Source organism: Alnus glutinosa, chromosome 3, assembly GCF_958979055.1.
Source record: "Alnus glutinosa chromosome 3, dhAlnGlut1.1, whole genome shotgun sequence".
Classification (NCBI taxonomy): Eukaryota; Viridiplantae; Streptophyta; class Magnoliopsida; order Fagales; family Betulaceae; genus Alnus; species Alnus glutinosa.
In genome coordinates, this window is record NC_084888.1 from 9,629,842 (window position 1) to 9,745,896 (window position 116,055).

A 116,055-nucleotide genomic window follows, 5' to 3' on the forward strand; every position below is an offset into this window, starting at 1 on the left:
TTTTATAATCAACTATTTAATTTGTTTTTCTACATGTGAGTCGCCCTAAATGAGTAACGTTTCCTGCACAGCAATTGTACACACTTTGTTCAACAAAGTTGATGTGGAAATGATTTTCGCAACAATTGTACATAATTTTTTTTTTCACTTTCACAAAAAAAAATGAAAATTATTTCCATATCAGTTTTGTTATACAAAGTGTATACAATTGTTGTGCAAGAAACATTACTCGCCATAAATATCCAGTGATTGATCTTAAAAAAAAAGTTGTTAGAGTTGTACAAAAGTTGTGCAAAAAACATTACTCTTAGTGATTGGTAAATGATATTGAGAAATGATCCCTACACTCATTTCTCACAACAGCCCCACAACAAGCTGATGTGACTGGTAATATTTTATTATTTTTTTACAAAAAGAAATGAAAACAAAACAAAAAAATAATAAAATATTACAAGCCACATCAGCTTGTTGTAAGGTTGTTGTGAGAATTGAGTGTAGGGATCATTTCTTAATGATATTTGTATACGGTGAGTGATCCTTGCACTCTTTGTGTACAACAATGGCACAACACCAAGGCACATTGGGGTGGGGCCCATACATTGGGTCCCACCCCAATGTGCCTTAGTGTTGTGCCATTGTTGTGCACAAATAGTGCAAGGATCACTCACCGTGTACAAATATCATTGTTGTGCATTGTGAGTGTTTTGATCATTTCTCTTTGTACACACATTTTTATACACACACTCACATTTTGTGTGGGACCCATGCATATGAATTGGGTCTCACACCAAATGTGAATGTGTGTACAAATAACACATCTCTTAGTAATTTATTCGAGACATGTTACATGTTCATCTTTTGTACATCTCTTTTTTAAATCAACCATTGGATTTGTATGACCCAACTGTGAGTTCTTATGGATCCTACAGATCTAATAGTTAATTTAGAAAAGATATGTACAAGAATTATTTCTCGATTTATTCACCATGATGAACATTTTGCATAAAATGAGAAATGATTGTTGTATAACTTCAACAACTTTTTTTCAAATTAACAATTTGATCTATTTTTCTACATGTGGGTCCTACATATCTAATAGTTGATTTTAAAAAATGTTGTTAAAGTTATATAAAATTTATATAGAAGTTGTAAAAGTATCATATATCTATGAGAAATTATTTTCATAAGTTTGAATTACTTGAAAATGAAAAATCTATCCTGACCATTACAATTTACAAATCGTAGCTCTTTATTGTACAAATGACGAATAACTCTGTTAAAAAATTTTTATTTTTTATTTTTTATTTTATCTTCACAAAATAAAAATATTAACAGACAACACATACAATACTTTTTGAAATACAGATACAGTTTATACATTTATGTTACATTAAAATACTTTTTCAAATAAAATTAAAAAAAAAAAAAAAAAAAAAAAACTCTCCAAAACGTATTACCAAATAGAGCTAAATTCTAGCTCCTTGTGGCGATAAATACTGAATGTTAAGAATGATTTGGAGAAATCTATAAATTAGCCTAGATGGGGTTGAATAATTCTGTTCAGCCAATATCACAAATTAAAAATTAAATGACAATTCTGTTTACTGCACAAGAAAAATTAATCATAATATATATATTCAAGTTCAATTATAAACAGTAAGAAAAGAATATACTTACCCCTCAAAATAACATACATTTTACAAAAACACCTTTAAACTGCTATTTGTGTCACTTGACTCTATCAAACTATTTGTTCGTTGCAATTTAATCTTAGGAGAAAATACAATTAACCCCCTCAAAATTTGACCACTTTTTCAATCTTGTTTCTAATGTTTAAAAATTTACAATGTGCCGCAACGAAGTTTTCAAATTTGTCAATGTGGCCAATCTGTTAGTGATTTCCGACTGCTCTGACGAAAATGAACTCACATGCTTCGCACGTGATTTTTTCCATGCAAGCTTCTCAATTTTACCCTCAGTTATTTTCATTTTCATTGTTTTGGGCTTGTGGGTAAATGGGTTTGATTCGCAATAGAATATGGAAAACGGATGATGGAGGAGGTGGCGGCGGCAGTTTGGTATGGCGAGCTGGTTCAGCTGGAGACTAAACCGATTCGTCTAATACGTTTATTTGTTTTGATCTGTTTCTTCTTTCGCTTTCTCTAATTGTACAGCGAATCCCAGGCCATAGCTAGCTCTTTCTTGAAATTGCTCTTTCTATGCTCGCTCTTCACGTACTTCTGCTCCGTACAAACTCTCGTTGGCAATGGTCGCAATATCAGCGGAGGTAACAAACAAGACCTTTGTTAGGGCACATTGCAAATTTTTAAACATTGGATGCAAGATTGAAAAAGTGGTCAAACTTTGAGGGGGTTAATTGTATTTTTCCCTTAATCTCTCTATTAGATATTGTGTTAGGAATAATGTCCTAAACTTCAATGCACTTGTAAGACATTTAAATTTATATTGGATAAAGTTATTATTCACTCATTTATTTAATTGAGCATATGGCATGCATATGGCATATAACCTTTTACATGCTTATCTTAATTGATTATTTATTATGTGCATGTAAATGGTTCGTGAGCTGTATTGAATATGGTTTATGGTGTGAGTGATGAGATTGTCACACAGAATATCATAAACCATAAACCTTGCAAATTCATAATCTTATGTTTGTAGTCAATAATGGAGCTGGGCATTTCATTTGCGAAGACTGTTATACATCAATCATGATAATCTATCTTGATCGAGTGAAGTGGTGACTTTCAAATTGATGTGTTGGTGCAGAAGCATACTGATGCAATGCATTGAACGAACTACAAGAGTTGTCATCCATTTAAAACACTATCAAAAAGGAAAGATTGTTACTCCTAAACTTCTTATGTTATTTATTCTAAATCCTTATAGGATTGTGAACTCAAATATTAAGTAGATATTATTTTGATATATTTAAAAGTGAGGCCTTTACTGCAGTCAAAATTCTCGGTGCGTTAGGTGATCACATGTAGTATTGCAGGAACACCTTTCTCAAGAATGATCTAGTCCTTTTATTTAAAGAATTAAAAATTTCTCATTGAGGTAGATTTAATAGAGTACTTATTCTCAATTTTATGGCCATTGCATTTTTGTAAGAGTTACTAAAATATTTATATACATAGTGAGATAAGATTTCACATGTACAAAAATAATTATGCAATTAATTTGGGTATTCAAGGATAAAGATGTAAAGAATTAAAATGACAATATCATTGACTTTAATTTTACTACGAAACATTTCATTGAGGAATTAAAATTCAATATTAAAAATTGTGTTAGGAATTAATTACATTAATAAAAAAATATAAAGTAGTACAATTACAATTGTTCGTGGAATCAATTATAATTAAATAGTAATTTGTGACGGTTATGAGATGACAATGGTTACATGCCTTTTTGAAGCCAATTTTATATATTTAGTAATTGGTAAGAAGACTTGAAGGGCTTATAATCCCTGAAAGCTGGCCATGATTTTCCATTGGATTAGCAATAAGAAAATGTTGCACAATAGTCAAGGAATGGTCATACAACCAAGTTGGTGCTCATACCCTTATAGTTTATTTTAAAATAGTATTATTATTCCTATGTTCTTTATAAAGTTTGATATTGATTTTTGGATTTTTATTTTTTACTGCACAATCTTGTTTTTGCACATAATCTCAACATATTGGTGTTAAGATGGACAGAAATTTACATACATGACATATATGTGCAAAAATTTGGCTTAAAATACCCAAAATTTCTTAAAATTATTAAAAGTATAAAAACATATAACAAAAATGTAACGCTTAAAAAAAAAAAAAAAAAAGAAAGAAAGAAAGATAATATAGGTGAACCATCACTTCAACCTCATACTTTTGAAGGCAATGTCACAAATATCAATTTGGAAATCCCACCCACTCTTAAATTTCGCTCCTACCCTCTCAGTTTCGTTTTGTTTTTTTTCTTTTGTTTGTAGGTATTTTTTTTTTACCAAATCAACAATTTTGACCTCTTCACTATGCATTCGTCCATCTACCTCCGTATTGTGCCGTTCATCTCCCCACTAGCCACTATTACTGTTTTCTGGTTGTGTTTTTATTTTGAATAAGAATTTTATTCTCTTTATATCTGCCCTTATGGGCGATCTATGGGATGAAGGTTAGTCAGGTGTGAGGAGTTATCTTTTACGGCCGGTTTAAATAAATTTTTTTAGAACATTGGACTACCATTGTCTTAAATCTAGTCTGCTCGGAGCAGATCTGTTCTTTAACTATTTTTGTACATGGGTCAGCGAAAGATGTAAATCATAAATAGCATTTTATTGTAAAAATTTTGTTTATATTTATGACTGTATAACCTAATAGCATGTGGCTATGATTTTACAGAGGTTTATACGTTGTGATGTAAGAATTTTATACTCGTGATCTTTGATTAATGAAATCTTCAGATATTTTGTTCAAAAAATAAAAAATAAAAAAAAATTGAAAAAATATATTTAAAGTAGAGAATGAATTAGATAATCCGTTGAAATTTGTATTAAAAATGTAATAATTAAAATAGCCACTACTACTAGAGATGCTCTAAGACTTTGAGCAAAGATTTTGAAACTTCTGTTGTAAGTGTCAACAACTACTTTGCATTTGCTACATCAAAGAAAGAGGAAAAAAATGCTTAATTTCAAAATGAGGCTTACAGCAAAAATGCTTTAGTTTCTATACAGAACAACTCTCTTCTGAATCCTGAAATGAGGCTTACATTTCCGTCCTGCAAAATGAAAAAAGAAAAGAAAAGAAGAAGCAAGTTATAAACATAGATAAATGCAAGACAAGCCTTTTTGGGCCTCAAGTAAGCTAGCTCCGGTCTTCTGCAATCTTTCTGTGTATAGACTTATGAAAGCACATATTGCTGCAAATGTTTGGTTCTCTTTTTGTTCTTCAGTTTACGGAATGCACATGACTCGATTTGCCTAATTCTCTCTCTACTAACACCCATCGACTCCCCTATCTCTTGCAATGTCTTCATCCTTCCATCCTCCATTCCAAACCTCCATCTGATGACCTGCTTCTCTCTCGGATTGAGACTGTCTAGTACACTCTCCAGGTCCTGCTTCATGAATTGCTTCGTCAGCAGATCTTCTGCTGTTTCTGCATCGGGATCTGAAATTACTTCCTGGTAAAAAAAGGCACTTGAAACCCATCAGCAAAATCTAATAGCAATTTTTCAGGCAAGAAAATATGTGAACTGCAATAAGGTGACAAAATTTATATGAATTTTTCTTTTTCTTTTTCTTTTTTTAAGAGGAGATTCGAACTAGTGACTTCTGTTTCATGAGGCGAGATCCCTAGTCGATTGAGCTATCCCTTGGGTTTAAATTTGAAAGAAAGATTACAGCCCCAATGGTGAAGTGGTAGAGAAATAAGACGGACCGAAGGTTTAAGATTCTGGTTGATGCCAATCTTCTGCTCCAAAGATCTAGGAGCTTTTGGAGTCAGTAATACAGCTGTAAGCCTCTTCATTGACAGCCCTGTTGCCTCAGCAACTTCTTTATCATTAGGATGTCTTCCATTTTCACTATAGAATTGTTTTCTAGCCTCCTTCACTCTGTAGGTTGCCTCCACCATGTGAAACTGTTTATCCAAAAATATTAAAAAAAAAAAGAATGCAAAAAAGCTACGCATATAAGTATAAAGATAACATTATAAGTTAGTAAAAGTAAGAAGCATGTGAAAATCCTCAATGGATTTCATGCTTGATATAAGAGGATATAAATTGAATACAAAAGGGAAACTCACGGGTAAGCGAATTGTCCTGGACTGATCGGACAGAGATTTCCGAACTGCCTGTTTAATCCACCAGTGAGCATAGGTTGAGAACTTAAAACCCTTTGAAGCATCAAACTTCTCTGCACCTCTTACAAGACCTCGACATCCTTCCTGCAAGTCAATGAGGATAAATATTAGAAACCTCAAAGCTACTGGACTGTAAAACATTCATATTTTTCCCTATATGAGGATTTTTACATTAGGTTAAAAGGTCAATTCCTTTGGTTGCTTGCAGAAAAAAGATAAATACCTGAACAAGATCTTCGAGATTCATCCCAGCCCCCTGATAATTTTTTGCAATTGATATAACAAGCCGTACGTTGCTTTTAATCATTTTGTCTTTGCAAAGAATACCGTAGTTTAAGCGCTTCCTCAGGGTCATCTGATCAACTCCTGCAGCTGCAGCCCATTGCACAAAGGTGGGCTTACCACCAAATCGCTCAGTGAGTTCCTCATGGAGCTTTTCCAGTTTCAACAGGTCCTGAATTATATTGGTGATAGCAGAGACACCAGAATAGAATCAGAAATCAGAGAAAATGGGGCAGGAAATAATATCTAAAATCATGCCAAAAATCCCAACAATATTTTTCCCTTGGTTGCTTTTAAATTTCTCATACTAAAGAGGAAATGGAAACTCAATTGGTATGTTTTGTAGTCTACTTCTAGTTGTCTGAAATTGCCAACACTATATTTTCAACAAAAATTGTAAGCCTGCACTCTTCAGATCGCTCCACATGACCATCTTTCTAGTATTATCATCTGAACTGATATTAACCAAGATAAGGGTAAATTATATCAAAGTAATTCCAAAACTCATGAGTGAATCACACCTGTATTCCTTCAGACAACTCCAATTCTTCAGTGGAAGTAAGAAGCCTAGAAGTGCTGGTAGTTGCTCTCAAGTAACGCAGCGGATCAGAGTAGTCTACATCTTGTAAGGAAGCACGCTTTTTCCGGCTGGTAGAACCAGGTTTCACAGACACAACATTGGCAGCAGCCTTCACTGCTGCTTTGGCTCTTTTGGCTTTTCGTTCTATTTGGCGCCTTGATCTTACAGCTACACTCTTGGGAAGTTGTTCTTGCAGAAGTTCAAGCTCCTTATCTGTTGGCTCCACATCATCAGACTCCTTTGTGGCACGTTGCATCAAATGGTCTTCCAACAGTCCTGCTTCAGCTCCCATGGGATCTCCTACTATACCAGCTCGATCAGTTTTCATGTGCTGAACCCAGTTGAAAAGTAAAGTATCAGGTTCGGAAGAAATTGGTGACGTACTATCTGCTTTTGCAGAGTGGTTATTTTTAGCCAGCAGGGCTGCATCCTTTGCAAACTTGACAGCCGCTTTGGCAAGAGTAACAGCTTCAGCAGCAGCTGCAGCTATTACAGCCTCTTCACTTGTAATAAGTGTTTCTGTTGCTAATGTTGCTTCAAATTTTGCCTGAAGATAAACAGCAAAGCTAATTGAATTTTAACCTTAAAAATATCCAGCACATCAAAGAGGTAGTACCAAGCAAAAAAAAAAAAATGTGGCGACTATTTCAAAAAGATTGCTTAACAAATAGACCATTAGATGATAGCAACAAATTTTAGATATAGCAAGGGGAGGATGCTAGTCAACGGGTAGCCATAAATTTTATCATAATGGTATGAGAATCTAACCAGCATACCAATGAATTGAATTTAGAATAGTAATTATTTGTAAGTTAATTGACAACTCAACCGATTGTTGGGAACAGTCTATTTCTCTAAAATCATGCAGATAGGCTATTGGCTCCAAATACTAGCACAATATGCCTGAAAAATGCTCAACTTGGTCCCAGCTAAGACCAAATGCACTGCTAAGAAAAAAAGAGAGAAAAGAAAAATATAGAAATTGCAACCAATGTCTGCACGCCAAGTAATTCCAGAAAAGAGGTAACTTCTGCAACTTTATTATCCTAAAAAAGAACAATTAAACAAAAATACGAAGTTCAAACCTAATACAAAAATCTTAATCTTTCATTAGTAAATACACCAAATATAACAATTCTGACCACTGTGGGTGGACCAATTGCCCCCATATACGTCCACGGTCTGTTTGCAGTGAATGAGTCAGAATTAGTTTCTAAAGAAGGTAATCTCAGCTTCTCCATATTAAGCACTGTAGTAGTTCCTGTTGATGTTGAAGGTGATGTAGCGGATAAAACGCATTGCACTCCGAAACAAACAGGCTCTCTAGTTTTTGCTGCACATTCCAACCAATTGATCATAACCAAAATAATGCCACTAAGATTTAAGACACTATACGCCAGCTAAAAACATAACAAACCAATAAAACTTTGCTGAATTCAGTTCAATAAGTATGATCCTATGTATGTGAACAGCTTTGAGAAATTTTATGCTGATAAATGTTAAATGCAACTCAGCAAGCTATGTTGAAGTGCCTTGAAGGAAAATCATCTAACAGAAAGTTATGTGACACAGAGGCTATATTCCAAGTCAATATGTTTAAGAACAAATAAATTGGTCACTGAAAATCAATAAACAAGGTCCTGGAGACATTTACATATCCCTTGTTCCCAGCTGAAAATGAAAGCAGTGTGTAATCAAGGTCTGAACCCAGATCAACCACTTAGATAAACCAGGAAATGAAGAGACAGGAATAAACCTAACTATCTTTTTTGATAAGTAGGAATAAACCTAACTATCTAAAAGTACATGGCCCATGAAGTTAGATATTAGGCCAAAAATGAGCTATAGAAGGAACTTTACTGACATCCCATTACCTAAGATAGAGCCCTTGATAATTAGAAGCATAAGCCTTCAGAGAGGCGTAGCAAGACATAATATACTTAATAACTAGTTTGGGAATGCACCTTTCTTTTCAGTCATTGATAAAGAGCATTTGATTGTAAGAAGAAACAAGATTGCTGGCAGATAGATGGTTGTCCAAAGCGAGAGCATAGATTGCCAAAACTAGACATAATAAGGTGATTGCCTAAGCAACTGCAGACTGGCCTCAAGATGCTATTTTTTCTGGATGCTCACTAATATCAGTAGAGTGACAGATCAATTGTTTTCAAAGCATAATAAAATAGCATATACTGATTAAGTTTTGTATAACAATTTATCGTACTATATCTAGTCATCTTACCTATATGTTTATAGAATATACCTAATTATCACACTCTCCAATATGCATTAGCTCAATAGTATCTTTGTCCACTTTACTTAGGTATAGCTCTGTACAACTTACTAAATATATCTCCAGTTATAGAAATAACAAAACATTCAGATGCACAGGCTATGACAAGAAGTTCTATTGAAAAAAAAAACAAAAAGGAATAAAAAGGCAGAACAAAGGATAAGGCTTTAAGGTGCAAGATTCAAATCAGGAACTTGTAGATCAAAATGGGGAATGAGAAGCGAATAACCATTCTAAGTCCCTTTATGGCTCAATCGAGGAATACCACGATTTGAACCTCAGGCACAGACTCTAAAAATGCTTTCGCCTTTCATTGTCAAAAACGAAACTATAAGAAAATTACGATTCTTTTTTTCTGAGCAAGAGAAAATTATGATTCAAAGATTATTGGATGACACTAAAATGTATGATATGAATTCTTTCAGAACTATGCACCAAAACATTGTACTCAATGGAATTGAACTTGTAAAAACTTTTGATTGTACTTAAAAGGCTTAATACATGATACTTATACATTCAAATAAGATCTCTGAATGACTACCTAAGTCCACAAAAGCAAATTACGTCTGTCCGGAGGACCAAGGCACTTTGGCAATACCTTGCTTTGAATAATATTGAAAGTGGACAATGTATTTTTTTTTTTTCCATGCATAAAAAACAACCCAAAATATCAAATGCCCTTTACCTAAAGAAATTATGACCAAAATATTATTGGATTACACTTAATTTTGTTTGACATGAACTGGATAAGAAATACGCATCCATAAAAGTTGTACTAAAATAGTTTCGTACTTGTAAACACATTTGGTTCTAATACAATTTTTTTTTAAGGGGAATCCCTCCAAGGCAAGGCCACTTCGTGTGCTCATCCCTACGGGCAGACCCCAGACCCGTGCAAAGAGGCCCCTCCACATGAATTCTGGCTTCGCCGGCGGGCGTAACCTTAAGGAATTATTTGAACCCAAAAGGATTCGAACCTTAGATCTGATGGGGATGCCATAAAGACCAAAGCCCTTACCACTTGAGCCAACCCATTGGGGTTGTAATACAATTTTTTTTTACAAATAAACTTAATGTACAAGGTAATTATTCACAGATTCCCACAAGATTTCCCAATGAGTACCTAATGCCACAACAGCAAAATATAAACGCCCTGAGGACCAATTCAGCTGGAAGTCGACTTTTGTCATTACGTGAAACAATTACGAAATGCCCATAAACAAAATAACCAACTTAAGCAAAGAAAGAACAGCATCAGCTGAACTACCTAAAAAACAACTTGTTGGATTCTCCACACATTGAGATACAATCCACATTAGTTGCTAATTCATGAATACAAAGCGTAAGAATGCAGAATTGGACAAAATGAAAAATTAACATCCAAAGAACCAAAAAAAAAAAAAAAAACAGGATACCCATTTGAGTTCTGACAGAGTAACTTACATGTGTGCGTATGGGGGTGGATGGTAGTGACAGTGTGGTGGTGAGTTCTGAATTGAATGGAGAAGGTATCGGGTTGGCACTTAAACTGTGGAAGCAAACACGACATCCTACTCCACTCCTCGTACTATTTTGTCAGTTGTTGTTCGTTTTCTGTTCAATGTTTAAGATTGTTAGAAGTGTCTCTCTACATAGATAGACGAGAGAGAGAGAGAGAGTTACAGCATTGGTGGCAGGAAGAGAAGAGAGGAGGAGAGGTGTGTTCCCAATTGCTGTTTTGGCGATAAAAAAATGGATAAGGGGGAGGGAGAAAGAGGGGCTGACGGCCTGCCTCACGGAAATATTTCGATTTCTGTACTTCCAATTAAGCTGGGCCTTGGCTTTGAAACTGAAAAGCCCATGCAAATCCTCTTCTTCTTCTTTTTCTTTTTTTCCTTCTTAAACCTCTTACCGTCCGTTTGGATTTGCAATATTAAAAAATGCAATTTAAAAATAACGATTTTTAAAATATGCAATTTGAAAATGAAATTTTTAAAAATGCAATTAAGCATTTGACAAAATCGCAGTTTGGCATTTAAAATCTCATGTTAGTCTTTAAAATTTTGCGTTTTCATAAAAACACCAAATTACTTGCAATTAAAAAAAGTAGTTTTTTGTGTTTTCAAATTCCAATTTTTTAAAAATACAATTCCTAAACGGTTTATTTTATGCGATTTGGTTTAAAATTGCAGTTTTTTTTTACAAAATCGCAATCCCAAACGCACCATTAGTATAAGCAGGATTCAATCTTAAGTTCCTTGTTCAAATTCATATATTGAATAATCCCTAATCATTTGTAAAAATAAATATATTAAAAAAGAACAACCAAATCAAAACTCGATCAAGTTTTTGTTAAAAAAAAAAAAAATCAATCGGAAGCTTTCATTATAAATATTAAAAAAGAGTGTGTCGCTTGACTAGCATACTATCAAATAATACCATTAAGAATTTCGTCCATCCAAACTTTCTCAATAATATGTTGCGTTACTACTTTAGCTAAATTATGAGATGCAACATTTGCTTCCCTTTTAACCAATTTGCCAACTTTGCATGCTTAGATGACAAAACTTTTTCTCCCAGCAAACTATGATTTCTATTGAGTCTCCTTTCCGGTGACCAGAGTAAGGAGTGATTACGGGCCCTTTGCTTCTATCCTTCTCTCTGAACCAGGCAAAGAAGATGACAGAATGTAATGAGAATTTTCTTGGGGGTTTGCCTTTGACGGAAGGAGAACTAAGAGATCTCCGGATTGCGGATGAGTCTACTCAAGAACTCCAAGTCAAGGGATCCCGATGTCTTGTGGGAAGATTGGGAGCACCAAAGAAGTTAAATAAGGAGGCGTTCAAAGCCATTCTTATGCGTATTTGGAGACCAGCTGGCAGGGTGGTTTTCAAAGAAATATAGGAAAATCTATGGCTGTTTGAGTTCTCTGAAGAGGGTGATAAACAGAAGGTGATGGCAGGACGACCTTGGCCGTATGACCGCACTCTTCTAATCCTCAATGAGTTTGATGGACAGATCTCCCCCTCGCAGATGAATTTCTCTTTTTCACCCATATGGATCTAGGTACACGACATGCCGCTAGGCTGTATGAATAGGGCAGTGGGAAACCAAATTGGGAGCTCTATAGGCAGGGTGGAGGACATTGCAGTGGCAGAAGAAGATGTGGGTTGGGGTCGCTACCTTCGAATCAGGGTGGCGATCAATCTATATTAGCCCCTAGAGCGGGGGAGGTCGTTGATCATCTCAGGGAACACACGCTGGGTCTCGTTCAAATACGAGATGCTACCAGTTTTTTGCTTCCGTTGTGGTTGAATCATCCATGGGCCTAAAGGCTGTTCAGAGGTCAATACTAGGCAACCGAATCATGACTGGGGGTTGGAAGACTGGGGGTCGGAAGGTTGGGGTCACCGGCTGAGAGCTGATGACCAGTCAAAGCACCTGGGGTTCTCTGAGGGACAGCGGTTTAAACGTTCTCCTTCCTCGGAGCTCTTTACCTCCGGCCAGGATTCAGAACCGGTTGACAAAATGCCAGAAAAGGAAATTCAACAGCTAACGGGAGAGATGCAGGCAAATCCCGGAAAGCACTCACCTTCCATTTTGAAACGTCAATCTCCCCCTTGGTTGCATGTTCCTACGCAAGCTCAGCTTGGAAAGTCAGAGGAAAAAAAAGAAGTTTCCTAGTAAAAGGATTCCGAAGGATCCGTCCAATATCCCAAGAATTTTGCCGCTCATTCCCAGCCATAATGTGGGGGGCACATCTTCAGCTTCTGCTGGGGTGTCTCAAAAAGGAAGGAAATGAGGGAATAAAGATGGTAATACAGGGAAAGTAACGGCTCTCTTAGAGAAGAAAAATGGGTGTGGTTCGAATTCTGGGACCATGCAGGTAGTGGGCCACGTGGGAGATCGGAGGAAGCCCACGAGTGACAAAGGATTTGTGAGAACTTCCTATCGGCCCAAGGAGTCTAAGGCTGACTCATCCATTAACTGGCCACAGATCGCCCCCAATACACGTGGTAACTTGACTAGTGGCCCAGTACAGGAAAGTCAAGACTCTAGGGGGCACGTGGAAAGCTCCACCCATTCGGGATTTGTCCAGAAACTCCCCCCCCCCCCCCCCAAAGAGTCACACCAGCCCAAGAAGTCCAAGGCTGACTCATATATTAACTGTCCACAGATCGCCCCCAATACACGTGGTAACTTGACTAGTGGCCCAGTGCAGGAAAGTCAAGACTCTAGGGGGCACGTGGAAAGCTCCACCATTCGAGATTTGTCCATAAACTCTCCCCCCCAAAGAGTCACACCAATACAGGAAAAGAAAGGAGAGGGAATTCTCAGGCGTCAACAAAGTGGATATTCACTCGATGAGTCCAATGGATAACGAGTTCGTGGTTGGAAGAGAATGGCCAGAGGGTTAGTGGATTCTCAGCCTGAGAGGCTAACAGTCCTACTGTTGGCAACTATGGAAGTGATTGCCCCGGTGATGGAGGGACCTCAAAACTCAACTGTAGATTTTGAGCTAACAAAAGATTCACGGTTGAAAGGCTCGAGCTTCCCGTTGCAGGAGGTTAGTATTTGCTATTCAACCCCACAGGAGTCTCAATTTTTTGCCTCGGCTGAGGGGCATGAATCGAATTCTTCTGGTGGTGTTAATGATTTGGCGGTGGTTGCAAGGCAACACCGCCGCTCATTATGAGTCTCTTGAGTTGGGCTCGGGCACCCTCGAACAGTTCGGGAACTTCAGTGTTGGGTGAAGGACAAGAAGCCCCCTAGTGTTTCTCATGGAAACAAAATTGAGAAACAATAGGATGTAGGTTATTCAGAACAAACTAAAATTTAGTGGTATGCTCACGGTTGAGCCGGTTGGGAAGAGTGGGGGTCTTGCTCTTTTATGGAGAGATCCTGCAGTGGTTGACATTATTAACTTCTCTGTAACTCTGTAAGGCATATTTGTGCTAGAGTCTCGCTAACAAGTTCGGAGGAACCATGGAAGTTTACCGGTTTTCATGGGAATCCAGACTGTGGTGTACGAGCAGACTCCTGGACAATCCTTCGTCATCTCCAAACTTATTCCCCCCAGGACTGGCTTTGCTTGGGGGACTACAATGAGATTCTAGATTTATCAGAGAAGAATGGGGGCTAATCCAAAGTGCAGCTCAAATGGGTTATTTTCACTTTGCTTTGGTGGATTGTAGGTTGGGAGACCTCGGCTTTAAAGGGTCCAAATTCACTTGGTGTAATAAAAGGGAATCGGAGGCATTTATAAAAGAAAGACTAGACCGGGCTCTAGCAAATCCTGGGTGGTGTAGTAGGTTCCCTAAGGTGGATGTTCAAGTTCTGCTAGTGTGTACATCCGATCACAAACCATTATGGGTTCACTTGACTATCCCATCTGGGGCTGGTCAGAGAAGAGCTTCGTTCAAATTTGAGGCTTGCTAGAACAAGGAGGCTGAATGTGTAGATGTTGTTAGAGAAGCTTGGCATGCAAGGGGGCCAGGTAGTGTCATGAACATAACTTCATCCATTGAAGAGTTATATCATTGCAGACAATCTCTTACTGAATGAAGTTCGCATAAATTTGGAGATATGCCTAGAAGGCTAAAATCTATGACAAAGAAGCTTGACCAAATGCAAAGGGATGAACACCCAGGAAACTTGGAGGCCATCTTTTAGTTGCAAAAGGAGGTGGATCACCTTTTGGAGGTGGAAGATATCAAATGGTAGCAAAGAGCAAAACGAAATTGGTTCAAGCAGGGGGATAGGAACACAAGTTTCTTCCATGCTTGGGCCACACATCATCGGAAGATAAACCACATTGCTATGATAAGGGATGAAAGAGGTCATCAATGGACATTACCTGTAGACATTGGGGGAGTCTTTTCACAATATTTCAAGAATTTGTTCACTTCTCCAGGGGTGCAGGAGATTGAAGGGGTTCTGGAGGCTGTTCCACCTAGAGTGACACCAGAAATGAATGAAGCGCTCTTGAGGCCTTTTCAGTTCGAGGAGATCAAGATGGCGTTGTTCCAAATGCAGCCACTAATAGCACCTGGTTCGGATGGATTTGGAGTTAGTTATTTTTCAGCATCACTAGGACTCGGTGGGCGGAGATGTTTGTGGGGCGGTGCTCAATTTCCTGAATGATGGTATTTTCAACCCCTCCTTAAACTTCACTTACTTAGCTTTGATCCCAAAAAAATATAATGCTGTTTTGGTGAGCGATTTCAGGCCCATAAGCCTATGTAATGTATTGTATAAAATCATTGCAAAGGCCATTGTCATCAGGCTCAAACTAGTGTTAGATGAAATCATCTCCCCTTTCTAGAGTGCTTTTGTGCCAGGGAGATTGATAACGGATAACATCTTGGTGGCATACGAGAATCTTCACACAATAAGCTCACGCATGAAAGGTAAAAAGGGGTATATGGCCATTAAGCTAGATATGTCAAAAGCTTATGATCGGGTTGAATGGACCTTCTTGGAAGACATTATGATTTGGTTGGGCTTTGCTGTTCAATGGGTGCAGCTTGTCATGAGATGTGTCAGCTCGGTCTCTTACGTGGTCCTTCTCAACGGGAACCCGCTGGAAGTTTTTACTCCTACAAGAGGTCTAAGGCAAGGAAACCCTCTCTCCCCGTATCTTTTCCTACTATGTGCGGAGGGGTTAAGTTCCTTGATCCAAAGAGCCTGCCTTGAGGGAAAAATTTTTGGGGTTCCAATTTCAGCTTGGGGTGTTCAGTTAAGTTATCTCTTCTTCGCAGAAGATAGGGTTTTATTTTGCCAGGCGAATTTTAATGAGTGGGGTGCTGTGTTAAACCTCCTAAAGAGGTATGAGTTGGCATTAGGGTAGCAATTGAATAGTGAGAAAACTTCGATCTATTACAACAGGAACACGAGTAGAGCTCTTAAAGAGTTTATCCAGGACTTAGTTGGAATCCTTGTAGCAACCTCCTATGAGAAGTATCTTCGCCTCTCGGCTATGGTGGGCCATTCTAAGACAAGAACTTTTGCTGAAATTGTCTCGAGGGTTCGCAAGAAGTTAGAAGATTGGAAAGATAAATTCTTCTCGCAGGCAGGTAGAGAGGTCTTGCTCAAGGCTGTGGTACAAGCCATTTCGGCATATTGTATGAGTGTTTTCCAGCTCCCTAAATCCCTATGTTTGCAGATTCACACCCTAATGAACCGGTTTTGGTGGGGTCATAACTCTGCTACTAAAGGAGTGCATTGGATGAGCTGGACGCGTTGCTCCCTAAACAGAGAGGAGGGCTCGGGTTATGGGATTTGGAGGTCTTCAACTTAGCTTTCCATGCCAAACAAGGCTGGAGGTTGATCCAACAACCAAATTCCTTGCTGGCCAAGGTCCTAAGCTGGGTGCTAATCCCTCATTTACATAACGAAGCATGCTTAAAGCTAGACCGTTGCTAGAGCAAGGGCTGATGTGGAGAATCGGTAATGGTGAGCAGGTGAGGATTTGGGGTGATAAATAGATTCCTTCATCCTCTGACCATCGCATACATTCCTCGGCTCAAAATCTACCCTGAGGAGCTTCGGTTGCTGCTCTGATGGATCCAGCAACGGGCTGGTGGAACTATGAGTTAATCAATGCTACTTTTACTCCTATGGACACATCAAAGATATGTAGTGTGGTGCCAAGTCCTTTGAGTCAAGAAGACAAGCTGATTTGGACGGGGTCAAAGAAAGGATGTTTTACGGTCCGAAGTGCTTATTATCTTGAAATGAAGAGGAGGAACCATGACACAGGCGAGTCATCTAACTCTGGTGAAAACCAGAGTCGCTGGAAGATTGTGTGGGATTGGAAGTGGCCACCTGTTCTGAAAAATTTCCTTTGAAAGCTGGGCAGCAACATCCTAACGACAAGGGAGAATCTGTTCTGGAAAGGTATTCTCTCTGATCCTTTCTGCCCCTTCTGCCTTGTGAATTTAGAATCAACTTTCCATGCTTTGTGGAGCTATCCTGCTTCTGTTACAATTTGGCAAGAATGTGGGCACAAGTTGCAAAAAATGGTGATTGAGGAATGTGACGGGTTTCATCTCATTAAGTTACTAAAGGAAAGACTGGACAATGAGGGTTTTATGGAAGCTATGTTAGTCTTGCGCTTGTTGTGGTTGCGTAGAAACGAGTACATCTTCAAAGGGAGATTCCAACCACCGAGCCAAATCATTATGACGATTAAGAACATGGTTGCAGAGTATGAAAAAACCCCTCAAGAGGAACCTATTGGTCCAGAAGCAGTGGCAAATATTCCCCTTAATTGGCGGGCTCCAAGGGTGGGTTGGCTGAAAGCAAATTGGGATGCAACCTTCAATAATACTTCAAGGAAACGGGTATTGGGGTAGTGGTGCGAAACGAGTTAGGAGGGGTAGTTGCAGCATTGGCTAAAGCCATTCCTTTTGTAGAAGACCCCACAACAGCCGAAGCCATTGCTGCTTGGCATGCGGTCAACTTGTGTGGGGATAGAGGCTTTCATTAGGTAGTGTTGGAGGGGTACTCTCATATTGTAGTTTTTGCCCTCAACCAGACCTCGCCAAGTTGGAGTTTCTATGGACAGTTGCTAGAAGACACAAAAAGTAAAGTCCCAAAGCATGCATCGGGTGGAATTTACATATGCTGGCAGAGCTGTTAATTTTGCAGCACGTAATTTAGTAAAATCTGCTATTTCGTATTTTTTAGATGAATTGTGAATGGAGCAATGTTCTTCCTACATCCAATCTATTGTACTTGCTGAGCAAGTTTCATCTTCCTGATTAATGAGGATCATTCTTTCTTCCAAAAAAAAAAAAAAAAAAAAATTTTTTTTTTGCCAACTTTGCATAAAATTCAAAACATACCTTTATAACTTCAATGAATTGTCGAAAAATGCTCCAGTTTCTTCCACTTGAATTCAAAGCATTATCTATATGTACTGCATCACTTTCAAGCATTATTTTATGCAACCTCAAATCTCGACTAAATTTTGTAGCATTTAATGTCGCCAATGTCTCAGCAAATATATATATATATATATATATATATATATATATTGTTTTTGTTATTTATTTATTTTTTTGTTTTTAAAATAAAAACTAAACTTTTTTACCATTATATTTGAAATTGGGAGAAGGTATTGAGAGAGTCAAATCATTATTCATGAAAAAAAAAAAGAGTGAAAAATACATATAACCCTGTCAAATTACTACACCACTGTCAATGTTCATTTCAAACTACCAATTGTGTCAATCTCTTCCTCTAAACTACAAAAAAAAAAAACTAAAAAATTATTAAAAAATATAAAAGAACAAAAAGTTATACAAATAAAAAACTAAAAACAAACAATAAAAACTAAAAAAAAAATTAAAAATTAAATAAAAAATAAAACCCCCTTTTTTTTTTTTTATAAAAAATTTTCAGTTATTTTTTTTTTCGTTTTTTTTTTAAATTTTAAATTTTAATTTTTTAATTTTTTGTGTTTTTTCTATTTTTAATTTTTGCTTTCTTTAATTTTTTTTTTTAATTTGTTGTTTAAAAAGATATATTTTTTAGTTTTTTTTTTTTTTTTTTTTTTTAAAATTTATAAAGACATTTTTGTCTTATTGAAAAAAATTTGAGATTTGATTCTTGCACTACACCATCACAATAACTACACAACAATCCCTCACATGAGGGTGGGCCTCAGTGTGTAGATTTCACCCTCATGTGAGGGGTTGTGTAATTGTTGTATTGGTGTTGTAAATCTAACATTTTTTTTAGGGAGAAACATTGACAATTGAGTATGAGTGGGAATAGAAGAATACATACGTATTTTCCCAAAAATAGAAGAAAAAGTGCCGTTACTAACGAAATGGTATTTACCCGTCGTTTAGTTCTTTATTTCCATTTTACCCCTAGGGCGGAGGCGTGTCGCAGTGTTTAAATGGACCTTACAGCGGCCCCGTGGCAACGGCCAGGGGAAAAACCTTACTCGAACTCGGTGAGACTGAGTGAGAAACAGAGAGGCAATGTCTTCGTATCACTCGTGTGGAATGAGGGTTTTCAGAGGGTGCAGGGCACTCTTAGCCCCAGCCAAATCCTCAGCTGCCGATGTCGCTAACGCTAAGAGCACTACCACCACCCCCGCCAGATCAAAGCCAAAGGCAAAGGCAAAGCCAAGGCCAGCGAAGGCAATCAATCAGGGAACAGGAACGGGGTTATCGTCTCCAAAGCCCAAACGAGAAACGGCTGGACCCAGGGGCATCCTTAAGGTGGGCCCAATCTCCCCAGCGCTCCAGACCTTCATGGGTGTGCCGGAGGCCTCTCGCAGCGGCGCCGTCAAGCAGATCTGGTCCTACATCAAGGGCCAGAATCTCCAGGTCCCTCCAACTCTGCTCTGCCTTTCTCTCTCTATCTCTGTGTGTGTGTGTGTGTCTTCTCCTTCTTTTACATTCATGTATGGGTTTGTCTTTCTTATTTCTTTGAGGGTTTTGATGCTTTTATTTAATGGGTTTCTTCTAGATTGATCACGTACCCTGTTGAGAATGTTACGTATTATGGATTGCATTTTGCGTTTCGTAGGATTGAGTTGAAAGCATTTTTTGTTTTGTTTTCATGTAAAGCAGGAAACACAAGCATTTATTTAAAAAATAAGATAAAGAGATATAAGTGAAACACTGAAAGTCTTGACTTTGCCTTTTTAGACATACTCTTTTAGCGAGTTGAAGGTGTCTGTGTGTCTTATTGATGGGAGAAAAATTAGAAAATGAACAAGATGTTGTACTTCTTACTTACGAGGCAAAAGTAGCAAAACTGTACATTAGAGCATCTGCAGCAACGATATGCATTTTAGCTAACCACAAAGCATCATTCTATATTTTACCTACTACATTTTCAATAAAACGATTTTTTTTTTCCCATTCTCTATCTTCTTTAAATATAATTTTTCAAGTTTTTTTATTTTATTTTATTGTTTTCTTAAACCGATGTTTTATTATTTCTCCACCAATATGGATTCCAACCAGTCACTCACGTGGCCTCGCATTTGCAGAGAGGTTGAGTTTGTAGGATGCTTTTTAGAGCTATGATTGGGATTTACTTACGAGGATTCCAGGTTGAGGTAGACATCCAAAACACTGCCCCCTGGAAATATCCCACCTTTTGCAAACGATATGCTTATTATGTGTGATGCTGATGGTGATAAAATCTGAAACTTAGGCCACATTCTTCTGTGTTTGGAGGCCATTTAGGGCCTGAAGATTAACCTTTGGATGTCTGAACTAGTAGCAGTAGGGGAGGTTCCACTTTAGGAAGAACTTGCCGGTATTCTTAGTTGCAGATTCTCTTCTCTCTACCTATGAAATATTTAGGTCTTCCCCTGGGTACTTCGTTATAGTCAAAAGTGATTTGGGATGGGATAGTTGAGAAATTGAAAAAAAGATTGGCTAATTGGAAGAAGATTTACTTTTCTCGAGTGGTCGCCCAACTCTAATTAAGAGTACGCTATCCAGTTTGCTGACACACTTCTTGCCCCTTTGTCCTTTACCATTCGGTATAGCTTGGAAATTGGAGCATCTTCATAGATATTTTATTTGGGATGAATCGGGTGGTGAGCATAAGTTTCATCTAGTGAACTGGCAGACTATTTGCTCCCTAGTTTCTAGTGGAGGGTTGGGAGTTAGAAATCTCATGTTATTTAATAAAGCTCTACTGGGGAAATGGATTTGGAGATTCGTGCAAGAGCATAATTCTCTTTGGAGACATGTGATCGCTGAGAAGTATGGAGTTTAGAGAGGGGGTTAGTGTTGAGAAGAAGCTTAAGAGCCCAATAGGTGTGCCTTTGGAAGAATATTAGGAATGACTTGGGGAATTTCTCCAACTGTGTTTCATTCAAGGTTGGGGAGGGTTCTTGTATTCGTCATTTTGGCATAATGTGTGGTGCTGAGCAATTGCTTTTAAAGTCTTCATTCCCTGAACTTTATTTGATAGCTCGTGACAAAGAGGCCTTGGTGTCGAATTACTTGGATTCATTCGGCACTTCTACCCAATGGAATATGAGTTTCACTAGGGCAATCCAGGATTGGGAGCTAGAATCTCTTGATTATTTTCTTAATTTGTTATACTCCTCAAAAACCCATCTGGAGGAGGCAAATAGAATGTTGTGGACCCCAACTAGTAATCATGGCTTTGAAGTGAAGAGCTATTATAAATCTTTACAGTTTGAAGAGCCTTGCCTATTCCCCTGGAAAAGTGTTTTGAAAGTTAAGGCCCTGACTCGCATGGCTTTCTTTACATGGAAGACAGCTTTGAATAGAATCTTTACGGTGGATAATCTCAGAAGGCGGGGTTTAACTCTTGTAAATTGGTGTTTTCTATGCAAAAGAATGAGGAGATCATTAATCACCTTCTCATTCATTGTGAGTCCACTAGTGATCTTTGGCACTTGGTTTTCAACCTGTTCGGAGTTTTGTGGGCCATGTCGAGTAACATCCTAGAGTCGCTTCATTGTTGGAAGACTCAAGGGAAGGGTTATCCCAAAAAGGCTCTCCTTTTTTTATTTTTTATTTTTTATTTTTTTATTGTTATTTTTAATGAATAATAGGAATTTTATAGAGAAAAGGAAAAGCCCTCGTACATGAAGAGTATACAAGAGAGCCGAGGCTCTATATTTGCTACTACAATCTAGAAAACAAATCAGGTCTACCAAATTTCCTGAGAGAATTTTTATTTTTTGATAAGTAATTGTAATTCAGTTCATTAAAAGCGCAGAGGAGCGCAACCTTTATACACGAGAAGTATACAAGAGAGCCCCTAAATGGGACGAGAAGAGAATAAATTTAAAAAGTCTACAAAAATAAAATCATTCAAGCAATGATGGGGCACTATCCAAATATGTAACATATTAAGTAAACGCTTTTGTAGCTCCACTATTGATGTCTTTCTATCTTCAAAGAGCCGTGAATTCCGTTCCCGCCAAATACACCACAATAAACACAATGGAACTAATTGCCAAGCTTCTTTAGCACGACCATACCCAACTGACGTGCCCCAACTAGTCAACAACTCCAACACCGTTCGTGGCATCACCCAAATTCCCTGAGGAAAAATTAGGACCATATACAATAGCCCAATCCATAAGAGATCTCAAAAAAGAGCATTTAAGGAGAAGCACATTGTTCTCGCTATCCTCAAAGAGTTGTCGATTCCTTTCTCTCCAAATGCTCTCTCAAATGTTATTCCTACTTTCCTTATGTTAAGCATTTGGAGAGAAAGGAATCAGCTCCGCTTTGAAGATTGTGAGTTCAACGTGCTTTGTTTACAATCCTTGTTTATGAGATCTCTCTTGGATTGGGTTGTAGTGTTTGTTCCCGTGGCCTCTAGGTCTCGGCTCTGTGACTGCTAGTGTTGGGTCTTATGCGTCTCGGTTGACTGGTTTGAAGTTGCTGGTAGTTCTTTCTCAGTTTGCTTGGTCTATGCAGAGGGCTGATTCCAACATGCCAATCAGGCATTTCAGGAGGGTGATTAGTGTATTGAAGAAGCTGGCAGTAGGGAGCACTTGTGCATTGTGGAAGAGGTCGTAGGAGAAGCTAATATTGGTAGGTTGCCTCCTCTAAATACCTATTCCCAACCTCGGGGGGTCTTTTGGGGTATTCTAATTGGGTTATTTAGTGTGCTAATGAAATTTATCCCATTGTAGGAATCTTGTATGTGGGTCATAAGTTGCAATTGCTGCCCCTCTTAACTTTTCTTGAAGAGGAACGTTGTCTAGAAGCACTGGGTGATTGGTCTAGTAGTGCTATGAAGGGAATGAGGGAGGTCAAGAATTTGGAGAGTTCAGTAAATTACGATGCTAGAGGCTCTTGTTCCAGCCGTGGTAAAAGGAAGACGAGGGGACATCCAGTTGTGTTATGAAGCCAAGAATTCTTTCTTGAAACGTGAGGGGATTGAACAAGAGGAGACAACGTCTAAGGGTTAGTAATTTGCTTAAAGATTGGAAGGTGGATGTTATTTGCTTTCAAGATCCTAAGCTTCATAGTTTATCGCGCAACGTTGTGCGCAGCTTATGGAGATACAATCATATAGATTGGTGTTCCTTGGAATCCAGTGGGGCCTCAGGGGGCATCCTTATAATGTGGGACACAAGGATGGTGGAGAAGGTTGGTAAGTGTGTGGGGGAGTTCACCCTCGCAGTCTCTTTCAAGAACATTGTGGATAATTTCGTATGGGCCTTTGCAGGTGTCTATGGCCTGAATTTTGGGTGTGATCGAAGACGTCTTTGGGATGAATTTGCTGGCATTTGTAGTTGGTGGAACCTGCCGTGGTGCATAGGGGGAGACTTAAATGTAACTCGCTTTGCCTGTGAAAGATTTGGTGAGGCTTGTCTTTGTTCTCCTATGACGGATTTCTCTGACTTTATAGCTGATCAGGGCCTCATGGATCTCCCTCTTGTTGGTGGCTCCTTTACTTGGTCGATTTCTCATGATCCTCCCATGTGGTCTAGGATCGATCGTTTTCTTGTTTCCCATGATTGGGAAGTTTGGTTTCCCTTGGTTTCTTAAAAGAGGCTTTCTCACCTTTATTTGGACCACTTCCCAATCCTCCTTGATTGTGGTGATGTTTCAAGAGGGAGCATGCCTTTCAAATTTGAAAATATGTGGCTTAAGGTAGAAGGGTTCGTGGGTCTAGTGAAACAATGGCGGGACATTCCAAGGTTCGCCTAGTTTTGTTTTAGCTCGTAAGCTTAAGGCTTTGACGCTGGATTTTAAGAAATGGAATGAAGAGGTGTATGGCAACGTAGAGAGAAACAAGATGAAGCTTATTGAAGATCTTTAGGCCTTCGATGTTATTGAAGAAAGTAGGGCCTTATGGGAGGAGGAGCTTTTGAGAAAGGCTGAGGTTGTCAGAGATTTAGAGAAGTGTTCTCTTATGGAGGAGGTGAGTTGGAGGCAGAACTCTAGGGTGTTGTGGTTTAAGGAAGGTGATAAGTGCACTAAATTTTTCATTCCATAGCCAACTCAAATAGAAAGTACAATTCTTTGGACTTCTTATTGATTGGTGACGCTCAATCCTCTAATAAGACAAAAATCAGCGTGCACATCGTCAAGTTTTACCAAAAGCTTTTTACTGAGCAGTGTAGGTGGAGGCCTTTGGTGGATGTTATCTCCTTTGATTCTATTTTGGAGTTTGAGGCCAGTTGGTTGGAGAGAGTTTTTGAGGAGGAGGAGGGGGAGGATGAGGAGGAGGAGGTTAGGAAGGTAGTGTCAGCCATGGTAGGAGATAAGGAGCCGGGTCTTGATGGCTTTTCTATGGCCTTCTTCCAAGCGTGTTGGAATGTTTTGAGGGGGGGCATAATGGAGGTGCTTCGGGATTTTCATGATAGAGGTTCTTTTGAAAAGAGCCTCAATGCTTTGTTCATTTTTCTTATTCCGAAAATTCTAGGTGCTATTGTTCTAAAAGATTTTCGGTCTATTAGTCTTGTGGGTGGAATTTACAAAATCATTGCTAAAGTCTTAGCAAATAGATTGAAGACGGTTTTGGAGAAGGTCATTTCCAAATCTCAAAGCGCCTTTGTCAAGGGGAGACAAATTCTTGATCTGATCCTTATTGTAAATGAATGTCTTGATAGTAGATTAAGATCTAGGGAGCCTGACGTCATGTGTAAAATGGATCTGGAAAAAGCTTATTATCATGTAAATTGGGATTTTCTTTTTTATGTGCTGAGGAGGTGAGGTTTTAGGGGAAAATTGTGCTCTTGGATAGCTTATTGTATCTCCTTTGTGAGATTCTTAGTGTTGGTAAATGGTTCTCCTAATGGTTTTTTCAGTAGCTCTCGTGGGTAGAGGTAAGGGGATCCTCTCTCTCACCCATGTTGTTTATTTTTGTGATGGAGGCTTTGAGTCGAATGATTTCTGCTGCGCTATCTTAGAAGTCTATTTCTTCTGTTTGAAGCTGCCTCAGGCTTGAAGGTTAATTTGGCTAATTCAGAATTAATTCCTGTGGGCGATGTAGATCAAGTGGAAAGTTTAGTCGATATCTTAGGGTGTGGGGTTGCCATTCTGCCAGTGAAGTATCTAAGTCTTCCGTTGGGGGTTTCCTATAAATCTATTCATATTTGGGATGGTGTTATCAAAAAGATTGAACGTCGGTTGGCCAGTTGGAAAAAAGGTTATACATTTCCAAGTGAGGTAGAGTCACCCTTATCAAGAGTACCCTTGCCAACTTACCCACGTATTTTTTGTCTCTTTTTCCTCTCCTGGCAAGTGTGCGTGCTCGCATTGAGAAGCTACAACGAGACTTTTTATGGGGAGGGATTGGTGACGAGTTCAAATATCACTTGGTGAGTTGATCTAAGGTTTGTAACCCAATTTTAGAAGGCAAGTTGGGTATCAAAAATTTGGTGATGTTCAACCGAGCTCTGTTAGGCAAATGGTTGTGGTGTTATGGGATTGAGAGAGAAGCTTGGTGGAGAATGGTGGTGGATTTCAAGTTTGGCAGTTTATGGGGAGGTTGGTGCACCTTAGAGCATGCAGGTGGAGTGGGGTTATGGAAGAACATCAGGAAAGGGCGGGAGGAATTCTTAGGCCTCTCTAGATTTGACGTGGGGGATGGGGCTAGAACCAAATTTTGGCATGATATGTGGTGTGAGGATACAGTTCTTAAGGAAGCTTTTCCTGTTTTATTGAAATTGCTCGTGCGAAGGATGCTTCTGTTGTGGATAATTTGGAGCTCTTGGGTGGTTCTAATCAATGGAGTGTGAGCTTTCCTAGAGAAGCGCATGACTGGAAAGTGGATGTCTTTGCTTCTTTTTTCCAGGTGTTGCACTCGGTCAATGTAAGAAAAGGTAGTGAAGATGGGCTGTGGTGGGTCTCCTCCAAAAAAGGCTTATTCAAGGTCGGGTCTTTCTTTAGCTCACTGGCTTGCTTTGTGGGGAGTCACTTTCCTTGAAAGAGTGTGTGGTGGACTCGGGCTCTTACACAGGTGGCTTATTTTGCGTGGTCGATGGCTCTAGGTAAGATCCTTACAATGGATAACCTCAGGAAGAGGCATGTTATTTTGGTGGATAGATGTTGCATGTGCAAGCGAAACAGACCTTCTTCTTCACTGCGATGTGGCTTACGCTCTGTGGAGTGCTCTCTTTACTCGTTTTGGTTTGTTTTGGGTTATGCCTAGGAGAGTCTTTGACTTATTTGCTTGTTGGTGGACTTTTAGAAGGCCGGGGAGTGCTGCAATTTGAAAGATGGTGCCGATCGATATGTTTGGAAGGAAAGAAATAATAGTTGTTTCGAGGATTTGGAGAAGTCTTTAGAGGATGTTTTAGCTGCTGCTTCTTCTTCTTCTTCCCTTTTTTTTTTTTTTTTTTTTTTTTTTTTTTTTTTGTATACTTTCGGTATACTTATGGGCGCCCTATGCTTTGAATAAGGCCAATTTTTTACTTATAAAAAAAAATTCTCGTTTTTTAGTCTTTTAGATATTGTTTCCTTTTAAGACTTCAGATGCTTGTAAGAGGCTTTACCAACTTGCCTTATCAAAAAAAAAATATATATTTTAGACGCTTGTGGAGTATTTGCCTCTCCTGTATACTTTTCGTATGCGAGGGCTTTGCCTTTTTCTTTTAATAAATTATTATTCATAAAATGAAGTTACCTCAAGGGCTTCGCTCCGGAGAAGGAAGCTACACCGAAGAAGAGGCTTACAAACACCCTCCATTTTTTTTTTCTTCATGTTGTGTGTGTTTTGAATTTTTGTTAATAATTATGAGAAGAGTGTCTTTTTGTGTCTGAAAATAGGAAACTCTTGGAGGATACATTACCAAACAACCATGATCACAAGCAAAACGGTTTAATAAATTTATTAAAAAATAGCAAGAAGTTAACAAAAAGGAGAAAAGGTGGTTGACAAAGTAATGCTGATCTTAGACCTTCAGTAGATGTATGCTTTTGAGTGCCACTACCCTTTTTCAGAATTCTAAGGCTACTTAACTATACAAATTAAAATTTGGACTTCATAGTGTTTGGGTTGAATGCCAATAAGGTCTCTAGCCTTGATAGTTTCACTTTTCTCTTTTTCTTTTCACCCCTTTATATTTTCTTTGAAGAGTCTATGTGGAAATCTAAATATAGGATTTGTTGAGAATATACATAGGATTTTGTTAAGCTAGTAATATTAGTCAATGTACCAACCCTAGGCAAAGTCCTTGAGAAATGGGACCATTTAACGAGTGAGACCTCATGCATCATTCTTGTTTCTAGTATTTTTTAATGTCGTCGTGATACTTTGAGTTCCTTTTGAAGTTGATGCTTCAGTTGCAAGCCATATAATTGAATAAGCTCTGCCTGAGTATGATCCTAGACTCCGAGTGGTGCAATTTGAGTGTTCATATCTCTTGATTAACAGAATATGGGGGTGTAGGCCGTGCCGAAGTATTGGGATGCAATTCATGTCTGAATTGGTGGTCATTTGTCCACACAATCTAGAGTCATAGTTTATCCTGCACTGCCTTGCAGTCCAATTTTAAAGATGTCATTTACTAGTTGCTGTTACTTGAGCATAAGCCTCTCGTTCATTCTTTTCCCCTGTAACATCAGCTTCCGTCTGACACACACACACACACACACACACAAATAATAAATCAAATAAAATAAAAACTAAGGATATATTTGTTTTTTTTAAAAAAACAACCACAAAACTCTTTTCAAAAAACAAAATAATTATAAAAAAATGAAACACAAAACACATCTCAAAAAATAACTAAACACAAGTTCATTTTTTCAGGTATGGATGTTGCTTGATATATATATATATATATATATATATTATTTTTTTAAAAAATAAGTGGTGGCAGTTCTGGCAGTCACACAGTGCAGATCCATTTCGTGGGCCCTATGATGGCCACTAAATCACCACCGCAGTAGCTGCTGCCAGGTGGCCACCACCTGTGGAGTCTAGTTTATTTTTTTTATTCACTTTTTTCTTTTATTTTATGAAAACACTTATTAGTTTTTGTTTTTTAGAAACACTTATCAAAACTTTACCAAAGAAATTTTCTTTGGACCCTACATACAAAACTTTTTTCAAATGTGGCCCCTACCAAAATAATTCTCAATTCTCTCTCTCTCTCTCTTTCTTTATTATTTTAAAACTCTTTTCAAAACCCAAAACCCTAAACACTTCTCAAAGCTCTACCCTAAACCAACCCTAAATTTCTTGTGTAATACTTCTTAGTCAGTAATGTTGGCGATTGCCTGCCTTTTTGGGTGTGAAAACTTAAGTAGCTATTGCTGTTTGTGGATTGATTTTTTTATTTTATTTTATTTTTCATAAAGTTAATCGCGTAAGTTGTGCACATGCATGCGGCATTGGGGTTGGGTATATCCGTATATATGTAATATGTGTTAAAATATCATTCTTTTGTTCTGTCCCCCAGTTCCACATAAGAACAATCTTGTTCTTCTCTCCTTTAGTTCTTTGTGATTCATTGTATTGTGGTAACTGGAACAGGTACCTTATTGAAGGGAACCTGTTTTGTGGTGCATAAAATGTTGTAGTTATTGCTTTATCTCTATGGCTACAGTGGGGGAGGTGGACCTTAATTTAAGCCTTTATCTTGTTTTGAATTCTTATATGAATTTTCACCATGCTAAGTTTTCCCTTATGGATATCACACATGGCATTACTTATTACATATATGTGATTGTAAAGTTTTAATTGAAGAAAAACTTGGTACATCATACTAGGGTCTGATGAAATATGTGGATGCTTTTGGCCTGCAGAATCCTGCAGATAAGAGGGAGATCTATTGCGATGAGAAGCTGAAGGCCTTATTTAGTGGAAAGGACAAGGTTGGGTTCCTGGAAATTGGGAAATTGCTCTCCCTCCACTTTGTTAAGAAGACTGATTAACTGCTGACTTTAGGTGTTTGGCTTAGGTAAGGTTGGTGCCCTCAACTCTTTACAGATTAAGCTCTTGTGACATTTCTTCCAAATCCTTTGTTTGAGAGCGAACTCTAGGGCTGGGTTTGTGATTAAAAAATGTTTAGCTGGACATGTTGTAAAAAGTACTTTTGAGTAGATTGTTTTCATGCAGTTGTCAGCTTATGAAGCAGGTTGTGCGATGGATTAGCTATGGTGAAAACCATATGTTACTGCACCCGATTTCCTCCATTAATTGTTGAAGTTTCCAAGGGGAAATCCTTTGGGGGCTTGGACTATGGTCCATGGAGATGTGGTCTGGATGCGCATGTATGTTTTTGCAAATGCTGTCTAGAATGCCCCTGTTCACGTGGTCTTCTTTGAGCCCATTTTTATTGAGCATATCATTTGCAATACTTCTGATGATTCTATTTGTGCTTCTTCTCCTTCTTTTCATTTCTTTTCTTTGCTTCTTTTTCCCTGCCTATAGATGATCGGAAACCAGGATGATTACATATTTGAGTTGCAATATAATTCCAAAAATTGGTTGCTTTCTTAGATCAATCGAAAGTTCAATGTTGACAGGTATTCTTCTTGACAGCTGAACGAACGAATGTTCGAGTAGGCTTTTCTAATTAAGGGGCAAAAGAGGTTTTTCCAAAGCATCCGACCATAGCTCCCTTGGAAGAACTACTTTAGCTTGGCTTGCATAAAGGCTCATGGCAATTGGTCATAATCAAATAAGCTAATAAGCAAACTAGGCCCCTCCTGGCTGGGATTGGGGTTGGGATTAGGGTCAAGTTATGGCTTGACTTGTTAGTCTTGAGGGAGCAACTGCACATTTCTTGCGACGTTGATCCGACTAGACCCCGAGTTTGGTGTTAAAAGTATTACTATGGTTATGCATAGATGGAGAATTCCAACCATTAATCGTCCCTTTCTTATCCTTCTTGCCTAGGAAAAAAAAAAGAACAGAAGAAAAAAAGGGTAAGCAAGCCTTTGTAGCTGCATTATATGATTGTATATTGGAAATAGTTGGATTCATAGTGTACCCAAAGTTAAGGGACTTTTACATCAAAAGAAAGTTGCGTTTTTGACAATGTTAATTTGAATTCAATGCAGATTCTAGTATTTATATATGAGTAACGCTATATACTACGTCCCATTCAATTGGGCTGATGTGATAGTGTCCATCGGCTTTTGTTAAAAGAAAATAAGAAAGAGGTTTAGGGGCTGATGAATACTGTCATAGTAGAATGGAGATAGGATGATGGTGTAGTATATAACATTTTTCATTACAGTTAGATTAGGGACCCTGCTTTTGGCAAGATGTAATATATTCAAGTGTTGACAAACCACGATGAGAGGGGGGGCTTAAAAAGAGGAAATGAGCATGTTATAAATGAAAGCAAGAATTTGATTATTAGATGCATAACAAGAATTTGTCCAATTGGCTTGTCTCTCTCTAAGTGAAGATGAAAGAAAAATGGGCAATATATTTGAGGCTGAAATTACATAAACAATAGGATTGTAAGAAGTTAAAGGCTTTTCTCATTCACTAGTCAATGGGAAAAAAAGAAACAAAGTAAACTCCAATGGGGTGGTTTAAGTGGTAAAGACATTGATCTTTGTGGTAATCTCATGAAGTCTAAGGTTCGGATCTTCTTGGGTGTAAACAATTTTTTGAGGCCAACCCTCCGGTAAAATTAGGGTATTACCCGATCCGTGTAGAGGGGGTGCTTTACACGGATCCAAGGTTTACTTAATAGAGGTAGGTTAGTGGGTACACGAAGTGGTCTTTCCCTGGAATGGGTTCTTTGTCATAAAATAAAATTAAAAAAAAAAAAAAAGAAAAAAAAGAAAGAAAAAGAAAAAGAAAAAGAAACGAAGTACACTAAAAAAATGAAACCAAGGACTTCCTAATGAATTGTTTACTTCACAGATTGTCTAGATGTCAAGAATATTGCAATCTATGCTTTCTCAATGAATCAAAATTACATGAACGAGTTAAAGTTATCTTCCCATTTGACTGCCTTCCACATCCATTAGCTGAGGAGGTGGTGTATCCATTTCTCTACAACAACAGGAGAACCATACCATGGTCTCAACACATCATCTGAACCAACTGGTGAGTGGTAAACTCCATCCAAGCTAATGTTAAATGCACCCTCCAGATGGGCTGATACTTCTGGCACAACTCCATCACCCCATACATCTGCCTGCCCACAAACCTGACAAAATGGTACACCTCATTATCATTGCCTGCTTACCTGAGAGGATAGTAAATAACTCACAGGAAAAACAAATAAAAAAGAAAAATTTGAAGTATCTGATGATAGCAATTCATCTAATTTAGAGTTGTGAACAGTTAAGACAGTTGACTTAACCTGTTTGTACCCTTGGCCAACAAAGCGAGCACGAAAGGTTGTTGCATTTGATGTCGATGTGCTGACATCGTTGACAGTAGCAACCTCGGAAATTGAGTGAGCATTGTTATCAAGAACTACAGACTCAACATCTGCAGTTGAATTGCGAATGAAGCGAGCCCCTTGGATGTACCTGTAAAGATTTCAGCAATTTTCTAAGCAAGAATTAAATCTAAAATTCTTAAAAGAATATGATTATAGGGATAATGATTTTACAACTTTAGGATGTCTGTTACATGTTAAGCTCTGCTACTCGCAAATTAAGGACTACTTCACTCATCCCATAAGTTGCCATTCTTGTCCTGATAAACCTCACATCTAGTTTTACTACACTGTTCCAATATCACGCTACAACAAAACCTCTTGAATAACATCACCAGTACTATGTATTGGTGTCGTTCATGCTCCAGTTTGCAGTGATAAATGCCTTTCCCTGTATCTTGTTCTGGTTCTTGTTTTAGATTTGCAGGAGGGGAAGAAAAAATGAAAAGGAAAAAGCCAGAAAGTTCCTACAATGTATAAGCTTCCCCTCCCCCCTTCCAGTTTCCCTCTAAGCTCTGCAACAGCATTCAATGTCCCACCCCAAATTTTTGCTTCATTCCTTTTATAGCATTGTTGGGTTGAAACCATACAAATTGATCGTGTGTTTAACTCTTACAAGTAGATGCTTCTCAGGAACCAGTCAAATGCATAAATGCAAAACCAGCATCACATTCCTCAGTATTTTTTACAAGGTATGTAGTTTACCATTATTTTTTCCCAATCACACCAAAGAGGCATTTTTCCTTTTTCTAAACCTCCAGTGGTGTAACCAAAAATTCTTTCATGCTCCCCAACACCATTCTGCTGATTCAGACCATTTGTTGAAGTTTTCTGATTTGGTTCTATGTAATCAATTTTTTTTTTGATAAGTAAAGAAAACGAGGGGTGCAACATGAGGACTCCCCAGTCTCACTCAACTGCGGAGTTTTGATGGGATCTGATACATTAGTGCTGGTATGATCGCACCCATGTAATCAAAATTCCCAGGTGGCCATGCTAGTAATTGTGCTCTTGAAACAAGGAAAATCACAAAATAAGCAGAAGATAAGGGAAGAACAACTACAAAGACATCCTTAGGTCAAATAAATTGGTAGACACAAAGCACATAAAATATTTGTATATATGAAGTAGCTATAGCCAACACAGATGATTAGCAATAGGAACCAAAAGGAAAATTAGATGGAAAAAAATGAAAAGAAGGGTCTGATATTGAGTTTACCTCCCGGCAATACATACATATTTCAGGTGGGGAGTGTACACGGCTTTTGAGCAATACTTGTCAACATAATCTAGGAGACCCCTTGTTTGATCAATAACGCCCGGCAGGCCTTTCGGAGTTGGACTGGGAAAATGAAAAGAAAAGGACAAAAAAGAAGACATAGCTGAGGTTGTTTTTAAGATGAAATGTAAAGATAAATGCTACATGTACTTTCTCTTTGATGTAGCAGTGAAAATCACCATTGATTGATGTGAAACATACAGATTACAGATTAATCTATCTAAAATCTAATGATGATTTTCACTGCTGGAGCAAGGAGTAAGCACTTGAAAGTAAATATACCATTTCTCAAATGTAAACTAAGCTAATGCAGATAGAACAACTAAAGTTACTGGCATATCCCACAAACCCAGTTCTAAGGATGCAGAAAAATGAATGATATATAAGTAGAAGTGACAAGACCCAAGAGTCATCAGTAAGGAAGCATTATTAAAATTCGATAACCTACAGGTGGGGGGTTCCAAGAGTCAATAACAAGGAAATATGGGACAGTCCAAATTCTTCCATGTAAACACGTGCAAGCCATCCTCCAGCTGAGTGTCCAATCAAGGATAAAGTCCCACCTAGAATAAGATATTTTTCAGAAATTCAGAAACTGCCATGTATTTATTAATTTATTCCTTTTGGTCCACATGACTCTCTTATGCAGCAACTCCCAATGCAGCAACTGAAAGTGAACATTCAAAAAACTAAACCCTAGAGTCTAGAGTCTAGAAGCAAATAAACGAGAAAGAAGGGGGCAAGGTTTCAGCTAAAAAGAGAGGAATATGCAAAGAAGAAATGAAGTTTGATTAGTTGAAGTCCCAATCATGACAAACAGAGATGAAAGTGAAACCAGTCATCATTGACCGACAAATTAATCATATATGATTCTCACATGTTTGGATTCTATTTAACTTGTTTAATTTCTTTCTCAGAGCATTTCCCTTGATTTTGAGGAGTGTTTTGTGTTTTTAATTTGAAAAAAAGTATCTTAATGTGACATAAATGTGAGGACTGTGTGGACGTGTGGCCACCCTTAGTGGGGAGGAGAGTGGTGGCCACGCAGTTACATCTTCTCCACTTTTGGTAGTCATACCACCACCATAATATCTTTCTTTTTTTAATTTTATTTTAAAAAAATTTAATTTATTTTTTTTAAATAATAAGTTAACTCTTACCTCACCGATCAAATTATATATTTTGAGTAGTATTTTGTGTTTTGAGTTATTTGTTAAAAACTTTTACAAATTCAAAATGCAAGCAAAGATAGGAATAAACCTTGAGCCAGCTCCTTAGCCTCCCGAACAGCCTCATCTATCCTCTTCAAGTACCTGCAACCATATAGGAGTTGCAGTGTTCTTTCAGGGGTTTTCCGGTTGTGCGGAAAAGCATAAAAGAAAAAGGAATGATCGAACAAAGTACCAATCGAGGACTGGGCGAGGGCGGAGAGTGCCACGCCAGTAGTTGGGGTCCGCCAAACCGGCGGCATTTCTGAGCCAATCAAGCCTTGATACCTTGGCGACGACGGTGGGCACGCCGTAGTGCTCTTTCAAAGTCGCCTCCAACTTGTGGTAGTCACTTGAATTGTTCCCCAAGCCCTGCAGAGACACTCCAAGACGCCGTTACTTTTGGTGCAAATAGATACCACTGAGAAGAAGGCGATGTGAGATAGAGAAGCGGGACACTTAACAGGAAGAATGACGGCAGGGCGGTAGTTGAAGGAAGTAGAAGAGGATGGTGACGCCGCTGAGGCTAAGGCTGAGGCAGAGGCAGAGGAGGAGGGCAATGGTCTCAGTGGCGGCAAGGCCAAAGCCATTGCCAATTTCCCACCACACACGCAGCGCAGGTGTAACAGAACTGCTACCACAATTTGTCACGTCGTATTTCGATTTCCAAGGGGAGTGTTTGTTTCTTGGGGTAATACTTGAGAGATTGTTTTCACATGTGACATGGTGCACGTGCCACCATAGTTCCCCACAATGCAAATCGAGTAGTGTGGGCAATTTTTAACACGATTCGTAAAAACGTGAAACAAATTCAGTAGATTAAGATTGAGGAGTACAATTTGTTCAATTAACTTGATTGAATTAGAGTGCACTTGTATAGTCTTATACCCAGGCTTCGACACAATCCGAACTCAACATATAACATTTAAGACTGACAATTTTTTATACGATTTGTGAATCCGACATAAAATTAGCGGGGTATGATTAAGAGGTCTAACTCATTTAATTAAATGAATTGAATTTAAGTTGATTTATATAATTTTATACTCATCTCTCGGTATGGCCCAAACCTGATTAGCGACTATGAATTACCACCTCAACTCTTAATCCATTCATTCCATATTTATAGTGGTGGATCAATTTTTAAATATGGAGAAATACCATTAACTCACAAGGTCATTACTAGAGATTAATTGTCTGAATCTTTGCATTGAATGATTATAAGGTTTTTTTTTTTTTTTTTTGAATTGTTTGTTTTTATTTAGAGAATAGAAAACAAAAGACAGAAAATAAAAATTTTAACAAATATAATCAGATTTCCCTTTTGTACTATTTTCTTCGGATGGATATGAGTCAACAAGCTAGATATGCATCTCATGTGCGTGCATTGAGCTTATGAGTTACAAGATATATAATTATCTTTTCTAAATTCTCATCACTTAAATTTCTATTATCTGTGATCTTTAGTAAGATGCTAAAATATTTTGTAAATTAAACCAGCAAACACCCTTACCTCAAATTGCTATAATACATCTCAAAACATCATTGAATGGATTTTTTTTTTTTTTTTTTCCCGGTGAAATTTGTTCATATGTCATCATTCAATAGGAGTGATTTCAATACAATAGAAACGGACAGACACTTCTATTCCTGATGATGTCCTCGTAAACATATTTCCAAAGAAAAGTGTGTTAATTAGAGCTTCCTTTGTTTTATTTTCATAATGATTAGGTGAAACTAAACAAATCTCTTAACGCCCGTTTCTTAGTGCCTATAGTTTAGGCAGTTGTTGATCATTTTTACTGTGTTTAATTGACTGCATATTGAGTGATAGAAATCTCACCAATTCATCCATTCTGATCATATCTTCCAAAATTCATTTGGAGAGACTGCCATTAAAGCATGGAAGATACAAGCTGGAATGCATTGCAGCAGGAACTGTTGTGCCATTTGAGTCCCTCAGTGATTACACACGTACACTGCAAATAATCACAAGTTTCTTCAATGATTTGCACATTTAAATTTCTATGGGCAATCGCTTGACCCTCTGCAACAAAGGAGAAGATACGCTGACCAACGCTTAAATAAATGCCTCTCCAAGACCCCAGAAGAAGCGTGTAATATACTGATGTGTCCATTCTCTATTGGAGGGCACAATGCCAGGTCCTTATAGAAGTTATTCTCCTGTTCTAATAGAATCGCTTCATTATGCTGCTGGCAGAAGATGGGCATGAACAATCTGTCGCGGTCTCTGCAAATTCCCCCAATTGCATTATCAATCAACATGAACTATAATAGGCTTCAATGCCTTCCATAAAACTGTAAACTGAATCAAGTGCAAGTTAGGTAGAAAGTATTGCTTCTAGCCAAGGGAGGCAAGAACCGCGCTTTCAGAGAATTGGCGGTCCAAGTCTTATCTTACATAGCATGAAGGCCTAAGTTCTGGGTATTTACAAATTGCCAATTCAAGCAAGAGCTAAAAACCTTGTCCCAAAAGAAAAAGAGCCCAAGAATGGTCACATTGGTGAAACCAGCTATGTGATTTAGCATCATAGTGATGTCTGCTATTTGCGTACTTGCATGCATTCATTCTCCAGAGACAAGATTTCAGACTGGACCTTACCTTCTAGGCACTAGAAATCAATGTAAGCAAAAGTCACAGAGAATTGAATGAAACAGAAAAAATGAGCTATGAATTGAACACTCATATTGCTTGCTAGTCTATAAAGACAACAACAAGGGAAGAAAAATCTAGTAGATATATTTTCTTATATGTTACAGATTGCAGGAAGTATATTTGCAGAATCATACAAACAGGGTTACAACATTTAAGAAGGCTCATACCACAAAGATAATTAGGCATAGTGAACTACGAGAAGTATAGCAAGATATTTCTATGCATCTATGCATCCTCATGATATGATTAGACCCACATAAACATATCGAAAGCAATGGGAAATGAGCCTTTACCGGGAAGGACAATTCTATGCATCTGCATGTTATCAGGGATCAAACAAACCAGTTAGCCGTAAACCAAAACACAATTAAGATCTCCTTCGTCCAGGTCGTATCTTGCTGATCAAATAGTCCTCCAAAGCAACACCTGCTTCCACTATTCTAGTGTGAGGCTTTATTTCTATCTTCAGAAGCTCTTCCAAAAGTTCTCCCATTCCTTCTGTCTCATCCATTTCACAAATCCTAGGAACTATTGTCATCCAAGTATCTACATGAGGACTTTCCCCATGCTTTAGCGCTTCCCCTAGAACTCCACAAGCTTCTTCAACCCTACCAACATTACAAAGACCCTTGACTAAAGCATGAATAACAGAGAAATGCGGAGAAAACCCTTTTGATATCATTTCCTCCATATAATTCTTGGCCTCGTCCAACATCCCCTGATCACATAAGCCATGAACCAAAGTTCGATACGAGACCAAGTTGGGCAAGCACCCATTTGATGCCATATCCTCAAGAACCTTACAAGCATCCATTGCACGCCCTTCTCTACAAAATCCTAAGATAACCGTGTTATAGTGAACAATATCGGGATTGCACCCCTTAACTTTCATTCTACAGAGAAGCTTGTACGCCTCCCTAAGCTTCTTCTTCCTGCACAAACTATTCAACAAAGTGGTATAACTCAACGTGTCGGGTACAAACCCTTTGTTCAACATGTCCTCCAACAAGTCCACCGCCCTGTTCACCTGACTCTTCCTGCACAAACCCTGCATTAGAATGCGATACGACTCCACGTCCGGAACAACGTCCCTCTTAAACATTTCGTTGAACAGTTGGTAAGCAATACTGATATCCCCACAGAAACAAAACGCACGCATCAAAATGTTGTACGATTTCGTATTGGGCTCGACCCCGTAGCGATGCGCATTCCTGAAAAGATCGAAAGCGGGGCGGACATAGCTCCGGTGGGAGACCAGAAACTCAAGAATGCGGTTCAAGTGTTTGACGGAAGGCTTACAATTGAACTCCATCATTGTGTAGAAGGTTTTGAGAGCCCTATCGGGCAAATTAGCCTCGGCGTAGAGTTTGATGAGGTGGGTGAAGAGGGTGGGAGTGACAGGGTAGGCCTGGGATTTGAGGCGAAGGAGAAGGTGGTCAATGAGAGAGAAGTATTTGGAGCGGCCAAGTTTGATGATAAGAATGAGGTAGGAAGAGTAAGAGTGGCGGAAGTTGGGTTGGTTGGAGGCGTAGTCGAAGATTTCTTTGGCGAGGAGAGGGTCTGTTTGGGAGGCGATCAGTTTTTGGACTCTACATGGAGACCCAATTGAGGAATTGGAATTGGGAGGTTCTTCTTCTTGTCGCCGTTTTTGGTTTTCGTGGCGTTGTGGCCGTGAGGAGTAGAAGAAGAGTGGCCGGATTTTTGGTCGGAAATCGAGAGGGCCACTGATAATTCTGGAGACGAGCGCGATTCTCATTTTCAAGTTCAAAAGAAAGCGTCGTTCGCTTGGGATATTTAGAAATTAGAAGGCGGTGGAATTGGACCTCGTAAAACGACGACGTTGGCTGATGGGTGGTACTTAGAGCAGTCCCAATAGATTATCTATTTGTAACTTTAAGGTAGAATAGATAATAAAAGTGTTAAAAAGAGACTCCATCAACTTAGGTATTCCAACTCTATAATAGATTTTCCTTAATTCCATAAATAGTGAAACTCTACATGTAGAGTTATACTATTCACTTATCTATTTTTTTTATTCTTTATCTCCATTGTTTTAGCTTTGCTTTTTTCCTTTTTCCCTCCACCACTCCTCGTTTTTTTTTTTTTTTTCCTTTATAGTGGAGATTTAAGAGAAAGTGTGCAAATTAGTGGAGTTATAAAGCGGGACCCACGTGAAAAAAAATACTATAATGAAATAAATAAATTAAAAATAATAAAAAAATAATATAGAGTTAAGAATAGATAATCGGATGTATAGTGCATTTAAAATTCAGAGCATTCCCAATGGTTTATGTATTTTTCAATCTAGAATAGCTAATCAAAATCTATTTTATCTAGTTTAGCTAATGAATTTTAAATACACTATACATCCGATTATCTATTCTTAACTCTATATTATTTTTAATTTATTTATTTCGTTATAGTATTTTTTTTTCACGTGGGTCCCGCTTTATAACTCCACTACTTTGCACACTTTCTCTTAAATCTCCACTATAAAGGAAGAAAAAAAGAAGAAGAACGTGGAGTGGTGGAGGGAAAAAGATAAAAAGCAAAGCTAAAAAAGTGGAGATAAAGAATAAAAAAAATAGATAAGTGAATAGAATAACTCTACATGTAGAGTTCCACTATTTATGGAATTAAGGAAAATCTATTATAGAGTTGAAATACATAAGCTGATGGAGTCTCTTTTTAATACTTTTATTATCTATTCTAGCTTAAAATTGCAAATAGATAATCCATTGGGAGGGCTCTTAGAAGGATAAAAAGGTAAAAGTTATCGCCAAACAAGCCAGCCAAGGAGGAGGAAATGGCTGCTTCTTCCCTGAACCTACTCCGCTACTTTTACGGTGGCGGCGAACGAGCACCCAGAAGGGCTACAAAGGAAGCGCTTTGCTCGCTTCTACAAAGAATATCATCGCCTTCTCGTCGCTACTGTTGCAGTACGAGAGTAGGTACTGCCGCTGCTAAAGAGCAATCTTGTCTCAGAAGCTCGGACCTGGTGGCCTTAGAATATGCTGACCTCAATCTCCCTAACAAGGCTCCTGAGGTTACGCTATGCTCCTCCTTCTTTTTGTTATCATTGTTGTTACTTTTACCGACTCTAGTTTTCTCTGTTTTTGACAAAATTTGTTTTGGGGGATTTGCAGGGGTTGGGTCATGTCAGAATACGGCAACATGTCAACCCTCTCAGTTCCTCTTTCTCTGTATGTAATTCATTGGGAGGTTTTTTCTTTCACAACTGAAAAATTCATCATTACTAACATATATTGTAGTTTATATTTAGTTTTATTTTTTGTTTTCTAAGTTCAACTATCAATAATAAAGGTCCTACGTTTCTGGGTAGATGCCTGCGCGAGTACCAGACTGGAATGAAGTCTTCAGGGACCCAACATTGCCTCTCATGGTAGATATTGGGAGCGGTAATGCGTTACTGATCATGTTTTGTTCTCTCCTGTATGTCTGCTTTTGTTTCAGTTAACTTTTAGTGTAGAAAAATCCACTGTTGTCTATATTGCAATTAAAGAGCTTGATTATCACAGTGGTTTTGTCTAACTTGCATGACTGCATCTTTTAGCAGCAGCTGGTCTCTACATTTTTCTTTTATGTTAAAAATCTATCTTATCCTTAGATGAATGGAATTGTTAGCCTCTGAATGCAAGTTTCAGTATTCAATTTCACCTAGATACAAGGTCATCTAGAAGTTGTTTTCTTCTACCTCTATTTGCAAGATTCCTTTGGCAAGTCCTTAGGAATACCGTGATGAGAGATTTATGGATACTAAGGTAAAAGATAAAATGACATTGTGATTATGGTAAGGTAACATGACAAAGTTCAGTTGTTTCTTCATGACAAAGGGAGGAAAGATGCATGGATCCTGTGGTAAAGGTAACATGCAATTATGTAAAAAAAATTAGCAGAAGAATGAATAAAACTGAGAAAACACCAGAGTTTTTTTTTTTTTTTTTTTCCTGAGCAAGAAACCACAGATGGTTACATGGGGTCCTTATTCAAGTTCAGTTGTAGTCGCAGATAACACAAGCTTAGGGTGTTCTTCAACTAATGAGCTTATCCTTCCTGTCTTTCAAAAGAATGCCGAACTATAATATCTTGAATCTTGATGGAATATTATTCCATTTAGTAGACCAATCCTTTGATGGGGAATTCATTTCCTGAAAATGGATTGTTTGAAAGCTAGAGAGAGAGAAACTATTAACTATTGTATCCTAATTATTCCGCTTATGTAGATCAATCCTTTGGGAGGGAGGGACTGGCATCCTAGAGCAGATATAGTTGGTCAATATTGATACATTTGCTGACTTATTTTCTAATCCTTTTTCTTATCAGTAAATACTTTGGCATCATTATCAGTCACCAGAGAGGAGAATGGGATATTTATTTGTTTAAATTATCTAACGATAAAAATATTCCCAGGTAGCGGCAGATTTCTCATATGGCTTGCAAAAAGAAATCCTGAAGTGAGAAATTATTTGGGGTTGGAAATACGGCAGAAAGTATGGGAACAAACTCCTTGGCCCTTTATGTGATTGAGAATTCTTCTGATTGAGTTAGTGTGCAATTACTTGTTCCTTGTTCCCCATCTTCAAGGAGTATTAGGGCTTCACTTTTATATTGTAACATAAAATATCCACATGCAGCTGGTTAATCGTGCTAACCTCTGGACAAAGGAGCTGGCTCTTAGCAATGTGTAGGGCCCAAGACTTTATTTTGGATAGTGAAAAAAATAAACCAATTGTACACCATTTTGGGATTAAATATGGATTGCTTCAACTCAATTGCAGGCATTTCTTGTTTGCAAATGCCACAGTTTCTTTCGATCAACTAGTATTAACATATCCTGGACCCTTGATACTAGTCTCAATCCTGGTGAGTACACCCCTCATACTAGCATTCAGTGAGAGTTATTTTTAATTTAATTCCAGAAGTATTTTCTCCAAGTTATTATTCTAGTCTATGGTGAGACTGATGGATCCTTCATATGTAATAAAAATTGTTCTCGGCTCATATTTATGTGCAGTGTCCTGACCCGCATTTTAAGAAAAGGCATCATAAAAGGAGAGTTGTGCAGAGGTCTCTTGTAGATTCCATCATAAAGAATTTAATGCATGGGGGACAAGTATGTAATCTGAATATTCATCATATCATAATAGATCTAATTTTTTTTTTGCAATATTCATTTCTTTTATCGAAGTCTCTGAACTGTTATTCAAAGTTATCTAATATAGATCCCTAGTCCAGTTTTGTTTTACCTTGACCTATATCCCAAAACTCATTTATGGAAGCTGAAGTAATAAAAAAAAGGGAAAATTATAGTTTAGCCCCCCAAATTACCATCCGTTTTGCGCTTAGCCCCATAAACTGTCAACACTCCGACTCTGGCCTACCAAACTACCAAAACCTTTGAAAAAGGCCCCATTTGGCGAAATATCTCCATATTACCCCTGCCACGTGTCATTTTTCAATTAAAAAAAAATTAAAAACTAAAAAAACTAATTTTTTTTTTTATTTTTTTTAAAAAAAAGAAAAAAAAAAGAAAAGAAAATATGGGGTGGCTACTGAGCCACCCCCTTGGGGAGTGGGGTGGCCTGCGAGCCACCCCAGAGGTGGCGTCGGCCACCTCTGGGGGTGGCTCGCAGGCCACCCCCGAGCCCTAGGGGTGGCTTACGGGCCACCCCGAAGTCCATTTGGGGTGGCCCGAAAGCCACCCCTAGGGCTCTAGGGGTGGCGCGCGGCCACCCCAAGGGGCCGGGGTGGCCTGCGAGCCACCCCAGAGGTGGCGCCGGCCACCTCTGGGGGTGGCTCGCAGGCCACCCCCGAGTCCTAGGGGTGGCTTACGGGCCACCCCGTAGTCCATTTGGGGTGGCCCGACAGCCACCCCTAGGGCTCTAGGGGTGGCGCGCGGCCACCCCAAGGGGCCGGGGTGGCCTGCGAGCCACCCCAGAGGTGGCGCCGGCCACCTCTGGGGGTGGCTCGCAGGCCACCCCCGAGCCCTAGGGGTGGCTTACGGGCCATCCCGTAGTCCATTTGGGGTGGCCCGAAAGCCACCCCTAGGGCTCTAGGGGTGGCGCGCGGCCACCCCCAGAGGCGGCGCCACCTCTGGGGTGGCTCGCAGGCCACCCCCGAGCCCTAGGGGTGGCTTACAGGCCACCCCGATGTCCATTTGGGGTGGCCTGAAAGCCACCCCTAGGGCTCTAGGGGTGGCGCGTGGCCACCCCCAGCGGCCAGGGTGGTCTGCGAACCACCCTAGAGGTGGCGCCGGCCACCTCTGGGGGTGGCTCGCAGGCCACCGCACTCCCCAAGGGGGTGGCTCGGCAGCCACCCCATATTTTCTTTTCTTTTTTTAAATAAAAATAAAAATAAAAATTTAGTTTTTTTAATTTTTAGTTTTTATTTTTTTTTAGTTTTTTTTTTATTATTTTTTAATTGAAAAATGACACGTGGCAGGGGTAATATGGAGATATTTCGCCAAATGGGGCCTTTTTCAAAGGTTTTGGTAGTTTGGTAAGCCGGAGTCAGAGTGTTGGCAGTTTGTGGGGCTAAGCGCAAAACGGGTGGTAATTTGGGGGGCTAAACTATAATTTTTCCTAAAAAAAAACTTGATCGAAACTGTGCTCATTATATCAGTCAAAGTTACTCACAATAAGGGGGGAGAGAGAGAGAGAGAGAGTTATAGCTGGAAGAACATAGCGTCAGCCCATTGACATTTGAGTTAGCCTGGCATCTCTGCTGTCAACTAGGTACCACCTTGCACTGATGTTATTTATTTATTTTTTTTAAAAAAAATGTAAAATAAGTATATATGATAAATATCTTAATGAAATATGGTTTTATAGTCATTTTATACCTATGCATACATATAATTATATGTACGCACTCAGAAGACGCACCTTTCAAACATACTATGAAGGAAAAAAAAGTAACAAAAAAATTTGGTCTTAAATTTTATAAGACTTTGGAAGTCATCAACTAAACTGCCCTCCATTGAGCCAAAGAAGGGCTTTTGGCCTTTGAAAGTCCACACTTCGTCTGGCCTTAAAGCATCTTGCTCGCTTTACCTTCCTCCTGCAATGAAAGGAGACAAGCACTAACAAGTAAATGCTTTGTTTGTTTGTTTGTTTTGTTTTGTTTTGTTTTTTTCTGCTTGAGCAACAGAGTTTCTGAGTTTAAGAGGCCCATTGGGGGGCTACACAACTAGAGGCAGTCCTCTCCCTTCCCTTGAATCCCCTTTCTTGGTGTAGATGTGATTTGATCCCAGGATCCATTGTATGACGATAAGACTTGAGTGATTTTTACTGAGCTAATTGATGCCAATGATCACTCAAATGACTGAATCACTGTTTGGTCCCTTTTTTCTTCTTTCTCATTATGGTAGAGTTTGTTCTAAAAGCAGTCTACCGTTGTATGCAAATATGTTTTTGGTAAAACTTTTCATGGGCTTGGCTTAAAATGTGTGGTATAGTTCTTGTCTCCAGCTATAATGCTTGATAGTTCATTGAGATAGGTTTCTCTTTTTTGGAAAGATACTTGGCGAAGTGGTAGGTCATAATGGATTTGGATCACCTTTCCTGTGTGGTTCATTGTTTGACCTTGCATTAAAAAAAATCAGAATGGTGTTGCTTTGATGAATTTATGTGTGGCCTGTGGAGGCATCTTTGGAAAATCTATGCTGGTTTGTTGTGGTGTAATATATTTTACACAAGATTATCAGAGACTAAGCAAATATGATGGTGTTTATTTCATCTAGATGGGCTTCTCCCTCTTCCAAGCAAGTAGAATATAAATCGTTCATGAGATACAATTTATATAGATCTATTGCAAGCAATTTATATATTTTCCAGTTTGATCTATTGAGGCTTCTATAATCGTATAACTGGTCCTATGCAAACCATTTTATGGCCATCTCCTCTATTCTTATTTGTTACAAGTGGTGCTGAACATCTCAATCTATTGTATCAAGAGGTTGAAAGTATCTTCTTTCGGTCACACAATTGGCATCAATGCAAACTTTTATATGTTTTTATGGAATTATTTTCATACCTGGAATCTTAAATCTTTTCTTGGGTGCTTGTGCTTGGAGTTTGGGGGTTTAATGATGAATAAAATCTTTCGTTATAAAAGAAAGATGTATGCTGTGTTTGTAGATGGAATAGAAGGGAGAAGAAAAAAGAAAGCAAGTGAGCCAAACTATTGCCCAGACAAAAAAAGAAGTTAGCCAAACTATTTTCTTTCTGAACTGTTATCTTTTTTCTCCAGTCACTGCAAAGCATCATCTGCAATCCGCAAGCAAAATGACTCTGTAATTTGTATTGAGAATGTAGAGTTAAATTTTGTTCCCTTCTATTCTCGGACTTGCTGTGTTGAGTGTATTATCGTACTGAAATTTTCATTATAAATGCGAAGCCTGTCAAAATCTTAAGATTTATAATTTTGATTGGACAGGTATTCGTACAGTCTGATGTGCTTGAAGTGGCACTTGACATGAGAAATCAGTTTGATGCTGAAGGGGATGTTCTTCATCACATCGATGCCTTCAACCAGAGTTTGTTGTGTGACACAGAGGGATGGATATCGAGCAACCCCATGGGGATAAGGACTGAGAGAGAGATTCATGCAGAATTTGAAGGTGCAAAAATTTACCGAAGGTTGTACCAAAAATGGATATAATTAATGATAGGCTCTTCTGTCTTGTGTTGTGAGGTGTCTTGTACTGCGAGGTATCTTGTAGGTAGGACTGTATTGTTAGGGATTATGCCCTGAAAGTCAATATCATTTGTCTGACATTTTTGGTTTATTAATAAAGTTTATTTTCTAAAATTTTGTGCATATCATTATAAACATGTGCATATCATAATATACATGTAGTCTTTTAAGTTACATTGAATATAGTTTTGGTGTTAATGAGATTATCACATAGATATCTAAGCTACAAACCTTAGTTTATAGTTGATAATAGAATTGAGCATTCCGTGATTATCTATCTTAATCATGGAAGTAGAGATTTCTGTTTGATATGATGGAGTGGTTACAATGCATTGAACTGAATCACACGAGTTGTTCTTTTTTGAACTACTGTCATTTGAATAACTTGAACTCACGACTACTTATAGCATTGACTCTCAGTCTTGAGAGGAATGTGAACTTAATTGTGATGTGGATATCACTTTAATACATTTAGGAGTGAAATCTTTCCCATATGTAGCATTATGGGAACACTACTCCTTAAGATGGAATTCATAATCGCTGTGATTTTAATCAAAGAGAAATGAATATCCCCTTGAGATATAGGCATTCCACCTATTATCAGTTTAATAGGTGGAATGTATAAAATCATCTCAAAGGTCCTGGCAAATAGGTTGAAGGCGGTATTGGGGAAGGTTGTCTCTCATTATCAAACTGCTTTTATCAAGGGGAGGCAAACATTGGATTATGTTTTGGTCGCCAATGAATGCGTGGATAGCAGGATTCGATTTGGAACTCCGGACATTATTTGTAAGTTGGATTTGGAGAAGGCGTATGATCATGTAAGTTGGGAGTTTCTGCTTTATGTTTTGAAGAGATGTGGTTTTGGGGAGAGATGGCGTGGCTGGGTTGCTCATTGTATTTCCACTGTTTGTTTTTCCATAAATATCAATGGGTCGCCTTCAGGGTTTTTCCGTAGCTCACGGGGTCTTCAACAAGGAGATCCTTTGTCTCCGTTTCTATTTGTGTTGGTGATGGAGGCTTTCAGTCGGATGATAGATGCGACGGTGGATAGTGGACGCCTAGTGGGGTTCTCAGTGGGATTGAGCTCGCACGATGCTATGATGGTTTCCCATTTATTATTTGCAGAGGATACGTTGATCTTCTGTGATCCTATTGCTGACCAGATCCGAGATTTGAGGTGTTTGTTGCTTTGTTTTGAAGCAGCTTCGGGCTTGAGAATTAATTTGTCTAAATCTGAGATGGTTCCGGTAGGTGAGGTAGGGGATGTGGAGGAATTGGCTAGTATTCTTGGGTGTGGTGTGGCCTCCCTTCCGATAAAATATTTTGGTCTTCCGTTGAGTGCTAAGTATAAAGACGCTCATATGTGGAATAACATTATTGAGAAGATGGAAGCTAGATTAGCGGGGTGGAAAATGTTGTGTTTATCTAAAGGTGGGAGGCTAACGTTGATCAATAGCACTCTTTCAAGTTTACCTACGTATTTTCTTTCTCTTTTCCCTATATAAATGGGGGTGGCTAATCGTTTGGAAAAACTTCAGAGAGATTTCCTGTGGGGCGGTATTGGAAATGAATTTAAATTTCATTTGGTTAATTGGCATACGATTTGTTCTTCTAAGATCTCGGGGGAGCTAGGAGTGAGAAATATGGTTATGTTCAATAAAGCCTTGATGGGTAAATGGTTATGGAGATATGCTTTGGAGAGGGATGCTCTTTGGAGGAAGGTGGTGGACTTCAAATATGGAAGTATGAGGGTTGGTTGGTGCTCTAAGGAGGTTGGGGGTTCTTATGGGTTTGGAGTTTGGAAGAGTATTAGGAGGGGATGGGATGCTTTTGCAACTCATGTGAGATATGAGATAGGGAATGGTTCGAAAATTCTGTTTTGGCATGATGTGTGGTGTGGGGAGATTCCTTTGAAGACTCTTTTTTCTGAATTGTTTCTCATTGCTAGAGGCAAGGATGCTTGGGTGGAGGAGAATATGCAAAGAGAAAATGGCACAATTCTATGGAATATTTTGTTTTCTCGCCCAGTTTATGATTGGGAGGTCGAAGCGGTTAGTAGATTTTTTGAGATGTTGTACACTCATAAAATTAGAAGTGAGGGAGAAGATAAAATGTGTTGGAATCCAGTGCGAAAGAAATCATTTGAGCTAAAGTCTTACTATATGGTTTTATCTAGTCCTATTCAGTCTTACTTTCCATGGAAAAGTATTTGGAAAGTTAAGGTTCCCCCGAGAGTGGCTTTCTTTGTCTGGACGGCAACGTTAGGGAAAATTTTAACCTTGGATAATTTACGAAAGAGAAACATTATTGTGATGGAATGGTGCTTTATGTGTAAGAGTTCTGGAGAGTCCATTGACCATTTGTTTTTGCATTGTATGGTGGCTACAGAATTGTGGAGGACGATTCTACAAATGTTTGGGGTGGAGTAGGTAATGCCGCGGTCGGTGAAAGATATGTTGGGGAGTTGGAGGGGGCAAAAGGGTAATCAGACACTAATACCGATTTGGCACATGGCTCCATTGTGTTTGATGTGGTGTGTTTGGAGGGAACAAAATGCACGCTGTTTTGAAGATTGTGAGATTGATTTGATGAACTTGAAGAGAATGATGTTACAAACGATGTTTATTTGGAGAGAAAATTTTCAGTTTATGCATGAGTGTTCTTTTTTTGAATTTATAGATAGGTGCTCTCTTTTTTCTTTGAATTAGGGGCTTTTTGTATACGTCCTGTGTTCTATGGGTTGCGCCCCCTTATGCCTCTTGAATATACTTTACTTATAAAAAAAAATATAAAGGGCCCTTGTGTAGGCATAAGAGCCCACTCTTGGTTTCATAATCAGAATTGAGAAGAAGACTTAGAGGTCTCAAAACCCTAGAGACGCTCGTGCAAAGCAAGAGGGGAGATTCAGCCGAAACACCAAGGTAGCAGACTTTGAGGTATTGTTTCATACATTTGCAAATTTTTATTGTGTAATATGATGTTATGCTTTCATGATGCTCTTTCTTGAGAATCTTCTGCTGTATTTGATGCGATTAAATCACATACATGTTCCCAACATATATAATGAACCAAAATGCTCGTTAATAGCTCAAATCTGGCTTGTTGAAGATGCTCATTTGAGCTTGTTTGTTAACTAAAAAAACCAAGCTTGAGCTGAGGACAGAGTCTAAGGATGATCAATGAGTTCCACTGATTACATTCAATGCTTACTTATCCTGTTTCACAGTTTTTTTATCTGCTATGTGAATTATAGCTGCAATTCATGACTCCAGAAAAAACATATCCAGCTACATAGTAACATATGGATCATCATCTGTCTTCTTCTTCTTCTTTTTTTCTTTTCCTGCTATATGGATTTTATTAGTTATCTTAATAGCTTTCTAACTATGTGTTACAAAGCAAAAGTTGAACCTCAGCCATGATTGTTATTATTTGGTACCAAATCTTGAGTCTCTTTTTTTGAAGCATATATACATGCATGTTACAAAAGGCTGCAATGTTGATAAGCTATGACGCAACTATAAAATATGGAGTAGGTGGGGGTGGTTGGCCAAGATTAAACCAAAGAAATAATATATAGATCCATGCAAGATATCCATTTATTATCTTTATAACTAGACAAAAAAAAAAAAAATTATTATTATTATTTTCATGCCTCAAATCTTTATTTGAAAAATAAAGTATACCTGTTTTTGAAAATGACAGTATACTTTATACTTTTGGTCATTATTTTTACGATAATATCCAACTGAAATTAATTATGCATTTCTGTTCAATTTTATATGTGACTATAATGTCATATTACTATTTGATCTTTCTCTTTTCTTTTATTTATTTTGAGCAAGATGTCCTAAATTATTTGAGTACTTCATAACTATTGCATGGGTCATGGCGCTTGCCGGCCTATAAGTGGCTCCGCCACTGATTTCATGGTTAGTCCCTCTGTGACTGTGAAAGTTGATCGGTCAAAGTGTGTATTTTTTTTTTTCTTTGTTCTTTTTAATTTTTATTTGAGGGCATAATTGTAATTTTATACTCTTTTTATTAACAATTTGAAAGAAATGTTAGCCAAATATTCTTGATTTACTGATGTTATCAAATTAAAAGGCCTGCCTGTTGCAAGGGATAATTAATCAAATTAAAAGTCAGCTATAACACTTCCTCTTTTTCTCCAATTTTTTTTTCCCATTATTTCAAAACAAAAATATTAACAAACAATTCAAAATTCAAAATATTCAAAATTACTTTCACATTTATATCACATCATAGCATTTTTTTTTTAAACAAACAGATATTTTTCGACTATCGAAACGGTCATAAAACACATTTGTCAAATCCGAAACAATAAAGTTAATTACTGTGAAAAGCACATATAATATCTTCAAACTACCACCTTATTGTTAGTGTCCCCTCAAACTACCAATTATGTCAATTTTTCATTTTCTCATTTTCTAAACTACCAAAAAATGTCAATGTCCTCCCTAATGACAAAAATACTTTTCATAAAATTATTAAAAAAAAAATAAAAATAAAAACAATTATTTTAAAGAAAAATATAAAATAACAAAAAGTTACACAAAAACAAAAAAAAAATTCCGTTATTTTATTATAATTTTCAGTTATTTTTTTAAAAAAGTTTCGTTCTTTTTTTTTATTGTTTTTTCCTTAATTTTTTTAATTTGTTTTCTAAAAAGTTATTATTATTATTATTATTTAGTTATTTTTTTTCAAATTTATAAAGACATTTTTGTCTTATTAAAAAAAAAATTATAGTCAATTTTTTTTTTTTTCTTAAGGGGGGCATTGACATGTTTTAGTAGTTTGATGGGAGACATTGACACAATTGGTAGTTTGTGGGACATTGACAATTGAGGGGAGAATATCGAATCTTTTAAGAAATTTGAGGGAATCCTAATCTTGATAATTTGAGGAAAATACGTGTACTTTTTCCTTAATTACTTGATACTAATTTTTTTATGTTAACTAATGGTTAAAGGTGTGTGGCTGATCGAATTAGAAGAACAAGTTCGATTAAATATAAATATGGACATATATGCATGGGATGTGTTTTTTATTTTTTTGAAGGAAGCATGGGATGTGTTAAAAACACACAAGTTGCACACAATTGCCACCTTACTTCCTTCCACCTCATAGATTGCTGCGGTACATAGTTGAGGGTTGCTACACAACCAACTCTTCGCACCCAAATCCCTACACCTTGATGTGACATTCCACGTCAGATATATATATATATATATATATATATATATATATATATATATATATATATATATATATATATATATATATATATATATATTTTGTCGTTTTCTTTTTCTCCCTCCTTATCTCTTCTCCGCCTCCTCCCTCCATCTTCCCTCTCCCTCCCACCTCCGGCCACCCGTTTTGGCCCTTCCCCGGCCAGAGAGGCCGGATTTCAGCCGTTCCGGCCAGTCTACTAGGATCCGACTGTTCTGGCCGGGAAAGTGCCGAATCTCATCCATGCCGACCAGGATTCGGCCGGAAATAGACCGGATCCCCGGCTAGAACGGCCGGGGAAGGACCAGATCCCCGCCAGCCGGTCGGCACTCTCCGTCTTCGTCTCCATTTTAGTTGCCGACCAAAAGAGAAAAGAAGAAGAATGAGAGAGAAGAGAGAGAGAGCTTTCATTTTAAAAAAGAAAAAAAAAAAATCTAATGTGAAAATTCCACGTCAGGTTGTAAAAAAAAGGATGCGGAGGTTTGGGTGTGAATATAGCATTTTCCTACGCAGTTACATACATTCTTTTTGACCAAATCTGAAAAACATTAGGATCCTCGAACACGATTACTGGGCACACGGCACACGTGCTAGCATTATCCGAGAAAAGATAAAGTGGACGCGTTGAAGCAACGCGTTTTTTAATGAATGAAAGTAACAAATATATATTATTTTTTTTTAAAAAAAAATTTGGAAAAGAAGGCGTGGTTTCGTGCGTGCGGGTAGTTAAAATCGTGGAAGCACTCCTGAGAAATCTCGAATCGCTTGGTTTTTGGGAATCGAACGGGCAATTGGGTCAGCGCCCTGGATCTCTCGCGTTACTACTCATTGTTCTGATTGATTGTTTCCTTTGTATATGCTTTCACTTTGTGATCTTTCTTTTGTGTTACGAAACCCATGGATGGAAGATTTATGCTCAAAAACTATCTGGGTTGTTTATTTATATGGAATGTAACATGACAAAAACATGCTGCCAGAAAGAAAATACAGCAGTTAGATGTTTCATTACCATCTGGGTATAAACCTGTTTCCCTTGAATAGTTTAGAAGACCTACCAACAAAGATGTATGAAGGGTTTCTTTTGGTTTTGTGGATTGCTAGTTCTTTTCCAAATTCATTTAATCCTCTTTGGATGCTTCATCATGTGTTCTTGTTTGTGTGACATGAGGATGGAGAGATTTAGTGCTGATTGGAATATATCCTGTAATCGAGTGAGTTTGGTTCTTTAGTTTGTTATGATCTTCTGTAGGCTTTGTAGATACGGGGGTGAAAGTCTAGAGTCATTCTGTGATTTGCAGTTTTATGCCTTTGGTTCGTAATTAGTAAGCCGCTTTGATTCTTTGAAATTCACCAAAAGGGAAGCAAAGTAGGAAGTAGAAACCATTTGAAGTTTATGTTTTTGTGAAACTCGTAGGTAGTGATGATCTATGGATGTCTCCTTTCAATATCAGATATATTGCTATAGTTTCAAAACTTATATATGTGTGTTTGTGTTTTCCCATGCCCATGTCCTACTCTTTTTCCGGAGTTGGCCCTTATACCTTGTTCCATTTCTTGTGACTGTCTGAGGTTATGCTAGAGGTAAAGTAGAGGATATAGGAGCCAAAATTTTGGAAAATTCTGAACTTCAAAACTTTTTCAATAATAAACTACCACTCGCTAAATGCGGTAAGAAAGAAGAAAGAACTTAACGTTCAGCTTCTTGGTCCTTATCTCTCCCATGGATCTAATGACATGTTGTTAACAAAATAATAGTGAATAATTTGATTATGAAAATTAATGGAGTTTTAGAAGAATGAAAAATCACATAGTATGTTATAGATCATATCAGGTTTCCCCCCTTTTTGGTGGGTTGGGGTGCGTAATTGTTGAATGAGGCTTTGAGTATAAATTTGTTCTTATGTTGTTTCAAACGTATGGATGAATATCATTTTCATCCTATTCGATAGTGCATGATTGGGATGAAATACTTATGTTATATCTTTCCTTTTTATGCCTTGCTTGATTTCTGGAGCACATGTAAAGGAAGAAAAGAGCGTGTTCAGAATTGCTCAACCAATATCTTCGTTTTGGCATTTTCTTTTCTCTCTTATTATATTTACAAGGAACAAAACTGTCTGAAAACATTTATAGGCTTCCTCCCATTTGATAGCTTTACATCAACTACATGTGGATGACAGCTCTATTTGATATTGGCCCTAACAGCCCAGTGTTTGCAATTTTGCAGCATTAATTTCAACAAGTTGAAGGAAAATGGGAGGTGGAAAGGACAAGGATGGTCATGAGTCTAGTGACAAAGGAATGTTTTCACATCTTGCTGGATATGCTACTGGACACTATCCTCCACAAGGATACCCTCCACAGGGATATCCTCCACAGGGATATCCTCCTCAAGGATATCCTCCTCAAGGATATCCCCCACAAGCCTACCAACCAGCTGGATATCCACCTCCAGGTGGATACCCCCCAGCTGGATACTCCCCAGGTGGATACCCTCCCCCAGGTGGATACCCTGCCCCAGGTGGATACCCTCCACCAGCCTATCCTCCCCCAGGTGGATATCCCCAATCCGGTTATCCCGGTCCATCAGCTCCATATCATTCTGGTATATTTTATCTCCCCTCACGTAGAAGACACATATACTTCAAAATAACCATTGGTCGTTTCTGATGTATATCTAATATGAATATGTCAGGATACAGTGGAACACATATTGGATATATATCAGTCAATAAGAATATGTATCAGTAAATAAGAAAATTAACTTAACCTTTTTTTTTTTTTTTCAATAGATACACCGGATAGTATATGGCTGAGATCTAGCATGGATATAGTATAAATACAACACACATAAATTTGGGGTTCTTGCTTTAAGTTGCTTTCACTCAATCCCCAGAAGAGTTAGAAGGATGATAGAGTTTGTTTGGAATTGCGTTGGGAAATGAAACTTTTAAAGTCAAAGGTGCGTTTTGACCATTTTTAGAATAAAGAGGTCAAAAAAGTACTTTTGGAGTTTTTTTACCGAACATACTAGCTTTTTTGGTACTAAAAGCACTTTTAAGATCCCTAATGCAATTTCAAACATGCTCCTAGTAGAGTTATATATAACTTGCATTTCGCTTCATTCCATTGTGATTTTTGCTGATAAATAATTATTACAGGGCATGGATCATCTGGTGGTATGGGAGCGTTGTTAGCAGGAGGTGCTGCTGCAGCAGCCGCTGCTTATGGTGCTCATCAGCTCTCACATGGTGGCCATCATCTCGGACATGGGGGTCACTATGGCTATGGTCATGGAAAGTTCAAACATGGCAAATTTAAGCACGGGAAATTTGGCAAGCGCTGGAAGCATGGCGGCATGTTTGGAAAGCATAAGTTCAAGAAATGGAAGTGAATGCTATTGGTAGATGGAATAATAATGCTCATGTGGAGCTCAAGGTTTGAATTTTATTATGGAGCAGAGGGAGAATTGCCGTCTTATGTTTTAGTAGTATTGTCTATTTTTTTTTTATTATTATTATTTTTATTTGTTTGTCTTTTATGAAGATGTCACACCTATTGTTTATGAATGGCTGGTTCCTGGAAATTCATATGGTCTTCTGAACATATGAAGCATTATGGTGATTGCCACCTCTGCTACTTGTACAAAAATTTTCTCATTATCTGTCTCTATCAAAATTTTGGAACTTTGTTTCGTGAAAGAAGGGAAAAGAAAATCCTCTTCATTTCAAATTAAATGGAATGGATTCATTTTATGGTCCATATTAGATTTAACAGACCTAATAATGTATAGATATGTTACTACATAGTGAATATGTTGCCAAATTATTTAAAAATCTTGGCCGTAAAAATAATCATCTCCCTACTCTGTGAGATGAGAGAGAGGGGAGTACATCATAGAGTTACAAAACAAATAAAAAAGGAGAATTATAGGGAATAAAACCAAAAAAAATTGTGAGCAGCAGCTCACTTGGCAACAACAACATGAGCTCTATAATTAGCCTGCCTTCCCACTCTATGTGCTTCCCAAAACGGCAAAGAGGAGATAGATAATTGAGCAATTTTCCAATCATTGAAGAGAGATAGAGATTGATTGTTGATTGATGGCTATAATGACAATCAAAGAGTCCATTTTCAAAATAAGAGGAATTTTACCATATGAGGATGCTAAATTTGATGCTAGTAGAGCAGCTTTTTCTTCTCCCAAATTCACTTCCATGGAGCTGATTTTGGCCATACAAGCAGTCAAGATCTCATCTTTGTCATTGCTAATGAAAGCAGATATGACAAAGAATGATTTCCTAATAGCAACATCAAAATTGGCTTTTAGAAAACCAGTAGAGGGAAGCCTTCCATATATTATTCACAGGAGCCACATTCTCCCAAGCTTGCTCATTGAATTTCACAGTTAGCTTAATTTGCTTCTAAAGAGAGGGGATATCCACCTTATATGAATTATGCACCACCTGGTTCTTGTTAACCATATCAAATCCATGACAATTATGGCAAGAGAAAATTCTAAGAAACACTTTGTTGGAGTTATGTTTAATCACCTTGCGGAAAATTGTTCAGTGAAGTTTTTAAACTCGTGCATTTATTAAGCTTAGATAATGGCCTTGTTTGGCAAACAACACAAAAAATTTTCACTTTATTTTTACATTTTTCAATAACAATCAACATCAAAACATTTTAACTTTTTATATCACATCAATAATTTTTTATTACTATTCAAATAAAAAAATTTACTACAATACAATTTTTTTTTACTTTACTTTACTATACAAATTCTTTTTACTAACTTCAAAATTAATAACTCACTACCCTGTTCTGTAGAGGACTTTGCCAAACAAGGCCAATGTTATGGTTGTTCTATTTAACGTTTTTGTGCCTTCAAAGCTTCTTAGACAAGTCAACAAACCAGCCCTAACGGGTTGGGAGTATTACAACAGAAGTGGGAAGTGTTAACATATCTTACAATTTTGGAAGAATTCATGACAATTATTAGTGTCAGATATCAATATCGTGAAAAATGCAAAATCAATTCATGTGGTTTATCTGATTTACGATAGTCTTTTCGGGGTACGCCAAAAAAACAAATCACTTCCTCCGGTCAAATTCCGTCAAAACACTTGATGAATTTCGTTAGTATGCCACGTTAGCGCTAATAAAATGACGACGCGTATCACTCTTAATAAAAAAAAATATAAATATATAAAACTTAAAAATAATTATTTTTAATATGCACCACCTTTGGGGCGGCTGCTGAGCTTTTTTTTTAATTAAAATTTTTAAATTTTTAAAGTTTAAAGTTTTATATTATATAATATATTTTTATTAAGAGCGATAGGTATCGTTATTTTATTAACGCTCACGTGGCACACAAACAGAATCCGCCCGTTAAGTAAATGCATGTTGATAAGGTAATGAGATAACGAGATAGAGCTAAAACTAACTGGCACAACTCAGGGAAGCAGGTAATCAGGTTCCAAAAGGATGTATGTTGATAAGGTAATGAAATGGAGCTATACTACTTGGAAGGAGTAGGTAGGATGGCTGGTCCATTTATATATATAAACTAGATATTGCAAATAAATATTAAATCCAGCCAAGATTTTGCCATCCCTATGCCTCTTTCTCTGCCTTTGTGTTTAATATTACACAGAGAGAGAGAGAGAGAGAGAGAGAGAGAGAGAGAGAGAGAGAGAGAGTTTATCCTTTACGAAAAAAGTCGAACCCTTATTGGGTTTGCATGTTCCCAGGAGCAGAGTGGTTTAGAAAAGGAGCCCACAAGTTGGTCTTCGTTCCATGTAGAATTGCAGATTGAAGAGACGGGGGAGGAAGTTGTCGGCATGTGCAGTGCAGGTATATTTGTATTTGCTCACCTCTCCACTTTCCTCCCTATGCCTTGGATTTTTTTTTACCCCAAACGAGTGTTTTATTTATTTATTTTTTAATGCATAGTTTTACTGCAGAAACAACACTCTCTTTTACATATTTTACCAAATCTTTTATTGTATTTTTTAAAAATCACGTTTTAAAGTTATTATTTTTTCAAACCGCAAGTTTTGAAACTGGAAAAAATAATATGGATGAGATTTGCTATTTTGACTACCAAATGATCTGTTAATTATGGATGAGATCTACTACTTTGAGAAATGTGTCATCATCTTATAGGATGGTGACACATCATTTGAGAGCCACTTTTGAAAAAGAAAAAAAAAAAATTGGGAAATAGAACATTTTCCCACCATTAGAGCATCTTCAACAGACCTTTCATATGGCTCGTAATAGTTAAATATAACTATTATGAACTACTTTATTCCTCGAGCATATGCTTCAAAATAGAGTATCTTCATCCATTTTATTATAGTGAAAGTTTATTGTAGTACATTTTAGTCTTAAAGAAAGTAGAGAGTATAATAGATAATCTGTTGTAATTTGTATTAAAAAACTAGTAGCTAAAATAAAAAAAATACATATTTTAAGTAGCTAAAATAATCCCGAAAATGCTCTTAGAATGATGTGGTGAAGCAAGTTATCGTTGCATGGGATGGGATGAATTTTACTTTCTATCACTAAAAGAATATTTGAACTTCAACAAGCTCGTTTAGCCCTTGTTAATTCAAAAGCTAATGAATACTACTACGACAAGCCTACCAAATGAGAATAGAATAAGAGCGTAGTATTTAGCATTTCTCTTTTCTTATTGATCACATGACTATATATATTCCCAAATGTCTCATATGTGGCCAGCCATCTTAGCCTTAGGTTTGGACTTTAGACTTCTTATTTTCTCTTTTCCTGGAAGTCAAGCTTGATCTCATTGGACAAGGACAGATAGTTTTCAAAGTAGGTAGTAAGGCAGTTGCCTAATGCTCCCCAAATATAAAGTCTTATGGAAAGAGTATTAAACGACTCCTAAGAAATATATATTTTTTTTTTTTGGAAAAAATACAATTAACCTCCTCAAAGTTTGACCACTTTTTTAATTATGCCTTAAATGTTTAGAAATTTGTAATGCGTCGCAAAGAAAATTTTCAATTTGTCAATGTGATAAATCCGTTAGTAATTTCTTTCTGCTTTGACGGAAAGGGCCTCACGCGCGAAGCACGTAATTTTTTTCCAAGCAAGCTTCTCCATTTTACCCTTATTTAAATGCGGTCAATTACAGTTGGAGCTAATCAGAATGGTGATCAAGAGAGACTTGGAGACGAAGAAGGACGAGACAAAGCAGAAGACGAGCAAGCTTTGGTTTGGATTTTCTTCTCCAATCTTGGTTTTCACTGGTTTTGGGGCAAACCCTTCTTCTTCTTCTTTTTTTTTTTTTTTTAATCTGGGTCGGATTCCAGGGAGTTGGGCATGACTATTCCGGTGAGAAATGAGAGTTTCTGGTGAAGCTCACGGAGAAAATGGAGAAGCTTTAACTGAGGATAAAATATAGACCGCACGTGAGGTCATTTCCATAAGAAGAGACGGAAATTACTAACGGATTGGCCATATTGACAAATTGAAAAACTTCGTAGGGCATATTGCAAATGTTTTTTATTTTTATTTTTTGGTACTTTGCTTTTCAAGAGATGCAAATAAAGAAAGAAGAACAAGGCATCATTAATACAGTGTGATTTAGGAAAGAACCTGCAAGTATAATAAATTGGCACTTCATTTTTATTAATTTTTAGTTGCTAAAAAGATTCTTTTTTTCTGTTGAGTGGTTGTTAGAATTCTTTTATTTCTCGTTGTAAAAAGAAAATCACTTTTTGAAAAGACAAAAAGTCACAAAATAAAAGGGGCCGTCTTTTTCCATCCCATCCCACCCTTCACGCTGGTTTTTCCTGCCTCTAAAAAACATAAATTCTTTTGTCCTCCTATGCAAAAGAAGATTCTTCTGTCTTAATCTTTCCAGTTTAAATCTATTTTTTTTTTAATTACTTGATGCTAAATAATTCTTTTTTTTTTCTTCTTCTTATTCTTTTAAGAAACCATTAGATTTAAAAAGTCATCACTTATTCTAAAAATTTAAATTAATAAGAAATGACGAATTTAATAATTTAATTTACATTTTAACAAAATCTATAAAATTAATGTATATTCTTCTACATTTTGGAAGGTGGGGATGTAATATTCTTTAATGAGTGCAATTTGTGATAAATAGAGAGGATCAATTTATAAGGAGTGATCGCCTATTTTTATTTTTATTTATTTATTTTTTTAATGATGAGGAACTCCTTTAAGGTAACGCCATTTCATGTATTATTCCTGTCAAGTAAATCTCAAATCCATACAAATCGTCACCTCTACACGGATCAAATAATACTTCGACTTCGCCGACGAGCGGCCCCAAGAAATTGTCTCAAATGAGAAGTGAATATACTCTTGATTGTTGTGATGTTTCAAATCTTTTATCAATTTATAAAAAATGACATGTATTTTTTAAATGTGTTTTTTAACAACACGTTATGTGCTTCTTACATGCTCAATTAATACATTACATTTTTATAGATTGAATTAAAAATAATTATTTCAAACCCAAGTGAAGTTAAAACTCTGTCCCACCATCTCAAATGCTTGGAGTCTACTAGTGTATTAACACAAATATAACTCTCATATGATCAGCTGTACTTCCTTTTTCTCATCATTACCTTAAAAAAATAAAAAATAAATTAAAAGATAGGAAATAAATAACAATAAATAAGAAGAAGAAAAAAAAGTAGGAATTGGGGACGGTTTAAAGAAGATGAAGTCAGGCACATGTGTGTTGGATGGGGACTGGGCTCTTTTCCATTGAGTACAGCTGTATTCACGACCAGTCGTCTCTGTCTTTCTTGGCCTCCATTTCTTCCCTATTATTTATTCTCCAAATAAAAAAGAAAAAAGAGAACAATTTCTAATAATGGAATGTATCAGAATCGTCAACTTCTCTGCTGCTGCTTTTACATCGGGATTAAACAAATAATACAAATCCCTTTAATTTCTCCGCCCATTTCGTGACACATAATGCATGACGGGAAAAGGGCATAAAACAATTTTTCTCTTCACCCTTTTGGGTTGTCTTTGTAGTTTTTGTTTAGTTTATTAAATTCAATACTAATTATTGGTGATCTCTTCGTTCAACAACTAGTACTCCCCCTATAATTGTTGTTCTTAATTCCTGCATTCTTACTTTGGAGTTCTGAGCTACACACAGAGAAAGAGAGAGAAGGATCTCATGCCCAATTTCTCGAATGTGAAGAATTTGGAGCCATGAATTTCACTGGGCATTCATGAGGTAAGGTGGGTCTTTTTGTTTTTGTTTGATACATGTTGTTCTACTTTGTCAACTCCTTATCTGGGTTTGACTTCGGTTGTGTCTGTTTCTTCTTCGCTTTGTTTGTGCTTAACTATCTACTTCTGGTTGCAATTTCATTTGTGGGTTACCCACTTCTTAGCTAAACTTGACGTTTCTTTTTTTGTTCTACGTGGGCTGACTCCCCATGGGTTGAATCAAAATTGTTGCTTGTAGTTGTTTCTTTTATTTCAATTATCTTTTGGGTGAGTTTTGTTGGAGTGTGTTGGTTAGTTACCCATTAACTACACAGAGTTGTTGAACTTTGAACTACTTATTGTTCTGTTGTGGGTAGTTTGAAGTGCAATCGATTTCTTACAATCGTAGTTGCTGTTTGTTTTATGAGAAAATGTCGGAAAATGAAACTCTGAGGTTATTTGTATGAGACTTGGATGGATTATACTCTTAAGTTCCACTCAACTGATTATAAGTTCTTAACTAGATCAAGTTGATTAGCTGAGTTCTTATGTTGTAAGACTCAGAAGAGCAAAATAAAACTCGGAAGTCGAAGAATTTCATTTTTTTTTTTTTTCCTTTCTTTGTTTCGCTGCTTCCCAAAATAGAGTATAAAATTAAGCAGGGGAGTCTCATCATGCAAGACTATAATTTTTTATTATGATATCCACAAGGAAAGTTGTTAGAAGACTGCAAAGAAGACATTTTAGAACAACTTATGGCATGGAAAATTTTGAAAAAGAGGTGAGTTAAATGTATGCTTTGTCCAACCCTTCTCAAAAAGGATGTTTGACCCAAGAATATCTGATTCTGAGCTTGCTTATATTGCAGTGTATCTGGGTTTCTAATACTGCTTCCCTTCTTTCAGAAACCATCGCTTGTGCCTACTATTAATAAAAACATCTGGGCTCCATCTGTTTTTTTGGAATAATTGAAGGAAAATATTTATAAATAAAGAATAGACTTCGAGATGTTTCTCTTTCTCAAGGAATTGTTAAGAATATTCTTTTCTTCTATCTTATTGTTGCCAGGGAGCAAATAGAATGTAACGATCAAGGAAAATGTTAATCACATATGCGCTATCACCTTAAAAGGACTAGTCAATTTGAAACTTTTCGAGAATCATTTATAAAGCCCAGTCTCACATAGTAAGGAATTAATGTGAGACTTCGCACCTATGTGAATTATAATTATACATTCTATGTGAATTATTCATCTTCCTAATATGAGATTGAGGTGTTACAATTTCCCCCCTTAAATTCTTGATGTCGTCAGGGCCACGTCATGCGGTACTCTAGTACCATATGGCGTTATTAGGTACTAGAGTATATCTTTTTGGGAGTAAAGAAATGATCCAAAACATGTAGGTTCAATGACACATAATAACACAATTATCGCCTTAACAAGTTGCTGATGATTGCTCAATAACCTTACGATTAGGCTACTTTAACTCCTTTTGTAACCCTCCCATCCCACATTGGGAAGATAAGGAGTAGCTCACATAGAGTGGACGGTTTATAAAGATAGTCATGAGTGCTTAATCTCACATTGCTTAGTTACTAGGTGAAAATGGACTTTATAAGGGATTATAGGGAAGCTTCAGAATTGACTAGTAATTTTAGAGTGATAGAGCAGATGTGTCTAGTGCTTTTCCCTGAGTCGTTATACCTGTTATCTTTTTGCGTAAGCTGATCTGCATTTTCTTCTATTTATCTTATGCTTCTTCCAACTTCTAATGAAATTTCTAGTCATCGCTGTTCAAAACCAAGCTGTTAAGTTGCAGCTCTGTATCCAATTACTGGTGTAACTATTTAGAAATCCTAGTTCAGGATGTACTTCTAGAAAATATAAAATGAGATAAAAACCTTTGCAATCTTTTATTCATGGATGCGAACTCTGCTTGGATGTGAAAATTTTAATATTGCACACTTATGAGGCTTTTTTATTATTATTATTTGATCTGGTTGACTCTTTATTTCGGTGTATTATTGCAGTAGATAAATTGGATTGAGAGGCTCAGACATAAGCCTCTACAATAAATTCCCGTGTTCTTATCTTGATGATGCTACTTGCAATTTTTTCAGTTGTAGAAAGTAGTAATTAGCATATGAATTAGCAGGCTGCTGTAAATGGTCCGGAAATTCCAAAAAATTGAACAAAACTCATGTCAATGTGTGGGCTTTTGAGTACCTAAAAAATTTATGTATGGATATGCGAGTATATACACAAATGGAGTAACCTGTTTCTCCTTTGGTCCAAAGTGTAATCTGTATTGAATGAACTTTCCACATATTGATAGTTTGTGAAAAAGACTTCTAACCTTTTATCCTATACCAGCTTCTCACTTTTTTACTTTTTGCTTTAGGAAAAATGAAGCCACCACAAACACCTGATAGGCTGATACTTTTGATGTCAACAAAATCAAAAGTGTTAGTTCTTTTTTTTTTTTTTTCTCAGCCTGATTGTGACTTAACTCCTGATGCCACAGGGTTCTTCAGCTATCGAAGAATACACATACAATGGCAAAAGATTTGTGACCATAATGGATCCTCAGGCTTTTATTAGGTTGTCAATAGGCTCACTGCGACTGAGGATTCCTGGAGCAGCTTTGAACTCAGTGAGTTCTGGAATTCAGGCACTCTCTTCTCCATGTTCATGTGAAATTCGTCTTCGAGGTTTTCCTGTGCAGACAACGTCAGTCCCTTTAGTAACCTCTTCTCAAGCTACGTCTGATTCCCACAGTGTTGCCTCAAGCTTTTATCTTGAAGAATCCGATCTGAAGGCATTGTTGGCACCTGGCTGTTTCTATAGCACTCATGCATGTTTGGAGATTGTTGTTTTTACAGGGAGGAAGGGATCCCATTGTGGCGTAGGCACCAAGAGGCATCAGATTGGGACATTTAAGCTGGAGGTTGGTCCCGAATGGGGTGAAGGGAAGCCAGTAATTCTATTCAATGGTTGGATAGGTATTGGCAAAAACAAGCAGGAGAGTGGAAAACCAGGAGCAGAGCTTCATTTGAGAGTGAAACTGGACCCTGATCCAAGATATATTTTCCAGTTTGAAGAGGTGACCAGATTGAGTCCTCAAATAGTTCAGCTTCAAGGCTCCATTAAGCAGCCTATCTTCAGTTGCAAGTTTAGTCGAGACAGGTGATATGACTTACGTGATCTTCTATTTCCATCGATTGTCTAAAACCTTCAAAAAAGCTTCAACTTGCTTCATTTTTATTTTTATTTTTTTGACAAATTTGGTTGGCACTTAAAAGCTTAATCAGGATCACATAATCCAGAAGGAAAGAAACAAAATGAAGTATTTGCTATTGATATCTTGACAGGAATTTAATGTTCTTATTTAATTTGTTCACTGTCTTGATGGCTTTAGATTCTTTTAGGATGGTTAAGCTTCTTGATTGGGGTAGTTTTGGCTATATCAGTTGAGGAGCTAATCCTCAAACTGTTATGGTAGACAGATTTTGGGTGACATGCAATATTTAGGTGAAAGCAACATGAAAATTTTCTGCATTATAATATATTTGGAAAGAGAAATCCTTGGTGTTTCTTGATGCTCTAGTTAACTGCAATATTGTGTGGAAAGGGCTTTTGTACAATTTTCTTGTTTCTGTTTCTCTTTTAGTCTTGTAATTTAGTGGGATGAACTGCTATCTCCGATTATTGTTTGATAGTTATGATGAATTGACAGGGTACCTCAGGTGGATTCATTGAGCGCTTACTGGGGAGGTTCTGCTGATGGTTCTGACCTAGAGGTGGAGAGAAGAGAGAGGAAGGGGTGGAAGGTGAAGATACATGATCTCTCTGGTTCGGCTGTTGCAGCAGCCTTCATAACAACTCCATTTGTGCCATCAACAGGTTGTGATTGGGTGGCCAGGTCCAACCCAGGAGCTTGGTTGATTGTTCGACCTGATGTTTGCAGGCCTGAGAGCTGGCAGCCATGGGGAAAGCTTGAGGCATGGCGTGAACGTGGCATCAGAGATTCTGTCTGCTGCCGATTTCGCCTTCTCTCTGAAGGCCAAGAGGGAGGGGAGCTTCTCATGTCAGAGATATTTATCAATGCTGAAAAGGGAGGCGAGTTTTTCATAGACAGTGACAGACAAATGCGAGCAGCAGCAGCAAGTCCAATACCAAGCCCGCAAAGCAGTGGAGATTTTGCAGCATTGGGTCCTGTTGTTGGAGGTTTTGTCATGAGCTGTAGAGTGCAAGGGGAAGGGAAGAGTAGCAAGCCATTGGTACAACTGGCCATGCGACACATAACATGTGTGGAGGATGCTGCCATCTTTATGGCACTAGCAGCAGCTGTTGATCTCAGCATTGAGGCTTGTCGGCCTTTCCGTAGGAAGATCAAGAGAGGGTTACGTCATTCTTTATGAAGTATGTAGAAAATTTGTTGTGATTTGTTTCCATGAATATAGAAAAGCTCTACTTTTTCTCTGATTGCTCTGATCTTTGTCATTCTGTACAGGACTCCCTGTGTATATCTCTACTTCCAAAAATTGTTGTGCTCAAGTATAGCAGTTACAGCCTGCAAGAGAGCAATCTGCCCTGGCATGACTTGGGGGAGGGTGGTTTCTTTGGAAAAGCAAGTTTCAGTGAATCCCAAAAGGGTGTTTCAGTAGAATTAGTTTGACTTAGTTGATCATGTTTCCGCAAGAGGGGTTCCGGAACTTTTGTAAATTATTAAGGCTGAAAAAACAGATTGGCAAACTCAAAAAGTGTTTAATCCATTGTGAAACAGGTTACTAGTTGACTTGCTGTAAGTATTGTAATTTAAGTCGAAACCTGGATGCTAACCAGTTTGCCAAAACATTGAAAACTTTTCTCTCTGCCCTCTTGCGATATGAACAGAAATCACTAAAACAAGCATTTTGAGCTGGCTTGTTGTTCGCTGAAATGTGGTTTGTCCTAATTTCTTATGGGCTATGGGGTATGACTTAAGTAAAAATGGGATAGGGTTGGTAGGATGTGAGTAGTGTATAGCATTATTCCTTTTGGAAAACGAAGTTATTTTTCATACATTTTTTGGCGTTTAGCTCGCATGAAAAATCGTCAAATATTTCTTATATTTTTCATATAATGAAGGAAGAGAATGTGTGAAAATAGAAGGTTGTTGAGAGTGAGGATTGGATTCAGTACAATTGTCTGCGCATATTACTTGTAATTTGAGAAGACAATTATAAAGGACTCTTGAAATCCACATGCCCGAGTCAGACATTCGAGCAGCTAGAAATCTACTTAGTCGAGTTCGTTCCATAAGGATCACTCACAATTGGCTGCCTTAAGGTGTAGGAGAGCTGCGAAAAATGGCTTACGCAAATAGTGTAAGCCATTTTATACCTTACGCAAATTAATTTCTTTAGTTAACCGAAAACATTTTTAAGTTGACCAATATTTTATATTGTGTCAAACATTCAAAAATAAGAAAACCTTTTTGTATACAATATTTTACTCCAAAACATACGAAAAAAAAAAAAAAAAAAAATGCTTAGCGCTTGTTACCTTGATTGCACTTTAGAGTTTATTTTAATTACTAATCCAATGATTTGTAGTCTAATCCCCAATTCCAGACCAAAACATAAGAGGACCAGTAAGAACCATTCTCCCACCACCAGTTAAGGAAGCCATGATCACCAACCGAGAGACAGGAAGCCCCACATGTTTCGAGAACTTCCAAGGCTGTAAGACCCACAAGGGAGAAAATGAGACGTTATCTTCACAGAATATGGTGGATTAGTAGTCCCTACTTACTACACAGCATATTGACGTCAAAATTAAAATCGCAATAATCTGTGTTTTTTGTCTTTGTTCGCCCGTTTGCCGTTTGTTTCCTCCTGCTGTTTTCTTATCCGTCACTCAGGCCCCATCCACAAGGGGGGGGACAAAAGGAAAAACCTTTGATTCACAATAGGCTAGAAATAAAATAAGATACAATAACTGGCAAGCAAATATTCTATACGTACAATAGCTTTTAAGTTTTTGTGACACGCCAACACAAGACAAGAGACAACACGGCTTCCAGAAAACCAAGGTTCCAAAACCCATCAAAATGCACTCCCTCCATGCCAAACTGCCATTAATGGGACAAACAAACTCAAAACTCCTCCATTAATGGTACCCTTAATGAAAGCTTCCAACACTAGGCTTCAGTTGTTTGAAAGAACTGTTCAACCTCCGCTATAGTGCTTCGTGCTTCCTCAATTTCTGCGCCTTCCTTTTGGTTCGACTCCTCCAGCTCAGCCTGAAATTGAATATCATACTCAGCAGAATGTATTCATAAAACTCAACTGCTCTATTGCTTAATCTTTCATTGAAATGAATCCCCATAGATGGAAATATATTTATGCTTGGAGCTAGACACTACTACATAGCATATACACCAAACACTAGCACACAAGCAGGGGGTGTAAAGACATGGCATGAAAATATATATATCTGTTCTTTTGCACTTGAAAAGTTGTATTTCGGTTGGCAATAACTGCTACTTGAACTCAATATGTGCTTCTCGCATCTAAATTATATAGAAAACAAAAAGTGGAAAACATATAGGGTTACCTGTCATGTATCTAATAATAAATAAGGGCAATGCACAATTTTTTTCAAATTTGAGCACTAGTCCATCTTATCCAGAAAAATTGTTGCAACGTATGCCCACTATCCAAATTAGTACCAGAAATAAGAAAAATATCACTACACACAAATAGTGATATGCAGTTTCTGTGGACGCTGTATATTAGAGTCAACATGGAAAATACCACTTCAACTAAACAAAATCTCAAATTTCTATTCTATTTTTTTAGTTTTTTAGTTTTTTCAGGTTTCAGATCCATAATGAGGACATGACCACCAAAACCATTTATGTAACAGGTTGAGAGATTAAACTGGGCCGTGCACACACATACTTCTTAGTTGTTATCGTGGTTGAATTGGACCAGTTTTTTCAAATAGTGAAAAAAACTGAATGGCAAGCACAACAACTGAGAGGAGAGGAGGAGCTCTGTAGAGAGATTGTCAAGCTCCTATTGGTGATAAAATATAAAGTAAAATAAGATAGGCGGAACTATATTTCTAGATAAAAAGGGAGAAAGAGAAAACACAAAGATTTAAGTGGTTTGACCTTAGAGGTCTACATCCACTGTGCACACAACTCAAAGGGGCTATATTTGTATATAATTGACTTGTATCATTTTGTATCATAATAGGTATATATAGGAATTTAACAAGATAAATATGACAACTCAGAAAACCACTGTTTTGAGTAGACCATGTGATACAAAATGTTCTCTCATAATATTCTAAGATCCCCCACAAACTCAAGGTGCAAGCTTGAGTTTGGAAGAAAGTGGCTAGATCAGATTAATTGAATCGAACAAGTCCAGGTCGAAGTGCATGGTTAGATCGAATTGGTGGGGTAGGACTTGACAGATAGAAAAGTCGAACTAGAGTGAACAAACTCTGGGTCGAGGCACCCAACCAGGTTGAATCGATGGGGCAGAGCCTGACTGGTCTGCATGAGAGAAAATAGCAGGCAAGCAAAGGTGGCATGCGGAAGAGCATAGGAGCATGTTGGAGTGCATGGTAGCACGTGTGAGCACGTGCACAAATCTTGGTGGCGGTGGATTCCGATGTTTGATAGATTGGCAACTTCTGAGTCCATTCGTTCAAATCTTTTGTTGACCAAAACAACGCATGGAACACGGGGGAAACATGTGGAGAGTTTCTGCGGGTGGCAGATTCCATGGTTTGACACATCAGCAACCTCTGAGCCTGTTTTTGGTGTTGGTTGGTAAAAAGAGGACTTTTAGGTGACAGATTGGTGCCGGTGCATGGAACACATGAGCTAAAACTGAAAGACTTCTGGGTGAGACAAGGAGCTGGGTGGAGGTGACCAAAAGGTGGCTTTGACACCATGATAAAGTATAAAAGTAAAATGAAATATGCAGAAGATTATTTTTGGAAAAGAGAGAGAGAGAGAGAGAGAGAGAGAAAACACACAGATTTAAGTGGCTAGGCCTTAGAGACTATGTCTTCTAGGATTATATTTTTATTTTATTGACTTTGGTCATTTTGTATTACAATAGAAAGTATAGGAACTTGGTAATTTACCTAGTAGAACTCATAAAACTATTCATGCCCATTGTATAATTTGTATTACACCAAACATGCTGTTTTGTGCAAACCACGAGTTACAAATATTCTCATAATATTCTAACAGTAAAATAGTGGCGGTGGTAGTTTAAGGTTGTACTTGGGACAATAATAGGGTTTTTGGTTGCAGGGGATTGGTTGTTTGAACGATGGTTGTTTTGGGGTTGAGGGAAGGGTGACTGGAGTATTGAAGAAGAAAGTTCTCATATATTTACAACTTTGCCATAAATGAAGCCAATGTAGGTGGGTGTGTGAGGTCATGAGGGGGCAGAATAGGGGGATAGGTTGGGATCAGGATTTACAGGAAATGGGGAGGGGGTACGAAGATGAGAAGGAATGAAAAAAAAAAAAAAATGTTTTTGTTTATTTAATTAAAATGACTTGAAAATAAATAAAAAATTTTGAGAATTTTTCAGCTAAAGTGGCATATGCCACCTGAACTTAATTATACAATGCAAGCGAAAAAATTGTATTAATGGGTATTTTAGCCATTTTTCTCATTTTTGCTACCAATTTGGATGGCAGGAAGCATATTGCAACATTTCTTCCAACTTAAAGGATTAATTGTCTAAACTACAGCTACGTTCGTCCATTTTAGGGGTTCTCTTGTATACTTCCTGTGTATAAAGGTTGCGCCCCTCTGCGCTTATTTTTATAAATTGCAATTACTTATCAAAAAAATAATTGTCTAAACTACAGGTTTCATGGGAATATTGCAGGAAGAACGATAGTATGGAATGATAAAGCGTAATTTTCCCAATAAATAATCTTATTCATTGTGCCATACTATGCAGATGCTTCCACTTTAAAAAAGATAATTTCCTTGTTATCCAAGGTAAAGCACATCTAGAGTAGTGAAATGGGAACTAAAAAGTCTTAGCACATTTAAGTGTGTTACCAGTTACAACCACCTAACTGGAACGGATTCCCAAAGTAAGTAATCTAATGTTTTTTTTTTTTTTGATAAGTAAGAAACCAATCTCAATAAAAAGCGTAAGGTGCCCCTTAGTACACTGGGAGTATACAAAGGAAGCACCTAATTAGAAAGAGAAAAACGAGCAAAAATGTCATCAAAACTAAACGACAAAGGATGCGCATAAGCCGTAGTCCAAAAGTACAACGTAAGGTAAAACGAGGATAAAATCTCCTCCTAGGTACTTTCCAAATCCTCAAAGCTCCTATTGTTCATTTCCCTCCATAAGCACTAAAAGAGGTAAATAGGCGTCATTTTCCACACTATAGTACTCATTGGCCTTTTAGAGGACCACCAACAAGTAAGGAAGTCGATAACCCGTTTACGCATAAGCCAAGACATCCCGAAACGATTGAAGAGAGTACTCCACAAAGCAGAAGCCACGTCGCAGTGAAGAAGAAGATGATCCACAGACTCCCCAGTCTTCTTACACATATAGCATCTGTTTATCACGATAACATGCCAATTCTTGAGATTGTCCATGGTAAGGATCTTGTCAAGAGCCGCAGACCACGCAAAAAAGGCAGCTCTTGAAGAAGCCTGAGTGCGCCAAACACTTTTCCAGGGAAAGTGACTATCTCCATAGCAAGCCAAAGAGTAAAAGAAGGACTTGACCTTGAACAAACCTTTTTTGGAGGAGACCCACCACATCTTTTCTTCGCTACCTCTTCTCACTTTAACTCAATGCAACGCCTGGAAAAATGAAGCAAAAAATCCACCTCCCAATCGTGAGACTCCCTAGTAAAGCTCACGTTCCACTGGTTGGAACCGCCCAAAAACTCCAAATTATCTGCAACAGAGGCGTCATTCATACGAGCAACACCAAAAAAGATGGAAAAGCTACCTTAAGAGTCGTGTCCCCACACCACAAATCATACCAAAAGCTAATCTTGGTTCCATCCCCCACAACAAATCTGGTGAAGCTTCAGAAAGAATCCCAACATTTTCTGATGTTCTTCCACACCCCCACCCCAAAGACACCTGCTGGCTCAAGACCACCCACCCCATAAGATGTCGCATTTAGAATCCACCACTACTCTCCACCACGCATCTCTCTCAAATCCCTAACGCCGCAACCATTTACCTAGCAGGGCGCGATTAAACACCCTCAAATTTCTGATCCCCAACCCTCCCTCATAAATCGGAGAGCAAACCTTGGCCTAGCTAACTAGGTGATATTTAAATTCTTCGTCTATCCCTCCCCATAAAAAGTCTCGTTGGAGCTTCTCGATTCGATTTGCCACACTAGCAGGAATGGGGAAGAGAAACAAGAAGTACGTACGTAGATTGGAAATAATGCTCTTGATAAGGTAATCCTGCCACCCTTAGAGAAATACAACATTTTCCAACTGATTAACCCACGCTCCATAAATACAACATTTTCCAACTGATTAACCCACGCTCCATCTTTACCACGATGCCATCCCAAATAGACTTGGCCTTGTAACACGCCTCCAGCGGCATACCAAGATACTTCAGGGGCACAGAGGAAGTCCCACAACCTAAGATGTCAGCCAACTCAACAACATTATCCACGTTGCACACAGGAACCAAGATTGATTTGGCCAAATTAACATTTAAGCCAGATACAACTTCAAAACATAATAAGAGAACACAGAGATAGCGAACATGGCTAGGGTTGGCCTCACAGAAAACCAAAGTATCATCTGCGAAGAACAAGTGTGAGATATTAACATGGGGAACCTAGATCCCACGGAAAAGCCTGAGAGACGACCCTTATCAACAGTAACATAAAACATTTTGCTCAAAACCTCCATGACCAATACAAACAGAAGGGGAAATAAAGGATCACCCTGTCTCAACTCACGAGAACTACTGAAGAAACCGAACGGAGATCCATTAACCAAAACGGAGAAGCGCACCGAAGAAATGCAGTGTGGATAACTACTGCTAAAACACCACTAATCACAAAGAATCACAACCTAGAACCAAGCCCATTTAAGTGTGTTGAAACCCTCAAATTATAAGGGTGGGGAGAGTCAATAATTTACTTATACAGTCCTATTGCAGTACCTAGTAGGCCACAGAGAACATTAATTAATATCATTCTTTTCTAAGCACCAGTTCAGAAGTACGTACAATATGCGATGATCAAACTAAATAAACCTTTAACCAGCCTATGCCAAAACATAACCTAATTGCCTAGAACACGGACACACAACGTGCTCTCAGCCAGAGTGCAGTTTATTTATGTACGCCACAACCTACAACTAGAAGGGTGGGGAAGAGTCACACACAGACATGCGGGTGTGCACGACCAGAATGCAGCCTATTTATGTGTGCCACAACCCACAGCTAGAAGGGCGGGGAGGGAGAATCTGCAGCAGCTAAATAATAATACAGCAGTTAGAACATCAGGGAAGGCACACAAAAAAATAATGAAACAATACCAAAGTTCCTTTCAGCTCAGATAATGAGGCCTCCAGGCGCTTGCGACAATCAGGTACCATCATCCTTGACTCAGCCAGCACATTCTCCTGTTCAACATATAACAAAAAGAGAGCTTTTAAATAGGATATTAGAGGAAAATGAACAGATATTCCTTCAACCAAATAGGCAATGAGGTTTTCCACCAATACAATCCGGAGTATGTCTTTATTTTTTCAGTCAATCTTATTGGAAAGCTTAATAGCAGCCAAGCACATACAATTTGATCAGGAGTATGATTTTAGTCTATCATACCTGTTGCTTAAGGTCATAAGGGTCAGCTCCTTTCTCCTTCATGTCTGCCGTTTTTGCAGCTTCTCTCTCAACCTCTTTCTCATATGAATGCAACTCTTTAACAATACGTTTACAAGTTCCTGTCTTGATTTTCAGATTTCTTAATGTCGCCATTGGAACCTATCAGAAGGAAGAATTTCAGCCATGGATTTGCACATACCATTGAACTTTTTGATAAGTAATCGCAAATTTATCAAAAAGCACAAAGACATAACCCAAGCACACAAGAATTGTATAAGAGATAACCCAACCAGAAGAAGAAAGAATAATTTTTTTAAAAAAAAAAACCATGAAAGCTAGAAATATTAAAGTCAAAGGCAGCTGCTCCGTATTAAAGTGTCTTGAAAAGAAAGAGCCTTAATTCCACTGCTGTCCGCTCACGGTCTTTAAAACTCTGATCATTTCTTTCCCTTATGATAGATAAGGACCACTTGATGATTTTCTTTTTATTTGAGACTTTATACACATCACTAAAGACAACCATTGCACCAAATTTATTGAACACACAAAAATGAGGCTCCTAAACAAATGTATGGTTTATTTGTTTGCTACCACATCATTAACTTGAAAGACTCCCATATCAAAATTCACAATCTTTTCCTCAAATCTTGGCGCTCTATTTGCATACCACGCCATCTTGGAGATTTGGGTATCCGAAATATGTATGATGTCAATCTTGCTTTGATTACCAAACTTGGATGGAAACTTTTGTCTGATCATGACTGCTTCTAAGTTAACCATCAGATATGGTTCCTTCTTATCTTCCCCAGATTCGTCAAATGCTTCATGGCTCTGGAAAGGTATCGTCCAATGCAAATCCCTCCTCCTATCTGGAACATGCCTTCAAGTCTCCATCAATTCTCATTTCCCTGTCTGGACATCAGCCTGGATTCCTACCTTGCCAAATTTCAAACCAGCCCCGAAACATCCAAGTAATAAGGAATTTCCTTCCTTGCTCATTTCAGATCTTTTCATCCCAGGAACATCTTAGTGGAATATTACTACAATTCTTTCCCTGTTCAATGAATTCTCTGCACAAGAAATTCTCAAACTTCATATATCGTCTGTTGTATCCCTAAAATACTTATGGACTCTAGCTCTATCCGGAAAATTTTCAATTGGTTCAGCTTGCCTTTCTATTCTTGCAAAAAACCATCCAGAATTGATTATCCCCTCCTCACAACCTTTTTGGAAGAAACTCTGGAAATTAAACTTGAAGGATAGGCTGAGACTGTTTTTGTGGAAAATTGCTTGGAACATCCTTCTCACCACTTCCAGAATAAATTTCATATTACCATTCCCAAATAGATTACCAGAATGTTCACTTTGCAAAATTGATGATGATTCTCTTCATCATTTATTTTTCAATTGCATTATTGCACGATTTGTTTGGAGGCATTCCTTTTGGCCACTGGATTCCTCAGCTTTCAACTTCAATACAATGGCAACGATACCACATTATTTCTCCAGGTACTTCTCTGAATATACTTCAATGGATCCCCAAAAATTTCAGATATTTGCAGTGGTAGCTTGTGATCTTCTGTGGTTTTATCAAAACAAATCGCATCATGAAGGAATCAATATTGATATCCACATCATCTCTAAACATATCAATATGGTTACTATAGAGCACTACAATGCTTGGCATCCCTCTATTCCCATTGTAACAGAGAAATGGCTACCTCCTAAACCCCCTGGGTGACAATCAATTTTGACACAGTCATTAGAGATTCCTTCTCAATCCAAGCTGTAGTATGCAGAAACTCCCGAGGATGTATTATCTGTATGGCTTCTCGACTATCTCCACCATGCCATCCAAATTATGGAGAAACTCTTGCTGCCAAGTTAGCAGTCTCATTGGCATCATCACTTCATCTTGATCACTTTATTCTGGAAGGTGATTCACAAGTTGTCATTTCTACTCTCCAAAATCTAACTGTTACCCAAGATTGGAGGATCTCAACCCTCATCTTGAAAACAATTGGATCCATCTCAGCCTCTTCCTCATGGAAAGATCATAAAATTTCAAAAAGTGCAAACTTCTGTGCCCACCATGTGGCACATTGGGTCGCAACCAGATCCTTTTCTAATAGCATTCTCACTTATCCTCCTCCTTTACCTTCAATTCCTATTATAAGTGGTAAAGACCCCCCCTCTACTTTAAGAGGTGGTAGGCATCTTTCCACCTAGTTTCTAGTCTATTTTCCTATTGTTTGTTTCTTTCAAAGCATCTAAAAAAAAATCTGTCCCAGAATATCTGGATTTCGAAAATAAAAGCATTCATTCATTTAAGGTTGTATAATATACTTAAATTAGAACCCACCTTTTTTCAAATTTGAGCCTGCCTTTTCTTGACCCACATTAAGGGCATTTTAAGTAGGGCTGGCAAAACAGGTACTCGACACGACCCGTTTAAGCTAGACTCAAACACGACCCATTTATGTTAACGGGTCGGGGCTCCAGACACGACAATTTCCCAGGTCACCCGACACGACCCATTTGACCCGTTTCTCTCTTTCTTTCTTTCTTTCTTTTTTTTTTTTTGGGGGGGGGGGGGGGGGGGGGGGGGGTGGTTTGGGTATCCAATATAATTATGTGAACTAAGAACATTATTAGCTAATTTCTTCAATTTGAAGCTACAATTTTGTCAACTCCTCTGGGGCATGTCATAAGATTTGTAAGAGGATATGTGTAAGCAGTAAGCACAGAGCTAAAACAGAGATAATCAGAATCTCACTATGCTGGGAAGGACTTAGGGATGAGCTTTGAAGAGGGAGAGCCATGGAAGAAAGTTTTTGTTCCCATATTTGTGTATCTTAACTCAGTTTTCAGTACTCCAAACAATCCCCAACAACTTTGGGCAAACGATAAGAGCAGGTATAATTAAGTCAGGGGTGTCATTTTCCTTTGAATTTATAACTGAATTATTAACTAATTAACTAGCGCTTCATTTTCACCAGATGATGACAGTCAAATTCAATCCCAAATAACCATAACTAAACATTTAAGCATTTGTGTATATAGGAAAGAACTTACAACTGAAACAGAAAACTGTAATTTTTAACTTTATTTATTCACCTCAAAACAATTAAAAAATCAACTAAAATAAACGTCATCACAACTTCACAAGAAATATCAGATCTCCAATGAACACCGGCCACTGAGTTTTTCCTCATTGCCGCTCATCCATTAATTACAAAGCATTTACACTAACAACATCACTGAGACTTGACAAGCCATTTCCCGAAACAAATCAAAATGCTATAAAAATGGAAATCAACTATTAACATACCGGCGGTACCGGATGCGAAATCGGCGGAAGAGAGAGAGAAAGAGAGAGCGGCAGAGAGACGGGGAGAGCGTTGCGATGTCGGCAGTCGGCAGCGAGAGCCGAGCGTAGAGCAGAGACTAGAGAGACTGAGAGAGAGAGCGTCGACTCGAGCGGGTCCAGGAGTCCAGCGGGACTGCGGGAGGAAGAAGAAGGGGCGGCGGCGCGGAGCTGATTCAGCTGAAGGAAACCGAAAAAAAGTTGTGTTTTGATTCTTTTGAACTTTTGTGTTTTGTGTTTTCGGCTAAAAGCCTAAAATAGAAAATCAGAAATAATCTTATAATCCATTTCCCTTTTTTTTTTTCTTTTTTTTCTTTAAAAAAAAACAAAAAAAAAAAAAAGAAAAAAAAATAAAGTTAATCCTGTGGGTGACCCGCCATCTGACTGAGTTAAACAGGTCGACCCATTTATGATTCAAATCTGTTAATTTCGCATCGTGTTCGTGTCAAATTATCGGGTCGTGTCAAAATTGTCGACCCTAATAATAAGGACAAAATCATTACATCGTCATTGCAAAAACTGACAAATTCTTCTTAAATTTTAGACCTCAATCAACCCACTAGTGGGTACAATTTTTTTTTCCCAATTTATACGTAGTGGGTTTTCTTGCATTTCAAAGTAAACGAACCCCAAATGAAGAAAAGGCAATGTGAATATGTAAGTGTTATGTTTTGCTCTAAAGAAAAATTCAAGCAACCGGTTTGTTTCTTTGCACCAAAAAAAAGAAAGAGGCAAAGCTGCATACATAAATACATTTCATTACCCACTCTTTGGTTGCTGTTGCTGAGAAAACGGATGAAAAATCCAGATGATTTTATAGGGGCTAAATCTAATGGAATTTATCTGGAAGCTTTATTTTTATCGTTCTTATATTTGTTTTCGTCCACATTTTTCACAGTAATCAATCGAAGGTTTAGGTTTATAGAGAGAGAGAGAGCATACCTTGGGAATGCTAACAGAGAGAGAGATGATCAGTGATCTGTGTGCAAATGATGCCAAGGAAAAGTTTAGCAACTCGCTCAATTTACTCCCCCATCTTTTTAGTTTGATTGATAACGGGTTCGGGTTGCAAATGCCGCTCCCATTTTTTATCATGCAATTACCAAAAATATTCTGACTACACAACGAATTTACAAGCATGCCATTGGCTTTGAACAAGTCGTTCAAGCTCGCACCACATTTGTGCTTAAGAGTTAAGCCTCACTTGTGACCATCTCTACTAGTCTCTTACTACAATTTTATTTAGGGTAGTTTGGCCCACCTTGTAGTCACCGGGGGTGGTTTGGTCACCCCATTAGCCATCCATCTACCCATTCTTTCTCTCCTACATGCTTAATGCTTACTTAGGCTGTTCATTTTAAATGAACGATCCATATTAGAGCTATTTTATCTGGCGTACCCTTTTAAATGATTTGCTTATAATTTTATTTTTTTTTAGACCCAAGTATGATGAACCGTTTCTGACGTTTCTAGTTGAGTTTGAAATTTTCTTTCTTTCTTTTTTGAAACAACGGGTTTGTTTGTTAAGTTACAAAACATTACAGAATAATGCAAGTCACTATTCATATTTTTTTTTTTTAACATTTTCCAATAACAATCAATATCAAAACATTCTCACTTTTTTCACTTTTTATATCACATCAATAATTTTTTATTATTATTCAAATAAAAAATTTCACTACAATACAAAATTTTTTCACTTTTTTATACAAATTCTTTTTATTTTATATTACTTCATCACTTTTTACTAATTCCAAAACTAACAACTCACTACTCTGTTATGTTATTTGCCAAACAAACCCAACATTTACCCCTTCTAATTACCACTCCATTTGCAATGTCTCCCACAAATTGTTATTCGTGTTGCAATATCCTCATTTCACAACTCAAAATGACAAAAATACCCACAAACTACCATTTCCTGAATTTTTGCTGCTTTTTTTTTCTTTTTTTTTTTTTTTTCTTTTTTTTTTGGTCATTTTGGGTGCGGAAGAGTGATATTGCAACTATAGTTGTAGATTGGGGGGAATATTGCAAAAATTAAAATATTAAGGGGGCCCATTGCAAATGGAGATTGGTAGTTAAGAGTGATGGTAATAAACAGGGCATGGATGCTAGTAATAGCGTGGTGGTGAGGGACATAGCATTCTGGAATGTGGTTATGGTGGTGGCGGGGAAAATAATGGTTGGGGTGACAAGAAAATGGTGGTGTGTTGGCTGAGATGGCGTCCCAGACTGAAAAGTGAAGTCATTTCTCCATCTAGGGTAAAAATGGGTAATAATAATGTTAACATTCTGTATCACTAATAAAATATTTTCCTTTTTGTATGAAATATAAAGATTTAACAATATTACAATATTGTATCCAAATCATTTAACCCCTGGTAGATGCTGCAACAAAGTCACAAGAGACCTAAACAAATACTTATGGGTGCTACACCAATACACTGCCTAGCGTCCTGAAGAGAGCCCCATGTAAGATGGCCTTTCGAAATCCTTTCCCTATGCAGATCACTGCCTCCAAGTCACATTGCAAACGGTACACGTATGAACACATATTTATACCAAGTTATCCTAAAGCTTTCACCTCCTTATCCAAGCCATGACTTATGAGTGTTTTCTTTCCCACTTTCCTTCGCGTCTACCATCCCGTTCTCTCCGCTCGACTCCCTGCCTAGACTTGCTCCCTCTGGATCCGTGCCTTTGAGCAGAACCAAATCCACCAGACTGTCCGTCGAATGCTGACACCGAGTCTGGATCCCCTATGCTACCTGTGTCGCCCGAGTCCTTGCTTCCATCTGGATTTTCTTCATAACTGCTAGCACACTCATCTGGACGATCACGCGACTGTAAAATAGTAGGCAGCTGGCCTGAAAATTGCCGCGAACCAGACAGAACAACGGTTGGAATGGCTCCCATGGATGTACTAGTGGTAGACGCTTCAGGCTGTAGGCTTCCACTATTTGCTCTTGTGCTCCCTTCATTACCTGATCTTCCATTTTCCCTTTCACGAAACCGTTCCCGAGGTCGACTGCAAACAAAGTGTGGCAGCAAGAAATTTATGCACAAACCGTAAATTATTTAAAAGAGCAAAGAACAAGGGATTGTTCAGAGATAAACATGTTCCATCCGACAAACAGCTGCAGTCCTAATACTGAATTGACAGGAAACAGAAGAATAATCAAGTTCATATGTCCTAGTTGGCATGGTAGTAGGCCGTGATAGAAACAAGAAGAAATTTGATGTAGAATGCACATCAAACATGGTTCTAACTAGTTCTAGCTAGAAATCCTAATAAGATACCAAAGCAGATCTAATGCGGTTAGTTTTGTAAGAAACTCATTTATTGATAAAATCTATTGCATCCACATGCATAAAATGCTTCATAACAACTCTTTAATACTTAATTCCACTAAGTTGCAAGGCCTTAAAATCCTCAAACGACTAAAAAAAAAGGAAAAAAAATCAATTCATCTGGTTTTTTGTATTTATACAGGTTCAACTGCTGAATAGGATTCTGAAATAGTGAAGCAATTTTGACTAATGACATAAATAAATCACCTGCTATGACTGGAGGAAGAAAAATCTCGCCGAGATGTTCGTAGTCCTGATTCGGCCAGCTCCAGTTCACGCTGAAGTTCTCGCTACATACAAATGTACACTTTCAGATTTAGTCATTCCAAAAGACCAGAGACCAACAAGACAGAAACTTCAGCTAAAGACACCGAAGACTTGCAAACTTTTATTTTTCATGTAAAAGATACTAGAAGGGTAGAATCACATTTTGCCACCCGTCTATCCAACAACCATCAACATCTCTTCCAACTTAGGGCAGGTGGAGGATATTTTTCCTGATAGCCTATTTAGGGCAGGTGGCAATCACACGAGATATGTTTACTTTTCTTTATCACGTGACTTTCAATGTTTTATGTGTCTCCATTCTCCATACTAATTTTTGGATGTAATGACCTATAGAATATAGCCTGCTTTATTTGTATACACTATTAATAATATTGCAAAAAAAACAACAACAAAAAATTAAAAATTAAAAAAAAAAAAAAAAAAAAAAAAAAAAAAAAAAAGAGGGCAAAAAGGAACATGCAAAAGGAAATTATGGGTACCAGTCCTTGGGAAAGTCTAATCCAACCCCAATAGATATCAATGGATATTAGAAAATATATCTATACCTACAATACTAAAAGTAAGGACTTAACAATATAGTCAGAAAAAGAATTGATCACAATTAAAAAGATGAGAGAAAACACGAAATATATTAACTCCAGTAAATTCACTGAATTTCTTGCTGTCATTATTGTTAGGGACTAGAAAGGTATGCCTCACCCCACCCAAAAGTGGAAAAGGAAAAGGAGATATGTATTACCCATATATAATATAAGAAACCATCTCAAGAGCATAGTTAGGACCAAAGTTCCGTTAGGCCAAGGACCTCGGTGCCTACCAGTCATATTATGGCAGGAGACAGACAACTCACGAAAAAGCACAACAAAGTTAATGGAAATCAATATATTCAGATTGAGTGGGGAAGGGTTCTTACCTGTGTTTGTCTCTCCTTCTCCATATCAAGATTGTGGCGCAGCTCCTTGGTTTTAGCACGCTCAAGTTCCATCAATCGCTGTCTTTCAATCTCCTTTTCCACTTCAGCTGCCCTCTCCCTGATATGTAGTTGCAAACCCCTCAACTTGGTATCCATCACAAAACTATTGCAATTAAGAACATGAGATGAGCCACTGATAAGAGTTAAACCTATCAAGTTCTTGCAGAAGTTCTGCTTCACGTAAAGCTGCCTCTTCTAAATATTTCTGACGCTCACGTCTCAAAATAAGTTTCTTTTGTCTGCGGGCTGCTATGTCCTCTCGCAGTTTAGTTTTCTCTCTGACAAAGCAATACTGATTGAAATTAAATCTATAATCTAAACAATGCCTACAATAGTAAACAGGATTAATACTTGGATTTCACATTCCTAAGATCAATTCTCGTACTTAATGAATTATTTTTTTTTTCAAGAAATAAATGAGTAAAAGATGGGCTCCACCAGCACTACTAGTGATGTAGGACAAACAAGCAATTGAGATGAAAGTTTGAAGAGAGAAGAAGATAAGAAGAAGCTGAGAAGAGAAGAGAAAAGAATCGAGATAAAAGAAGAAGAAGCTCGAGAAACAGAAAGTGGGGAGAAAGAAGGAAAGAGGGAGTCGACAAACAGTCATTCAATTTTCTTAATTCATCATAAGCTACTGAATACAATAGAAGATTAGGTTTAAATAGACTAGAAATTGAACCCTAACCTCAATCCTAACCGTACTTGGGCTAATGGCCCGCTAAAATTACATAAAGCCCAAAATAAAATAATAAACCCAGTCTGAAAAATAAACAATAAAACAAAAATGCAAACTAATAAAAGCCCAACAATGATCCAGCTCTCAATCACTCAATCACAAGGTGATGGGCTAGGCATCCTCTGATGTTGATGTATACGCACGTGATCTGTGGCTCGGGTTTGGTGTACTGCATCGACTAGTTTGTTAAAACTTGACATGGTGTCCCATTTATTTGTATGAACAAGCAAAAATATTAATAAAAGAACTCTATGTTTAATTTGGCCTCATGTGAAATGTTACGAGATTAGAATATTTGACATTATTAATCATAGTTACTATTTGACAGTAACTATCGAACAGCTACTTTTCTTATAAGTGTTTAGCAATTAGGCCTAGAGGCTGAAGATTTAAAAAGGAGGTGAAGACGCTACTAGAAATAATGCTTTTCGCCCCAGTCCAGGGTATGTAAATCAAAGATGAGCAAGTTGCCATGGCTTCCATACAAGCACAACCATTAGAAAAGGAAAATGAATCAAGTGGTGAGAAAAACAGACTATTGCCCATCTCTTGTATAATTACTGTGTGTTAGGGCTCTGCTCTTTTTTGTTCTTGAAAGAATTTTATTACTTACAAAAGAAGTTACTATTAATGGGCTTTCGTATTTTCTTCTATCAATTTACTATGAATTTCATGTGTTGCAAAGTGCAGCAGAAAGTGAAATTAATACATACAGGGAACGAATGCAATCCTTGATTTGACGAAGGCGCGTATCATCTTTCATAGGAGCTGGAAAATAAAAAAGTTGCACAGTAGATAAAAGCAGGAAAAATATTAATTAGCATAACAAGAACAAATTTTTTAAGCAGTCAATTACATGTAAATGACAATGCAATAGTCAGAAATGGTTACATGCTAGACAAGGAATCTGATGCCAATCTTTGGAATCTTCTTGTAGTGAATGTTCTTTTTGAAGGACGTCCAATTCTATTTCAGCCTCCTCTAGTTCCTACGACATATTTAAATTATAAACTGACCACACAGAAGCTTGGAAGTAACAAACAGAACCGGCAGTCACCCAGGCTTACCATAACCTCTTGGTCAATTTTTTTGGAAAATATATCGAAGTACGACTGAACAGAAGTTAGATTTGCAAAAACCTGTTACATATCCATTGATCATAAAATCAGCAACAACATGAAAAGGATAAGCAACAACTCCTTATAGCAGCAAGACAGTACGAAATAAGCCTATGGAAAATGGAAAGAAACAAAATATTCTTTTGATAAGTAAAAATATTATTGAAAAAAAGCGTAAAGCGCCCCTAAGTACACAAGAAGTATACAAAGAAGAAACCAAAGCTAACCCGAGGAAACGCAATAAAAACCACAAAAAACCCTAGAACCCGAAAAGACACCCTAAAACAACCCACAAAAGCACCCGCCAAAGAACCCAAACAAGAACAAAAGGAAAAACGCCCAAGGACCCGAGAAACAACCCACAAAAACCACCAAGGCAAACAACCCTATAACAATTGGGCCTTGCCTTTCCTACACCTGGAAGGAGCATTAAAGTCGCCATAATTGACGGAGCTTTGCAGATTCAGAAGCTCTCTCTTGCCTTTTGACTTATGGCGCTTAATCATCTCGTCCACGATAGCCATGAGCTCCTTAAACAACCTCTCTCAAAACACAGCAACCTTCTCCCGAGCATCTAACTCCCTATTGTGATCAACAACGATAGGCGAATCCTGGGTTTAGGAGAAGCCATTTCTGATCTTCCCGAGACGAAGCACTCTAGCGAGGGTTAAGAAACCCCTTCCTAAAAAGGCCCTTCTTCACTTGAGGCTCTGCAACTTTCATCAAAGGAAGCTCTGCAACCGTAGTCTTAATAACAAAGCTGGAAACCGTCTTCAAGGCTTCCAGAGAATCTGAGAGTAACCCATCATTCCACTTCACAGAATGACCTTTCCCTAAGCTCCCTTGCCCTCCAGTAATATTGCTGAAAAGGATTGGAATTATGCATCAAGGGGAGGGAAGAACAGGTCCTCTCACCCAACTTGGCCGCCCCTGAGAGAGTAGAAGGGGCAGACCCAAAGCCGCTAGGCAAGGGGGCAGCATCAAACCCATGACCACCGGGGGATGAGGACTCGCCGGAGCCAAAGGGGCAACCAGCGACGCCGAAGACAGCATCTCCAAAACCGGCAAGGGGGGTAAAGAGAACGGCTTGACAGGGGCCGCCTGAGCAGCTAAAACAGTAGCACCAGAGCTAATAGGCAGGGGGGCCGGCACCGGAGAATCAGCCAGAACCACCGGAGGCAACATCTCCGGTTCCGCGATGGTGGAAAGGCTAGAAATATGTTGTTTAATCCACCCCCGAAAACAGACAACCCTTGAACCGATCCACCCTAGAAATTGCCGGCGACGTGAGCTTCTGCCAACGACACCCTAAAACGGTCGTTGGCGCCGGGCCTGCATCCCTGCTTAACCCACCCTCGGAACCACCCCAGAAACAGCCGGCGATGTGAGCTCTAGTCGAGAAGAACACCCAAGAACGGTCGTCGACGCCGGACCCGCACCCTCGGAGACAACCAACTGGAGAGAAACTTTGGGTTTGGGTTTCGGCAAGAACCGACCCAAAAGGACTCCCCTGCGCTTGGGGCCCAAACTGAACCCAGCAGAACAGCCCAACAGCATTCCAATCACCCGGCCCAAAGTCAAGTTGAAGTCAACAAGCAACCGGATCCACGCACGCAAATTCGAATTCAAACGAGGAGAAGACGCGCCTCGTGCAGAGTGAATGGCGTGATTCTTCTTCTTACCCAGCAGACAAAGACTCAATCCCTTAACCAGCGGATCAAACTGCGAGCCTCGAGAAATGGACCTCTCCGTCGACCCGTGTGGTTGTTCCTTCACCGCCTAACTATTGTTGTCGAGGCCATCAACCGACCATTGCTTCCCAATATGCATGGCGTGGGAGGCATCTAACCCCCGAACCACAGCCACGTAGGAAGGAGCCGTGGAAGACACATCTAGCCGATTCGAAAAAAAAACATCTCAGAACCCATCATCCGCTCCTTAGAGCCTAGGAAAAAGGTCATCTTTTGTAGCTCACCCGCAAACCGAGCCCAACCCCCACCCTTACAGCCTTCAAAAAGCCAAATAGCTCCTTTCCGACCACCCTCAGCGAAGACAACCGCCTCTAGGTCGCAGCCAGACTTGTTCACACCCCTTCGAACCATCAGAACTTTAATGTCCACCCAGAAATACTTTACGAAGTCCGTCGCCGAGACCTTCAACGCCTCTTCAACGGTAGACAACAGCCAAATAGAAGCTTGAGGACCCAAAAAAAAATGAACCCACAGAACCCTATTCTCCCCTCCTCCAAGCGTAAGTTCGACACTTACGACTTTGCTGAAAAGGAAAAACGTTTGCCTTCCAAAAAGAAGCACAGGTCCATCCTCTTTAAACCTAAGAAACTAGGAGAGGAGAAATTCTGGAACCATACCCAAACCAAACGAACTCAGAAAAATGTCACTCAGAGAGAGAACCCGACTGACAACCCAGCAGAAATGAACTTCAACTTGTGGCTCCTCTCTAAAGGATAGAAAGAAACAAAAATTCCAGGTGTTTAACCACAAAAGGAAGAAAGAGTCATAAGACAAAGGATAAGATCAGCTCATTCTAATACCTCTTACATTTGTTGCAATAACTTGCAAAAGCTTTACTACTAGGAAACAGAAACATAGTTCCCTTTCTTCCTTTTTAGAAATATTTAAAATTGAGTTTATATAGGAGCTTAAAAGGGAAATGTAGCCTTCATTAGAATCTAAGTTCCTAATTCCGAGTCGTTTGCAATAAAGCAAGAGACAAACGTGCTCTAGCAATGCCTCAACATCAGATAGTTTTTTCGCTAAAGCCTTTGGGGATTCATGGAGAGATCTACAAAGCATGCATACAGATACGGGATATGAGAAAGAACTGGATGTGTATTAGAGACTATTTGTTAGAGAAGTATTGGTTTGAGTGTATCTCAGGCCCTCACAATCCATTGATATAAAAAGAAAATATGACATTCTAGAATATGGACACCTCATAGGGACACCAGATAGGGACACCTCATAGGCTTCTAGAGACTAGAATATAGACATTTCATTGGGACACCTCATAGTGACACCTTGTAGGAACTTATGGAAACACCTATAGGGACACCTGGTCCTTCCCCTTTCTATTACAATATTACCTTCATTCTCTAACACTCTCCCTCAAACTGGAGTATATATATTATATAATTCCAGCTTAGAAGAAATGAACTGTAATGAAATACAACAGACTTTTTAAACACATCAGCAAGTAAGTCTTTAGACCCCAAAAACATCGAACTGGCCAAAAAATGAACAGAATTGACTGAAATACCATAAAACCGGCTGAAAAACGAATTGACCCGGATGACAAACCCCTGAACCAATCGAAAACCATTGAACTAGCCTAAAACAAACTGAGCCGGCTGAAAACCACCAAACTGGCTGAAAAACAATACAACCGCAAAAAAAAACAAAATGAACACGCTGAAAAACCGTCAAAACTGACCACAACAACATTGAACCGGCCGAAACACAACAAAACTGGCCGAAACTGAACCTTGCCAGCCAAAAACCAGTCTGAACCGGCTGAAACAAGAACAAAACCAGTAGAAACCGGACAAAACCCACCAGTAAACATTGAAACCGTCCAGAAGCTCACCGGAAAACTACAAAACAGGCCAGAATCTTGCAGGAAACACCAACATTGACAGACAGTTGCCTGGATTTCGCAGGATAACACAAACTCGCTGGACAACACCGAATCCAGCTGAAACACACTGGAAAACTCCATTAGCAACTGAAATTTGCTGACAATCTCCAACACAGGAAAACAGAAAACCAGCTGAGGGTCATTATAAACAAAGATACTGGCCAGGTCAATTCAGATCCGAATCGATCCAGTTTGGATATGGGCCAGGGATTTTTTATTTTTTATTAAAAATAAAAAAAATAAAAAAAAAACTTTGCTCATTGGGCATGGGCTTGACCCGAGTGAAGGTTTGGACTAGACTAGTTCCAGATTAGCTTGGACTCAGCCGAAGAATAAAAGTGAAATAAGGTTCTTCCGAAATAAGGGATTAAACTAAACTGAGGTTATCCTTATCCGGATAGGGACAACATACACCCAACTAAACACCAGTTTTCTTCTTCAAAACATGCTGGAGATTCACTGCCGTCAACCGGACAACATCAGCAACCACCATAAAAACAATAACAAACACCATCAAGGACTACAATAAACCACAACTACCAAAATCTCAAACAAACACAATCAATGACAACCACCAACCACCAAAGACTACAACCACTAGAGAAACAATCGGCCACCTCTACAGCGTGGACAAAAACCACTATAAATGACCAATCAGAAACAGCCGAAGACCATTGCAGCAGGACATATTTTTCAGACCACCACACAGCCACTGACTACCTTGATGACTGACGATGACCTGATGAGGTTGATGGTGACGGCATCTCAACTATTAGACTGATGAAGCTGCCATCGACCTCGACATCATGCAGATGGGGAGAAATGAAACGAAGAAGAAAAAGGCAAAGCATGGGGACTAGAATTTTTTTTCCCATTCATATACTTCAATACCATGTCAAGAATAGGATTCACAAAAGAAAGGCACAGTATATCTCTAGGCCTCACAATCCATCAATATATAGGAACAAATACAATATTCTAGAATGTGGACACCTCACCACGTAGTGATATATAACTCATATGGACACTTCATAGGGGCAACTCATAGAGCCACCTTGTCTTTTACCTTTTTGTTATAATTTTCTTTTCTTTTTTATAAGTAAAGCAATCTCATTAAAAAACGCAGAGGGGCACAATCCGTGTATACAGGGAGCATACATGATAGATGCCCTACAATGGAGAAAAAGGATTCTTCCTAGTTGCTTTTCTTGTATACTTCCTGTGTACTTGATTGCGCTTTGCGCTTTTTAATGATATCTCTCTTACTCATCAAAAAAAATGGAGAAAAAGGAGTCCGTGAAACTAAAAAAATGAGGACTACCATACACTGCCATCCACGCATTACGGGAATTGAACATATCAAATTAAGTTGTTCCACCGATCTCTTGTAATCTTCAAAGCTCCTTGTGATCCGCTCTCTCCAAATATTAAGCACAAATCACCTTTTTAGGCATAATCCACTCTACCCCAAAAAGACAGAAAAGCGCAACTCATAACTCCCTTGCCACCTCACAGTGAAGAAGATGATCTATTTGACTGCACACTCCTCTTACACACAAGAATAGTTTACCACTACGACTCTCATCTTCCTCAAGTTATCCAAAGCTAAGATCCTCCCTAGAGCCACCGTCCACACAAAAAATGCCACTCTTGAAGGAGCCTTACCTCTCAAAATACTCTTCCAAGGAAATGAGAAGCCTATAGGAATGGACAACACATGATAAAAGGATTTTACATCAAACTTTTCCTCTTGGAAGGAATCCAACATATTTTATCCTCTCCTCCTTGTCTCAACCTAATAGAGTACAAAAGATGTTACCAAATCCACCTCCCAACCCTGCACTAGTTTGGTAAATGATATATTCCACTGAATATTTCCATTAGAGAAGCACATGATCTGCCACCCACGCCTCCAAACATCGCAAAATACTAAACAATTCCATAAAAGTAACCTTCAAGGGCTGTTCCCCACACCACAAATCATGGCAAAACATGATTTTTGATCTATTGCCCACCTAATATCTAACAAATCTAGAAAAAACTCCCCACTCCCACTCCAAAGGGCCCACTACCTCCTTAGAGCACCAACTTCCCATCATGCTATCATATCTAGTTTCCACCACTGTGGTAAAAAATGAAATCAGAAAATTCCACCGTAGATGTTGACTATCAAATGTCGCTATATCTCTCACACGGATATCGGATAGCATTAAAATCACCCCTAATACACCATGGCATCTCCCACCAGCTAATACGCCCAGCCAATTCATCCCATAGCCTTTTTCTTTCGTGATGATCATTCGGACCATAAACACCCGCAAAAGCCCATTCAAAATTATCACCAACACTTCTAAAAGAGCACGCAACTGTGTATCTCCCCAAACAATCCTCAATCTTTTCTACCACCCTCTTATCCCACATTAACAAAATCCCTTTAGAAGCCCCTCTTGACCCTAAGTAACACCACTCCAAATAATGACATCCCCATAAACTTCACACCACAGCCCTAGAAATAATCTCCAACTTCGTTTCTTGCAAACAAACAATATCCACTTTCCACTCTCTAAGTAGACCTCTAATCCTCAACCTTTTATACATTCCAGGATATAATCTTAGGCTTCATAAAACACCAATATTACCACTCCCCTTACCTTTGCCTCTACTAGAGTTACCTCCCTTCATGTCATAGCTAATGGAACAGGCCAATCTCTTTAATTCACAATTTCCTCTATTAACTGACTTAGAAAATAAGCTTGAAGAACTAGCTGAACCATTCTGTTTTCGACTAGCTTCAATGGCAGTAAAAAGGTTCAGCATTTAGCCTCGAATTCCTCAAATGACAGCCCTACAACTCAACAGACTTTTAACCCTCTCAACAATCCAATCTGAAGACACTGATTCAGGCAACTCAGTTCCTTCAATTACAGCAATTGGATGTACCAACCAAGGCCAACTTTTCTTAGGTTCCTCTCCAAAATAAGGTATCAATTCCATAGAAGAATAATTCTCATCCCACTTGTAGAAACCAAACTTTTACAAATCTCAACTCCTTCCAAAGAATATTCCTACACCGACATTCCTGGCCTTCTTTACAACAATCCCACACATTCTTCGTCAAAGTATGAACTGGAATCCCAAACAAACATCCCAAGGAGGACAAGCTTTCCCCTTCTTCGATACCAATGGCCCATTGTATAGCTTTAGGAACACCCACCTTATCTGTCTCATCAGAGCAAATAATAGCCTTCTTTGCTAACGAACTTCCTGATGACTTGTCTGTTTCCATCAACCCTTTCACCTGCACCCTTGATTCCACCTTCTCAATCCCTAACCCGTCATCGGCAGACACGCTCAAAACAATGCCCGGTACCGATGGCCGAACTTCCCTCTTGGTAAACCCATTCTCTTGGGGCTCTTTGGAACTTCGTGGGTTTTGAGAATTGGTATCATTAATTGGGGAAGTCTGATTTTTTTTTTTGATAAGTAATTGCAATTTATTAAAAAGCGCAAAGGGGCGCAACCCTTATACACAGAAAGTATACAAGAGAACCCCTAAAAGAAACGAACAGAGAATAAATTTAAAAAGTCTACATAATTAAAAACACTCAAACTATGATGGAGCGCTATCCAAAAATATAATGTATTGAGCAACCGCTTCCGTAGCTCCACCATAGATGTTTCTACATCTTCAAACAGTCGAGCATTCCACTCCCTCCAAATACACCACAGCAAGCACAGAGGAGCTAACCGCCAAGCCTCTTTAGCATGACTACATTCAATCGCCTCCCCCCAACTACTCAACAACTCCGACACCGTTCGTGGCATAACCCACTCAACCCCAAATAAAATAAGAACGTAGCTCCAAAGATCCCGGGCGACCTCGCAGTGAAGCAACAAGTGATCAATAGACTCCCCACTCTTCTTACATAAACAACACCACTCAATTACTATAACATTCCTCTTACACAAGTTATCATGCGTCAATATTTTGCCCAAAGCAGCTGACCATACGAAGAAAGCCACCCTTGTTGGAGCCTTAACACGCCAAATATTCTTCCAAGGAAAATATGGAACAGATGGGCCATCTTTCCTAATAAGCTCTTCATAGAAGGATCTCACCTCAAATGAACCTTTTTTAGAGGGATTCCACACTAACCTGTCACCCTCTCCATGTCGAGCCGAAGTGGAGTAAAGTCGATCGAAGAAAGAAAGGACCATATCCATCTCCCAATCCTGGATTTGACGCGTGAAGAGAACATTCCACTGAATTACACCATTATGAACCACCAAATTATCCGCTACCATCGCATCTTTGTTCTTTACTATACTAAAAAGAGCTGGAAAGCATTGCTTCAAGGATCTATCCCCACACCACCAATCTTGCCAAAAACTAATATTTGATCAATTCCCCACTTCAAAATGAACAAAATTGCGAAATTTCTCCCACCCCCTCCTTATATGTTTCCATACACCCACTCCAAAAGAACCCGAAACCTCTTTCGAGCACCACCTACCCTTTAAACTCTCAAATTTGGCATCAATCACCAAACGCCATAAAGCCTCTCTCTCCCTACCATATCTCCACCACCACTTACCCAAGAGTGCTCGATTGAATTGGATGAAATTGTGAACTCCCAACCCACCTGCATGCAAAGGTGTACAAATCTTGTTCCAACAATGATAAGTAATATGTGGGGATGTTGGAGAGCGTACTGTTAATAAGAGTCAACCGGGCACCCTTCGACAAATACATCCGCTTCCAACCCGCCAACCTCCTTTCCATTTTTTCAATAACGCCATTCCAAATAGAGGTGGACTTGTAAGAAGCACCCAACGGCAAACCCAAGTAGGTCATAGGCAAAGAAGCAACCCGACATCCAAGAAGATTAGCCAACCTTTCGACATCCTCTAGTCCACCAATTGGAACAATTTCTAATTTTCCTAAATTAATTCTCAAACCAGAAGCTGCCTCAAAGCATAAGAAGATACATCTCAGATGTCGAATTTGTTCTTCTTGAGCACCACAAAAGATCAATGTGTCATCAGCAAACAGCAGGTGATTCACAACTAAGGCCTCGGAATCTCTGGAACCCACTGAGAACCCTGTCAAATTACCCTGATCCAATGCGGCAGTCAGCATCCGACTCAAAGCCTCCATAACCACCACAAACAACAGAGGAGAAAGAGGATCTCCTTGTCGCAAACCATGAGAGCTACTTAAAAAACCTGAGCCCACCTCTCCCACTGTTTTAGTTCGGGCTACTTTTGACTCATTGGACCCAAATACAAGAGGGCCCAAACTAATATTAACCACACCTACATTCACAACGGCCGAATCACACCCTGACGACTTAATTATTGGTCCACAAGACTTCTCCATACAATGATCCACTTCATTTTAAAGAGACAATTCAAAATACTTCCCCAAATCAGCCGATAATATCTTCAAGCTATCATCTCCTTCTTGATTGCCATGAATTCCGGGTAATGCCTTCTTCTCCTTCCATTCTTGTTCTTATGCTTCAAAATTTGCACCTCCTAATTACCCACACTACCCCTGCCTAGATTCCCGAATTTGATCCACCATTGAATCCATCTTCATCGGCACAAGTGAAGTAACACTCAATCCCTTCAACGTAGAATGGAGTGAATGTCACAATCGCGTATAAATGGTAAATAACCTAATAAGGAAAATATCAACCTAATATAGAAATCCTATATTCTAACAATGGATAAATGCATATGCATACATATCTGCGGCTGTGTGGAAGGTTATTGGGTTCACCTAAACACACGGTAATGCTCTAGGTTACACATCCAGACATCACCTTAAACCTGGCTCATTTGTAAGCATAGACATGTGCCATACACTTACGTCAAAAGTACTGCCAATAATATCAGACACCTGTAAAGAACTTAGAGAAGCCAACTGCATTGTAAACATGGAAATTCTCACTGTCCTACAACAGCCATTTAGCAAGATTGTTTGAATACAAATGGAAAGATAGTAGCATTAATAATTTCAGAATCGAAACTAAAATTCTAAACACTATTTGTAATGTATCTTACCTGAAGAATTGATTCACGGGTACTCCTGAAATCTGGGTCAGATTGTCTTGAAGGACTTGAGGATAGCACTTCTTTCAAGGCCTTACATGTAAAATATAGCATAGTGAACCATTAAAAAATGTTAACAAACAATAGATTTTATTTTTTTTTATTGTACTGAAGAGAACCAGTCCCAAGAAAGTAATCGATTTTTAAAAAAAAATCAAAAGAGTGCAATCCAAGTATACAAGAAGTATACAAGAGAAACACCTATCAACAGAACGAAATAATACACACGCACGCACTCACACACACAATTCCCTAAGAAATTAAGATATACTATGCTGTAGCTCGATTGCATACCACAACTTTGGCCTCATCCTACCACATACCTCTTTAGCTTCATCCCCTTCATTTCTCAATCTACACAAGACTTGGCAAGCCTTTTTCTCCAGATCCCCGAGCCTGCCATCTGCAAAAGGAAAAATTAAACAAATAAAAAAAATCATTAAGAAGCATGCTCTCACCATTTCCATAAAAATTTTGTATATATCAAATTAAACTCAAATATAATAAAATTTAAAAAAAAAAAATGAAAAAAAAAAAAGAAGAAGAAGAAGAAAATAAAAGAAAAAGACCATACCACTTTTTGAACACCCTAAAGTCTCAATATTTCTCCATACATTTTGAGGAATCAAAGAAATATCTTCAGCTGAAGAATACAGGCAAGCACCAGCAATAAGTGCTAATGAAAGTTGTAGTAATGGGCCCTCACACGTAGGATGTGCAAGCTTTCCCAAACCATAAACACTATCAGTTCCTGCAAGAAGCGATTGTAACTGGTGACACTCAGCAAATGGGATATAATCTACTAGAAGTGCCAGAGCATATGTCCTCAAAGGTAATGATGTGTCAGATGATGCCAGCACAGCCACCCAATCCCATGTACTAGAAACCAGATGAGACAGAATAGAGTCAGGAACAGTAGTGACTGAGCCAGGTGAAACTAAATTGTTGCAAAGCATAGAAGACTGTATAGCTGTTCCTCCATTCACATCTAGGCCAACAAGTTTTCCCAAGTGGTGAAGCGCAACAAACCGTTGCTCAGGTTCAGGATGACCCAACATTGAACAGAACAAATCATTCAAAGGAGCCGCACTTTCAGAAAGAGTATGAATGCCTCTTTCAAGTAAAATTGACAACCATTTATCAGTCTGCAAGCGCCATGAAATTTTTGGTGCACTGCAAGAAATGTTTTTTATCGCAGAACAAATATAACCAATCACATTATCCAGTGAAAAACAGTGGGGCACTCCAAGTAGACAATCAAGCATCACAGAAGCAACTTCCCAGCAACTCTTAGCTTGGAGCACCATTATGATTTCGGCAAGTCCTTCAAGACCAATTCTCCAATGAATCAGGAACTGGTCGGTTGACTTAGATGGTGAAGGATTTTCACTGCCATCCTCTTCAGCATTATGGACTGCTCGTGCGATCAAAGATAAGCACCTCGAGTACATAAAACATTCTGCCAAATCAACAGTCAATTTCTTAGCCAATTGTTGGTGAAGATTCCAACAGAGCTCAACAGTAGGGTTAAGCTTGGCAATGAGAGCCTCTAAGTCTTTAGAAAACTCTTCTATTTCCTCTGTTGATAAATGACAAACCTCTGCATTCAAAATACCAGCATCAGAGTTGTTATTTTCTAACTTCTCAGAAACCTTGGTTGGAGATGAGCTATGGCAGACATCGCCAAGAAACCATGAATGTGATTCCAAGCTATTACCAGAGAGTACACTACTGCTCACATCAGAAAGGGGGGGAAACTGAAGTGGGATGGCACCAAAGACTCTTAAAGTTTGAACTAACAGCGCTTTGCACCTTTCAATTACACACTGGAATGCAGATAAATAGTCATGGAAAGAAGTTGTTGGTTCAAATGCAGTAAAATCAGCCCAAAATATTAAGGATTGCAACATTTCCCTTTTGCGCTGAATGGACAAATCACAGAAGACGGAAGCCAAAATACAAATTGTCAATGCTCGGCTGTACACTTTTTCTGCAGAGCTATTTTGACTCTCATTCTTCAGTCTGATATTGTCGAAAAGCTCATCAAAGCATAATGACTCAAAATTAATACATGAATCATCAACCAACAGTCTTTCCTCATCAGACACTTTATGTAAAGAATATGAAATAATTGGCTTCAAAAAATTCAGTACAGAGTCGAGAAATGATACATCACAGTATGCCGCTCTACAAAGTGATACCAGAACCTGCACCACTCTAGGTATCTCAGGCACCATTGCCTCCATGTGCTCAATTACAATGGCTTCGAGTATATAAAGAATGACTGCTTTGGCATTCTTTGCAACATAACCTTTCCAATTATCAGAACTATTTTGAGAAGCAATCTCTTCCCTATGAGGAAATGGCCAGGAACACAACTCAGAAAACCAACACATGATATCAGGCACCATACTGGAAGAAAGAGAACTCAGCTGCAACCCAACTGCCTCCAAAATGATCTCCCCAAAAGCTTCAAACTGTTTTTTCATCTTAGGAAAGAACTTACTGAGATCAGGATAGATAACACGGAAGGATTGATCCCCATCCTGTTCATCAGTGAATCTATTTCTAACTAAAGAAACATTTTTGCTCACTGACTCTTCAGTCTTCATATCTTCATGCCTTCGATTGACAACATTATCTACTATGGCTAGATCATCTGCATATATTGACAGTAAATATGTCAGATGAGACAGATCTAAAGCAAGGAAAAGACGGTCTTTCATATACTGTTTCGCATTACGAGATACTGCCATCCAACCAAGAAACCTGACCAAAGGGAATGCAGATCTAGAAAATGTCGATATTCTTTGCATCCAGGCCGAAGGTGGAACTAAATTTCCATATCGAATACCATTGTTGATATTGATTGCTAAATCTGTCCCTTCATCACCACCACTAGAAGCATTCACCAATCTTTGAAGCAGTATCCACCGCCGTTGTATCCCATGTATTTTCTCAGGCTCCAAGTGCAAATTGCCTTCTTTAAACTGATAATAAAAAGATGTTAGCATCCCATTTAAGAACTCAGCAGATTCTAATATAATATCAATCACATGTTCAGGAGCACAATATAGCTTAGTGGCTGAATGGCACAAAAACACAAGACTTCGCATAAGAATTTCATGCATTGAATGTTGCTTTCTCCGCAACCGTTGAATCAGAAAACTGCACAACAGGGCTTGATTTTGCCGAACCAAGGTAATAGCATCTGCAGATTGCATATCAAGGGGAGACAAATTGACGACTTCCTCATCAAATCCTTCAGTAGAGTAGGGACATTGTTCCCCAGCTGACACTTTTTCCTGATACTTCTTATCTAATTCGGCAGCCTCAAGCAGAATTTGAAGAACAATTTTGTCTCTTTTCTTTTCAAGATGAGATATTGTTTTTAGATCACTTTTACTCTTATCAGAAACCCTTCTCAGCTCCAAAATGTCATGATTTTGGGGAATTCTAGAGCTGCTAATGTTCATCTGATCCATAAATTTTGGACTGGCTTTAAAAGACAACATAAAAAAGGGATTCACATAGCACTCTGCTGCTAAGAGCAGAGCATCTATAGCAGCATCATGACCTTCAATGGTAATCTCACTTTGAGAGTGCAGATCTAAAGCCAAATGCCGAAACTCAGAAGCTCTTAGTTCACAATCTCGATAATTAATTAGTTGAAAATAATCTGCTTGCAAGTTGAAGTATTCAGCAGTAAAACCAGCATCTAATACTAAGTCAATATGATACTGGCGAGTAACGTTTTTCTCAGCCCCCTGTTTTGGTTCTGGGCTGACATCCCCCTGGTTTGAAACAGAGCTATTCTCATCTTGACCACTAGTAATATTTGTCAGTGCTGTGCTCCGAAGTTCTGGAGTGGCAAAAAATAGACTGACATCTTCAGAAACATCAAACTTCACAGCTGTATCAGAAATATCTGTCTTTCCATCATAGTCATCTTGGCTAATTGATTTTGAAGAAGCTCCTCCTTGGCGAGGGACAGATGAAAGAGACAAAACATTCGAAGATTCAGGCTCGAGTGGTTTCGATATAGGATACTTGCGAAGATCAATTTCAGGAGGTAACTGCATGTGAGGTTCCAATATTGAGAGAAGTACGCTGCATGAAGAATTTTTCGTTTATTACCAACCAAACAAAAAAAAAAAAAAAAAAAAAAAAAAACACAATACTCTCTAGTGAAACTCGCATTATGTTAGACAATAGTAGTAAACAACAAAAGTGATAAATCCACAGCAGAAATAATTAGAGACAAGCACTTATTATTCACAGTGGCTTTATTTACACAACCATTTCAGCTCTGAATTTATTTGAATGATATTAATAGATGAAAAGAAAGAATAGAAAAGACGCCTTATGAGAAAGTGAGACCAAAAAAATTAGAATTCTCCTCCTGGTAATGTATTATTTGCATTAGCATCTCATGGTGCAAGTAATAAATGCCTTCTCATAAAATAATAACACAAACATAAACACAACCTAAAATAATGTAGTTTAACAACACTCCCTCTCAAGCTGAGGCAAAGATATCTCACATGCCTAGCTTGCTTAACATTGTAAGATATAATGCATGCCCAGCTTGCTTAAGATTGTAGAAAGGCATTACACAAAACTCATTTTGTCAAAATATCTGCAAGTTGTTTTCTTGTCTTCAGTTATGGTGTACAGATTAAGCATGCGCGCAATTTTTCCTTAATAAAATGCTTGTCAATCTCAACATGCTTAGTTTGGTCATGTTGGAATGGATTGTGAGCAATATGAATTGCTACTTTATTATCAAATACAGTCTCATGGAATCTTTGGAGTCATACCCAAGTTCTTTCAACAACATCTTCAACCATGATATTTCACATACTCCATGGGCATGGCTCTGAATTCTACTTCTGCATAGGACCTAGCAACCACCAACTACTTTTTACTGTGCCAAGCAACCAAATTACCTCCCACAAAAGTACAATATCCTAAAGTGAACCGTGTATCCATAATTGATCCAGCCCAATCTACATATGTCTGAGCTTCTATCTTCAAGTGACGATGTCGGGAAAATAACGAGAATTTACCAGGCAAAGATTTTAAGTAGCTGAGGATCCCAGTAGACTGCCTCCATATGAGACTCTCAGGGAGAATGCATAAATAGACTCACCACAGTAAATGCATATGCAATGTTTGAACGAGTATGAGACTCATAAATTTAACTTGCCAACCAATCGTTGATATCTACCCTTTCCACTACAGGTCTCTCACTACTTTATTATCAATAGCTTTACTTTCCCTAGTTTAATATTCACTGAGAAATAAATATGCCATGTCTCAACCTTGCCATCTCAATACCTAGAAAATATTTCAGATTGCCAAGTCTTTTATTTCAAACTCATTGGCAAGATAAGTTTTAAATCTCTATAATCTCCTCATCATCATTCCCTATCAATATGATATCATCTACATAAACAATAACATCAGTTACCTTTCCTTGATAAGAATGCTTGAAGAAAAGTGTATGATCACCCTGATTTTGTTTATAACCACATATCTGCAAAGCTTGGGAAAACCTATCAAACCATACCCTAGGAGATTGTCCCAGTCCATCCAATGTCTTCTTCAGCTTGCACACTTTACCATTGGTCTAAGAAAACTCAAGACCTAAAGGAACTTCCATGTATACTTCTTCTTCTAAGTCTCCATGAAGAAATGCATTTTTCACTTCAAATTGGTAAGAGTGGCCAATCTAAAATTGTTGCCAATGAGAGTATGATTTTGAACAGAGTTCATCTTTTCTACTGCGGTAAATGTATCCTCATGGTCTATCTCATAGGTTTGTGTAAAACCTTTTGCAACAATCTGGCCTTGTATCTTTCCATAGAACCGTTGGTCTTATGCTTAACGGTAAACGCCTATTTGCATCCAACCTCCTTTTTTCAATCACGCAATTTAACGAGATTCCACATGTTAGTAAACACCCATTTGCATCCAACCACCTTTTTCCATCAGCCAATTTAAAGAGATCCCATGCGTTATTTTTGTGTAAGCCCCTCATCTCTTCCTACATCGCTTCCCTCCACTTTGAGTCGCTAAGTGCTTCCCATGAGTTTTGAATAATAGACACAAGACAATTTGGACACAAAGGAACAATATGAAGGTGAAAGATCCTGATAGGAAACAAAATTAGATACAGGATGCTGAGTACATGATCTAACTCCTTTTCGTTATGCAATAGTTAGATCTATTGTATTGAAGAGTTTAAATTTGGGAGAGAAATAGAATTATCTGAGCCAAAGTTTGATATCGGGCAAGAAGTAAAGGAAATAGTCATGCTCATCCAGTGTCTAGAGTATACTCTTAAGCCTCGTTTGGTTCGCGGAATAGACCCCTGAAATGGAATGACTAGAATAGTCATTCTTATATTTGGTAAGGGTCTATTCCTTGGAATAGTTATTCTCATTAGAATACTTATTCCCTTACGAAGAGGAATACCCATTCCTCTAAAAAATTAGAGGAATAGCTACTCCAATGAGAATAGGCTAGATATTCCAAAAAAAATACTCTTATTTTTTATTTTCTTTCAATTTTTTTTTCAAAAAAAAAAACCGAAACCCGAACCCCCCCTTAACAATGGCTGGCAAACCACCCCAATGGGTGGTCGGCCAACCACATATGGCATCAGAGGTGGTGCGACCACCCCCGACACCATTTCGGGGTAGCACAGGCTACTCCCGATTCTCACCAGGGGTGGCCGGCCACCCCCTATGGGCTTCGAGGGTGGTTGCGGCCACCCCTGGCTATTTCGTGGAATGGGCGGTTGGCCACCCACTAGTTTTCAAAAACATAATTTTAATTTTTTTTTATAATTCAAGTTTATATATATAAGATATAATGTGGGGGTTTTTTTAGTTATTCCAGTTAAAGTATATAAGTTGTTACCAAACTAAAAATCAGGAATAATCATTCCATTCCACCACCTTCTATTCTTAAGAATAGTTATTCATTTCCCTAATGGAATAGCTATTCCACAAATCAAACGAGGCCTTAACTCTTCTATTAGTGGCTCACATGGCTCATCAGTTGGTGACGGTGATGACTCATCTGCAGTTGGCTGATTTTCATGTTCTGGCAAAGCAGTACGAACAGGTAAAGGACTTTTGAAAATTTCTCTGGAAACTTCTCTTCACTTTGACTCTTCCCCCTAAAGAGAAGTTTGGGTTGATGAAAAACAAGGTTGTGATTCAAAGCCATCGACACAAAACACTTCCACGACAAGAGATGATAATACTTTTTTTTTTATACGTAAGAAAACTTTATTAATAAAAGTGTAAGGCACCACTAAGTACACAGGAAGTATACACAAGAATAGCCAAAGCTAACCCACAAAACCCAACAAAACTCGCAAAAACTAAACCCCAAAAGCCGAAAAACACACAAAAGCAAACTATAAAAGGGCCCAACTAAGATACAAGGTAACCCATCACCCGCCAAGGCACACCAACCTACACCATGTGTGCCTTGCCTTTCCTACGCCTGAAAGGATTTTTTGCATCGCCATAATTGATGGAGCTATGCAGATTCAGTAGCTCCATTTTTCCTTCAAACTTTTGGCGCGCAATCATCTTATCCCGCTGGAAATTTTCTTCCATGGCATCCCAAATTGCCATGGCCTCCTCCCCAAAAGCCCCATCCGACGCCCAATCCAAGGGCAATCCATCCCAATAATCATCTTCCTCCTCCCAAACCACAATCTCCCCATTATGATCAAAACCAACAGGCCAATTCCGGGATTGGGAGAATCCATTTCCCTCAACAGAAGAAGGAATGATGCAACCCTTCGAAGGGGAGGAAGGTCCTTATGACTAGGTGAATAACCTAAGAAGACACATTTGAGGGCTAAAGGATCCAATTTTCCTCGAGTTGGACCATGAAGGTTGAAAAAACAAACACATCCAAAGACCTGAGGAGGGGCAACAAATTGGGAGGAAGATAATGGTGGGGACAACACTTCAATAGGTTTCTTAAAATCTAATACACGAGATGACATCCGATTGATGAGATATGCATCAGTTAGTAATGCATCACCCTAGTAGAACTAAGGAATATGCATAGAAAGCAATAAGGTTCGGGTTACCTCCTGCCAATTTTTTTTGCTCAGTATTAAGGTTTGGGTTACCTCCAAAGCATCAGGTAGTTTTTGATGACATTTTCACAAAAATTTGTACAAAGGTCACTAACTAACAAGATACTCCATTATCAAAACGAACTATTTTCATAAAGGTATTAAATTGTGTCTAAAACATTTTGTAAAATATCTAAAAAGCTGACAACACATCACTTTTGTCCTTCAATAGATAGACGCAAGTGGTCCGAGAATAATCGTCAATAAACAAAACAAACCAACGATATCCAAATAAAGAAACAACCTAAGAAGGGCCCCAAACATCAACATGAACAAGAACAAAAAAACTCAGAACTGTTGAACAAAAAACTCATAACTTTTATCAATACTAGGAGGAAAAGACACTCGATGGTGTTTAGCCAGTTCACAAGTTTCACACTGAAACTTAGAAATATTATTATGCACAAAATTGAGTGCCCACACTTATCAAAAACAACCCAAAAACCACTGTTGCTGAATTTTCAGGCGTGAACGTGAACGCCATCACCTGCCGCTCATCAACCACCCACAAGACAGAAAGAACACCCATGTGCATCTGAACACAGCCCTTGGCTCCAGCCTATGCTGATCTCAACACCCATACAGCTGACGTCAATGGTCATATGACACAAAGAAAAAGCTGCTTATTTTTTTTCTGGATTTTTCTAGGATTTGATTGCTCCAATACCAAGTTGAATAGTATAATAGAAGAAAAGAAAGAGAGATAATAGAGAAAAGAAAATATGACTTGTGAGAAAGTGAGACCAGAGAACTAGGGTTCTCCTCGTATTGTATTATTTATATCAATGTTTCATGCTGCAAGTACATAAATGCCCTCTCATAATATAATAACATAAACATAAAACAAATGTAGTTCAACAAATATCCTAAACCAATGCATCATCATTTTATTTTATTTTTTGTAGCACATTTAGTGACAAGATTTGGATCACCCGTAAATGTGATCATTATCATAATCTGGATCCAGATCCTGAAAAGCTGTTAGAGTAACTCCTCGAGAAATAATTTTCTTTTTATCAATTACCAATTAAGCATAAAAGAATACAACTGTCTGATGAACTTAAATATTTTACTGAAAGCCTATAGAAACCAAAAGACAATTAGTAATATTTTAGGAAAAGGCAGGACAAAATCTGTACATGATGCTATTGGAGAATATGTTCTTCATAAGGAACATATACAATTCCCAATGTTATTTAGTATGTGAGATTTGAATTAAAAATTCAAAAGTTCTTTATATACATTATCCTTCCCCCTCCCTTTTCCCTATAATCTCTTAGGGAAGATGCAATTTTTTGTTTAGAAAGATTGCCATTTTTTGTTTAGAAAGGTTCAAATCTCCTCTGAATTTGTCATACCAAAATATTCAAAGAACAAAAGATTCAAGCCTAAGTATGATACAGGCATGTATTACCTAGGAGCAACTGAGCCACGCCTCCATTCAGATTCTAAAGAAGGAAGAACAGCCGGCTTTCTTACTGCTGTACGGATGACATTGAGGGCAGTCATACAGGTCTGTCCCTGATTTTCTGGAAAAGTAAAAGATAGATCTCCAAAAGCTATTGGGCTCTTCGATGTGGCAATGGCAGGATCAAGAAAAGGATCCAGCATTTCAACAAGAAAGAGAATTCTGTGCTTAACTTCCTGGAAACAGCATGGTAAAGAAATTAACAGAAACATTTTGACACTTAAAAACAAGCTAAATTTATAAATCTCTAACCAAATATACCCACTACGGAGGAGGCATTTAGCTTTTAATTCTACAAAAAGCCAACAATTCTAGGGGCCTCATTCTTGGCACAGCTGATTGCCCAACCAGACACTGATAGGTTCTTTGCCCAAACAGTTGGTTTAGATGCAGTTATATCAAGGCACTAAAGACCAGAATTTTTTTTTATTTTTTTTTTTTATAAGTAATCATTGTCGGGGTTGACAGAAAACACAGCATGAGACAATACCTTATACTTTCCTAGTACATCATCCATGTGACCGGAGAGAGCCAGAACAATGCACTTTAAGGCAGCCCGAGCACGACTCAGGGAATGGCGAGCACTCTAAAACATGTATTAAAAGAACAATAAGACAAGCATTTACCATAAATCTGAGCAATGAAAGAAAAAGACAGCTGCCAGCAAGTACAAAATGATATAAGCAAACACCAATGAATGCACCCCACCTGATCTAGCACAAGCACATACAAGAACAAACGGATAGCTAATTTTTGATACTTACACTTCCTTAATTGCTTTAGTGTTTTTTTTTTATAAGTAATATAAAATTCAATAAAAAGCGCAGAGGGGCACAACCCTAATACACGGGAAGTATACAAGAGAGCCCCTAAACAGGAGGAACAACTAATAAATTAAGAAAGTCCACAAAAGTAGAAACACCTAGGTGGCAAAGATGGGGTGCTATCCATAGATATAGCGTGTTAAGAAGACGCTTCCTTAATACTACCATTACAGTCTCAACATCTTCAAAAAGCCTCGCATTCCACTCCCTCCAAATGCTCCACAAAACACAGTGAGGAATTAAACGCCAAACATTCTTTGCTAGGCCATGCCCTCGAGAAGCACCCCAAGTAGTCAACAAACCCAGCACCGATTGTGGCATGACCCATTCAATTCCAAATAAAGAAAACATAAAACTCCAAAGCTCACGGGCGGTGTCGCAATGAAGTAACAGATGATCAATAGACTCCCCCTTCTTTTTACACATACAACACCACTCAATAACCACAATATTCCTTAATTGCTTTAGTGTTATAGTGGACATATGTGTAAGATACCAATGACTCTCATCATAAAACGGGTTGGGCTTTTTTAGTGAAAACTGGTTGGGTCTTCTCTAAATGCTTCGCCAAAATATAAATGACCTGATTCAAATAATTAAACCCTTCCAACCTAAAGAGTTCAAGCCCTCCTCCAATAACTCAAGAGCCCAATCTACTTCCCCTTTTAATTTCTCTAGTTGACCTTTCCATTTTTGAAGATTCCCAATGAAATCCACCGCGCCATCCCCTCATATGTTCACGTCTCCTTCTGAAGCACAAAAATTGGGAGTGGACGTGCCTGCAATCCTGCCTCGAGCAACCTCCTTCTGAGCTTGAGGTATGAAGGAAATGATCCTACGGTGGCCCGATGTATGAGGAGTTCACTCCACCGTTGCACCCAGCCCCGAAGGGCACCCCTGCAACTGACCCGCACTAGCTACCACCTCCGCGAAGGTCCTTCTGCCACCACCTTTCATCATCTCCTTACTCGTTCAAACCGAGGAAGAGCCACCCACAGCGGTTGACTGCAAACCACCAATGGGCTGGCATGAGGGCAAAATTTTGCTCCCTTTGTTGATAGGGAGACAGAATAAAGACACCACATTTCTAATCTCAGCGGCAAAGCTACTCCATCCCCTCCATTCAAGCCCCTATGGAATTACAATAAGGCCTCTTCGACCGCCACTCCCAAACTCTGCCACCTCCAGAAACCGGCCAGACCTATTAGAGCATCTCTGAGGAATGAACGCTTAGTTTCCATCCCTTGACAATTTGAAAAATTCGGTCACCTCTGTCCTTCGAACCAACTCCTCCACTGAGTTCAACAGCCACACAACACCAAGCTTACCCAACAATATTGCTTGGGAAACCCCACAGCTCCTTTCAACCAAACGAAGAACTGAACACCCCTCCTGCTACCGATAGCTCAAAGGCTTTAGCCTCTACATAAAACCAGCCCAAGAAACCCATCGTAGACAACCAAAACCAAAGGCTCCAACCACAACAACATCAGAGGGCACACACAGACAATAGAAGATGTCAACACGCGCCTACAAGTGCTGACAAGAGGCAGAAAAGAGAGGAAGAGAGTCTTTGTTGTCACTCCTCTTTTGTGGAAAGAGAAGTTATGTATTTTTTTGATAAGTAAGAAAAATATCATTAAAGAGCGCAAAGCGCAATCAAGTACACAGGAAGTATACAAGAAGGGCATCAAGAGGAAGAAGAAAACATAACAAGGAAATCATTAAAACTAAACACTAAAGGTGCGAGGTACACAGCCGACCAAGAGTACAAAGAATGAAAGAAAAAGGAAATGAGTTTCTCAATAGTTCTTTCTTTGTCCTCGAACTGTCTATCATTGCGTTCCCTCCACAAACACCACAAAAGGCAACAAGGGACCATCTTCCACACGACCGCACTCCTAGAGCGACCACCCGTCCACCAGCAAGCAAATAAATCTACCACCCGAAGAGGCATAACCCAAGACAAACTAAAGCGACTAAAAATGGCATTCTATAGAGCACATGCAACCTCGCAATGAGAAGAAGGTGGTCCACCGACTCCCCATTCAATTTGCACATACAACATCTATCAATCACAACAACACCCTTCTTTCTGAGATTGTCCAAGGTGAGGATCTTCCCTTGCGCTGCCGTCCAAGCAAAGAAAGCCACTTTCAAAGGAACCTTGGTCCGCCAAATACTTTTCCAAGGAAAATGAATAGCCTCTTTGCAAGCAAGAGCCTTATAGAAAGATCTAACATCAAATATCCCTTTATGGGAAGGAGACCACCAGAGATGGTCATCCCCATCACAATCCACTCTAGTAGAGTATAGCAGAGAGAAAAAAGAGGCAAATACATCCACCTCCCAATCGTGGGCCGCTCGAAAGAAGCTAACATCCCATTGATAGGACCCGCTCACCACAACCAAATGGTCTACAACATGTGGATCCTTATCACGTGCTATGTCATACAAAACTAGAAAAGCTTCCTTAAGGGGCACCTCACCACACCACACCACACCACACATCGTCCCAAAAGCGAATCCTAGATCCATTTCCCAGAATAAGTCTGATATGGCTGCAAAGCAAACTCCATCCCTTCCTAATATTCTTCCAAAGCCCCACTCCGTGTGACCCAAGGGGGTGTAAAGAACACCAACCAACCCAAGTAGAACCGTACTTTGCATCCACAACAGATTTCCACCAAGCTCCTCTCTCATGGACATAACGCCACAACCACTTCCCTAAAAGAGCCTTATTGAAAATCCTTAGATTTCGGATGCCCAAACCGCCAATTGAAATAGGAGAACAAACCTTTGAACCAATTAACCAGATGAAATTTAAATTCTTCACCTATGCCACTCCACAAGAAATCTCAATGCAACTTCTCTATACGAGAAGTTATATATTCTTCTCAAAGCAACTCAGTGTTTCCTGATTTTTTTTCTTTTTTGTACATAAATACCACATTATAGGCTGTTGGGCTTCTAAATGATGCTTAATTTATGAACAAGTTGTATCTTTTTATTTTGAGTCATCAAACTCCCATTTCTTTGTTGTCACTTGGTCACCCTCTTTTCCCCATTCCTCCAAAAACTTTAAGCTGTCCACCCTTGTTCGCATTTATTTCACTAGGGAAAAGACAGAAAAAATAAAATAAAAAAATAAAAATTCTACAGAAGTTGATCCTAAAGACATAAATTCAGCTGTAACGATCAAGGATGGAGGTCCATGTACTTGTAAGTAGGCCGCTAATTAGGATGGACTGATTTTCTTAAGACACCTTTTTTCCTCCCATTTTCTGCCCATTTTAATGCAGTTCAGATAACATGGGACTGTATCCACAACTACTGCTGTAGAAGCCTTTAAACTTATAGCTCAAAGTTGTGAAAATCTCTTCAGAGTTAAAATGGTCAACTAGAACTGTTGTACTCACATCCACCCAATCACTTCTGGAACAAATGTTGATAGAGCTATCATATTCAAACCAGTTACACAGCAGATGAAAGTTCTGAACCATCTGATGGCACACTAACTAATTCATGTTTATTAGTGTAGGAGAAATTATATGACATTTAACATATCTGCTTTTTTTCTGGATTCATATTAGGGAATCACATATCATAATTCATCCAAGGCTTCATACAAAAAGAAAAGTAGAATTCCATCAAAATGCTTCCTGTTAAATTCGTTTGAGTAACTGCTGTGACATGAAAAGAAACTGTCATTTCCATTAAAAATTATCAATACTATACAGATAAGATAGAAAGCAAGGACTCCATTAACTGTAGTTTTAAAATTTGAATCATAATGATCTCTTGGGTTCTGACCTTCAGGCAAATGACTACACTATTCTCTACTCACCATACAAAAATTGAGATGATATTCAAGATCAAACATTACATCGTATTTGGCTCACACAAAAACCAATAAACAAACCTGGATTGTACCCAAAAGATCCTCTAGAAGCTCCACAGCCAGATCAACCTGTATAAAAATCAGCCTCAAAGCCAAGATAAACAAAACTGAAATAGAGTACACAATAAAAGAGTAAACCAACTGTGCACTACCAACTGTACAGCACGAAACTCAAAAAAAAAAAACTGCCTCAGACGAACCTTTGCAATCACCTGAGCCATCCAAGGTGCAAGTGTGCTAGCACACAAATCAATCAGAACACATGCAGCCTTTGCCTGTAGAAGGGTTGAGGTTAAAGCAGTTTGTTTCCGTGTGAGCAAAGACAATGAAGCTGATAGCCTTAGAATTACATGTTAAAGGGTTTATGCTTAAAAGAAAGGGTTTTGAACTTATTCCTTTTTTTTTTCCAAGCAGGTTCTTTCCTTTTTTTTAATAAGAAATTCATTTCATTGAAAAGCGCAGAAGGGCGCAACCCTATTACACAAGTGTCAAGACGTATACAAAGACAGTCCCCACTAAAGGCTAAAAGAAGAACTAGCAGGATATATACTTAAGCCAGTAACTTTGAATTGTTTCTCATTTGTATGTGTTGAATCAACCAAAGTAGTTGTTTCCCAAGTAAATTGAACAAAATATACTTTTAGAAACTAACATTTTAAGAGCAAACGAATATCAATTTGGATTGGTGAATTAGCTATAATGTGATATAATTTTATTTTATTTTTTGATAAATAATGTCAATTCATTAATAAAGCGTAGAGAGGCACAACCCTAATACACAGAAAGTATAGAAGAGTGCCCCTAATGGGAACGAACAGAAAATAAATTTAAAAAATCTGCATAAGTAAAAATATTCAAGCTATGCTGAGAAGCTATCCAAATAGTTTTTTTTTTTGATAAGTAATATAAAATTCAATAAAAAGCGCAGAGAGGCGCAACCCTAATACACGGGAAGTATACAAGAGAGCCCCTAAACAGAACAACTAATAAATTAAGAAAGTCCACAAAAGTAGAAACACCTAGGTGGCAAAGATGAGGTGCTATCCATAGATATAGCGTGTTAAGAAGACGCTTCCTTAATACTACCATTACAGTCTCGACATCTTCAAAAAGCCTCGCATTCCGCTCCCTCCAAATGCTCCACAAAACACAGTGAGGAACTAAACGCCAAACATTCTTTGCTAGGCCATGCCCTCGAGAAGCACCCCAAGTAGTCAACAAACCCAGCACCGATTGTGGCATGACCCATTCAATTCCAAATAAAGAAAACATAAAACTCCAAAGCTCACGAGCGGTGTCGCAATGAAGTAACAGATGATCAATAGACTCCCCCTTCTTTTTACACATACAACACCACTCAATAACCACAATATTCCTCTTTCGCAGATTGTCATGAGTCAAAATTTTACCTAAAGCTGCAGACCATACAAAGAACGCCACCCTCGTCGGAGCCTTAGCACACCAAATATTCTTCCACGGGAATGATGGACCTTCTTTCCTACTAAGTGCTTCATAATATGACCTTACTTCAAAATAGCTCCCTGTGGAGAGGTTCCAAACTAACTTGTCACCCTCACCAAATAGTCTAATTTATAATTTTGTATTAATGCATTTACTCTAAAATTTGTGATTCTTGCCTGTCAACATTTGTCGATACGCATTTATGGTGTAAAACACACATTATAAAACTAAATGAGCAGAAGTTCAACATGTGTGCATGAGCACAATACATGGGGTTTGAAGAGAAGGGGCACCGAGGGAGGGGGGAATATGATAATGAATAAAAAAAAATTGTCATTTTAATGAATAATATGTTGAAAATAATGGATCTTTCCATATTGGGTCCTGATTTTATTCTCTGATTTATTCTGACAGTATTGGCTATTTTCTTTCCATATTAGTTCGTAGGGTTTCTCTATGGTTTCTCTATTTAAAACGATGTAATCGCATGAGGTGAATAAGCAATAAGAATTATTCATCTTCCTCTACGTTTCAACATAATAGTGTAGTAATTATATTATTATAACATTATAATGATGAATATCCATCTCCTTTATTTCAATCAAATCCATAGTAAAGACTAGAAACCAACAACGAAAAAAGTAAGCGAACCTATCGCATTGAACCATGACTACATTAATATTCTGATGTTAAAAATCCGGAAGAGATCAATGGACAGTCAGTGGATTCTTTCTTTCTTTCTTTTTTCCTCTTTTCATTTATATATTTCTTTGAGCTCTGCAAGAATATGTCAAATTCACTGATTCAATATTCTTTCTTTCTTCAATGACGGTCTATAGGACACAAATCAGGAAAAAAGGCCACAAATTTTTTTTGGATGAATAGGGAAAAAGGCTACACATTATAGGTTATAGAAATTAAAAAAAAAAATGCTATTGCATAATTATAATGAACAGAGTGACGAACATGTGATGGTGAAAACGATGATAAATAGCCAGCACAGGCATGAAGAAGTGGACGGTATAATGATGATGCTGATGTCGACACGATCTGCAATTTATAGCAGCCATGTGAGTGGGATATGAATTTAAAGACAAAATCATTGCATAATAATCCCATCAAAATCAGCTAGCCATGTTACTTTATATATATATAACAACCCTTAACATCAAATGTAACCTGAGATAGGGCTTGTTGCACAATAGGTTGCTTCCATTGAGAAAAACTTTCATCAACAACATCAAAAGAACTGCTCATAGTAGGACGAAGTGCTATAGATCGCCAAAAAAAGTACACATCAAACATTTATCCAGATATATGGGTCAATAATTACCATGATATTCATGAAAATGCTGAATAATTTTCTGCTATAAAGATAAAGATAATTCAAAAAACTTATGTCACAGGATACTTGACCTGGTAGCAATGCTTGTACAAGTGGCAATGCAGACCAGAAGTCAGAAGAGAACTCTGCCAATTTGCTGCAAAGGAGAGGCTGCAAACAATACAAAGTTATCATGTAAACTGATAGATCACAGTGCCAACAAACAAAAAACAGATATCACAAAATACAACAGGTGCTTAAGGAGTTTTATGTCCCTATTACAGTGATCAACCTGTGACGCACAAGCATAAAGAACATGTAAAATCCCTTCTTCCACCGCCCCTAAATCTAAGATGTTAAGACAGCTGGTGTCCCAGTGATCATCAGGAATACAAAATTCTTCTCCAAACAAGTTTGAGTAATCAACTATAGGAACTGGATTAGATAATTCAAATTTTGTGGTCTCGTCCGGATTAGAGGTTACATCATTGGGAGAAGTTGATGCTTCTTGCAATGTAACCGGCTCTATGAACTTCTGCAGAATTCTGGAAGCCTGAAATAAAGGGCATTTAGATAGCCAGATTAGTGTCTAGAGGTTGAAAACTGACCACCAAAGTGTAATAGGCAGATACAGATAACTTACCATTCTGCAAACAGTTCCCAGATCAAAGTCTTTATATGCCTTCCTCAGCAGCATGAAAATTGAATCTGGACGAAACACAATGGAACTGGATGTGGAAAAGACAAAAGGTGACACGCTGCGTGACCTTCGAGGCTGCAGGCAAAAGGAGTATAATTTTAAAAGCTTTTGGGGATATAAACAAGAAAGTACTTTTTCGTTACACAGGGAATTTGCCCCCCCATTGGTTCCCCCCCCCCCCCCCCTCCCAAAAGAAGAAGGGGTAGCAAATTCCTTTTCTTTTTTTTTCTTTTTTTTTTTTTTTTGGGGGGGGGGGGGGGGGGGGGGGGGGGGGGGGGGTTCTTCGTATTTTGATATTTTTAAATAATAATAAATAAAAAAATCAACATGTGGCAAATCTGTTTACGTGGCATTAATCCCGATAGAGGTGGCCATGCGGCCACCCTTCTCCCCCGTTGGAGGTGGCCGTGCAGTCACCTCTCTCTAATCTCTTTTAAGTAATAAGTTAGCCCCTAGACTTGGAAAATTAAGCACTTGCTTTATCAAAATATTCCTGCAAGAAGGTGAGAAAAGTTTTCTAAAAATTGTTGTGTTTTGAATTGTTTGTTAATAGTTTTAAGAAAAGTGTGTTTTTGGTTTTGAAAATAGAAAAGGGTGTTCAAAACCGTTACCAACAAGGCCCTAGTTTTCCTTATTTTTAATGCCTAAAAACTAGAGCAAAAAAATATTATTTCTTTTTAATAAAGAACAAAAGCAAAAGTAACAAATGATATTCTACTAAGATACGCAGAGCAGGGCCCCCCTCAAGCACATGGGATTCTGAGGGCGAGGGCGAGGGTAGGGGCAGGGGTGGGGACAAGGCAGGAAGCTATTTTGTGGTTGCATTTAAATATTAAGTTGCACGTCAAATGAAATAGGAACCAAGAATGAGTGAGAGAGCACAAAAGCTACCTCAAAGTTAGAGGAAACAGTTAACGCAGATGACAGATGACCATTCTTAGAGCCTTCAGAGTCTGTGAGATTGCTAATAGACTTTCCAGTTGCTCTGCAGTATCAACCCAATATATTGACCTCAAAAATAGTTTGCATACGCCTTAGAACACATAATATGCCCAAAAAAAAAGGTGCAAATCGAATAAAATCAATACCACAAACCCTACAAGGCCAGTGGAAAGTGATTGAGACTGAACACCAAAGGAAAGTGATTGAGAACAAAGTCAAAGTTATGCTATGAAGAAAATACCTCATAAACAAAGAAAGTATACAAATATACAACAATTCAAAAGGAAGGAGGGCACGATGACAGGTCAGTCCCACCATGAAATGTCCAACAACTACAAGGACTCTTGGAGCCCAATTTTTTAGAGTATTTCGTCAATTCAAGTTCTGGTAGAACAGACAAGCCAGAGAATAACATTCCAAAGGGTTCGGGGATGATGGCAATTGCCCACCAATTATGGTTGTAGTTGGGTGACCCAAATATTTAAGCCAAAGAAATCATGAACCTTTTTTGCGCATTGTCCATTAGTTATTCAGTGTCAAGCAAGCATCTTTCCTGCCAAATTTAAGTAGAATATATGGCAAGATAATTTTTTCTCTTTACTCAACAAAAAGAAAAATTTCTTGAGTGGAAAAAGCAATGAATCCACGAAATGTGTACAACAAATGCAAGGAAGTCTCACCCAGCCAACTGCTAAATAAATAGAATAGGAGGCTTCCCTCGCAACCTACAAAAGAGATCTAGCCAAAACTTTACCATTTTGATTGAATCAGCTCGTAGGACCTATGGAATTACAATTAACAGAGCCTCCAACCATAAACTTTAATAGTAACAGAACTAGAGATGTTCATGAGCTGGCTTCATAGCAGAAAGGCAAATATAATGAGCTATTGGCTTAGTAGATCCCACAAAATCACAATTTATGGGTTAAGCTTTCAGGCAAGGTTTGGGACCAAGTCTGGCCCTCTCCTGGTATTTCAACTTCAATTCCACCTCCTAATGCTTTTTGTGTCAGATGTATGATTACAAAGCATGCATCTCGAACTCCAGTTTGAAAAAATCAGAGGATGCCTATCTAATTTTCCACTGGAACAGGCTAAAGAATGTGTGAAATGTATTCTAATTGTTTAAGACAACAAATTTATAAACTTTTCATGCTCATAAATTTCATTTCTGTATTATGTCTGGAATCCCATATCTGGATCAACAGTGCATTAAATCAGGTCTCCATCTAAAATTACAGCTTTCAACTCTGTGTCCCTATCAAAAAGGCATCAAATGCACACTAAGTGACTGATACACTCTAATTAAATTTGAAAGATTCTGTCACCAGAACATCTGAACATCTGAACATGAGCCAGCCACTGTTATGAAGGGAAGAACTACTTTTTCTTCCTGTGAAATTCTAAAGCAATTCTAATTACATATCGTATAATTCTAAAAGCTTTTGTAAGAAATAGTCTTACAAAGTAACTACTAGTTTTCAACAGCATTACAAAAGATACATCTCTATGTATAAGATTTACTGGGGAAAAAGCAGTTAAGTAGGATATATGCTCTACCCTAATTTTTTTTTTTTTTTTTTTTTGTAAATATTAACACTTTTCCTATTCGAAAAGCAATTCGACATTTTCCACTCAAAAAGTAAACCATCAAGTAGTTGATTACAGCAGTCAAATAAAACTACAATTGGTTGCCAAAAGCATGAAAAGCTAGGGAATTTTGAAAACTTCTACACATGCTTGGATTATAAATGAGACAGAAATATATAGAATCTTATCATAAAATTCTCAATCTGATGCAAAAGCACAAAAAGTACAATTTCATGTCAACCAACAAACAACTACACAAAACTATGTAAAACTGAATATTAGAAGAGCTCGCTTGAAGTATATCTGGCAGCATAAACTAACCTTTCCTTCACTATTTGAAGTATCGGATAAAATGGACCAGCAAGCATAGCAAGAAAACGTATATTAGGCTCAGCAGCATCAGAAAAGCTTGTTAGGTCTGCCTGCACAGTTGTAAAACACTATGCTCACCAGTATGATAGAAAGAAGGAAAACATAGGGAATAGGGAAAGGAAAACTCAGTCTCCCTTTCGTTCTTTGTAAAAATATCTTTCGGAATATATTTTCTGTGTTTTCCCATGTTTGGTGCTATAAAAACATACTAGTTAATGGAGAACCATGGTCAATTGAATATATATATATATATATTAAAAATATCTTTCAGAATATGTTTTCTGTGTTTTCCCATGTTTGGTGCTATAAAAACATACTAGTTAATGGAGAAACACGGTCAATTGAATACACACACACACACACACATACATATTGCAACCAAAATGGCCAAAGATGACTTATGTTTTGTTACATAATGACTTAGGCTTCAACAAAACTCAAGTCATTTTTCAACAACATAGCCCTCTCTTCTCGCTCTTCCTCTCTTATATTTCTTTCTCTTCTCTCTACTTCTCTCATCTTTTTCCTCCTCTCTCTCTCTCTCTCTACCCCTCCCTGTCCTTACTCCTCCATGCCGTCACCACCATCCCAATCACTCCTTCGCACCATGTGACCATCTGCCACCTCCAGTCTACCATCCCCAACTTCCAATTCACTATTTCCAACGTTCCAAGCTCCAAATTTGCTGCCTTCTCAAATCATAGGCTTTGGTGTTACTAGTTTTTGTAGGTTTTTACATTTTTTAAAAAAAAAAAATCTGGATACATATTTTCATTGAAAACGTTTTCTAAGGAAAAATATTTTACGTTGAAACATATTGAACCTTAGGGAAAAAAGAACATTGTAAGATGATGGGATGAAGACTTTAGGTAGCTTCCATTGTCATTCATTCTTAGTGTCCGTCCCTATAATGTTTAGATCGTAACTTTTTAAGGTTACTTGGTACACCTCCTTTGTACTTTCCCCACTGTTTTCAAAATGAAATTTTTATTACTTACTAAAAACTTAGGGAAAAATGAAATAGATAATAGATCCTGAACTAATCTGCAAGAACTATATACCTCAAGTTGTGGAAGGAACACAAGCAACCGATCTGTCATGTCTTGAAGCAACTACAAACTAATCAGCATCAGTTGGCAAAGAAATATCATAATACAAGACATAGGGTACACAGCAAAACAAAATAGATGGCATTAGTGACAAGTCCACCTGAAGATGCATATCCTGAGCATCTTGTTTGTGCGATATAATGTGTGGCAACAAGTGATTAACAACTGGTTGAAACTCAGGTTCAAGGCCACTAACTGAAACCCCAATCAGCTGCAAGGCAGGAACAACGGAAAACAATTTTAGTGCCATAAGCTGAGACCAAGGAGAAATATAAGTGCTGCAAGAGTTTATAACTTACATGATGAGATTAAGATTGGAGCAGGATATAATCAAAAGGTGGCATTAACAGCCATAGTGAGCATTCCATACAAAGTAACAGACAAAGTAGTGCAAGACTTTAATACATTGAACAAGAAACTGAGCATGTAGGAAATAACTTCTATGGCGCCAATGATGGCACCATAAAAGTTTCGATAGAAATAAGAGTAAACTTTCTTTACAAATATTGCCAGAAGAAGCTGTGAATTGAGGAAATAAAATTAATTCAGATTATCAAGTGCTCACAAATTACTTACCGTATATGAGCATTTGCATGTATTTAGTTTATCATTAGCATACAACGATTGAGGCAGAAAATAATTAAACAAGACCCAACCATAGTAAAGTATCATCCAATATTTTCCCCCGAGAATTCCTCAAGATCTCAGCCCCAATTATTAAGGATCATGATAGCATATACTTTATATACTTTTAAGTGCATGCCCTACAGTAGCCGATGGCTATTGCATGATAGAAAACCCATTTTCTATCATGCATTAGCCCTGTATCAATTATGATGCTAGAAGTCTTGGTTCTACTCGAAGCAAAAGCAAGAGGGTTGCTGTGAAGTAATGTTATAGAGGATTTTTTTGGTTTTTGTTGGGGCGCTTTGGGTTTTCTGCTGTGATTGGATCTTTGTAGGTGTTCTTTTCTTGCTTCTCTTGTCTTTTTTGTTCTCTCTGTTTTTGTGTCCTTTTGTATACTCCATGTATCCTTAGGGGCACTTTCATCTTTTATAAAATTTCTCTTACCAAAAAAAAAAAAACAAATTCTTATCTCGTATGCTAAAACCAAATGAACCTATAGCATAATATCACTGCAATATAGAGAAGAAAGGAAAAAATCCTCTAACATTACCTGAATAAAGAAAATAGCTATGGGATTTCCCCGCAAACAAGAAATTCGCACGTAGCGACATGGGGTGTAGTTCATAGGGTACAGCATGTCCCGTCGAGGCGCTTCACAGCGTGGGCGAACTTTCACAAATGTCTCTGGCTGGAAAAGAAAAAGGAATCACTACCTCATACAACATCATGACAGAAAACTAGGCCCTTAAACTCATATAAAACTAAAAGATAGTACTCAAGCCCTTTCAAATAAGTATTCGAAAATGAAGTATTCCCATTCCCATTCCTTTTTCTTTCTTTCTTTGTATTTAGAGGATATATTCAAGTTCTCAATTCGAAAGTGAACTTCAAGGAAATGAGTACCAAAGTTAAAAACTTAATCAAACACATGCTCCAACCTAAGTAATTTTGTGAAAGAAATTAAAACGTTAATTAATTCAAGCACCTAACCTTGTAACGCAAGCCAACTGCAATTTCCCATTCAAGCACGGACTTATTATAAATCCGTACAGTTGATATCAGGCAAGGTTCCTGCAAAGAAGAAAATTGAAACATGATTGCGCCTCTTTTTTGAATAATTAAGGCATGAAATTCAGTCACAAAACATGCAAAAACTAGAAGCCATTAATCAATGTGGAGAGAAAGAAAGAGCGGGTCAGGCAAGTTACGTCGAGTTCGAGTAAGATCCACTCTTTGGTGTTGGTAGCGGTGGACCAGTGGGAGCGGAGGTCGGCGTCGAGGACGTGAGCGGCCTTCTGAGACGGCGACTCCCGTGACGTGGCTTTCACTTTGTAGGGCAAAGCTTTGACCCGAGGCTCCAACTCTATCTCCATGCCTCTCTCGCTCTCTCACTCTCACTTTCTGTTTCCTTCTCTGATCTTCTTCGCTTTTTCCCTTTTTATCTGAGCTCTGAACTACTTCGCTCTAGTATACGATAGCTCGAGAGAGAGAAGCCTCTTTATCATTTGTGCCACTCCAATGAATTCTTTGACGGTGTTGAGGAATGATTTTTAAGCCTATTCGGTAAAATTTCCAATCGCTCGATCTTTTTCCCTTCGAGTAATTCGACGTGCGATATAATCGCCCATAAAGTCTATATCAAATAATAACGTGAATTTTAAAATTATTATTGAATATATAATTAACCAAATAGTAAATTTGATTAAATAATAATTTTAAAAGTTATTTAATCATTTGATAAACACTTTATATAAATATTTTTCAAAATAAATTATAACTCTTCTTAAAAACTATGGAAAACACTTTTTAAAAAATAAATAAAACACGAAATATTTTTCAAAAAATAATTAATATTATGGGCATGTTTAGGTAACACTTATTTTTTATTATTTTTCAAAAACATGATTGGGTTGTTTTTTTTGAATTTAAATTCTACTAAAGTTTTATACAACATTTTTTTAATTTTGTCTCCGGTTCTCTAAATCATTCAAATATAATTTCAAAAAACAAATTTTTGTCGGTATTCGCAATTTTAAATATAGTAAAGAATAGTATAATATAATACTAAAAAAAAAAATCGCACATCCAAACAAACTACTTTTTTTTGGGAAAGAGATTGTTTATGTACAATTTTTTCTAGTGTATCTTGTAGGGATGCTGATAACATGTATAAGAAATAAAACAGTAAAAATATTTTTTAAAAAAATGGAATGGTATTGTAGTTGTCAGACAAATCTGGTGGCTCGGCAGAGTAGCCATCAGATAAAAACCACCATGGTGGCGGCCACCGTGGAGCGCACCACTCTTTTTTTTTAGTTTTTTCATTTTTTTTATTTTGTAAAAATATTTCTCAATTT

General features: G+C 38.2%; 9 protein-coding genes across 15 annotated transcripts; 4 read left to right on the forward strand and 5 right to left on the reverse strand.

Annotated features, from left to right (window-relative positions):
* Positions 1–4,689: 4,689 nt before the first annotated feature.
* On the reverse strand, positions 4,690–10,775 carry LOC133864531 (RNA polymerase sigma factor sigB). Of its 3 annotated transcripts, none has more exons than XM_062300899.1 (8): positions 10,469–10,775; positions 7,875–8,065; positions 7,117–7,279; positions 6,674–7,032; positions 6,094–6,324; positions 5,814–5,954; positions 5,448–5,648; positions 4,690–5,190 (listed from the first exon to the last, which is right to left on the reverse strand). In XM_062300899.1, exons 1-8 carry the CDS (start codon positions 10,572–10,574, stop codon positions 4,909–4,911), a joined length of 1,674 nt encoding a protein of 557 aa, XP_062156883.1. In that variant the 5' UTR covers positions 10,575–10,775; the 3' UTR covers positions 4,690–4,908. The 3 variants fall into 3 exon arrangements, with proteins under 3 accessions (XP_062156883.1, XP_062156882.1, XP_062156881.1); XM_062300898.1 differs by having other exon boundaries at positions 6,674–7,035; XM_062300897.1 differs by having other exon boundaries at positions 6,674–7,279; positions 10,469–10,618; positions 10,688–10,767.
* Positions 10,776–18,922: 8,147 nt separating this feature from the next.
* LOC133863736 (protein TRI1-like) lies at positions 18,923–29,294 on the forward strand. Its single transcript, XM_062299808.1, has 2 exons — positions 18,923–19,350; positions 28,741–29,294. Exons 1-2 carry the CDS (start codon positions 19,000–19,002, stop codon positions 28,867–28,869), a joined length of 480 nt encoding a protein of 159 aa, XP_062155792.1. The 5' UTR covers positions 18,923–18,999; the 3' UTR covers positions 28,870–29,294.
* A 1,479-nt stretch (positions 29,295–30,773) lies between these two features.
* On the reverse strand, positions 30,774–34,602 carry LOC133863735 (uncharacterized). The gene is made up of 7 exons (XM_062299807.1): positions 34,298–34,602; positions 34,030–34,205; positions 33,886–33,938; positions 33,074–33,188; positions 32,566–32,688; positions 31,266–31,437; positions 30,774–31,109 (listed from the first exon to the last, which is right to left on the reverse strand). Exons 1-7 carry the CDS (start codon positions 34,421–34,423, stop codon positions 30,924–30,926), a joined length of 951 nt encoding a protein of 316 aa, XP_062155791.1. The 5' UTR covers positions 34,424–34,602; the 3' UTR covers positions 30,774–30,923.
* Positions 34,603–35,425: 823 nt separating this feature from the next.
* On the reverse strand, positions 35,426–38,367 carry LOC133864162 (pentatricopeptide repeat-containing protein At4g01400, mitochondrial). Its single transcript, XM_062300413.1, has 2 exons — positions 36,804–38,367; positions 35,426–36,084 (listed from the first exon to the last, which is right to left on the reverse strand). Exon 1 carries the CDS (start codon positions 38,264–38,266, stop codon positions 36,878–36,880), a length of 1,389 nt encoding a protein of 462 aa, XP_062156397.1. The 5' UTR covers positions 38,267–38,367; the 3' UTR covers positions 35,426–36,084; positions 36,804–36,877.
* Positions 38,368–39,263: 896 nt separating this feature from the next.
* LOC133863860 (uncharacterized) lies at positions 39,264–45,342 on the forward strand. Its single transcript, XM_062299980.1, has 8 exons — positions 39,264–39,556; positions 39,657–39,713; positions 39,854–39,929; positions 40,942–41,021; positions 41,166–41,215; positions 41,310–41,394; positions 41,546–41,644; positions 44,968–45,342. The coding sequence occupies exons 1-8, from the start codon at positions 39,317–39,319 to the stop codon at positions 45,190–45,192; spliced, it is 912 nt and encodes a 303-aa protein (XP_062155964.1). The 5' UTR covers positions 39,264–39,316; the 3' UTR covers positions 45,193–45,342.
* A 5,786-nt stretch (positions 45,343–51,128) lies between these two features.
* LOC133863647 (glycine-rich protein A3) lies at positions 51,129–54,076 on the forward strand. Of its 2 annotated transcripts, none has more exons than XM_062299683.1 (3): positions 51,129–51,285; positions 52,718–53,095; positions 53,652–54,076. In XM_062299683.1, exons 2-3 carry the CDS (start codon positions 52,744–52,746, stop codon positions 53,882–53,884), a joined length of 585 nt encoding a protein of 194 aa, XP_062155667.1. In that variant the 5' UTR covers positions 51,129–51,285; positions 52,718–52,743; the 3' UTR covers positions 53,885–54,076. The 2 variants fall into 2 exon arrangements, with proteins under 2 accessions (XP_062155667.1, XP_062155668.1); XM_062299684.1 differs by lacking the exon at positions 51,129–51,285 and adding an exon at positions 51,404–51,555.
* Positions 54,077–59,403: 5,327 nt separating this feature from the next.
* Positions 59,404–64,654, forward strand: LOC133863887 (uncharacterized). 2 transcript variants are annotated; one of them, XM_062300019.1, is made up of 4 exons: positions 59,404–59,760; positions 62,256–62,917; positions 63,468–64,153; positions 64,245–64,654. In XM_062300019.1, the coding sequence occupies exons 2-3, from the start codon at positions 62,310–62,312 to the stop codon at positions 64,150–64,152; spliced, it is 1,293 nt and encodes a 430-aa protein (XP_062156003.1). In that variant the 5' UTR covers positions 59,404–59,760; positions 62,256–62,309; the 3' UTR covers position 64,153; positions 64,245–64,654. The 2 variants fall into 2 exon arrangements, with proteins under 2 accessions (XP_062156003.1, XP_062156002.1); XM_062300018.1 differs by having other exon boundaries at positions 59,405–59,755.
* A 1,018-nt stretch (positions 64,655–65,672) lies between these two features.
* LOC133862235 (tubulin-folding cofactor A) lies at positions 65,673–75,205 on the reverse strand. Its single transcript, XM_062298007.1, has 4 exons — positions 74,932–75,205; positions 71,601–71,759; positions 71,309–71,395; positions 65,673–66,017 (listed from the first exon to the last, which is right to left on the reverse strand). The coding sequence occupies exons 2-4, from the start codon at positions 71,751–71,753 to the stop codon at positions 65,916–65,918; spliced, it is 342 nt and encodes a 113-aa protein (XP_062153991.1). The 5' UTR covers positions 71,754–71,759; positions 74,932–75,205; the 3' UTR covers positions 65,673–65,915.
* A 2,066-nt stretch (positions 75,206–77,271) lies between these two features.
* LOC133864650 (uncharacterized) lies at positions 77,272–115,232 on the reverse strand. 3 transcript variants are annotated; one of them, XM_062301049.1, is made up of 26 exons: positions 114,907–115,232; positions 114,689–114,769; positions 114,249–114,386; positions 113,172–113,282; positions 113,024–113,074; positions 111,912–112,012; positions 109,950–110,043; positions 109,002–109,133; positions 108,651–108,911; positions 108,451–108,529; positions 108,214–108,305; positions 108,001–108,084; positions 105,774–105,848; positions 105,595–105,642; positions 101,339–101,434; positions 100,795–101,024; positions 91,785–95,320; positions 91,534–91,613; positions 91,163–91,243; positions 81,389–81,460; positions 81,213–81,309; positions 81,035–81,089; positions 79,732–79,860; positions 79,523–79,640; positions 78,529–78,611; positions 77,272–77,998 (listed from the first exon to the last, which is right to left on the reverse strand). In XM_062301049.1, the coding sequence occupies exons 1-26, from the start codon at positions 115,069–115,071 to the stop codon at positions 77,575–77,577; spliced, it is 6,513 nt and encodes a 2,170-aa protein (XP_062157033.1). In that variant the 5' UTR covers positions 115,072–115,232; the 3' UTR covers positions 77,272–77,574. The 3 variants fall into 3 exon arrangements, with proteins under 3 accessions (XP_062157033.1, XP_062157034.1, XP_062157035.1); XM_062301050.1 differs by lacking the exons at positions 114,249–114,386; positions 114,689–114,769; positions 114,907–115,232 and having other exon boundaries at positions 113,024–113,081; positions 113,172–113,261; XM_062301051.1 differs by lacking the exons at positions 114,249–114,386; positions 114,689–114,769; positions 114,907–115,232 and having other exon boundaries at positions 113,024–113,064; positions 113,172–113,231.
* Between the last annotated feature and the right edge of the window lie 823 nt (positions 115,233–116,055).

Bases quoted from the DNA above. Each gene is read 5' to 3' on its own strand.
- LOC133864531 (XM_062300897.1), bottom strand. From the start codon at position 10,574: ATGTCGTGTTTGCTTCCACAGTTTAAGTGCCAACCCGATACCTTCTCC. The intron at 8,066-10,468 runs GTAAGTTACTCT...TGGAATGTGCAG, and splicing joins CCACCCCCATACGCACACAT to CAAAAACTAGAGAGCCTGTT. The intron at 7,280-7,874 runs GTCAGAATTGTT...GTTTATCTTCAG, and splicing joins CAATTGGTCCACCCACAGTG to GCAAAATTTGAAGCAACATT.
- LOC133863736 (XM_062299808.1), top strand. From the start codon at position 19,000: ATGTCTTCGTATCACTCGTGTGGAATGAGGGTTTTCAGAGGGTGCAGG. The intron at 19,351-28,740 runs GTCCCTCCAACT...TTTGGCCTGCAG, and splicing joins TCAAGGGCCAGAATCTCCAG to AATCCTGCAGATAAGAGGGA.
- LOC133863735 (XM_062299807.1), bottom strand. From the start codon at position 34,423: ATGGCTTTGGCCTTGCCGCCACTGAGACCATTGCCCTCCTCCTCTGCC. The intron at 31,438-32,565 runs GTAAACTCAATA...AAATCTTTACAG, and splicing joins TATGTATGTATTGCCGGGAG to GTACATCCAAGGGGCTCGCT. The intron at 31,110-31,265 runs GTTAAGTCAACT...CCATTTTGTCAG, and splicing joins TTGGCCAAGGGTACAAACAG to GTTTGTGGGCAGGCAGATGT.
- LOC133864162 (XM_062300413.1), bottom strand. From the start codon at position 38,266: ATGAGAATCGCGCTCGTCTCCAGAATTATCAGTGGCCCTCTCGATTTC.
- LOC133863860 (XM_062299980.1), top strand. From the start codon at position 39,317: ATGGCTGCTTCTTCCCTGAACCTACTCCGCTACTTTTACGGTGGCGGC. The intron at 39,714-39,853 runs GTATGTAATTCA...GTTTCTGGGTAG, and splicing joins CTCTCAGTTCCTCTTTCTCT to ATGCCTGCGCGAGTACCAGA. The intron at 41,645-44,967 runs GTATGTAATCTG...TTGATTGGACAG, and splicing joins ATTTAATGCATGGGGGACAA to GTATTCGTACAGTCTGATGT.
- LOC133863647 (XM_062299683.1), top strand. From the start codon at position 52,744: ATGGGAGGTGGAAAGGACAAGGATGGTCATGAGTCTAGTGACAAAGGA. The intron at 53,096-53,651 runs GTATATTTTATC...TAATTATTACAG, and splicing joins ATCAGCTCCATATCATTCTG to GGCATGGATCATCTGGTGGT.
- LOC133863887 (XM_062300019.1), top strand. From the start codon at position 62,310: ATGGATCCTCAGGCTTTTATTAGGTTGTCAATAGGCTCACTGCGACTG. The intron at 62,918-63,467 runs GTGATATGACTT...ATGAATTGACAG, and splicing joins TGCAAGTTTAGTCGAGACAG to GGTACCTCAGGTGGATTCAT.
- LOC133862235 (XM_062298007.1), bottom strand. From the start codon at position 71,753: ATGGCGACATTAAGAAATCTGAAAATCAAGACAGGAACTTGTAAACGT. The intron at 71,396-71,600 runs GTATGATAGACT...TATGTTGAACAG, and splicing joins CTTATGACCTTAAGCAACAG to GAGAATGTGCTGGCTGAGTC. The intron at 66,018-71,308 runs GTATTGTTTCAT...ATTCAATTTCAG, and splicing joins CTGAGCTGAAAGGAACTTTG to GCTGAGCTGGAGGAGTCGAA.
- LOC133864650 (XM_062301049.1), bottom strand. From the start codon at position 115,071: ATGGAGATAGAGTTGGAGCCTCGGGTCAAAGCTTTGCCCTACAAAGTG. The intron at 95,321-100,794 runs GTAATACATGCC...TTCTTCATGCAG, and splicing joins CGTGGCTCAGTTGCTCCTAG to CGTACTTCTCTCAATATTGG. The intron at 81,310-81,388 runs GTAAGCCTGGGT...AATATGTCGTAG, and splicing joins AAATTGACCAAGAGGTTATG to GAACTAGAGGAGGCTGAAAT.